Below are 142,720 nucleotides of genomic sequence, written 5' to 3' on the forward strand. Positions count from 1 at the left end.
TACAATGGAATATTACTCAGCCATTAAAAAGAATGAAATAATGCCATTTGCAGCAACATGGATGGACCAAGAGATTGTCATACTGAGTGAAGTAAGTCAGACAGAGAAAGACAAATATCATATGATATTGCTTATATGTAGAACCTAAAAAGAAGTAATACAAATGAACTTATTTACAAAACAGAAACAGACTCACAGACTTAGAAAACGAATTTACGATTACCAAGGGGGAAGGGTGGGGGGGAAGGGATAGTTAGGGAATGTGGGATTATGTACACACTGCTATATTTAAAATGGATAACCAATAAGGACCCACTGTATAGCACAGGGAACTCTACTCAATATTCTGTAACAACCTAAATGGGAAAAGAATTTGAAAAAGAAAAGATACAAGTATATGTATAACTGAATCACTTTGCTGTACACCTGAAACTAACACAACATTGTTAATCAACTATACTCCAAGTGGTGGGAGGGATAGATGAAAGGAGAATGACAAAATATTGATAATTATTACAGCTGAATAATGGGAAAATAATTCTTTCTCCTTCTGTGTAAATCTAAAAAATTTTTTCCCAATAAAAAGTTTTAAAAGAAAAAAAAACTATACTCCAATATAAAATTAAAAGTTTGAAAAAATATCAATCCATGTCAGAGTGATGACCTCCAAAAATTCCCTCCTCCATAAAGCAATGAGAAAACTGGAAATGGATAGTGGTAGTGATGGCACAATCTTGTGAATATACTACAATCCACTGAATGGTACACTTTAAATTTGTGAATTTTATAGTATGTGAATTATATGTCAATTAAAAAATCAATCAATGTGGGGAATTTCCTGGTGGACCAGCGGTTACAAGTCCGTGCTCCCACTGCAGGGGGTCACGGGTTCAATCCCTGATCGGGGTGCTAAGATCCCACATGCTGCGTGGTACGGCCAAAAAAAAAAAAAAAAAAAAATCAATCAATGTAATCCACCGTATTACCAAACTAAAGAAGAAAAAATATATATTGACACGGAAAAACCACTTGACAAAATGCAGCAATGCAAAATGTTAATACACTAGAAATAGGAGAGGACTTCCACAACTTGATACACTTCTACCCAAAACCTACAGCTAACGCTTTACTGAATGGTGAAAGAGTAAATGTTCTTCCCCTAAGATGAAAGACAAGACAACGATGTGTCCTTTCACCACTTCTGTTCAATATCGTATTAAGGTTGTGCCTTATACAATAAGACAAGTTCCCAGATATGATACAAAAGCACAGTCCATAAAAGAAAAAACACTTTGATTGGACGATTAAAACTAGAAACTTCTGCTCTGTGAAAGATATGGTTAAAAGAGTGAAAAGTTAAGCCATGGAGTGGGATAAAATATTTGCAAAAATCTGACAAAGGATTTCTATCTAGAACATGTAAAGAACTCCCAAAAATCAACGGTAAGAAAACAAAGCAATTTTTTTGAAGTATAGTTGATTTACCATGCTGTGACAATCTCTGCTGTACAGCAAAGTGACTGGGTTATACACATATGGACGTTCTTTTTTTATATTCTTTCCCATTATGGTTTATCACAGGATATTGAATAGAGTTCCCTGTGCTCTACAGTAGGACCTTGCTGTTTATCCATCCTATATATAATAGTTTGCATCTGCTAATCCCACACTCCCGGTCCTTCCCTCCCCCATCCTCCACCCACTTGGCAACCACAAGTCTGTTCCCTATGTCTGTCGATGGACATTTAGGTTGTTTTCATATTTTGGCTATTGTGAATACTGCTGCCATGAACAGAGGGGTGCATGTATCTTTTTTAATTATAGCAAAACAACTTTTAAAAATGGACAAAACACACTGGAACGGACATTTCACCAAAGAGGATATACAGATGACAAATAAACACGTGAAAATATGATTAAATCATTAGCCATTAGGGAAATGCATAGAAAACCCACAATGACCTACCTCTGTGCATCTAGTAGAATGTCAAAAGATAAAAACAAACAACAGCAACAACAACAAAAATAACCTGACAATACCAAGTGCCAGTGAGGATGTGAACAACTGGAAGTTTCAGACATTGCTGGGGATGTGCAAAATTGTATAGCCTCTCTTGAAAACCATGTCAGCTTCTTATAAAGTTAAAATGTCTTCACCATATGACCCAGCAGTTCCACTCCTAGATATTTTTCCTAGGAAATGAAACACATGTCCACACATGTACACAAAATGTTTATGACAGCTCTATTCACCCAAAAACCGGAAACGATGCAGGCGTCCTTCAATAAGTAAATGGTTAAACAAACTGTGATATATCCTTATGGTGGAATACGACTCAGCTATGAAAAGGAGAAACTACTGAAACATGAATCCCAAAGATTATTCAGCCGAGTGAAAGAAGCAAATCTCAAAAGATTACATAGTGTATGACTCAATTTATATGAATTTTTTTGGGAAAAGGCAAAACTAAAGTGATGGAGAATAATAGATCAATGGTTGCCAGGGGGTAGAACTGATGAGAAGGTGTGGCTACAAAAGGGCAGCATGAAGACGTTTCTTTTTATTTTATCTTGGAGCATAGTCGGTTAGCAATGTTGTGTTAGTTTCCGGTGTACAGCAAAGTGATTCCATTATACATATACATGTATCTATTCTTTTTCAAATTCTTTTCCCATTTAGGTTATTACAGAATATTGAGCAGCGTTCCCTGTGCTATACAGTAGGTCCTTATTGGTTATCTATTTTATTTATTTATTATTTTTTTTAGGTCACATGGCAGTTATGCACAGGAGGACTTTATTTTTTTTCATTACTTGATTTATTTAGTTTTGGCTGCATTGCGTCTTCGTTGCTGCGCACGGGCTTTCTCTAGTTGCGGTGAGCGGGGGCTACGCTTCCTTGCGGTGCACAAGCTTCTCATTGCTGTGGCTTCTCTTTGTTGTGGAGCACGGGCTCTAGGTGTGTGGGCTTCAGTATTTGTGGCACATGGGCTCAGTAGTTGTGGCACACGGGCTTAGTTGCTCCGCAGCATGTGGAATCTTCCTGGACCAAGGCTCGAACTCGTGTCCCCTGCATTGGCAGGCAGATTCTTAACCACTGTGCCAGCAGGGAAGTCCCTGTTTATCTATTTTAAATATAGCAGTGTGTACATGTCAATCCCAAACTCCCAGTCTATCCCTACTCCCAAACTTTCCCCCCAGTAACCATTCTCTAAATCTGTGAGTCTGTTTCTGTTTTGTAAATAAGTTCGTTTGTATCATTCTTTTTTAGATTCTGCATATAAGCAATATCATATGATATTTGTCTTTCTCTGTCTGACTTACTTTACTCGGTATGATAATCTCCAGATCCATCCATGTTGCTGCAAGTGGCATTTTTTTCATTCTTTTTAATGGCTGAGTAATATTCCACTGTATATATGTACCACATCTTCTTTTACCATTCATCTGTTGATGGACATTTAGCTTGTTTCCATGTCTTGGCTATTGTAAACAGCACTGCAGTGAACATTGGGGTGCATGTATCCTTTTGAACCATGTTTGTCTTCAGATATATGCCCAGGAGTGGGATTACTGGATCATATGGTAGCTCTATTTTTAGCTTTTTAAGGAGTCTCCATACTGCTCTCCATAGTGGCTCTACCAATTTACATTTCCACCAACAGTGTAGGAGGGTTTACTTTTCTCCACACCTTCACCAGAATTTTTTGTTTGTAGATTTTTTGATGATGGCCATTCGGACCAGTGTGAGGTGATACCTCATTGTAGTTTTGATTTGCATTTCTCTAATAATTAGAGATGTTGAGCATATTTTCATGTGCTTCTTGGCCATCTGTATGTCATGAAGACGTTTCTTGGATTGATGAAAGCTATTCTATTCTATATCCTGGGTGTGATGGTGGTTACACAAACCTATACATGTGTTAAAACTCATAGATCTGTACATACTCACAAAAAGACAATGGTACAATATTTTTAATTTGAAAAATTAAAAATTTTTAAATGGACAAAATATTTGAACAGATACTTCACCAAAGAAGATGTGAATCGCAAATGAGCACATGAATAGACATATTCATTTGCAAATTAAATGTAAATTAAAAGCACAGTGAGATACCACTATATCACTAGAATTAAATTAAGCTAAAAGGACTGACAATACCAAGTATTAACAAAGATGTAGAACAATCGGAATTCTCATACATTGCCAGTGGGGATGCAAAATCATGCAACCAATTGGCAAAAGACTTTAAAAGTTAACAAACACTTACCATGAAACTTAGCCATCTCACTCCTAAAAAAAATGATAACGTGCGTCCACACAACTTGTATGAATGTTCATTGCAACTTTATTTAAACACCGAAAACTAGGGGCTTCCCTGGTGGCACAGTGGTTGAGAGTCTGCCTGCCAATGCAGGGAACACGGGTTCGTGCCCCGGTCCGGGGGGATCCCACATGCCGTGGAGCGGCTGGGCCCGTGAGCCATGGCCGCTGAGGCTGTGCGTCCGGAGCCTGTGCTCCGCAGCGGTAGAGGCCGCAGCAGTGAGAGGCCCGCGTACCGCAAAAAAAAAAAACAACACCGAAAACTAAAAATTACCAAAATGTCCCTAAACTGACAAATAGATAAACAAACTGTGGCATATCTATAACACACGACATGCATACTATCGTCAGCAGTAAAAACGACTACACATAATAAATGATATGCCTAGGGCTTCCCTGGTGGCGCAGTGGTTAAGAATCTGCCTACCAATGCATGGGACATGGGTTCGAGCCCTGGTCCGGGAAGATCCCACATGCCACGGAGCAACTAAGCCCATGTGCTACAACTACTGAGCCCGTGTGCCACAACTACTGAAGCCCGTGTACCTAGAGCTCCATAACAAGAGAAACCACCACAATGAGAAGTCCGCACACCACAACGAAGAGTAGCCCCCACTCGCCACAACTAGAGAAAAGCCCGTGCGCAACAACGAAGACCCAATGCAGCCAATAATTAATTAATTTAACAAAATGATTGATATGCCTAATAATGTGAATCAATCTCAAAAGCACAATGTAACTTAAAAAACAAAAAAAGCCTGACTCAAAAGCCTACACGCTGCACAATTCCATTTATATGAAACTCTGGAAAAGGAAAGACTGTAGTTACAGTGACAGACAGCAGTCCACAACTGCCAGAGCCAGAGGTGCAGAAGGGGACTGACTACAAAGGGGAATGATGAAACATGATTGTGTAGTGGTTATATGACTGTGTGCACTTGTCAAGACCCATCAAACTTTACACTTAAAGTGGGTTCACTTTATTATATGTGAGTTATTCCTCATAAAGCTGAACAAAAATGAACAAATAGATAGATAGCTAAAAGACAGATGATAGATAGATAGATAAATTGATATGTGACAGCTAAAAGATGATAGATGATAGATAGATAGGTACACAGATACATAGATACATGGATAACTGATAGATGATAGATACATATACATACATACATACATAGATAATTGATAGATGGTAGATAGCTAAAAGATAGATAGATACATAGATACATATGTAGATACACAGATACACAGATAATTATTAGGTGATAGATAGCTAAAAGATAGATATATACATAGATAGATAGATAACTGATAGATGATAGATACATAGATAATTGATAGATAGCTAAAAGATAGTTGGATACATAGATATACAGATAGATACATAGATAACTAATGGATTATATAGATAATTGATAGCTGATAGATAATTGATAGATGATAGGTAGGAAGATAGACAGATAGATAGATAGATAGATAACAGATAGATGAAGCTTGGGCAGGGTGTAGACAAGTCATACTGCAGTACATTGGGACTTGCAATGGTGGAGAGCCTTTACCCCCCTAGGCCAGAAGGGCCAAGGAGAGGGAACAATTATTCAGATTAACAGAGGGCAGCTGGATGGAGAGCACCAAAGCCACCCTGCAGGCAGGGAACCAGGGAAATAAATACATTCTACCCTCTAATCTCCCACCTGTGCCTCTCACTGGCCAAACTCAAGTGGAAGCAAGAGGATGCTTGAGTCCACTGATGCTCTCCACTCAGGTCACACTCCCAGTGCACAGAGCAGAGTGGAGAAGTGTGAGGATATATCTGGAGGGACAAACAGCAGACACACAGCTGTATTATCATTGTCTTCCTGGTCAAGAAGTCACCTAGGGGCTCCCCTGGTGGCACAGTGTTTGAGAGTCCGCCTGCCGATGCAGGGGACACGGGTTCGTGCCCCGGTCCGGGAAGATCCCACATGCCGCGGAGCGGCTGGGCCCGTGAGCCATGGCCGCTGAGCCTGCGCGTCTGGAGCCTGTGCTCCGCAACGGGAGAGGCCAAAACTGTGAGAGGCCCGCGTACCGGAAAAAAAAAAAAAAAAGAAGTCACCTAGGATGTGAATCCAAATGTCCCCAAATCTTGTGGGTCAATGAAGTCACACGCACATGAATCTGAACCCCACTAGTTCATTTTTCCCAACCACTGATGCAGGCTTCCTGTTCCCCCACCTGACGCCCCTCCCCCAACCATTCCAGGGAGCCTCCAGAGTGGAAGAGTCTCACATGTGCTTACGGAAAAAGTTGGCTCCACCAGGTATGAAAGTGGGTTCACCCCGTGAGACACACACACCTCCAACGCCCTGTTTCCATAGAGCCAGGGTTGCAGGATAAAGTGGACAAAGTGGGTGGGAAGAACGACTTTCTCCTCTTTTGTGTAGCACTCAGGAAGAAGGATCTCCAAACTTGCTTGCACCCCCAACAACTATTTCCGGTTTTCCTCCAAGAGTCTACTCATGCACGCAGCTAAGATGAACTTCTCTTGGGCCAAGGATTCAAGTGCAAAGAACTTATTTGAGAGATCATTCCAGAAATATCCAATAGGATCATTCCAAAAAGGAACATTCCAGAAAGTTCCCATGAGGAAGAGTAAGTTGCTACCATGGGCAACTGGGGCTCAATCCTGACGGACACCCTCTGAGAGTCTGTGGAACACACCTCAGAATTGCCCCCACAGAGGGGTGAGGGAGCTGGGGTATTTATCCACCAACTCCCACCCATCCCTCTTTTTTTTTTTTTTTTTTTGGCCACGCTGCACAGCATGCGGGATCTTAGTCCCCCGACCAGGGATTGAACCAGTGCCCCCTGCAGTGGAAGCACGGAGTCTTAACCACTGGACCACCAGGGAAGCCCCCATCCCTCATTTTTGAGGGTTGTTCCTGGCTCACACAAGAGAAGTTCTGGTGTTTGCAGTCAGATGCTATCAAGCATGTACTGCAATGGTAAGACCCAAAGGGACATGGGGGGCACCCCTATACATCCCCTAACTAGCCTGAAATTCCATAAGAGCAAGGAGTGAGCTCATATAATTCACCATTCTACTCCCAACAGTTTGTCCAGGATTTGGCATGCAGTAAGTGCTCAATAAGCATATAGAGGATAAATGAATGAACATAAAATGAACTTGAGACAATAAAAGAGACTGTCCCAGGAGTTTGGGATTAAATATACACACTCACTACTGTATATAAATAGAGGGAATTCTCTGGTGGTCGGTGGTTAGGACACGCCACTCTCACTGCCGAGGGTGTGGGTTCAATCCCCGGTCGGGAAACTAAGATCCCGCAAGCCGCATGGCACGGCCAAAAAAAGTTAAAAATAAAAATAAAATAATTTAATAAAATAGATAATGAACAACGACCTACTGTATAGCACAGGGACTTATTATACTCAATATCTTGTAATAACCTATAATGAAAGAGAATGTAAAAAAAAGAATATATATGTATACATATGTATATAAAATAACTGAATCACTTTATTGAAACTAACACAACATTGTAAGTCAATTATATTTCAGTAAATTTTTTTTAAAAAAGAGATTGTTCCATCTCCAAAGACTTAGCCAAAAGAGAGGAGGTGGAGTGAATATTTATTAGTTGTTTCCACAGAATTCCTGCTTCTGCAAACCTGACATTTACCCCATGCCCCAGTTCCAGAGCAGAAACTCATTGCTTTAAGAAATCAGCACTTTCTATAACCCATTGCCACAGTGATTGGTTAGAGCAGTAGTGCTCAAAAGCAATTTTTCATTGCTTGGTAACTGGCAATATCTGGAAATATTTTTGGTTGTCACACTGGAGGAGGGGGTGCTACTGGCATCTAGTGGGTGGAGGCCAGGGATGCTGGTAAACATCCTACAACGCACAGGACAGCCCTCCACAGCAAAGAATGATCTGGCCCCAAATGTCAACAGTACCAACGTTGAGGAACACTAGGTTAGAGGATAAATATGTGACCCATTTGAAGTCAATACAAAATCAACCCCAAGACTAGAAGCTTCTCAGTTCTCTGGAATGTGCGAGACGGCCTATGATCCTTGCACTCATTTTGCTAATACAGAAGGAGGGCCGAAGCTGTGGGAGTGGGAAGAGAAGTTGGGTTGAGTACCACATGCAGCCTGAGAATGAAACTGATGCCCAGAGAAAAATCTGTAGTCTGCCTTGGCCGTAGAAGCTCCACCAGCTGACAGCTTTCTTAGCGTCCCCATTTTAAAAACATTCTCAAGCAAGGGAATCCGGTTCAATTTAAGTCAGGTGGCCACCCCTAGTCCAATCAGTGGAATCATCCATCAAAAGAGGAAGCAGGGCTTCCCTGGTGGCGCAGTGGTTGAGAGTCCGCCTGCCGATGCAGGGGACACAGGTTCGTGCCCCGGTCCGGGAAGATCCCACATGCCGCAGAGCGGCTGGGCCCGTGAGCCATGGCCGCTGAGTCTGCGCGTCCGGAGCCTGTGCTCCGCAATGGGAGAGGCCACAGCGGTGAGAGGCCCACATACCGCAAAAAAAAAAAAAAAAAAAAAAAAAAAGGAAGCAAAAGTGGCCGGCAAGCAAGCCAAATGGCTTGACCCCAAGATGAGAGCCCAGGTTTTTACCAACCACGGTTCTTGGCCTCCTTAGTCAATAGAAATTGATCAGAGGCCAGACAAGAAATTCAGGCAAGGCTTTATTGGGACCCCTGCTGCAGCGGGGGGGGAGCGAGAACGAACAGATTCATGTGCTTGCTTGCTCCCCAAGGGTGGAGGTATGGGGTGAGGGCGGGTCCAAGGGTGGAGCCAGAAGGGTGGCTTTGGTGGTCTGCCCACCCCTCTGGTGGTGGTGTGTGCAGGGGGCATGCACAGTACCCTGATTTTGCTCCCGACACCCTGATTTTGCTCCCAGCTCTTCAGAAGTGGCAGCTGGGTTTTTTTTTTTTTTGGTCTTTTGGTATCTTGTTGGCCATAATTTGCCCCAACTGCACATGCCCACAGTTATTTTTAGTCCCTTATAGTTCCTTTGTCTTTAGTTGCTCCAGTAGATGTTCGTCCGGGTGGAAGCACTGCAGCAAAGGGTCCCAGGTCCCAGCCTGTCTCTAAAGTTAGCACTGAAGAGACAGAAACCCCACACTACCAACCCCCGCCCCCGAAACTTACCTAGACACAGACAATGACATTGAGTGCTAACTATTCCTTTATTAGGTGGTGAGGGGAAAGGGGGCTGTACAATGCAAGGCCTGGGAATTTAGCTACACAAGGACTGTGACCAGAAGCTATATTACAAAAACAGCCTACAAATACTTCTATTCTGCCCTGGGGCTGGGCCAGGGGAGTACCAGGAGGAGGTGCCATGCAGGCAGCTCCTTTCCTCCCTGCAGGCCCATATTTACAGGGAGACAAAGTAAAATGCACATGTCTCCCCTGGTCCTCATATTCCCACCGGCCACCCCACCCCCCAGTTCCCAAAGGGAGGTGGCCCACACTCTGTGAGGGGGGGCTTGGGGACAGGCTCTCCAGGCCAGAAGGGCACTTCCCCCAGCAAAGCTATAGAATAAGTCGCATCTGGAATGCAGTGAAGTGAGGGAGGTGGGGTGGGGAGAAGGCTCCCAAGTCTCACCCGACCCCTAGCCCCAGAGGGTTCGCCCAAGGGTGCCTACTTGGTACACACCAGGGTCGTGTACTTGGTACACAGGATCCCGGTCATGCCTGTGTACTTGGTACACAGAATCCAGCTTGGCCGAATGGGCCCACAGACTCAGCCCCACGGGGGCACTGGGGGGTTTGCGGGGGGCAGGGAGCGTCTCCATATATATATTTTGTAAAAAATAATAATAATAATGTTTGTTTAAATGAATTTGTTTCTATACAAAATGTAAAAAAAAATAATAATAATAATCCACCTGTGTCAGAACATGAGTGAGAGAGGCCAGAGGAGGCAAGAAAGCAGGAGAGAATTGGGGGGGTGGTGGCCCCAGGAAGAGGGGAGAGGCAGGAGCATGTCCCAGACTCACCACAAGACCCAAAGGGTGGGGGTCAGCCTGCACCCCTTATAAATAAAGGAAGACTGAAGCCCTAGGCTTGTGACCTGTCTTGGTCACACTGCAAGGAGGGTGGGGTGCAGGGGAAGAGATTAGAGAGAATGAAATGGACTAAAAGGGGAGACAGAGAGGAAGCAGGATGGGGTGTCTCTACAGCCTCCCCAAATCTAGGAACTGTGCAGCCCTCAGGCCAACACTTGCCTCTTGGGGGTGACTTCAGGCTGGGACCCTAGCTGGGTCTGGGACTGAGCAAGAGGGCCAGGGACCGACAGGGGGAGCGGCTGGGCAGACAGTGTCCCAGCGGCCGTGGCCCCGGTGGCAGTGGCCGGGCTGGGCGTGGAGTCGGACCAGTCCGAGAGTGAGGGAGGTGAGGGGCTGGCCCAGTGCTCGGGGGACTCTGGGGATGGGGTCAGGTAAGGGTGCTCGCTGGGGACCCGCAGGAAGCGGGCCTTTGGGGGGCTGCTGTGGGCCCCGGCTGCGGGGAACTCATCGCCATGTCCTGGGGCTGCCAGGTACGGTGGGGGCCGCTCCTGGGGGGACACGGGGTTCCCGGGGTTCAGCAGCTGGGGTCCCGGGGCCAGCGGCAGCAGGAAAGAGGGACCTGGGGGGGCAGGTGGGGGCAGCCGGGCCCAGTCGAGGGGGACGGCCACGGGGTTCAGCAGGCCCAGGCTGAGCACACAGCCCCCGGGGGGCTGGCGCCCGAGACCTGCCCGGCCCGCGCCACCAAGCTGTGCCAGAGACACGGCTGTGGCCGTGGCAGCCGCGTAGGGCCCCTCGAGGGGGAAGCCGCCAGGGGACGCGGGGGGGCCACCAAAGGGCCGTGGGGAGTCCAGCGAGTCCACCGGCGAGAGCGTGACCGAGCTCTCGGCCAAGGGACCCGGGCAGGCCAGGGTCAGCTTCTTGCCCCGCCCCCGGGTGCCCTGAGGCCCCAGCCCCGCCTTCCCAGGAGGCCTCCGGCTCTTCTTGCCCCCGGACTGTGCCACCTTGAGGCCTGGGAGGAAGGCCCCGGGCGGGCAGAGCAAGGGCCCCAGGCCGTGGGGGCCAGGGGGGCTACGGGGCCCACTGGGCTGGTCTAGCAAGCGCACGATGTCCTGGTGCAGCCGCTCCTGGGCCACATCCCGGGGCAGCCTGTCCAGGTGGTCTGTGATCTCACGGTTGGCAAAGTGGTCCAGCAGCAGCTTGGCAGCCTCAAAGCTGCCCTCCCTGGCGGCCAGGAACAGCGGAGTCTCCTCCTGTGGCGGCCCAGAACCCACAAGATGTCAGGGTCACAAGAGTCAGGATTAACTGCTGGCTAACATCACAGAGGCCTCCTCTCTCTGGGGGAATCTGAGATCTAAGAGTTCATACTCTCCAGCCAGACAGACCTCGGTCGGAATCTCAGCTCTGCTGGGGAAAATTGGGCAAGTTCTTTCCTTTAAGCCACATTCATCCAGCACCCACTAAGCTTCAGGCCGCAAAAGCCAGGACCAGGGTGAGGAGGGTGAAGCACTCGCCTTAGGCATAAAATTTAAGGGGGCATCAAAATAAATGATATTTTAATGAAAAAATTTTAAATTAAGATTAATGCAAAAAGAATCCATAATGAATATAATTTTGGAAATTTTAAATAAGGATGGAATCCAACCCCGCACCCCTTTGAGCCTCACTCTTTCATCTGTAAAATGAGACTAATACCACCTGGCAAGGGTTTTTAAACAACAATCATAACATCTACCTTTTATTGAGGATGTGCTAAGGCACTTTATAAAAGCTTTAGCTCACTGAATCCTCGAAAGAGGCAATGAGGTGGGTACCGTTGCTTCCCCATTTCGAGGATGAGAACAGAGGTTCAAAAGAGTTAAGCAACGTGCCCAAGGTCACCCAGCAACTGCCATACACTTCCTCCTCTGATCCACTATTGAAACCCCTTGGGCCCAAATCCCACCCCTGGCTGCAGGCAGGCTGGCTGCAAAGCTGGCTGCGGGCAGGGTGAATGCCCCCACTAGCCCACCCCAACCTGCTCTCTGCCACCTGTGGAAGCTGTGCCGGGGCTGACTCCCAGGTGGGCCAAGGGCTGGGGCTCACCTTGCTATCTTGCATGTCTTTGTTAGCTCCATTTTTGAGCAGGGCCAAGGTGGCCTCCACGTTGTTGACAGCTGCAGCCCAGTGTAAGGCTGATTTTCCTGGGGGGGGAAGTGAAGGAAGGTCAGGGTCAGGACCAGGCTCATTTGCTGGCCCCCCAACAGCAGGGGGACAGAAAATGTCTAGAACGTGGCCTGGGATGAGGGGAGGGTAGGCCTGCCACGAGTTATCTGAGTAACTGTGTTTGGGTCCATGTGCGTGCACACCTGTAGATGTAACTCTCCATATACGGGGCGTACTACGCGGACCTCACTCAGTGGTACCTAGAGCTGTGCTGTCCAATGCAATAGCCACCAGTCACATGTGGTTCTTTAGTTTATGTAAATTAAAATTACAACAACAACAACAAAAAAATGGAGTTCCCTGGTGGTCTAGTGGTTAGGATTCCGGGCTTTCACTGCTGTGGCCTGGGTTCAGTCCCTGGTCGGGAAACAGATCCCACATGCCGCACAGGGCAGCCAAAAGGAAAAAAACAGTAAAATAAGTTAAATTAAATTAAATTGGTACCAAGACCATTTAACGGGGAAAGGATAGCTTTCTCAACAAATGGTGCCGGTACAACTGTTATCTCCACGTGCAAAACAATAAAGTTGGACCCCTACTGCACACCATATACAAAAAAATAATTCAAAATGAGTCAAAGACCTAAATGTAAAAGCTCAAACTATAAAACATTTAGAAAAAAACATGGGAGTAAATCTTCATGACCTTGAATTAGGTAAAGGATTCTTAGATACGACACCCAAAACACAAGCAACAATAACAAAAACGACAAAAATAGATAAATTGGACATGATCAAGATGAAAACTTTTGTGCTTGTAAGGACACCATCTAGAAAGTAAAAAGAAAACCTACAAATATATTAAACCTACCATATGTTTGATAAGAGACATACCTAGACTATATGAAGAACTTCTACAACTCAATAATAAAAAGACGAGTAACCCAATTTAAAAATGGGCAAAGAATCCGAATAGACATTTCTCCAAAGAAGATACACAAATGGACAATAAGCATGTGAAGAGATGCTCAACATCATTAGCCATCAGGCAAATGCAAATCAAACCACAATGAGATACTAAATCACATCCACTAGGAAGACTAGAACAAAAAGACAGACAATAGCAAGTGTTGGTGAGGATGTGGAAATACTGGAACCTTCATACACTGTTGGTAGGAATGTAAAACAGGGCAGGCACTGTGGAAAACAGTCTGGCAGTTCCTTAAAAGGTTAAACAGAGTTACCATGTGACCCAGCAATTCTGCTCCTAGGGATATACCCAAGAGAAATGAAAACATATGTCCACACAAAAAATGATACAGGACTGTCCATAGCAGCATTATTCATAACAGCCAAAAATCAGAAACAACCCAAATGTCCATCGGTGGATGAATGGATAAACAAAATGTGGTATATCCATATAACAGAATATTATTTATTCATTAAGAAACAAAAAAGAAATAATACGGATACACGCTACAACATTTGTAAACCTCAGAAACATCGTGCTAAGTGAAAGAAGCCAGTCAAAAAAGACCACATATTGTATGATTTCATTTATATGAAATAACCAATCCATATAGAGAGTGAGTACATTAGCGGTTGCCTACGGGCCGGGAAGATGAGGGGGATTGAAGGGGTGATGGCTAAGAGGTGAGGGCTTCTTTTTCAGATGATGAAAACATTTTAAATTTTATTATGATGACATTTGTACAACTATGTGGTTATACTAAAAATCATTGGATTTTCTAATTGAAATGGATGAATTGCATGGCATCTGAATTAGATGTCAGTACAGCCGGGGTTTTTTTAAGTAGGCAAAACAAAGGTTAAAACATTAAATGAAATAAAACATTTAGTTCTTTGCTCACTCCAGCCACATTTCAAGTGCTTGAGAGCACATGCCAGTGGCTACCATATTGAACAGAACAGACAGAGAATATTTCCATCATCACAGAAAGTTCTATTGGACAGTGCTCTTCTAAAGCCGTATTTCCCAACCAGGGGTGATTTTCCTCTAAGGGGCATTTGGCAATGTCTGGAGATATTTTTGGTTGTCACAACTGAGAGGTGGGGTGCTACTGGCATCAGTGGGTGGAAGCCAGGGATGCTACTGAACATCCTACACTGGATAAAGAAGATGTGGCACATATATACAGTGGAATATTACTCAGCCACAAAAAAAGAATGAAATAATGCCATCTGTAGCAACATGGATGGACCTAGAGATTGTCATACTGAGTGAAGTAAGTCAGGCAGAGAAAGACAAATATATGATGTTGCTTACATGTGGGATCTTAAAAAATGGTACAAATGAACTTATATACAGAACAGAAAAAGAGCCACAGATGTAGAAAACAAACTTACGGTTACCAGGGGGACAAGGGGGAAGGGATAAGTTAGGAGATTGGGATTGACACATACATACTATCATACATAAAATAGATAACTAATAAGGACCTCCTGTAAGCACAGGGAACTCTACTCAATGCTCTGTAATGGCCTAGATGGGAAAGAATCTAAAACAGAGTGGATATACGTATATGTATAACTGATTCAGTTTGCTGTACACCTGAAACTAACACAACATTGTAAATTGACTATCCTCCAATAAAAATTTTAAAATAAAAAAAAAATTTTTAATAAATAAATTTAAAAAAACATCCTTCACTACACAGGACGGCCCCCACCACAAAGAATGATCCAATCCCACATGTCAGTGTTGCTGAGATTGAGGACACCTGCTCCAAAGGATGTTTCTAAGAGTCCAAGGGCAGGTCACTGTTGCGCAAGCAAGCCACCTCCAGGGAGGGAGCGGCCCTCACCTATAGATCTGGCTGATTTGCAAATTTATCACACCAGTTTTCCAGCAGATGGCACCAGAGTAAGTTCTTCTAACAAAGCAGATGGAAGGGAAGTGTCTTGGGAAGGGCACCTTTTCCTGAACCACTGCCACATAGTATGGGCTAATGGGCGCCATTTTTTTTTTTAATGCATGAGTGTAGGTCCATGTTGAAACCCTGTTATGAGTCCACGAGTTTCATTGACTGGGTGTCAGTGTAGGTGTGAGTTCACACCAACAGTCAGGGCCCAGATGACACCCTCTCAGCCCACACCCACCACTACCCCCCACAGCCTACCGAGTTCATCCACAGCATTGACATCAGCATGGCTGGCAATGAGCTCTTCCACCATGCCCTCCACTGCCAGGCGGGCCGCCAGGATCAGTGCTGTGGAGCCGTCTGCCATGCGGGCATCCAGGTCTGTGGAGCGGTTCCGGATGAGAATCTAAGGGAGATGGGGCACAGCAGGAGGAGTCATGGCAAGAACAAAGGGACGAGAAGCACCTCTAAGCCCTCTGAGGACCCCAACCAATACACCCCATGGAACTGATGAGGTTCAGGGAATAGCTTCTTGCCAGAAACTGTACTCCCATATATCCCCATCTTACAAATGAGAAAGATGAGCTCTGACAGGCAGAACCAGGGCTTGAACCCAAGTCGGTCTGATGCCTGTCCCAGCTCTGAAGTCCAAAGAGGCGAGCCCATCTCACCTGGAAAACGCCCTGGGCATCAGCAGTGACGGCTGTGTGCAGGGGGGTGCGGCCTGAGTGGTCCTGGGCATTGGTGTCTGCCCCAGCATCCAGCAGCCGCTTGGCCGCATCAGCCCGGGCATAGCGGGCAGCCAGGTGCAGGGCCGTCTCACCCGTGCGGTCGGTCCGAGCCCCAAGCTGTGCCCCCTGGCAGATAAGGTCTGAGATGATGCTGGCTGACGTGTCTTCTGCCTCGTCCTCCTCAGCTGGGATTGCTTCCAGGGCCCCCCCGCAGAAGGAGGCCAGCATTAGCGGGGTGAAGCCATCTGCAGGGACCAGGAGTGTGTCACAAGGGAGGTGGGCACAGGGCCTTTCTGGGTAATACGATTGAGGGCACTGCATTAGGAGGAAGTGGGACATGTGGAAACACAAGAGGGAATGGCAAATCCTCCCATCACACACACACACCTGTGTCAGGTGCCCCAGAAGCCAACCCAGGATGAGGATTCATGGGCATGTGATTTGTCACAGAAGGGCTCCTAGGTAGTAGGGGACACAGAACGAAGGAGGGAGGCAGTCAAACAAGTGTGCAACCTTGGGCAAATGCCTGGAGAGTTATTTCAGCCTGATCCCAAAGGGGGACTGTGGAAGCTGAGCTGTGCCCCAGAGTTGTAATCCAGCTTGAGTCAAAGGAGCTGAGCCTTTCATACTCCTGCATCCACTGGTCAGGAGCTGCCCCCAGGGACATAAAATACCAAGCACCTCAGGCCCCGGTAGCCTGAAGGGCTTCAAAAGAGAGCCATAGGTCCTGGTCACTGGGAGCAAAAGCAAAACAGAGCTGGGGAAGGCATATCCCAAAATGCGGCAAAGACAAATCCAAGAGGATCCAGATAACATGGTCTGCTATACTCTTCGTAAGCATTTGCTCTTGTTTCCCTGAGGAGGCTACTTGCATCCCATTCTCCATCCTCAAGCCCTAGATAAAGCCAAATCCTTCCTTCAAGGACAGGAATATAGCTCAGGCCTGTCAATCTGCATATTCCAGGCCCCAGGCCACACTGATTGGTTCAGGAATTGGTATGTCCATCCAATAAGAACTCATCCTGGGACTTTTGCTGGTACATATGGGAAAAAGATTTTGTAAGGCCTGTCCCACCTGTAGCTATCAGTGCCTGCAGGAAAAAGCCTACTTGGGCTGTGGAGCCAAGAGGTGTTGAGTCCTGGACCCAAATGTGCCTGAAGCTTCCATTTACAAGAGCCAGTAAATCCCTTGTTTTACTTAAGTTAGCTTGAGTTGGGCTATTAAAAGTTACAACCAAAAGTCCTGATTAACACACACTCCCAGACGGACACCCAGACACACCCAGCGTTCCCCAGAAACAGACCCAGATGCAACCTGTCACGAGTAGGATGGATAAAGGGCATCCTGGAGGGAGGGATGCCTGACCTGGACCACGCACGTTGACATCCATGCCATCAGCATCTGCATCGCCCTGTGGTGGCGTCAATGCCATGGCTGGTGCCACACGGATGTCGGCAGCAACCAGGTGGTGTTGAGTCCACTGGCGGCAGTCCACAGCATCCTCAGCTCCCACACCAGGCTCCTCTACCTGGAGGCACAAGGACCCAGGTTCTCACAAGGGGTTGGGAGACACAGTTAGAGGGACGGTCTGGGCATTCCCACAGGTTTCTCTCATGGAGATGCACACATGGCCCCAAGAAACCATTAACATCCTGCTTCTTTTATAGATAAGAAAATGGGCAATTGATGTACTGGAGCTCAGAGAACTCATAAGAGGAAGAACTGGGATTTTAATCCGGGTTAGAAGGGTAGAGGGTCTGGGAACCCACAGAAGTGATCAAGGAAGAGACACAGAGGGGGCTTCCCTGGCGGTCCAGTGGTTAAGACTCCACACTTCCAACGCAGGGGACGCGGGTTCGATCCCTCACCAGGGTACTAAGATCCCACATGCCGTGCAGTGCGGCCAAAAAATTAAAAGTAAAATAAATAAAAATTTTTTTTAATTTTAAAAAAAAGGAAGAGACACAGAGCATAACACTTGTCAGCACACACCTGTCTATACACTAGATAGGAACATACCAAAAGTGAAATTAAGAGAACAATTCTATTGACAACAGTATCAAAAAGAACAAAAAACTTTAAAATTAAATTCAACAGAAGAAATGCAAAACTTGTACTCTGGAAATTCCAAATCACTGGTTAAAGAAATGTGGGATTGGGGGATCCTGCAATAATAATAATTCCCAGTATTGGGATTTCCCTGGTGATCCAGTGGTAAAGAATCCGCCTTACAATGCAGGGGACACGGGTTCGATCCCTGGTTGGGGAACTAAGATCCCACACGTCTTGGAGAAACTAAGCCCGCATGCCACAACTACTGAGCTCTCACGCCTCAACTAGAGCCCACCTGCCACAAACTACAGAGCCCACACACCGCAACTACAGAGCCCACGTGCCCTGGAGCCTGAGCACTACAACTAGAGAAGGGAAAAATCCACATGCCACAACTAGAGAGAAGCCCACGCACCAAAACAAAACAGCCTGCGCACCGCAGTGAAAAATCCCGCATGCCTCAACGAAGATCCCGAGTGCCACAGCTAAGACCTGACGCAGCCAAAAAATATATAAATAAATAAATAATAAAGAAATCTTTAAGCAAAATAATAATTCCCAGTATTAATCTGGGAAAGGAGTGAAAGGTGAGAAGCAGGGAGTTGCCCTGGATACCACGTAGGCTCCCACGTGATACCACAGATATGAACGTGAGGTATCAGGACCAAATAATCACACACAAATGTATTGATTTACCCTCAGGAGTCTAGCACCTGGGCCCCTCAGAGGAGCTCAATACATTTCAGACTCTTGGTCCAGACGGGAAGAATGAAGTTATGAAAACAGGACAGAATATCCCTAACTAGCCTGCCTGGGCATTTAACAGCCTGCACCAAACACAGAGCCTGATCAAGCCAGACCTGAGCTTAAGGACCCAGGTGGGGAGTTGAATTTCATGAAAGGGGAGAGCCAGGTGATGGACAGCTAACCAGAAAGGGCCATGGAGGATGGGACAGCCTTCAATGTGGATTCAATGTCTGACACTGTCACTTAGTAGGCTTGTGACCCTAGGCAAATCCCATGAGAGCTCTGAGCTTCTCACTGGTAAAATAAGGATGATGTGATCATTCCGCAATGCTAAAATGCCATCATAAACATTCTGTACCATATATTTAACACCCACTTTTGGATGAGAAAGAAAAAAAAAGCCTGGGGCAAGCAGATTTCTTTAGCTGTCAATTGTAATAGATGTCTTCATTTCAACAAACATTAAACCATAGACAGGGGAGGGAATTCCCTGGTGGCCCAGCGGTTGGGACTCCACGCTTTTACTGCCGAGGGCTGGGGTTCAATCCCTGGTTGGGGAACTAAGATCCTGTAAGCCGCACAGTGCGGCCAAAAAAAAAAAAAAGAAAAGAAAACATAGGCAGGGGAGAATGGAGGTGTGTATCAATAGCTACCTTATAGCATCCTCATAAAGATGAAATAAGATGCTTTGTGTACATTCAAGATATTCAGCAAGTGTCAAAGTAATGCTAGCAGGAGGCTGTTATGAACGGTGCTCCCCAAAAATCATATGTTGAAGGCCTAATCCCCCAACATGACTATATTTGGAGACAGGGCCTTTAAGGAAGTAATGAAGGTTAAATAAGATCATGAGTGTGGAGCCCTAATTCAATAGGACCAACGTCCTAATAAGAAGAGGAAGAGATGCCAGAGTTCTCTCTCCATGCACACACAGAGGAAAGGTCACATGAGGACACAGTGAGAAAGCACATTCTACCTGCCAGGAAGAGAGCCCTCACCAAGAACCAACCCTGCCAGCACCTTGATCTTGGACTTCCACCCTCCAGAGCTGTGAGAAGATAAGTGTCTGCTGTTTGAGCCACCAGTCTGTGGTATTTCATTATGGCAGCCCTAGCTGACTAAGACAGGGCCCGCGGCTGTGGCCCCAGGACAGGAAAAGACCAGCTGGGAGTGCTCTCAGGCTGGGCACGCTGGACTAAGTTGGATGCAGCAGAGAGAAAGCAGAGTCACTGTCTGGGCCAGGGGATCCCCTCTGGAAAGATGCCAGGAGCAGGATGGGGTGAGTGCTGTGACTGTTCTCCAGAGCCAGGGACAGCAGAGATTTTCCTGGCTCTCCCACTGACCATCAAGCCCCAACCCAGGACCCTGAGGGCAGGGGTCAGAGGAGGAGACACAACCTTCAGTCGCTTGGCCTCCGGGCACTCTGTGTCCATCCAGTCTGTGGCCACCTCCCCCATCAGACTCTCACCCTTGGCCATGTTCCTGTGGTGGGGAGGAGGGAGGGGACAATGGGTCAGTAGGGGCAGGGTGCAGGGTCAAGAGACACGGTCCATTGAGGGGATGCAGGATGTGGTCAAGGTTGCAGGGGGTACCATCAGGGGTTGTGATGGGTGACGGCCAGGGTCTTAAGGTGGAACTGGAGAAGCACAGGAGTGGGGTCAGAGGTCAGAGCAGTCAGCTGTGGGACAGGTGAGGGTCCCAGGCATATAGCAGGGGTTATAGAAGATGACGTCAGGGGTCATGGAGGATAGAGTTACCCTCATAACAGGCGAGAGATGTAGCCAGGATCGAGGAGGTTGTGGAGAGGGGCCGGGGGTCACAGGGTGACAGGAGAGGGGTAAATTCAGGGATTAGGTCAGGGTGGGGTTGGAGTCTCCTGGGACAGGCCAGGGAGTCAGAGGTGAAGCCCACAGCCAAGGCCAAGATTTGAGGATCGTGGGGAATGAGCACTGAGTTGGGGTGGAAAGGGGGTCAGAGGTGAGGTCAAAAGTCAGGGTGTGTTAGAGTCAGAGGTGATATTGGGGGTCATAGAGGATAGGGTCACGGGGCCAGCAAGGGATTGGGATGCAGACAGGGATCACGAGATCAGTAGTCATGTGGGAACAAATTTTGAGTATCAGGGTGAAATCTGAGAAGCTGGGGTCAGGGAGGGTTCAGGGTAGAGTCAGAGTAGGATCTGAGTGAGGGAACTGGATCATAGGAAATGGGGCCAAGGGTCACGCATCAGGGGTGATTCCCAGGGATTATCGAGTCAGTGGTCAAGGGGATGAACACTGGGTTTCCAGGCTGGAGTCTGCAGTTAGGGTCAGGTAGGGGTCAGAGGTCAAAGTCAGGTCAAGGTGGGCTCAAGGGCTCACAAAGCCCCACAGTCAGGGACAGGGAATGGGCTGAGTCAGGGTCCTCACTTCATGCCCAGAGCATCTTGGCCCACGGGTTCCCGCCGGCCCTTGTGGCCAGCTGCAGCATCCTTGTGCAGCGCGAAGCCCTCGGGGAACCAGAGGGTGCTGTGCTCACGCTTGCGGCGGGCCACCATGACGCCCAGGACGAGAATGACCAGCAGGAAGACGGCGCTCGCAGCCAGCAGGGGCAGTAGCGGCACGCTTGGTTCTGGCAGCTCCAGCGGTTCCCCTGCGGGCAGGAAGCAGGGGGTCTCAACCAGGGGCCAAGGCCCACCCCACCACGGGAGCCCCGGTTCCACCCTCAGCACCCGCCAGGCTGGCCCTCACCCCGTGCCGCCCGCAGTGGGTACGGGAAGTCAAGGCGCTCCACTGCTGACAACGCTCCCAGATAGTCTGCCGCACTCTGGGCGTCGGGAAAACAGTGGTCATTCTCAGGCGACTGCAGGCACAGACGGTTGTCAATCTCCAGCATCACCACAGAGCTGCGGGGACACAACAGAGGGACAGGCAGGCTCAGCAGGCACTCCTACAAGCCCTGCACCATGCCCCACTCCCCTGCACCAGGCTCGAGCATCTCTACTCACCATGTCACCACTGCCCCCTATCTAGCATCCAACTCCACCACAACCCCAAAACCAGTCTTTTTTTAAATACACTTACTATATATTTGGTGATATTAAGGATATTTATTTTTTTAACTGTGATCGTGGTATTATCGTGTTTTAAAGAAAGAGCTTATTTTTTACAGAAACATACTGACATGTCTACGTACGAAATGACATGCTATCTAGAAATTATTTCAACATAACATGGGAACTAGAACAAACTGAAGGGACTATGTATGAAATAATAATGGCCATATGTGTTCATTGTCAATGCTAGGTCCTAGGTACCTCGACGTTCATTACCCTGCTCTGTTTTTGTATATGTTTAAAATTCTTTATCAATTCCCCAAACGAGTCTTGCTGTGGCCACCAGTGTCCTCTGAGCCATGAATCCAATGGTCATTGTTTTCATGTCGACTTCTCCTTTATCAGGCTGGTGCATCCATCACCTGCCTGCTATGAGCATTGGCTTCTAACAGTTGACAGCTGCCTCTCTGGCCTCAGCAAAGTGGGGATCCCTTCACTTGGGAGGTGACACCCCTTAGGGAAGCCTTCAGCCAGGGATTGGCTCATGTGGGGTGTACAAAAGCTGGCCCTCCTGTCTCAAGGTGGGACCAACTTTGAGGTGCTATTCACCCTCCAGAGCCCTACAAGGGATCAGGCTGAGGCTGGACTCTGGCTGAGGCCGGACCCTGGCTGAGGCTACCTCCTGCCTCAGTTCCTCCCCTGCCCGATCCTACTTCCCTCATTCCCTGTCTACTGAGAGCACCCTTCCAATACATCACATGTATCTGAATCTCCATCTCAGGCTCTGCTTCCAGGAACCCAACCCTCCAAACATTTTCATTCTTTGGGATACCCAGTGCCCTGGGCCCTGGCTCTCCTCCTTCTCTTTTCTGAGCTAATTTCCTTCAACCAATCCTCAGGACTCAGTGTCCCCAGATGATCCTTCTGTCCCCACATCTCTCCCCACTTCTTTGTGTCCCCCCCATGGATGCAATGATTGCCAAACCCTTTTTTCTTTCTTCTCTCAATCTTCTGACCCCAACTGCCTCCTGAGCGTCTCTCCAAGACCCCCAGATCACTCTGGAAGCCCCAAAGTAACCCCTGGCTTTCACCCTGTGTCTTCATCTTGATGAGACCACTTCCAGCAACTCAGTCACCCCAGCCAGGGACTGGCACATCCATCAACTATCCTCTCCATCTCCCCCATCCCAGCCATACCCAGTCAGAGGCCCTGACCCTCATCTCTAGCCTCCAGCCCTCCTCCCTGTGGCACATCCCACTCTGCTCAGAAGCCACATCTCCCTTCTGGCCCCTCTGCCAGGCCCCCAGCAGGAGAGTTCTATATTTTCCATTTCTAAAGCAAACAAAAAACTACACATGCCCTTAAACACTCTGCTATACTCCTGCCTCTCCAGAAGGAAGTAGTGCTAGACCAGGGGCTATTCTGTTCCCCCAAAGGACCCTTGCCCATGTCTGGAGGCATTTTGGGTTGTCACATCTTAAGGGAGGGGAGGTGCGTTGCTTGCACCTAGTGGACAGAGGCCAGGGATGCTGCTAAACATCCTACAGTGCACAAGACAGGACAGCCCCTCACAGCAGAGAATGATGCGGCCCCAAATGTCAATGGTGCCAAGACTGAGATGCATGTATTGTATGACGCTGTATGTATTGCCAAGAAGGCTCTCCCAGATGTTAAGGGAAATAAATGCACAAGACCTGAGGAATGGTGCCCCTTCCCACGCCGGGCCTAGCGTCTGCGTGGGCACCATGGCTCCCCTGGGGGGAGTCACTCACCCGATCACCTCAGGGGCCAGCTCCCGCCGATTCCGGGATTCGGAGCCAGGACCAGGCCGGTGGTAAGGGAAGACCATAGCCTGGCCGTTCTCATCCAGACGGAAGCGCAGAGAGGTGCGCAGGATGCCACTGAGCCGCTGCAGGAAGTCGGCACTGGAGCGCAGCAGCTCCTCCGGCGGCAGCAGCACAGTGAGCACCAGGACACCTCGGGCCAGCAGAGCTGGCACCTCACCCGCACAGTCCAGTCCATCCCAACCGCACTCCTCTGTGTTGCAGCCCTGGTCGCAGCGGCCGTCGGCAAAGTGGTCCGCGCAGTACTTCTCATACACCGGGCTGGGGACAGAGAGGGGCGAGGTCAAGGGAGCCTCCAGCTCCACTGCACGCAAACACCACAGAGCACCCAGACCCTGGAGACAGCGCAAGCGCAGAGAACTGGAAATGTATCCACGTGCTTGTGGAATGTAACAGGCTTTCTGCAAACACAGCCATTGCTTTGTAACTATTAATAAGTCAATAACTACTGAGAGCCACCTGTTATGTGCTGGGCGCTACTGTAGGCTCTAAGGATATGGCCCCAACATAAATCCCTATCCACGTGGAGCTGGCATTACAGTGGGCGGAGACGGATGTTAAAGGAGATGAATGAGCAGAATATACAGCATTTCGATCACACACCAATAAAGGCTAAATTTAGGTTAAATTTAAACACACACACACACACACACACACACACACATCTATATGGAATTAAATGCTAAGGAAAAAAATAAGGCTGGGGGTGGGTGGCCAGGGAGGAGCTCACTGAGGTCATTGCTTGAGCAAAAACTTGAAGGAGGTGAGGAAGGAGCCATGTGGCTTCCTGAAGGAGAGCATTCCAGGCAGAGGGAACAGCCAGTGCAAAGGCCCTGAGGTGGGGCCAAGCCTGGGGAATCTGAAGAATGGAAGAAAGGCCAGGGTGGCTGGAGCAGAATGAGCAAGGGGGAGAGTGAGGGTGGGAATGAGGACAGGAAGACAAAAGTAAGGGAAGGGTTCCAGGCAGAGGAACACACAGAGGGTCACACAGAGCACAGCACAGGGATGGACAGATGGAATGCATAGGACAAACAGACAGGGCTCATGAACAGACATAGAGAATGGCAGAAGAGGGGCAGGAATAGACATGCAGGAGCATGGACAGATGGATGGGCATATAGAGGGGCAAAAAGGGTGTGTGAATGGACAGAAGGACAGAGAGAAGAGGCACATGGATGAACAGGTGGCACACAAAGATGGACAGATGGGGCATACAGATGGACAGACTGGCATAGAGACAGACAGATGGACAGATGAGGTCCAAGGATGGACAAGCAGGTGTGCAGACAGACGGTTGGGTGTATAGAGGGACAAAAGGAATTCGTGGATGGACAGAAAGACAAACAAACAGGGCATAGGGAGGGACAGATGGAGCGCAGAAGCAGACAAAAAAACAGACAAAAGGAGCACATGGATGAACAGACAGGTGGGCACACTGATAAGACAGGCAGGGAACAAGGATGGACAGACAGGGCACAGGAATGGGAAGACAGACAGACAAGTGACACATGGATGCGCAGACGGTACACCAAGAAACAGATGGGTCAAGTGAAGGGACAACCCAACAGACAGATTAAGGATTGACTGACAGACCAAGTTAAACGGATGGGCCGATAGAGAGGCAGGGCCCATGGATGGTCAGATGTGACACATGGACAGACAAGACACAGAGTGAGGACCGGCTCACTTGCAGGTGCGCTCCCGGCCGCCTGCGCGGCAGTCGAAGTTGTCATAGAGGCAGGCGGGCGAGCTGCAGGCGGGGTCGCAGCGGCTGTTGTTGAAGAGGAGCCAGCACTGCAACGCCGCACACTGCCGCCAGGGGTCGCTCACGCTCAGCGAGCAGTCGCCGCCATCCCAGCCGCAGCCTGGGCTGTTGCACTCTCGGTCACAGCGCTTGTCGCCGCTTTTGGCCTCGCAGGCGGCTCTCGGGCAAGACGGCTCCTCGGGGGCCTCGGGCACCGCTGCAGGTATCTCACAGCGCGGCCCAGCCCAGCCTGACGCGCACGCGCAGCGGAAGAAGGGCGCCAGCGTCTCCGGGCGGCAGGAGCCCCCGTGGAGGCAGGGGGAGGTCACGCAGCTGGCATTGGCGGCTCCCAGTGGCGACCCCCGGGAACCCCGGCAGGCGGGACCCGACAGCCCCGGGGGACAGGCGCAGCGCGGTCCACGGACCGTCTGCTGGCACGGGACGCCCACCGGGCACTGCAACTCCCAGCAGGAACGTGCCACCCGCTCGCAGCGCGGGCCGGAGAACGGCTGCGGGTTGGGTGGGGGGAAAGGAGAGAAAAAAAAAGTGCGGGGGCAGGGGATGGAGGGCGAGAAGGAGAGGAGACAGAGAGGAAGGAAGGAAAGAGAAATGGAAGGGTGGAGAAGAGGATTGAGGGTTGAAGGGGGAGAGAGAGGGGAATATGGGGGATCAGGACTTGGGAAAGGTTGGACCTCCAGTCTCCCCAGGTCTGGCTCAACCTCTCCCTCTTGCACTGGAGCCCCACCTTGCAGATTAAGCCCAGCCTTCCCCAAGAGGCCACAACTCCAAATTCCAGAGGGACACACACACACAAACACACAACCTCCAGGAAATTTCAACATTTCCCAGAAACCCCTTCCATCTTACACCTCTTCTCCCCTAAAGCCACACCCTCCCATGAGGGCATGATCCCACTCCTCTCCCAGAGACGTTGATGTGAGTGTCCACCCCACCTACCGGGACACAGTGGCAAGAGAAAGTCAGAGCTCCCCCAGCGCCGGGGCTGGGATGGCACTGGCCTCCATGCTGGCATGGCTGCGACTCACAGGGAGACAAGACAGTCTGACAGTGGGGACCTGGGCAAGCAGAAGCACATGGATCAGCCACAATGGGGAACACAGGCAGGATCGCAGGCCAGCCCCCTCTCCCACGCTTACCTGTGAAGCCGGCATGACAAAGGCAGTGGAAGCCCCCACCTGGGTCCTGCAAGCAGTCCCGGGTATGTGCCGCATGGCAGGCACCTGGACGACACTCATTGATGTCCGCCTCACAGCGCAGGCCGGTGTATCCCGGGGGGCAGGTGCAGCGGAAGCCACCCACCAGGTCCACACAGGTACCATTGTGCAGGCACCGGGGGCCCGGATCCAGGGGTGGGCCTGGGCCACAGTCATCCTCATTAATCTCGCAGAGCACGCCTAGGGGAAGGGGGGATGGGGAGCAGTCAGGAGAGGTCAGAAACCCAGCCTCCCGTCCTGTCCCCCAACCCTGACACTGGCCTACCCAGCGTTCCTGGAGGACACGAGCAGAGATAGCGGGCCACAAGGTCAATGCAGACGCCCCCATGCTGGCAGGGCTGGGAGGCACACTCGTCCATGTCATCCTCACAGTTGTCACTAGTGTAGCCAGCTGGACACTGCGGTGGGGGTGAGGCAGGGACCCACTCAGCCCAGAGAGACACAAGATACTCGCCATGAAGATAGACTCCCAGTGTAAAAGGACACATACAGTCATCCAACACACAGAGACATGCCCAGTGTGCAGAAACACACACACACACCAGTACATGGAAACACACCCAGTACATGGAAACACACCCAGACATGGAAGGACACACAGGCACAAGGGCTACAGATACACTCAGTGCAAAGGGACACACACAATACAAATGCACAAGACAGACCCACATGAGAAACACCCAGATACCCAGATACACACAAGACATACACAACCAGAGATACACATTCAGACACTGGCACATGCATTCATACCCAAAGAGACACCATGCACAGAGACACAGAGACACACACAGATATGTCCAAGAAACAACCAAAGACAGAAGTACACCCAGACAGAGACACCCTAAGATCTACCCAGAATGACACCCACAAAGATATACCCAGAGTCACAAAAGCAAAAACGCAGACATGCCTAGAGAGAGACAGCACACCAGGCTACAGACACACAGAAATGTGTAGCCAGACCCACCCTGTCCCCTCCACTGGGCGCTCCTTACCTCGCACACATAACCTCCCATGTAGCCTCGGCAGGTGCCCCCATGCTGGCAGGGCTGGGCCAAGCAGGGGTCCACCTCCCGCTCACAGTGACTGCCTGTGTGGCCCTCTGGGCACACGCAGTAGTGGGAGCTGTCCTTGTCCACGCACTGCCCACCAGCCTGACACAGCTGCTCCAGAGGCACCCCTGGACAGAGGAGAGCAACGTCAGGCAGGCTCCCTCCTCCCGGCCCACATCACACACAGCACCACCCGACACCCCCAACTAGCTTCAGTCACCGAGGTCTCACCCACACTCTGTCAGGTTGTCACACATCCCCTGACACTGACATGCACACACCTTTGAAGCTCACGCCAGCTAGGTCACACACAGCGTTGTGTGTGACATCCTGGTTGCCTCATGGTGATACACATACACACCATCCTTGTCCTGGCCAGCTGTCACAGAGTCACATATCCCCACCATGTCTACATGCTTTGTTGCACTCTGCTTCGGCTCACACTAGCAGGAAGTATGTGCATACACACCCTCCCAAGCCCCCCAAACCCAGTCACGCGCACCCCCTCACCGATTTGGGCTGCAGCCTCTCTGCAGGGTAGACTCTGGATGTCACAGAGGCGGCCGCTCCATCCCGAAGGGCAAAGGCAGTAGAAAGAGGCCCCGGTCCGGGCACAGTGGCCCCCATTCTGACAAGGTGTGCGGCTGCACCAGTCTACCAGGGTCTGGAAAGGAAGGCCACGGTGTCTGCTCTTGGGGACCCTTGAAAATGGACCCAGCTGCTCCTCCAGAGTCCTAGGCAGGCTCCAGAATACCTCTCCAGATTCCTCCCCCAGGATCCAGGCAGGCTTCCCAATCACAGTACCCAGCAGGCCCCTCCCTCAGACCCTCCTTCTAGACTCCCCGCCCCAAGACTCCAGTGACCCCGCCCACCTGGCACTGCGCGCCGGTGAAGCCTTCAGGGCAGGTACAGCGGAAGCCGGGGTGGGCGGCAGCGCAGATGCCCCCGTGCAAGCAGGGTCGCGAGAGGCAAGGGTCGGCCTCGTGTTGGCAGTGTGTGCCAGTGTAGCCCAGGCGGCACAGGCAGCTGAACGAGTTCACACCATCCACGCAGGTCCCACCATTGAAGCAGGAGCTGGAGGGAAAGGAGGGGCGCGTCAGGCCCCGCCCCCTCGAAGGCCCCACCCTCCCCCATGGGCCCCTTCCAGCTGTGAGTGGGCAAAACCCCTACCCCAAGGAGAAGCTGCAGTCCCAGCAGAGGCCCCTCCCCATCCTGTCCCTTAGCCCCGATATACCAGGTACTTCTGGGCTATGTGGAAGCCACGTGGAGACCCCACCCTGGTCTGGCCTGGCTCCCTCAGGGACCAGGGTACCTAAGGTGACCTCCCAACAGATGGCCTGCCCCTTCCCGGACACTAACCCATCAGGCAGAGTCCTGAGGTGGGTGCCAAGCCGAGGGCTCCCCTTGTCCCCACTCCTCAGGTCCCACGCCCCATCCGATGCCAGGGCCCCTGACTCCCAGGACAGGCCCCACCCACCTGGGGCTGCAGTCAGGTAGGTCCTGCTCGCAGAGGAAGCCTCCATAACCCGGCGGGCAGGTGCAGGTGAAGGAGGCCACGTGGTCTGTGCAGGTGCCTGGGCCGCAGGGGCTGCTCAGACACTCATCCACATCTCGGGCGCAGCGGGGGCCAGCAAAGCCAGGTAGGCAGGAGCAGGAAAAGGAGCCCACTCCATCCTGACATGAGCCACCGTTCAGGCAGGGGTCTATGGTCAGAAAGGAGGAGGTCGGGTCACACAGCTCGCCCCCCTGTCAGTCCAGCCTGACCTGGCCATGTCTTGTGTAGAGGGGAATTAGGAGAAAACCAGGCTTAATTGGGAGGGGCACATTTGGCCAGGGGGATCAAACTCTGTCCCCTCTGTGGTCTCACCCCCTCCCTTATCTGGAAACCTCGCCTATATGGAAGGGGGGAGGGGTTGGAGAAGCCAAAAAAAGGTCCCTTTGAGCTGCCAAGTACTAGTTGTGTCTGCTTAAGTCCTGGGCTCAGCACAGGAGGTCTCCACCAGACCTGGGCTAGCCAGTAAAGTGGCCACTGACCACATGTGGCTCTTGAGCCCTTGACATGTGGCTGGTCCAATTTGAGATGTACTGTCAGCATCAAACAGACACCAGAGTTCAGATTGTGAAGACTCAGTATGAAAAAGAAAAGAATGTAAAATATCTCCAGAATTTTAAATTGATTATACTGAAATGATAATATTTTTATGTTATTAGGTTAAATAAACCCGTTTTTGTTTGTTTTGTTTACTTTTTAATGTGGCTATTAGAAAAAATTTAACTCATATGTGGCTTGCATTATTTGTCCATTGAACAGTGCTCCTGAAGACTCACTAGGGGCCTGTTATCTCATACTTCACACACAATCCTAACTTGCGTGCTGCCAGAGGCAATCTATATAGGCTTCAGAGTCCTCTCCCAGCTCATCCCGCTACTTGCTGCATGACCTCGGGCAAGTCACTTAACCTCTTTGGGGCCTCAGTTTTCATGAGCAAAATGGGGAAAGTAAGATAACTGTGGAGATGAAATGAAAACACAGTGCTAGGCACATGCAGGGGCTTGATGAACCTGTTCCCTAGGTCAGCACCCCCCACCAAGAGCTCCCCTGAACTCACTGGGGTCACAGTCATCGATGTCCTGATCACAGGAAGAGCCACTATAGCCCTCGTGGCAGGTACAGCTGAAACTCCCTGCCAGGTTGGCGCAGGTACCATGGGGACCACAGGGTGAGGGGCCAGCACATTCATCCACGTCCTGCTGACATCGTGAGCCTGGGGGTGGGGAGTAAAATAACACAGCGGGTTAGAAGGCGCAGGGTAGGGTCTGAGGGTACCTGGCTCTCAGGAAGAACCTGAAGCCTGAGCTGGACAAAGGCAAGAACAGTTTGCCTCTGGGCATTTTGCACACACTGTTCCAGAACTGCCTTCTCCTTGTTTCAGAGGGTGGTGAATGCATTCTGTGACTGAGGTCTGCTCCTCCAGGCTGTCCCCAAAACTCTCAGCCTGATTCCTAGCTTCCCCAACCCCGTAGCCCTTCCTCTTCTTCTGAACTGACCACATCGGCTGTAAGTGTCTGTGTCTAGCTCTGTTTCTTCCCAGAAGGAAGCTCCCCTAAAAGGCAGGACCAGGAGTGACTCCCTCTCTGGGGCCCCAGCATCACCCAGTATGGGGCAGGTTGCAAAGGAGATGAGGGAGAGGAAGAGGAAGAAGCAGCTGATGTACCTTGCCAACCAGGGGGGCAGGAGCAGACAGCCGGCTGGCCAGGGGCAGACTCACAGTAGCCCCCATGTTCACAGGGATTTGGGGTGCAGGGGGACAGCAGCTCACACTGACGGCCTGTAGTGGGCAGGCAGAGTGAGACACTCTTGAGAGATTCCATTTTCCCATCTCCCCACAAGGTCCCCACCTTGATACCCACTTCCCAAGCTCCTGGGTAGGGATGGGAGAGGAAAAAAAGTGGGGGGCGGGTATTAATGCAGAGAAGGAAGGAAGAATGGAACAGAAGGGAAATGAGAAGGAAAAAGGGAGGAGGCAGCCCTGGGGAGGGAAAGTGGGGACACGCACCCTGGACACCCGGGGGACAGGTACAGCGGAAGCCCGTTCCATCACTGGTGCAGGTGCCGCCTGCCCAGCAGGGATGGGATTCACAGGCATCTCGAGCGAGGCTCTGACTGCACTGAGGGCCACTCCAGCCAAGCTCACACACGCAGCGGAACCTGAAGGGGGAGGCAGTCAGGGCTGGCAGGAGGGCAGGGAAGCAGTGGGGATCAGGGGTTGGGGAGAGGCCTCACCCTCCAGGCGCGTCGTGGCAGACGCCATGACTGCAGGGTTCTTGGGCGCAGGGATGGCTTGGGGGAAGACAGAGCGGGGGCAGGGAGCCAGGTGGGCAGAGGCATTGGAAGCCATTTTCACCATCCACGCAGGAGCCCCCCTCACCGCATGGGCTGGACGCACACTCGTTGATCTCCACGTTGCAGAGAGGCCCTGGGGAGCAGGCAGACAACCTCATCCCAGAACGAGGATAGCCGAGCCTACCGGGGAGGGACAACCTTGCCCCATTTAGCAGAGCCACACCCTTGAACAAGGACAATCTCATTTGCTTCACAACACATCATCTCTTGTGCAAATTAGGATACCCACCTCCTCAACCCAGAGATACCTTGCTCCAAATCATCCTTGCCTTGTCCCCAAACTTATATGAAATCACTTTCATTTCCACCAAGGGTTACCCTGGCCCCACTCAGAAACACCTCAATCCCTGAGTCTGAACACCTTCCTGTATGTTCCAGGATAATCTTGAGCTAATATGGGGACAACACGCCAATGAGAGAAAGCACTGTCTCAGGGCAAAGCGTGGACAACCTCGTTGGACCAGAGTGTGCAAAGAGAGGGGCCAAACCTGGCCAAGAAAGATGGGTGATTTCACCCTCACCCTATAAAGACCTCCATTCCGCGGCAGCCACTTGCCCACCTGTGAAGCCAGGCTGGCAGACACAGTCATAGCGGTTGATGCTGTCCCGGCAGATTCCAAAGGTGCAGGGGTTGCTAGCACAATCATCAATGTTCACCTCACAGTTCACACCTGGGGAAGGGGAACATGACAGGGACTGCCACCACTGTACCCTACCAGGAGCACCATTCCCGAACCCTCTGTGTCCTACCAGATGTACTGTTTCTGCCCCAGCCCAGCCCCCGGCCCCACCTGTGGTGCCGGGAGGGCAGCGGCAGAGGTATTTGTCCACCAGGTCTAGGCATTTGCCACCGTGGCGGCAGGGTTGGCTTCGGCACTCGTCCACCTGGCTTTCACAGCGCGTGCCGGTGTAGCCCGGGGCACAGGCGCACGAGAAACTGGCGATGCCATCCACACAGCGCCCATGGTGGCATGGGTCTGGCGAGCAGTCATCCACGTTGTGCTCACACACCGTGCCCTCGAAGCCTGCGGGGACAGAGGGTCAGGCTCCGCCCACTGGCCAAGGTCCTGCCCACAGCCGTGGCTTCTGCCCAATTCTGGCTCAGCTCTACCTCAGGCCCGGCCCATCGAGCCAACAGGAGGCGGGCTCAGTTCAGGCCCTGCCCCTGAATGTAGCTCCATTCCATCCAGCTACAAGCTCCAAGACTCGTCCCTGGCCAGGACCCTACCGCAGTTAAATCCCACCCCTAGCGTGACCCTGCTTCCAATCCTTACACTATCAGCCCTGATTTGCCTCGCCCTCCCCTGGAAATGGGGACACATGGGAGGTGCCTGGGGATGTAGGGGGTCGGACCCCACCCCTCCAGTTAAGTGCACACCTATCCTGCTAGACCCTTTGGCCTCACCCCCAGCCTTACCTCTGCTTGGGTCCATCATTGGCTCCGCCTCCTGGCTCTTTCATTGGCCCTGCTGAGGTCCTGCCTTGCTGCAGCCCTGCCCCCAACTTTTCCCCAAGGTGATTATTGGCCCTTTCCCCCACTAGCCCCGCCTCCAGACTCTTGCCAACTTGTCACTGGCCCTCCCTCACCCTCTGCGCAGCGGCACTCATAGCCATCCGGCTGGTCCACGCACTTGGCTCCATTCCGGCAGGGTGTGCTGGCGCATTCATCCACGTCCAGCTGACACATAGCCCCGCTGAAGCCTGGAGTGGGGGGTGTGGGAGGAACAGAGGGCCAGACAGGGTCAGGGAAGTCACCTCTCACCAGAGCTGCCTTGTTTGGGTGGGGAGTCCATTTACTTAGTTTTAAATTAATTTCAATGTTTTTCATAAGGTGGTTTCTGTTACGATAGGTAACCACTAACGGTCTTATAAGCTCCCATCCTGGAGCCTTTGCCCCTTCAGAGACTCGTCTTTTTCAGGCTCCCTGGCCCAGAGTCCTCACCCGAGGGGCAGGTGCAGCTGAAGCCATTGACTCTGTCCTTGCAGACTCCGCCGTTGACACACGGGCTGCTCTGACACTCGTCCATGTCCACCTCACAATAAGTGCCTGTGAAGCCTGGGGGTAGAGGGAAGGGGATTAGGGCAATGGGGGTTAGCTTCTGGTCTGAAGGGAGAGCAACGGGGGACGTACCCCCTTCCCACTTACACACAGTTCCCCTGAGCCTTGGCCTTGCCGCCTCCCAACCCTACATTCAGTTTTTAGACTCAGGCTGGACCTTCATTCAGCTGTGGCCCTAACTGGTTCAAGGCTTATGAGACTCCGTATGGGCCTTGCCTTCAGACCAGCCCTTGCCCTCTCCAGTCCCCAGACTCTGTCTTGTCCCTAGGTCCCAGCCTCAGGGCCCACCACAGCCTTGTGCCCAGCCTCAATCCCATCCCCGGCATCAGTGCATTTCTGTCTGCAGGCTCCACCTTGATCACTCCAGACCGTGGTCCTGCCCTCATGTCATTGCCACCCCATAGTGTCCAGACTCCACTCCCAGCCCATCTGAGGTTCAACGGCTCCACTTGACCATGCCTGCAACCTTGCACAAGATTCTGCTCTGGCTCCGCCTCCACCTCATCCCAGGCTTCAGCCTCACAGTCCCAGCTCCCTCCCCCCCCCACCCAGCCTGAGGCTTTTCTCACCCCGCCTCCCCACCTCAGGCCCCGCCCCAGCCACGCCCACCACACACCTGCCATGCAGATGCAGGTAAACTGGCCTATACGGTCGAGGCACGTGGCCTGGTTGCGGCAGGGGCCGGAGAGGCACTCATTGACATCTGTCTCGCAACGCGGACCAGTGTAGCCACGGCCGCACTGGCACAGGAATGAGCCCTGTGTGTTCACGCACCGGCCCAGGTGCTCACAAGGGTTGGCACCTGCAGGAGGAGTCACAGAGGGTGTAGGTGTGGCCAGCTGACCACCGCCTCTCCCCTCCTTCCCTACTCTCAGACAGCGCCCCCTCACCGATGGAACACTCATCCACGTCCTGGTCACAAGCCCCGCCTGTGAAGCCAGGTGGACAGGTGCAGATGGCCCTGCCGTTCACCGGGTTTGTGTCGCAGATAGCATCCTCGTGACAGGGGTTGCTGACGCAGGCGTCATCCAGATGACACAGAAGTCCTGGGAAGGAGTAGGTAGAGGTCAAGGGCAGATATCCCCCCAGCTCTGCCCAAAGCTCCCACACCCCCAAATATGGTTTTGTGTTTTGTTTTTACTAACCAGCATTGTATTTAGTAGCTATTTCTCCCCAATCATTTATTGTGAAAAGTTCAAACATACAAAAAAGTTTATTCATATACCCACCACATAGATTCAACTGTTATAAGCTTTATCTATCTTTTGTTCTGAACCATTTGAAGTTGGAAACATCCACATATTGTTTTTTTGTTTGTTTGTTTGTTTGTTTGTTTGTTTGCGGTACGCGGGCCTCTCACTGTTGTGGCCTCTCCCGTTGCGGAGCACAGGCTCCAGACGCGCAGGCTCAGCGGGCGTGGCTCACGGGCCCAGCAGCTCCGCGGCATGTGGGATCTTCCCAGACCGGGGCACGAACCCGTGTCCCCTGCATCGGCAGGCGGACTCTCAACCACTGTGCCACCAGGGAAGCCCCACATATTGTTTTTAAATCTACTGATTCTTTTTCTGATTATAAAAGGGTCCTACCATCAAGTCTTTGCTTCTGCAGTACCCCTCCGTCTGACATACCCTTCCCTCCATTTCCAAGTCCCCCTCCCAAACACCTCCTCTGACCTTTGCCACTTCCCTTTGGACTTTTTCCCCCTCTCTTTCTCAGTCACAGTTTAGCTCTAAATTCCCATGGTTTTTGCCCTGGACTGTTTGCCAGCCTCCTCCCAGGCCTCTCCCAGGCTTATCCTTCACCCCAAATCTAGCTAGCTTCCAGCATAATCATTCTAATACTCAAGTCAGACCCCATCCTTGCCTCTACTCAAGAACCATCAATGGCTCCCTGCTGCCTACAGGGAAAACAGCCACTCACCAGTTTTGCCCATGGGGCAGGCACAGTAGAAGGAGGCCACACGGTCATGGCAGGTGGCCCCATGGAAGCACACGGCCGTGGCACAGTCATCAATATTCTGACTGCAGCTCTCGCCTGTCCAGCCATTGACACACACACAGCTGTGGCCACCCAGCGTGTTGAAGCAAGTGCCCCCATTGTGGCAAGCGTTGGGCTGGAGCTGACACTCGTCCACGTCCTCCGTACAGAATTGGCCTGTGGCACACAGATGCACCAGTCTAGTCACCTGGTGTATGCCGACCCAAGGTCTTCCCTCTAGTCCCACTGCTCACCTGTCCACTCAGGAGGGCACTGGCAGTTGTAGGTGTTGACACCGTCCACACACGTCCCCCCATTTAGACATCGGTGCCCTGGACAGTCGTCCACATTCACTTCACAGTTCTGGCCCTTGAACCCTAGCATGGGAGGAGGAAGCAAGGATGGTCATTGCCAGGCTGGCCTGCTGTCCCCCCACCTCTGCTGCCTCCCTTAGGTACAGCTCCCTCACCAGGAAGGCAGGCACAGTCGTAGGTGAGGTCGCCACTCTGTCTACAGGTGCCCCCGTTACGGCACGGCGAGGGGGCACAGGCCACCAAGGGGCTCTCACACAGTGGCCCTGTGTAGCCAGCTGGGCACTGGCAGCGGAAGGAGCCAGGTGTGTTGAGACAGGTGCCACCATGGCGGCAGGGTCCGCCCATCCGGCACTCATCCACGTCGCTTCGGCAGCTGCGGCCCTGGTAGCCGGGTGGGCAGGAGCAGACGTAGCGGCCATCGGACCCCACCGAGCAGCGGGCACCATGGGCACAGGGGCTGCTGAGGCAGGGGTCTGGCAGGGAGCAGTCTGGGCCTGGACGGAACCAGAAAGGGTGAGCCTGGGGCTGACCACACCCTTGCCTGCCCCGGGCTCCCTTCCAGACCCTCCCTTACCTCGGAAGCCACGGGGGCAGCGGCAGGAGAACCGGGCGGTGCCTGCCACCACCGAGCTCTGGCAGACACCATGGCCAGCACAGGGGCCGGAACGGCAGGGGTCTTCCAGCTGACACCGTTCACCCACCCAGCCTGGTGGGCACCTGTGGGCAGAAATGGCCCGGTGGGGAAAGTGAGGGCAGGACGGCCCCAAACACAGAGATACGCACAAGAAAGACAAGAAACACACAAGCAAACAAACACACATACTCATTCATCCATGCAACAAATATTCCCTGAGCACCTACTAAGTTCTTAGCAAGAGGAATACAGCAGCAAACACAATTAAAGTGGTCCCTACCTTCCTGATGTTCACAGCCAGGTCCGGCAAAGAGAAGATATACAAATAATGAATTAATAAACAACATGCCGGGGTGGGGCGGTGGTGAGGGCCATGAGGGCCATGAGGGTCATGAAAGATGTAGCGGGTTGAGTGGTGGCCCCAGAAAAGTTAGGTCCATGTCCCAGTACCTGTGACTGTGACCTTATTTGGAAAAAGAGATGTAATTAGTGATGTAATTAAATGATGGACGTCAAGATGAGATCACCCTGGATGATCCAGGTGGGCCCAAAATTGAGTGACAACTGTCCTTACTTACAAGTGAAAGGCAAAGGGAGATTTGAGAGAAAGAGAAGGCCACGTGAAGAGACTGGAGGAACACCTGGAGGTACTAGAAGCTAGAAGAGGGAAGGAAGGACTCTCCGCTAAAGCCGTTGGAGAGACTGTGATTGCCAATACCTTGATTTCAGACTTCTGGCCTCCAGAACTGCGAGAATAAATTTCTGTCGGTTTCAACCAGTTTGTGGTAACTTGTTACAGTAGCCACAGGAAACTAAGACACAGGATAAGGAGGACAGTGATGGGGGTGGGGAAAAGGCAAATACATTTTCACAGTGAGGGAGGGGGTCATGGGGCTGTGTGGGGAAGAGTAGAGGAAACGGGAAATGCAAAGTCTCAGATTCCCAGGCACACACAGACAGACCCCAAAATATACACAGATACACAGAAGGACACAACAACACGATGTGTTGCCCTGGCAAATACTCAGGTACCAACCCATAGCCTCATTCACGAATATGGACTCTCACATGGATAGGCAAGAGAACCCCCACCAATCCTCAACTCCTTTCCTGGGGGCAGATAACAACCCTTCCTTCCGTTGCGAGGAGGAGGTGGCCACCAACGCTGGCGCCCTCTTCTTGGAGGAAGGTCCTTCAGCCTGCAGCCCCCTCCAAACCCACCAAGGCAACCTTGAATGTGCGGGTAAATATGGGGGTTGGTCTTAAGACCAGAAACTTCCAGACGGTGGGGTCAGAGGGAGGGGCTTGGAGAGACAAGAGGGTCCAGGCCCGTCCCCCGACGCTACCCACCCCTCGCGCCGGTTCCTCCTCTGGCTTGTGCAGGTCGCTCGGGGCTAAACTTAAGTAGCTGACTCAGTCTTTAGCGTCACCCACAAGATCCTCTCACCCCCACTGAAACAAGTCGGGGCACGGCCGGGTGCAGGTGGTGTAAGAAGGGGAGAACCCAGCTCCCAAGCGCCCTCTCCCAAGGCCCTCAGGCCAAGGACGGCAGCCAAGAGTGCTCGCCGGGAGAGGAAGTGCTGCTCTGGGCGCCGAGAACTGCGCACCGCCCCCCGCCCACGTCAGGCAGGGCGTGGCCGCGCGGCCCCCTCCCGGCGCCCCGGGCGGGTTCCCACGCTCTGCGCCCCGCGCCCCTGCCGACCGGTTTGGCTGGATCCAGCTTCGCCCGCGCCCCGCCCAACCGCCTGTGCTTTGCGGGAGACGGGCGGGGGCTGGGGTGTGTGTGTGGCGGGGGGAGCACAGACTTGGCGGGGTGGACTAGCTGGGGAGGCGAGCACTAAGAGATAGAGACAAGGATTTGAGAGCCTACTTTGAAGGGGAGAGTTGGGGGATCCATGGAGGGGTGACAGATTGGGGCGACCCCGAAAGGACACGAGAATTTGGAACCTTGAAGGAGACTGGGGGTGGGGGGCGTGGGGAGTGCTTCCCACGGCCCAGGTCTGGGGACTGAGCTCTCTCCACTCCGGGCGATCCGGGCTCCGGGCCGCCGTGCGGGCCGGTGATTCACCTGTCGGGGGGCGGGGCAGCCGCGGGCGCATTCACCTGTCGGCAGCATTCCAGGCGCGGAGCTCCAAACGCAGGCGCCCGGCCACGCGGCTCCGCCTCCCAGATGAGTAGCTCTGGGTAAGGTCCCACTTTACCCCCGACTCCCACCGTCCCAACCCGAGGAACCCGCTCAACCAGGCTAAGACCCCCACCAAGGTGAGCCACAGTGGTGCTCCAAAGTGCGTGTGTAACTTCAAAGGGGCTCTAATGTCAACCCAGACCACCCAGCTTGGACCTGGCACACATGTTGCTGAATAAATGGATACATTAATGAATCGATCCACGGCTAGTGGGTGAGCTGCTTTTACTAATGATAATATTATAGAAAGGAACCAAGCGTTTCCCCATAACCTTGAGAGGTTCCACCTTATGGCACCTATTTCCTGTGTCCCTACCATTATTAATAATGATAATCCCATTTATTAAGCATTTACTGAATGCCCAACACCATGCTGATTTCACCATAGGAAGGGTCTCAGTCTTTACAGTCAGCCCCATAAAGGAGGGAACTATTATTGCCCCATTTTCCAGATGCAAAAACTAAGGCACAGAGAGCTCAAAGCACTTGCTTTGAGCCCAGAATTCAAACTGAGTTCTGTCTGCCTCTGCTCAGCAATATCCCAGGCCCTGCCCTGCTCCCGCAATCCTCTGTCTTTCCTTGCATTATCCAACATTGCATTTTGGGGGCCCCTTCTGGTCACAAGCCAGGGAGAAGCACCCTGTGTCACAGATCAATGAGGTTCAGGGAGGGGAAGTGACTCACTCAAGGTCACACAGCAAGAAAGTGGCAGATCAGGGCTCTTGTGTCCCCACCACTAAATCTTGAGATGTGGGAATGTGCAGATGCTGTGCCCACTACTACCAAGCCACTGTCACTAGTGCCTGAAAATGTGTTGATTGAGTAACTACCTGTCCATCAGGGGATTTACACAAGACCTCAGGCAGCAGAGAATTCTGTGAAGTTGGCGTTGGTGGGCCCATTTTCAAGACTGGGACACTGGGGCTTAAAGAGTTTTAAGTCTTAGGCCATCAGCAACATGATACGGGATTTGAACCCAGGCCAGGCAGACTCCAGAGCCTCTGCTCCTAACTCTGCTGCATTCAGTGGGGAAACAAGGGGTTGCCCAAGCCACACACATGTAGGAAGTGGTAGAAGCCTCTGTGATGAACACAGAGGCAGGGGGAGAAGACAGACCGCCTCCCCGGACAGGGCCCACTCATGGCTCAGAGCCAGGCACTCACAGGCAGGCAGCCTCCCGAGAGGGCAGCTGGGTGCAGCGACCTCCATTCGCACACGGGCTTCCATCCAGGCAAGGGGGCGCTGGGGAGGGGTGAAGGAAGGTGGGGGTGTCAGGAAGGCACCCAGGAACCCCAGCCCAGAGTGAGACTCCCTCCTTTCCTCCCCCAGGCAACAGCTGCGCCAGGCTGGGGGCGTCTCTGCGAGTGCTGGGAGCCCCCCATCCACAGTTCCCACGGCCCCCCACCCTGGCCCCAGCTGTTAGGGCTGCAGCTGTCCCTGCCAGCTCGAGCCCTGGGAACCACAAGGCAGGGGTGGGCAGGAGAAGGGGCCGACTTATGCCAGATGTGGGCACTCAGAAGCTGCCAGAATGCGGGGTGGGGGTGGGGGGATGCTAAGGCAGGAAGTGAGGGTGCTGCTGAGTGTTGAAGGGAGGTCTGGGACTGTGTGCCCAGATCCTGGGGTTGTGGAGGGGGCAGTGGCGGGGAGTCCTAGGGGCATATGGGTCTTCCTTCCACTGATGTTGGGCATCTACTCCAGCTGGGCAGGCCTGTGTGCTAGGTCTGGGGAGAGATGCCAAGGCATGTACTCCATGTGCCTCCAGCATTGGGTGTTGCAGGGATAGGGTTTGTATTGAAGGGAGGGGCAGCCGGCACAAGATGTGGGCTGCCCTGTCCAGCGTCGCCATCCCTGAGGGCTGTGTCCCTCTGGGGTGTGGCACAGTCGAACTGTCCTGTCAGATGGGTCAGGGGTGTGGCGGGGTGTGAGCTAGTGGAGAATTGTGTGTGCCAGCAGGTGTGGGGCTGCTGTGTGCATGTGTGCATGTGTGCCTGTGTGTGCATGTATGAGAGAGAGAGAGAGAGAGAAAGGGAGAGGAAGAGGAAATTAGAAAAACAGAGACAGACATAAAAGACGAAACTAGAAGCAGGCAGAGAGAAGGAGATAGAGATGGACAGAGACAGATTAAAAAGGGAGATAGAGATGGACACAGACAGATAAAAAGGGAGAGATAGGGGCTTCCCTGGTGGCGCAGTGGTTGAGAGTCCGCCTGCCGATGCAGCGGACGCGGGTTCGTGCCCCGGACCGGGAAGATCCCACATGCCACGGAGCGGCTGGGCCCGTGAGCCATGGCCGCTGAGCCTGCGCGTCTGGAGCCTGTGCTCCGCAACGGGAGAGGCCACAACAGTGAGAGGCCCGCGTAGCGCCAAAAAAAAAAAAAAAAAAAAAAAAAAAGGGAGACATAGAACAAATTAAGCTGGACATGGGAATGCACCAAACAGGGCTTCTGTCCCCTTCCTCAAGGGACAAGCAGACAGGACACTATTACCCAGACAGGAGCCCGTGGGTGTTTGCGAACTCACACTGGGGGCCACATGACACAAGCCGTGGGCCCTGCTGAGCTGTGGGCCCTGTGAGCCACATGTGTGTTTGCGTGACCTGCATGGATGTAGAGGTTTATAGACTGAAACTTTTTGTGTGTCCATGTATGTGAACTATGTATCTGGGTATATAGCTGTGTGTCTGTGTGTGACCTCTGTGTGCCTGGGTGTGTCTTTGTATGGGTTGGATGGGCCCGTCTGTCTGCATGTGTGAGCTGGGTGTAGGCATGTCCTTCCATCTACGTGCATCTGAGTGTGTGCAGGCAGTGTGTGTGAGGTCTTGGGCTGGTGGTGCAGGGTATGTGTGAACATGTGTCACTGTATGTGCATGCGAGTGTGAACACGTGAGCTGTGAATGTCTGTGCCTTGTGTGAGCTGGGTGTATTCCTCTGCAGGTGTACTCTGTGCGTGTGTGCGCACGCGCACGTCCGCATCTCTGCATGTGCGACCCAAGACTGTGTGTCCTGTGAATGTGTGACAGGCCATGTGGGTGTGCGCTGGCCTCGCGGGGGCGGCTGCTCCTGCCTGGTCCTGCCCCATCGACCCCGGGGCTGAGCTGGGGAGGCCCATTTCCTCCCGCAGCCCCCACCCCTCCCAGTGCTGAGCCCCACGTCAGGGTCCAGAGACCCAGGGCCAGGGCCACTCGGCCCGCATCCCTTCCCTGCCGGCCAGGCCTCCCTTTACGGGGTGCACCTCTGCAGCCCCGGCCCGGGCCCCGCCGCTGTCCCGCTTTGTCTGGCAAAGAAAGCGCGAGGCTGGCCGGGGGGAGGGGGTGTCTAGACGGCGCGGCCATTGTCCCGGGCGGGGGAGGGGAGAGTGGGGAGGGGGAGGGGCGGGGTCCCTCGGCAGGCTGGGTAGGGGCTCGGGCTGCGGGGAGGGGGCGCCGGAGCCGGAGAGGAGCACGTGGGCTCGCGCCCCCTGCCCTCCCCTCCCTTCCCAAGGCGGGGACGGGGTCCCGGGGCCGTCCGGTCCTGGCAGCCAGGGGCGGGAGCGGGGCCGCGGGCGGGGGAAGGGGCGCGGGCGCAGCTCTGGCTCCAGCTCCAGCTCTGGGTCCGGGTCCGGGTCTTGCCGCGCTCCGGCCTGGGAAGTTTTCTCCGAGTTTAGAGCTCCGAGAACTTCGCGCCACCTCCCCGCCCCCCGCCCGGCCAGCCCTGCTCGGAGTAGGGTGGGGGGCTTTTGTGTGAGGGGTCCCCGACGTAGGGGTACTTGGGTTCCAATCGTGACCTTCCCAGGACTCCAGACGGGCGTAGGTTGTGAGAGAGCCCCAGATTCTTGGTTACCCACGCCCCCGCGCCAATCTTGATCCCCGCACCTCGAGCTCCCAGTCCTGGGCTCCTGTGTCCCTTCATTCCCAGCTCAGCTCTCCCCTGGGCGCCAGTTCCTCGGGCTTCTGGGGTCCTGCCTCGCCCCCACTCCCAATTCTGGGTCCCTGACCCCCGGGACTGCCACACAGTCCCCGGGCTCCTGCGCTCCCTGTCTCCGCTCTCTGGTCCTTGGTTCCCAGGCCCGCCAGCCCCAGACTCGGGGAGGCCTGGCACTCCGTTCTTACCCTTCCCCCACCCACTCACCCCATCCCGCCCGCCAGGTCCCGGCCCCTCACCTGCAGCCCCCGGCCCCGCTAGCAGTAGCAATAAGGGCAGCGTCCGCACGGACGGCAGGGGTGGCGGCGGCGACATCAGGCGACGGCGGCGGCGGCCCCGGGGCCCCGGCCCCATGGCGGCCGGCCGCGACCCTTCCTCCTCCCTCCTCCCTCCTCCCTCCTTCCCTGGGCTCCTGGCGCGTCCGGGGCCAGCCTCCGCGCCGCCAACTTCGCTGAAGTGAGACTGCCGGACAGCCCCGCCCCCAGCCCTGGGCGGCTCGCTCCGCCCCGGGGCCAGCCCTGAGCTCCCCCGCCCCCAGCCTGGCCTCCCGGGGTCCCTGCCCACCCTCCACCCACACAGCCTGGGACCCGAAGACCCTCTTGGAAATTCAGGCCAGCTATGCGGTGAGACGCGGGCCCAACCAGCGTGACAGACACACCCAGCCTCCTGAACATCACCCCTGCTCCGCAACAGCCATCCAGAGCGGGAGACACACACAGAGCCAAGACACAAACACAGATACTCCCCCACCCCCGACACCCCGAAACTGAAGCCAGGCACGTCCTGCAAGGCTCATGAACACACAGCCAGGATGCACAAATGCAGAGGCATGCACAGAGCTTCCTGGGGACTTAAAATCTGAAACACTCACAAACTCTAAACTCAGGCCCAGCCAGACCTTGAGCCTTGGGCGATTTTTGCAGCCTCATGTGTGCTACCAAACACCCACAACCCTTCTTACTCTCAGCCCTCCCTGAAAGCAACCCCTTCCTCCTCACTACCCTGTGTGAACCCCAAAAGTCCAACCCACCCCCCAGCCCCACCCCATACCCTACACAACTTTGCCAATCAGCCAGTCTTGCTCAATTTGATCAAACTGTCTTCTCCAAAATCAGTCATACTGCAAAGCCACCCTGCAGTGGGCTCTGTCCCTGTGGCAAGAATGGGGGCCCCAGAAAGGCCCCATGCCCAGCCCTAGAGAAGCTCTCAGTCTAGGGAAGAAAAAACCAGACACAGACACCCCCAGCACTGTGGGCTTAGGGCTGGGCCAGAGGGAGGGACGAATCTGGGGAGGGCATGCAGAGGGGTCGGGGAGGGCTCTGCTGGGGGAGGGGGGGTTACTTATTCATTCATTCATTTATTCAACAAATAAATATAAAGCTCCAGCTCTATGTCCGGCTTTGTTCCAGAGGCTGGGGATACAGTTTCCTCCCCCAGGGAGGGCGTCACTGAGAAGGGTTCAGAGGGGCTCAGCCCAGAACTGGAAGAAAGACATCCCAGCAGAGACAGGTCTGCACCCAGCGGAGGGGGCAGAGTCAAGTCGGGAGGGAGGGGAGAGTGGGCAGCTCAGGGGTCGGGCTGGCCCTGAGGAGGAGGAGAAAGAGGCCAGGCTGACCTGTAAGTATTTGGCTCGGTGATGAGGCTGCAGGGAGGAATGGGTTGGGGGTGAGGTGCTGAAACCGAGGAGCCTGAGCGTCGCCCACGAGGCAGCTAAACACTGGGCCTAAGCATGGGGCACCAAGGTGGGAGACAGTCACAACTGACCGGGCCCAGTATGGGAGATGACCCCCAGCCCTGCTGAGGCTGGCAGATAGCCCAGCCACAGGGGACAGGAACTGAGGATGTCCTGCCACTCTCAACTTATGAGTGCAACCTCCATCTGGGAGGAGAGCTATCCACCCATCTTATGGGTCAGCCCCCATGGGGGTGGGTATCTGCCCATCTTATGGCGACTTGCTGAAGGCTTTCTAGAGGAAGAGCTAAGATTTGAACCCAAGTCTGAGTGACTCCAGGCCACGTGGAGTGAGAGGGATGGGAATGGGGGTGGGGACTGGGCAGAGAAAAGGACAAGAGTTGCACAATAAGAAGGGCTTACTCACTGTGAGCGTGCTGAGTCAACAGGCCCATGGGGCAGGTGCCGCCTAAGTCCTTCCCATGCCCGTCACCCCAGGAGGAAATCCAAGCCCCCCAGCCCTGCTTTCAGAGCCTTCGGCCCCTCTCCAGCCCCTCCTGTCCCCTTCGTCATCACACTGAGGCAAACTCCATCTTCACCCAGCAGGCTCTGCACTCTCATGGCCTTTGCTCAGGTTGTTCCTTCTGCCTGGGACACCCAGCTAGTTAGAAGGACCCTTTTGCATTGCTTCCTCCCCAAGCAGGAACTCACAGCAGATGTGTTCTCTTTAAAAATGCATTTCATAGGAGTTCCCCCGGTGTCCTAGTGGTGAGGATTCCAGGCTTGCTTTCTTTCTTTTTAAAAAATATTTATTTACTTGGCTGCGCCGGGTCTTAGTTGCGGCACGCAGGATCTTCGTTGCCGCGTGCTAGATCTTTGCTGTGGCATGCAGACTCTTAGTTGCGGCATGTGGGATCTAGTTCCCAGACCAGGGATCGAACCTGGGCCCCCTGCAGTGGGAGCCTGGAGTCTTAGCCACTGGACCACCAGGGAAGTCCCAGATTCCAGGCTTTCACTGCCGTGGCCCGGGTTCAATCCCTGGTCAGGGAACTGAGATCCTACATGCCACGCAGCGTGGCCAAAAATAAATAAATAAAAATGCATTTCCTTCTAGTTACGGGGAATGCTCTACTACTTCCTGCACATGCCACTGTTTTCTCCATGCTGGTCCCTCTTTCTAGCATGCCTATCCGTCCTCCATTCCTGTACCTGATGAACTCCTATTCTTCAAGATTCCAGTTCCAGGAAGCCCTCTCTGCTCCCCACCACCAGCTCTCCTAGTGCCCTCTTGCCCTACCGCTCGGCCTTGTCCACAGGGGGCTGGGGGTGTCTGTATCCTGCTCTTTCTTTGCTCCTCTATACTGGGGGCTCCCGAGGCGCCAGGCATCACCCAGCATGAGGTGGGCACTGAGGGGGCAACATGGGAGAGTTTGGTGACTCCAGAAGTGGCTGAAGGACTTGGGATGCTTAGCCCAGAAGAGCCACCACTGGGGGCCCAGACCACTCTCTTCAGTACCATTCTAGGGATCTGGGGGTCCAGAGACTAGGGGTCCAGGGGGCAAAGATAGGGTCTTCAGCAGTGGGGGCTAGCTCCTCCCCTGACCCATCTGAGAAAGGACTTTCTGCTGGAAGAGATGCTCTAATAGGTGCTGATCTCCCTGTCACAAGGAGCAACCAAGAACCTGGACACACATTTTGCTAGGCAGGAAGTCCAAAGTCTGCTACCCTGTTGATCCAATGGCCCCTGGTCTGTGGCAGACAGAGACAGAGAGGGAGCAATAATGGTGAGTACAGCATCAGGGGAGTGGGGACAAAAGGAAGATACCCGACTGGTGTCAGTCCCTTTCTGAAGCCTCCAAACTCTGAGGGCACCCACTGAGCAAGGCAGAAGGTGAGCATCCCCTCTCCAGGTTTCTGCTGCCCTCCAGCCACAGTGGCCGGAATAGCCCAAGGTGTTTGGATCCTTGAGGGACAGGACAGTCAGAGCAATTATTCCCACGGCTTTGCAGCAGACAGCTGCCCAGTTCCCAACATGGTGGGGGTAGGGGTGGGCTTGAGCTGTCTCCCCTGCCCCTGCCGGCTGCCTTGGCCAGGGACTGCATTTCTCCTCAATGAGCTCAGTCCCCAGGGATGCGGGTCCTGGGGCCAAGCCAAGACACAGCTGCTGGGCCCAGGCCCACTGACCGGGAACCTGAGAACGTGCCCTCGGCTTATCCTCTTGGGACCACAGTCCTGTCCTCTACACATGGAAGCTGGGGCCAGGCTGTCACACCCAGGCAGTGGGCCATGGGAGCCCAACAAGAACCAGCAGGAGAGAGAGCTGGTGGGTATGGGGCCTGGGCAACAGTGGGAAGGCTGGATCCCAGGGCTTGTGGGCTGCAGACCCAGCCAGCTATCCTGGCCACTGCCTCCCTGGGGCTCTCTCATGCTCAAGTGGCTCAAGGTCACTGCCTCCCTGGCTCCCCGCTGCCCAGAGTGACACCCTCCTCACCTTGCCAGTTCCCCTTCCCTGTCTCCCAGGCTTCCCGGTTTTTGCACAGGCTGTGCCCACTGCCAGGAACACCTTTCTTATATTCGGAAGACTCCATTCACCTGACGGCTCACTCTGACCCTCCAGCTCTTCTCACCTTCATTCAGTCATTTGACAAACGTATACTGAGTAACTACTTGGTGCCAGGCCCTATGATAGGTAGAGGTGACAAAGACAGAGGTTTTTGCCCTGATAGGGGAGACAAACAAGTAACAAGAAGACAAACAAATAAGAACTATAGAATGTGCATGAGAGATGAAGAGATTTCAGTTCTAGGGGGTCAGGATAGGCCTCGCTGACAAGGGGACATTAGAACTAAGATCTGAAGGAGGAGAACAAGCCAGCGAGGGAAACAGCCTGGAAGCGTGTTCCAGGCAGAGGGAACAGCAAGTGCAAAGGCCCAGAGGAGAAAGGGGTGGGTAGAAAAGAAGAACAGCAACGAGGCCAGGGTGCTGAGTGCAGAGTGAGCAAGGGGAGGGAGCTCAGGGAAGCTGATGGGGGCCAAGTTCCAAGGGGCCAAAGGGTCTGGGGTTGTATGAAAAGTACAGTGGACACCACTGGAGGGTTTTAGCAGGGGGAAGTTGATGTGATCGAGGCTGGAAAAAATAACACTGCCATTTCTTCTCCCAGGGAACCTTCCCTGCAGTTTCCCATGGTCTCCTCTGGCTCCTACGGCCTCTTCCGTTTCAACTCCGACCACTCCATGTGACCCTACCTGGCTCCCACGTCATTCTGAGCTCTGTGGGCCTCTGTCTTGCTGACTACTGAATCTCCAATGTCTAGCACAGAGCCTGGCACATAGTAGGTAAAATAATTGTCAGTTGAATGAATGAATATACCCAGCACATCTCGGGGGAAGAGCAGGACCCAGGAGCTGGGACCCGAACCTTGCTCAGAGCCAGCCTTTGAGATGTCCCTGTCTGGACACAGACATGTCTGGCCTCTGTTAGATCAGAGCTCAGTCAGAGGAAGGGATGGGGGCTGGTGGGGCTTCCTGGAGGAGGAGTGGATGTGAGGGCTGAATGTGGAAGAAAGGGGAAGGAAAAGAAGGGAACTTAACTGTAATCAAGCACCTACTGGTTCTGCCGCTCTGGGCAGGGGAAGCAGGGAGGCCATACCCCACCCCTTCTGGGGTGGAGGCAGTGGTTTCCCTGCCTTAAGACCCTCCACTGGGCAGGACATCCAATGGAGGTCTTGGCCTCATGGGCTTTGGGCTCAGACCACTCCAGCCTTCCTCGTCCATGGCCTTACCCAGGACCCCACCTCCTCCAGCTCACCTCTGAACTATGACACTCCAATGTCCTTTAACTGCCTCCTTGCCTCCCTGGCTGCTGAAACTCGTCTTCCTTCCTTCCTGCAGGTGTGGCACTTGTCCTCCCACCTTTCCTCCTGCTTCAGAGAAGGGGAGCACCTTCCTAGGGCTTTTCATTACCTCCTCCTGTGGCCAGAGGTTGAGGTCTCTTCTGTGACAAAGTGAAATCTGCAGCAAATGCTCATCTCACACACACACAGCCCTTCCCCAAGCTCCTTTCTCTCTCCCCTGCATCTCCCCCCCACCCCCGCACTGCTCCCTCCGTTCTTCCCCTTCTCCGCTCTGCTCTATGCCCCAAGAGGCTGACCTCTACAGACTGTATCAACGGACATCCTTGTCCTCGGGCTTCCAGGTGGGTTTGGCCAATAGGAGGCACTGGCAGAAGATGAAGTGGGGGTGGGGAGGAAGAGAGAACACGATATTAATTCTCCTGTATCTTTCCCTGTAGGGTCACCACCTCGGCTGACTGTGTTGCTTGACCAGAGGCCCTGTCCACATAGTCCACACAAACCTCTCCCTGAGTTCTGCTAACATCCTTCCTTCCCCTTTCCCCGCCAGGTCAGGGGGATCCGGAGATGGTAATGGCTCTTCAGGGGTGCTCGCTGGGGGTGCTGCACTAACCCCTGTTGGTTTCCCCAAACCCTGCCTGCTGTATACGGTCCCTGAAGCAAACCTGCCTCAAATTGTCCCATTTGAATGTGCCAGTTGTTCCCTCCAGGATCCTGACTGGGGTCCCCACTCTTCCCTCCCATCCCTGCTTAACCACATTCAGAGCATCCAAGCCCTCTGTCCTCAGCCCCCACTCTCAGGTTTCCTCCCTCATGATCTGCATGGCTCAATCCTCTCAATCTCTCAGCAGCTTTTGACACCATGGGCTATACCCCTCCTCCTGACCTCCCCGCCCCCCCCCCCCCCCGCTGAGGCATCATGCTTACCTGCTTCCCCTCCTACCTCTTTGGTTTCTCTCCTCTGCCTGTCCCTTAGATGTTGGGGGCCTCCAGGGCTCAGTCTCCAGTCTTGTTCTCCACTTTCTTCTGGGGAGACTTCATTCTCTCTCCCAGCTTCAGTGCCCTTCTACCCCACGGTACATGGATGCTTGCTCGGTCATCTTTGTCTTTAACCCATTAAAGACAAAGGTGCTTCTAGGTCCCTGCCTCAGGGGTCCAGCCCCCTCAGGCTGAACATGCCCCAAACCTGCTTCTGGCTTTCCCTGCATATCTGCTCCTCCCCCAAGTGCCTGGACTTAGACCTCGTCCTCTACTGCCTGGACCATGCCCATCCTCCTTCCAGGCCTCCCCATCTTCAATCTTCCGTCCCTGGTCCTGCCCCCTCACCAACCCCGAAGTAATATTCCAGACACACAGATCTGTCCGGGACCCTCCCCTGCGGTCCCCACCACACTGGGAGCAAGCTCCTGGCCTGGCATTCGAAGCCCTTTGTGATCCCATGTCTTCCTATCCCAAACATTCCTCCCAGTCTCACAGAAATGCTAAACCACCCGTGCATGGGAGGCTTCTGTGGATTGGAGCACATTCTTGCAGGAGTCAGCTCTAAGGCCTTCCCTGCCCTCCTCCAGGTAGGTGCCCCACCCCTCACCCCCCGGCCCGCATTCCACTCAGGCCTGGGAGAGTCTGCCCGGCTTTGTCTCCCCCATCCCTCCTCTGGTGCGGGGCCACGGATTACAGCTGGTAGCGAGGACAGGTAAATGAGTGGGTGAGCGGATGAATGAATGATGAGTGAGTAAAGGATGTAAGGTGATCTGGAGGCGGGACCTCAGAGAAGGGAGAGGGAGAGGGAGAGGCTTGAGCCTGGAAGGGGCCTTAGACAGAGTCCAAACCCTCCGGGGGCCAGCTCCCTCATGAAGTGATGAGGTCTCTGAGCCCCTGGCTCTAAGAAAGACGCTCCCGGATTGGCTCAGGCTGGGAGAGGCGGGTTTCGGCCGAGCCACTAGTCGCTATTGGCTCACTTTCCAGGACTCTGCCCAATCAACGCGATCGCTTTTCTCCCCCCCCCCACCACACCGCCTTTCTCCCGCCTGCAGCAGCGGAGGAGGAAGACGGCGCCTTCTCGTTACCCTGGCAACCGTCAGCGGACCCTGTCACCCCGGCAACTGTCCGAGGCCTCCCGTCAGCCCTCTCCTGGGCCTCTTCGGTCACCCAGACAACTGCTACCCATTCCGGTTAACCATCAGCCCTTTCCCCGTCACCCTGGCAACGGTCACCAGACCCACCGCCCCCCCTGGACACACGGTCCTCATCCTGCACGCAGGCCTCCTCGCCCCAAACCTTCGCCCCAAGCTGAGGTCCCGGGTTCCCTCCTCCTCTCGCCCATCTCCCCGGCCCCAGAGGGGCACTGCTCCCACCCTGGCGGGGGGCGGGATGGGTAGGGCCCTGGGGGTCCCGGCTCTTGTCGGGGCTGTTGGACCGTCCGGTCCTGAAGCTGTGCGCAGCCCTGAGCCTGTCTCCTCACTCTCGCTCTTGCGTGGGACTGTTCAGCCGCTACAAGGAGCTTCTCAAAATGCAAACCATGTCCCTTCCCTGCTGAAAACCCTCCCTGGCTTCCCTTGAGAATCAAATCCAAACTCTTCGAAGCCCCTGGCGGTCTGACTGTGGCCTCTTCTTCCACACGCCTCCCGCTCTCGCTCTGCTGCAGCAGGCACTAATCTCCACGCTGTTAACTCCAGTAGCCCAAGCTTATTCCAGCCTCTGACCTTCCTATTTACTGCTTCCCACTCCCTGAAAGGTCTGTACCCCAGGTAGGGAAGTCTTTCCTGAGCCCTGTCACACACCTGCATGGCTCTCTCTGCCTCTTCTCAGTTAATTCCAGAATGGGGGCTGTGTCCTTGTTCGCACCCTATCCCTAGGGCCTAGAACAGCTCCTGACACATACGATGAGTGAAAGGATGTTACGCTGGGGACAAGGGAGGACAGAGCGGGTGACCAGCAGGCAGGCTTTGGCCAGGCAGGCCCATCCCAGAGATAAGAGAATGTATTTCTGAGGTCTGCTGGGTCCCCAGACTGATTTATCACGCTGCTGCAAGTCATGACAGTGTTCCCAGAGGCCAGGAAAACGCTAGGGAGATAGAAGTTACTGCTGTGACCAGCCTGGGGCTGGGTGGTTCACCTTCGGCTTGTATGGCCCTCACTTGGAGGCTGGAGCCAGGAGTCCCCAGAAAGAATCAGCAGCAACTATGGTTAATTTGGAACAGAAGATTCCGGGAACTGGAGAGACAGGCCTCAGACCCCAGATGGCTGTTCAGGGAGCTGGTCCCTTCCTGTGCTGAGTCCAGAATCTCACATATCCTAACAGAGCCAAGAGCTGTTTTTCCAGGGATCTTTCCCAGGCAGTGGCGAGAGAACTTGACCTCATAAGGCCTGGAGTCATGACCAGGAGGGAGATCATGGGCGCTGCCCAGGGCCTGGCTGGAGAGGAGTCTGGACATCCACCTGCCTGCCCATGATGGTCCTCCCTTGGTGAGGTGTCAGGAGCCAGCCCCCTACTCTTAAGCTAGGAATACCCTCATCAGCACTGTCCAATAGAACTTTCTACTCTGATTCAATTCAGCCCTTGAAATATGGCTAGTGTGACTGAGGAACTGAATTTTTCATCGTATTTAATTTTAATTAATTGGCATTTAAATTGACATAACCAGCCGTGGCTACCAGTACTATATTGGACAGAGCAGTATTTAGCTGAAGACTCAGACTGGAGGTGGAAGCCAGGTCAGAGTTCATGGTCTATGCAACTCTGGGCACTGCCTTTGGTGAGAAGAGTGGGGCCTCATGGAGGGGAGAGATGGGACACTCAGCATCTGGCTCCACAGAGAGGCGTACCTGGTTCCTGGGGTCAAAGTGCTTGCTCACACATGCATACACTCATGACTGTGTGTGAGCATATGGGGATGGTGTGCCTGAGGGCACCCACAGATGCACTTGTGTGCAATCTAGGAGCCTCACACCTGTGTGCATCAGAGGTTCACCCGTGTAAATACACTGTGAGAACGCCCAGGTGCATGCAAGCCAGTGAGTGAGCGCCGCTAGTCCAGCAAGTCTTGCAAGAAGGCCCACATGTACTGGTGCATTTCCTCAGGGTTGCTCTGGGGGATCCAGTGCCCCACGCCTGGCAGGATGTGGGCTTCCAGCCGGCCTGGCACAAAACGGCTGCTGATGGCCCCCACCAGCCCCTGCTCAAAATAGGGGTCCTTCTCCCCCCACAGCAGCAGGGTGGGTGTGGCCAGCTCCTGGGGCTCCAGGGGGAAGGTCCTGTGATACAGACAGACAGACAGGCAGAAAGACGACTGCCCCCACCCGCACCCCCAGAACTCTCCTGAGCTTCTGCCCTGGGTCTGGCCTTACCTGAAGAGGTTTCGGTAGTAGTTGAGGGGCCCAGTGAGGCCACCAGGCTGTGAGAAGCCATAAAGGAAGGCCTCGAGCTCGTTGGGGGTCAAATGTGGGATGCCCCTCTTGTGGTGGGTGAGGGTGGTCTTCAGGATCTGGGCACACAGCAGGACGCTGCCTTCAGTCCCACCCACAACCCTCCACCCAGCCCTGGGCCTTCACCCTACTGCACCTGGAAGTCAGACATGGACAGCAACTTCTCGGGAAGCCAGGGAAGCTGGAACAGGAACATGTAGTTGGAACGGAAGAACTGGCCCATGTGGTGCAAAGAGTAGTCTGGGGGGAGGGGAAGGCAGGCATGAGGCCTGGCCCTCGGGTGGCCCCACACCTCTGCACTCTACCCATACCCAGGTCATGCACACAGATATGCCAACACTCAGGAATGCCACTGCTACTGGCCTGAGCCTGTGAGGACACTGGACTCTCCTCTTGGCCCAGGCACCAGCTTGCCTCTCTGACAAGTGGTCACTGTACCCACAGAATGGGGGCACTTTCCTCCACAGCTCCCGGGAGCCCCCAGAGCCACTGACATGCTTCCCCTGCCCAGGCCTGGATGCATTTCCCCTGCTTCATTCAGCAAACACTTATTGAGCACCTACTGTGTACCAGGCCCTGTTCTAGACTCTGGAGACACAGCAGTGAATGGAAGAGACAAAACTCCCTTGCCCTCAGGAAGCTGGAGACGGAGACAGAAAAGAACACCACCAAAAAAAGAAACAAAAAGAAAGAAAGAGAAAGAGAGATCATACAGCTATGACTACAACTCTGGGAATTCAAATCAGATGATGTGATGGACAGTGGGTAGCCAGAGATGGCATCTCATGCTATTGTAGTTGCTTAGCTATCTATGTCTTTCCTGCCAGAAGAAAGCAAATTAACCTCTCTCTCCTCTGCTTCCCCATCTGGACCATGGGGATAATAACGCTTTCATAGCTCAGGATGCCTGTGTAGGTTACTCTATGCAGGCTCCTTGTCAAAGCAATTGTAACCTGTAAGTGCTCACAAAACTATGAGCACTGTATTGTCACTGATTGTAGATTGGGAGCACCACGGGGGAAGAGACCCAGGTTCACCGCTGTGTCCCCAGCCCCTGCAGTGTTGACTGGTGGACAAAGAAGTGCCGGCACAGACACACACCCCTTCACACAGGCACATCCCAGCATCCCGGACTCCCCTACACACCTTGGTACACCGACATGGGGGCAGCGCTGACCACTGCCATCCGCTCCACCAGGGATGGGTAGTAGATGGAGAAATTCCAGGCTAGGAGTGCACCCCAGTCATGGGCCACAAGGATGCACTTGGAATAACCTGGTGGGGGGGGGGGTCAGAGGAACTAGTGTAAGTGAGATGCCAGGAAGAGGTGAGGCAGGGGTGACGGACACCAGGGCTGGGATGGGGGCACATCCCCACCCAGGCCCAGAATGACATCCTGGATGTCTGCCATCAGCAGGTCGATGGTGTAACAGTCCACATTCCTTGGTGCATCAGAGGAGCCGTATCCCCGCAGGTCCACAGCCACCACATGGAAGCGGCTCTGGAACTCCCGGAGCTGGTAGCGCCAGGAGAACCTGCCGGGCGGTCCAGGGAGGGAGGTTGAGTCAAGGTCCCCAGAATACACCTCTGCCCTACGCCCAGCAGGGGCCCTGGGCCACCCCACCTTCCTGCCCTGAACTTCCCAGAAGGGAACCGCAGCAGGTGGGCTGCGCCATGGATCCAGGGCAGCCTCAACATGGATACTTCTTCATCCCATCCCTTCAGGGCCTCCTGTCCCCACCTGTCTTCATGTAGACCCCTGTCCCCGAGCGCCCTATCTAGACCCTATATACTTTGCACCCCCAGTCTGCCCAGCCCTTGTCCCTGCCTCCTTGGTGCCCTGGTGGTCCGGGCTTCACCTCCCCCTAGCCCTGTGGGTCCCTGGTCTCTGGGCCTCAGACATACCAGTTCTCCGGGAAGCCATGCAGAAACAGCATGAGGGGCCCGTTGCCCTGTCCAGCGGAGACATAGTGCAGACGCAGGCCCGAACTCTGGGGGAAGGCACAGTCTGAGACTTGGGAATCTCCTCTTCCCCGGGCTTGAACACCCCTCTTCCCCCAGGCCACGTGCGCACCAAGACTTGTATTCAACCGTTTGCCACCCCCGCACCGTCCCCACAACAGGCTCTTCGATCCTCGAAACCCCGGTGGCGCCCCCGCATGTTCACCCTGAGAGTCAGGAAGCAGTGCTCGCCCAGCGTGGGGTCGCTCAAGCAGGCGGGTGGGGCACGCCGGGGGCGCCCGCAGCAGCCGCGTCGGGGCCAGCACAGCACGTGCGTGAGGGCGATGCAGCCATAGACAGCTGCGGCCACCAGCGCCGCCGAGAACACGAGGCTCCACATGAAGGCACGAAGCAGCTTCAGAGTGAGGCGCGACGGCGCCAGCAGCGCCGTCACCACCAGCTCGGGCATGTCGTCGCGTCCTGGGACGACCGCAACGCCGTCTGGGGTGTATGGGCGGGGGACGCGGGCAGCAGCAGCGAGGCGGGATCCGGGCTGGGGACCCCGCCGCCTTTGGTCTGGGGCTCCCCGGTGCTGTCGGGGTTTGAGGAACACACCGAGAGAAGAGGCGGGCGGCTCAGACCGAAACCGCCACCGCGAATGACTCACCTAAGGGCTAGGTAAACACCCAGGCGTGACAGTGACAGGGAGCAAGGCTTGAGGTGCGGGGGTGGAGCCTGCGAGGACCAGGATCGTGTGGTTGGGGTGGAGCCTTGGGGAGAAGGGATGCTAGGGGCTAGGGCTGTGGGCGGGACCTAGAAAGGCTTGGGCGGGACTTAAGAAAGGGACGGGGCCTGGTAGGACTCCCGAGTTGGGTGTGTGGGTGGGGTCTAAAGTCTAGAGGGAGCTCAGGTCCTGCAAGAACGGGAGACAGGGGGCGCAGTGGGTGAAATGGGCGGAGCCTAGAGCAAAGGGGCGGGGCAATGCAGGGTAGGTACGGCCTACCAGCTGGAAAGGCGGGCCCAACTAGGCCTAGGAGCGTGGTATGGGTTAGGGGCGTGGCTTAGGAGGGTGGGAATGAGGGTGGAGCCTAGAGAAGACGGGCCTAACGTTGGGCGAAGAAGGCCCGAGGCTTGGCCTGGATGACTTGGGTGCGAGAGTTGGACCATTGAGCCGCCAGTCGGCCTGGGTACGGGCCAATGAGACGGAGGGGCGGAGTCAGAACTAATATGGCGGGTCAGGTGGGCCCGGAAGCGGAAGGGGGGGGGGACAGGCAGTGCCGTGCTTGGGGTTAGGAGGGAGGCGCGGGCGGTCGCCGCGGCCCAAGGAAGCCTCGGGAGCACCTGTCGCCAGCCCCCCTCTTGTGGCTCCCCGCCCTGGAGCGCGCGACCCTCCCCTCGGTCTGGCTCCGAGAGACCTGGCAGCACCTTCACCAGGCCCTGGTTCCAACGGTGGTCCAGCTGCCTCTACCCCACGCTGGCCTCCAGTTGGTCCAGCGGACGAGTCGGCCCGCCCCTGCACAGCTGTGATTGGACAATGACGGTCATTGATGTGCAGAGGCGACAGGTCCCGCCTGGGACCCAATCCGCAGTTGGTGAGGTCGAGGCTCAGCCAATGGCGACCAAAGAAGGCGGGGAGACCAACCCCTAGAGGGCAGGGCCCGCCCCGGCCGCCGGAGAACGGGGCTGGTCGCATCACTGGGGCTCTGGGCGAAAGAGGAAGCAGAGCAGGGCTGGGCGAGCAGGGCAGCTTCTTCCTCTTCCAGTTTCGCAACCTTCCTCCCAAGATGCTGAACATTTCAAGGTCGCTCATCATTTAACCCTTGTAACAACCCTATTAAGTGTAGGTACTATTATTACCTTCCCGTATTATAGACCAAGAGCCTGAAATTCGGCAAATGACTTAATGTCATTTGCCTAAAGCCTAACAGCTGGCTCAACAGCAATCCAGGAGTTGAGAAGAGCAGCAGTCTTCGGCTCCATCTTTCCTTCCGACCGGAGGCAGCCACTGGAACGATTTTCGCTTTCTTCTTTCGCACAGTTAGCTATCTCTACATGTGCTTATGTGGCTATTTCTTGATTACCAATTTGGGGCATTGACTATCTCATTGTCACCACCACTGCAGGAGCTGTATCCATGGTTAGTTTTCCTATTGGTTTCCTCTAACTTTACCCCATTTTTATCACCTCCCATCTTCCCTTACACCTACCACTGTTAACCTTACCTTTGTATTTTCAAAGCTGCTAAACATTATACTTGTCCTGGGACCATAAGTAAGTCCATAGGTCCCTATTTAAAGGGAAATAGTGGTTTATGTGGTTCTGCTTCATTAACAATGCATCTCAGAGCGGAAGAGACGTCTATATTGCACAAACGTTTGTTTGCCTTGCATTTATCACCCACCTTTTCTTGCATGATTAGCCTGTATCATGGCTTTGATTTCATTTACGTTTTCCATCAAATCAGTTCTCCAACCACTTGATGATCCCGGTATCCCTCCTGAGTCCTCTAACCTGGCTGCATTTACCAGCTATGGCTGGTGGGTGTCTGTGGACCTCCCTTCTGCTGCTACAGAACACTGACTCCTACATTCCTGCTACTGCCCCCCCACCCCGCCCAATCTCTACCCTTAAGCAAAAAGACAGCAGTAGTCACAGGATGATAATTTTATATTCAGTACAAATGTTTATTTTTGCAATGAGAACTGCACAAAAAAAAAACTTTAGTATATAAGTGAAAAGTCTACGAATTCCCTTCTACAAATGTCTAAGGTGTTTAATACAAGTCTCAGATTCACTGACATAATTATTGGCCAAGCGATCCGTGCATACAGTACAGTATGGGCTTGTACACACCTCTAACTCTTGTATTGAACTAAGATTTCTAGTACTGTGGGAGAGACTGGGAAATGGCCAGAGAAATTAAATAGTAGATCCAAGTTCTAATTACAACCCAGTTAAGAGAAACACCCATCAGGGAGGTGTGGAAAGGGCCATAGCAGAATTAAATCTTTAGAAGGAAGGTGCAGACAAAACCATTTCTCCAGCTAAAAAGTCAGACTTGGCCTGGGGAAGTTTCTGAACAAAACACGGAACAAAAATGAGGAGGTGGGATGAGATGGAGGAAACCCCAAGGAACCAAAATGTAAGTCACACTTGAACCAGCACAGTGGCTTATGAGGAAGTGCTGTGGGAGGGAAAGGGGGCAGGATTGCGTAGCAGGAGTGGGGCAGGTCTCTGGCTGAATGCCTGAACTACATACACCATTAGCTGAGAGGTTTGGCAGATTCCAAACACAAGATACAGGATCTTTCTGGTTGAAAAACAGAAAGTGGGATGTGGGTTAATAAACAGTGCTGGAAATGTTTCAGTCACTTTGTGTCTTTGCATACGTATAAATCACATACTTTCATCCTACATCCTGGGGGCCGCTCTTGGGTACTGCCTTTGCCCTGTGGCTGGGGCGTGTGTGTACAGATGGGTACACGGGCAGACTGGCAGGGTGTCCACCTGGCAGGCTTTCTCAGGGAGGAATGGGTGCGTGTGTGTGCTTGGGGAGTGGGGGGCGAGGACCCTATTTTGGGGGATGTACACTTATCTAAGAATAACTGGTTAACCCTGAGCTTAAACGAAAGGAGTAGTTCAGTAGAGGCAGGCAAGGTAGGAGAAGTGGCTCAAGTCCTCTGGCCGAGTGGGGGACCAAGATGGAGGAAGGGCAAAGGGGAAGAACACTGTCTGGAGTTTGACCAGGTTCTGCTGGAAGAAGCCAACCTAGGCCAGGGTCCACAGGAAGAATGGGTACTTGGGCTCCCTGACACAGCTTCAGCTTATAGGGGTCAGCTCCTGCCCAGGGACAGTAGGGACAGGACACGTGGTCCCCTGTCGGTAGATCTTGTACAGAGGTGGTGTGGGGGGCCCCTGGGCCTAGCCTAAGCCAACAGGTGGTTCACAAAGAAATGTCAGGGAGACGCCAGCATTAAAAAAGAGAGATGTGTTTATTCCATGATCAGTACAGACCAAATGCATATTCACCGTATGAAAGTCAAACCAGTCAGTGACTCCAGAGTTTGGCCAACACTGAGGCACCAGCGTCATGGTGTAGAGTGGGTTCTCATGGCACACGTAACCTCACCAAGGGCTCCAATTATAAAATTAAAAAAAAGCGGGGGAAGGGGCAGCCGGTTGGTAGGGCCAAGCGCCAGGCGGGGAGCTTCTGCCTCAGTCTGTGGCCTGTGGCCCCTGGCCCCTTGCGCCCACCACGTCCCCTGGCCCTTCCTCTGCTGGTTAAAAAAAAAAAAAAAAAAAAAAAAACAACACAACAACAACAACTCAGAAACAGATTTGACGTTAAAAAACAAAGAAGCAGCCAACGAATGGCGGGGAGAAAAAAAAAAGGAAAAGAAAACGTGGCTTTCTGGTTTTATAATTAAAAATAGACTAGTAAAGTTTGAAACTGAGTAAAATATAGGCAGTTTTTTTGTGTGTTTTGTATGTTTTGTTTTGTTTTTTTTTGTGGGGTTTTTTTTTTTTTTTTGAGTTTTTTTACACCAGTTTGGTGGAGTCACCAACAAACTTCAAACAAAGATATGCCAACTATGTTTCACTACACAGTACAGCCACGGTCACACACTACCCACAGCGCGGTGGCAGCCGCCGCTCAATGAGGAGACAATCACACCATTTCGGAGATAAGCAGTGCCATTGTGTCTGGAGGAGAAGAGAGAATTAAAAATAAAATAGAATCCAACAAAAAATATATATATAGAAAAAAAAAAGAACAGAAACACAGGTGGGAAGGAACTGACTTTGGTTGGTGGCCTCACTCGCCGGGCGAGGCCGGCCCACACACGCGCGTGTGACAGTCACCTCGCTCCAGATTGCCATGGACACACACACACCTCCACGGCACTATTCCCTTTTGCACAAGCGAACACTTACAGAGAGCGGCTCTCGATTAAAGGCTTGTGGGGGGAGAGGAAGGGAGGGGTGGGGTCTGTTCAAGGCAAAGTCAGTGCCAGCAAGGGGGTGGGCCAGCGCCCTCGCCACCTCCAGCTCTTGCAGGCCTGCCCTGGTCTCCTGGGTGTGGGCAGGGGCAGCTGGGGTGTGGAGGACTCCCGGCGGGCAGGACGTCACAAACGTCACGTTCTTGGGGACAGTAAACCAGTCACGGTGGCGGCAGCAACGATGTCCTGTGTATACTGTGTAGACATTTGGCAGAGAGAAGGGCCTCTGCCCCACACGTGGGGACTTGGGGCTTGGGTCTGGCCGGCACTTGCTCGTGGCGAGGCGTGCTCTGAGCCGACGTCCTGTGGGGCGGGGTGGGGGTGGGGGTGGCGGGACGTCCGGCTGGCTGTAAGGCAGATAGGCTCTGCAGTCCTCAGCTGCCCATCAGGCCTGCCCCAGGCATAGCATGCAGGAGAGCCAGGCCCGGAGTTACCCCCTTGCCACTGCTACTGCCTCCACTGCTGCCCCTAACACTATGGAGAGTCAACGTTTTGCCAGGAAATCAAAGTCAGAAGTCACCTAGGTGCTCTCAGAAAAGATTTTCTTCAAATATTGACAATAGATCACTCTGGAAATTCATGTCAATGGTAGCTGCCATCTGGAGGAGAGAGGAGAGCAGGAGGAAGTGAAACTCAGTGTCCTGCCCTTCCTGTGGCTCCCAAACCCTCACCCCTGACCTCCAGCATGGGCTATTCCCTCAGGGCCCACACCCCAGAACCTCCCCTGCACTGGGCCAGAGCACCTCTGAGGCCCAGAGGCCAGCATGGCACACATAAGAAGGAGCTCTGCCCTGAGTACCCACCCAATGGCTCTCTGCTTGCACCCCATTTCTTGGGGAGAGAGCCTCCCTGCCCACTCCAGGTTCAGGGTCCCCTTTCTCAACTCCTCCAGGGGTGGATCTCTGCCCAGCAGTACCCACCAGAGTCCCCCAGCTCACCGCTTCCCGGCGCCTTCGCTCTTGCTCCTGCTTTCGGGCCAACTCCCTCTGCTGGTCCAGCATGGACTGGGGCTGGGAGCTCCGGGCCTGGGGGGTGGCGGCAGCGGCTACAGCAGCTGCCTGTTGCTGCTGCTGCTGCTGCTGCTCCTGGCGCTGCTGCTGCTGCTGCTGCTCCTGGCGCCGGCGTGCCTCCTCGTGGGCTCGCCGGGCCTGCTCTAGCGCATCTTCATCCTCTCGGCTCCTGAGCAGAGCAGGGCTCCGTGTCACGTGGGGATGAGTGCAAGCCCTGGGAGCCCCACAACCTGCCCAGAGCCCGCGCCCACCTCATGCGCTCCTGCCGGAGCCGCTCCTTCTCCTTCTCTGCGTGCTCAGCCTGCGCCTTCAGGGCCTTCTCGCGTTCCTCCTTCTCCCGGGCCGCCCGGCGGAACTGCTCGAAGCTGTCACTTGATGACTTGGCTGTGGAGGACGGGGTGGTGGGATGCTTCTGCACCAGGCTAGCCCAGGAGCCCATATTCTTGATTTTTAGGTCCTGCGAGGCAGAGAGACCAGGGGGCCAGTGAGGGACCCTGCTGCATCTCGACTCCTCCAGAGAGGCCTGAAGTCTGAGGACACAATTACCAAGGCACCTCCTTGGGGCGGGGGTCAGGGGCACTAACGGGTCCACTGCTCCTACCTTTTTGGGTGCAACTGGCGTCTTCGGCTCCTGTTTCTGTTTGTCCTTGTCAGTGGCCCCCGGTGGGGGTGCATTCTGCTCAGGGGGCCGAATCACAGGCCTCCCGACATCCACGGGCTTCATCTCAGGCCCTGGAACACAAATAGCCCATGGGCCTGGGCCCAACCCACCTCAGTGGGGCACGGTTGACCGGCCCACAGGAAGCTCACATCCAGTGCAGGCCTGGGGGCCTCAACCTCAGCTGGGATTGGAGAGGGCACTCACGCTGGGGCAGGTGGACGGGGGCCTTGATGCTCTCTGGGTGCTTGGGGGGTTCTGGCCGCAGCGAGGGGCTGAAGGGCTCACTGCGGATGATGGGTGAGTGGATCTTCTCCTCCTTCACCACCACCAGGGGCTGGGGCTGGACCACGGAGGCTGCACGTAGCTCCTGGGACAGCACAGGCATGGCAGCTGGTGAGGTGGATGGGCGCCCCTGGCCCAAGCCTACGCCCATCCCTGGGGGCTGTGGCCCAGCCCTGCCCTTTACCTGCTTCTTAGGCTGGACGTTTTGCTGGGGTGGTGACTGGTGGGTCAGACTCTGGAACTGTGGCATCTGGGGGGAATGTATCATAAGCGGGGAGGGGGCTTCACGGAGGTGACCTAGGAGAAGGGACAAGGAGCTTATCAGCATGTCTGGTATGGAGGCCGCCGGCCCTGGGCCCAGCCAGGCCCTCCCAACCCAAGGGAAGCCCCACAACGGCTCAGTCCCTTGCATGTCAGGCCCTGTGCTCAGAGTGCAGCAGGGCTTTGTGGAGCCATGAGCGCAATCCTGGTGTTTGATACCACTGTGTGTCAGAAAAAAAACTTTCCATTAGGAAACTTTAGGAAGCGCAGATACATCTGGTCCCAGGTGGGATCTGAGCTTGATTATCTTTTAAAAGCTCTCCAGGTGGTCCTATGGTATGGCCTGGGTCAAATACAAGGGATGTCAATAACCCCACAGAGCAGGCAGCCTGGGCTCCCGGCTGTCCCCATGTGGCTAGGCCGGTCTGCCTGGACAGCTGCTTCGGGCCTAAGGCTAGATCCCCAGGAACCTCCCCAATACAACTCAACCTGCAAGGCCCACACAATGGGGAGAATGCTGGACCTGGCCTACACCACAGCAGAACTGGCAGAACAGGTGTTGGGCTCATGGTTCTTGGAGAAAGTGGGTCAGCCCACCCACCTTCATCCAACCAAAGGCTGGGGGGACCCAGGCAGCCTTGGCCTGGGCCTGCCAGCAATCTGCAAACACACAACTGCAACAGCCTCCTGTCTGGGTGGTTCCCTTGGGAGCACCTGCTGAGGCTGACCTGGGCAATGGCAGGCTCTCAGGCCTATGACTTGCAGAAATCTGCCTGCCTGCTGGAAGCTTCATCCAGCAGCACCTAGAGGGGAGCCCAGTAGCTCAGGGGCGGTGCCTTCAAGTTGGCCTGGTGCCCAGGGATGCTTGCCTGGACTCCAACAACTTGGTCTTTGGCCCAAAGCCCCCAGCTACGCTCCAACACATGTCACTCCCTGTGACTCATTCCAGGCCACAGAGACTCAGGGGGAGATGGGCCCAGAGACTCTAAGCAAAGGTAGCCAGAGGGGACCTGCCCTGCCCCACCACAAGTGCTGACTCTTCCGAAGGCATCTCATCACCTGCCCACTACTGGTCTCCACAAGGAAACCCTGTCTTGCTTGAGGGTGGAAAACAGGCACATTTGCAGAGCTGCTGGGACCACCACTGGTCTTTCCCAGGGAGGACAGCCAGCTGTTCTCAGCTCAGGGTACACAGTGATCCACTTGGCACCTGGCAGCTTTTGCTGGGTTTAGGAGCAGTCACAGCCTAAAGTCAACAGCTTTATTCAATTTGTAGGCGGCACTCACGGGATACCACCCCCCACCCCACCCCCAAGCCAGGCTGCATGATCTACATGCCAAGTCCAGGAACGTCAATGTGTCACCACACCATGAGGCATCTACTAGAACACTGCCCCACCGTGGTCAGCCAAAACATTTTGGTCAGAGACACCTAGAAAACAAGTGCCCAGGAAAAGCAAGAGGACATGGCCTGCCCAATGCTGTTGACTGGAAAATGGCAGCCTAGATCAGGCTGGAGACGGGGAGCAGGAGACAGCAATGATTCCTGGGTGAGTCGTGAGCTACCTGTGAGCTTCAGCCTAATTCTCCCTCCCAGCTCCACCAGGGGGGCCTCCTAACACCAAAAGCCGAGCACCTGTTTCCACAGGTTCCCAAACAGACCACACTGCCCAGACCTGCTCATGGCTCTGCCTGGACCTCACACCCCACTGTTTGTTAAGCTAACTCCTGCTCATCCTCTGGTCACCTCCTCCAAGAAGCCTGCCCCAATCCCCAGAGGCAGAGCAGGTGCCTCCCCTGGGCTTCTGGCCTCCTCACCTAGCAGGTATCACAATGCACTGTTAATGCACTTGACTGTGAGTTCCAAGAAAATGGCCCACTGGGGCCTTAATCTGTCATCTCGGCTTGCACGCAAGATGGACACCTGATTAAAACACTGCATCAAGTATCATCGCCCCCTTTCAGCCGCCTCTCTCCAACCAACCCAGAGACTTCGAGGCTCAGCTTTGAGCCCATCTCAGCCTGCAGCACAAACTGACCCATCTGGCTTCTTGAGGACAAAACTCTGGACCTAGCGCCAGCCTCCCCAGAACCCAGGGGCAGGACGGTAGTGCTGGTGGGGGGACACTTACCAGTTGAGTAGGGGTCTGACTTGTGGTGCCGGGGTGAAGGGTGATGCTGGATGACTTGTTGAGGCTTGGCGGGCTGCGGCGGGGGTGGCTGCTGGCCCGTGGGTGGGTGGGGGGGCTGCTGGCCTGGGGGCGGTGGGGGCTGCTGGATATGGGTGGGGAACTGCATGGGCTGCATGTGCACGGGCCGTGGCGGGGGCTGGTGCTGCTGCTGGGGTGGCGGCTGTGGCTGGGGCGGTGGCGGAGGTGGCTGCTGCTGCTGTTGTAGCTGCTGCTGCACTGAGGGGTGGGGAGGGGGAGGCAGAGGGGGCGGGGGCTGGGACTGCACCTTCACGGAAGGGAGTAGTGGTGTGGGGGGCTGCACCTTCTGCAGCTGCTGCAAATAGAGCTGCATCTGCATGGAGGTGAGGGGTGGGGCAGGCGGATCTTCATCCTCCTGCAGCAGCACTTGGGGGGGCTGAGCCATGGGGGGCTGCGGGAGTAGGGGAGGCTGGGCCAGGGCGGGTGATACGGCCGGGGGACGGGCAGCCTTGGGGGGGAGGGCGGCAGCTCGGTTACTGGGCCGTGATGGCTGTTGAGGCAGTGCGTTGTGCAAAGCTGGAAGGACAAAATAGCAGGGTGGTGAGGCTCACACACCCCGTGGTCCCCGGTCCAGCCTTTCTCCTCCATCCTGACCTCCTACTCGTCTCCCTCCAACTGGCAACCTCTCCACCATCCTTGGTTTCCCAAAAGCCCCAGAATAAGGACAGCATCCAGGGAGGTCTACAGGATCCGGCCCCTCACCATCTTGCCCCGTGCTCCACGCCCCCAACGCTCCCCCCTTCCCTTCCCTCCAACTGCTGCACTTGCCCTTCAGGTCTCAGAGCAAGTCTTTCCTGATTCCCACAGGTGTGTCCGCTCTCGGATGAGGCTGTGCGCCCTCCCAAACCCCTATCCCTGACTGGGAGCTACAGAGGATCACATATTTTTCCATCTCACACCAACGCCTGGCCCAGCAGAAGATCTGAATCAGTGTCTTCTGTACCCAAAGCACTCTCTCCCTGTGCAAGGCCTGTTCTGGGGCCTCTCGTGTAATTTCCATAATGGCCCCGAGAAGCTGCTAACCTCCCCTTAGAGACAACTGAGGTTAAGAGGGGTTCTGCAGGTCGCCCAGAGTGCTCTGTCACTGTGGTAAGACCAGGGTGGGAAGGGGATCTCCCCACACTGTTGCGGGTGTGGTTGCAGCTCACCTGGAGGAGAGACCACCGAGTGCTGGTTGAGATGAGGCGGAGTGCTGTGCTCGGGAGGCTGGGGCAGGTGAGGGGGCAGCTCGGGCTGCGGCAGGTGCAGGATGGGCTGGGTGAAGTGGCCAATGGGGTCGAAGACACTGCCTGGGAGTTGGGGCTCCAGGACGGGCACCTGGGTGGCGATGAAGGGTGGAGGCGAGGACTTCATCGCAGGGGCTGCCTGCTGTGGCATGGAGGGCGGAGGGGGCGGGGGCGGGGGCTGCTGCTGTGGAGGTGGAGGCGGTGGGGGCTGCTGGGGAGGCGGTGGGGGCTGCTGGGGCACAGGGGCCGGGGCCTGCTGCATCTGCTGATGGTGGTGGTGATGGTGCTGCAGACAGACAGACAGACAGGCTGATGTCAGGCAGGCCAAACCCGTCTGGGTCAGACAAAGGGTCCCTCCAGAGCCCCAAAAGACAGGTGGCCACTGCTCACCTGCTAAAGGAAACCCCCGAAACCACATACCTTCTTCTGCTCCCTCCCGGGGTGCCCCTTCTTTTTTGACTTCGGAGCCATCTCTGTGGAGGAAAAGAGAAGGTGGTGAGCCTACGGGGGAGAAGACTGGGAGCTGGCCTTGAACGCAGAGCAAGGAGAAAACAGAGGATGAGTTCAGGAGAAGGACCGGTGACAGTGAGAGGGAGGGTGGCTGGGTTCTGTCTGGGATGGAAGTTGGTCACAGGGGAGGGAAAGACATGTGGGGTGCCACCTACCCAGTTGCCTGCTGCTTTTTCCTAGCAGGGACCATGCCTGAAAAGCTGCCTGCCAATCTCCGGACCACCAGCTCCGTTAAAAGATGACACCCAAATGCACTGGGAACTGAGCTACGAGAAACCTCCTTGCCCAACTTCTCCTCCAATTTGCTGGTCAGAAGCCTCTACAGTGACCTGAGCATCTGCACCCCAACCTGCTTTGCCTTGCAACAACCATGGTGTTTGAAATGATCTTGTCCATTTTACAGATTAGCAAAGTGAGGCTCAGAGAAGTTAAGGGACTTGCTCTGGTCACACAGCTAAAAAGTAACAACTCGGTGGCCTCCAACTGCATTGCCCTCTGAGGCTCGCTCCTTCCCACCCTCCCAGACGAAACAGAGATGCGTGAGTTGGGCTGAGAAAGACCACTGGTGCCAGCATGGGCCAAGGCCTGGCCACAGAGCCATGGGACAGGTGAAGAGAGTGCTGACAAGCATGAGCGCTTTGTGGAGGAAGAGAGAAGCCAGCCAGCCAGCCAGCCTCCCTGGACGACGCAGGAGCCAATGGGGGAGGTACTCAATGCCATTGCCAGCAGAGGACGACGACACTGGCCAGACTCCCCTTCCTCTCAGGAGACCAGCCTCAGAGAAGTCCCTGTGTTGGGATACAGTCAATGTGCTGCAGGGAGAAAGCAGTATGTGTCCCGGTTTCTCAGGAGCCAATGGCTTGCTGCCACCACTGTGTGGATAAATCTGGGGTGTGCCTGTCTCTGTGAGGAGTGTGCAAGAGCCAGCATGACTCCCTCTGCCCCCACTCTAGAAGCTTATGCTAAGGAACTTTTGCCAGCTGGATGCCCCTTGCCAAACACTGCTGGGTGTAAACCTCAGAGGAGAGAAAGCCCAGCCAGTGCTCAAGGGCTAGGAAATGAAGTCACCAACCACCAGGTGGGAGGTAGGACCCATAGTGCCTTTCAGATTCCTGTCGCTGAGAGGCACCTCATGGCGCCTTTCAGATTCCTGTCGCTGAGAGGCACCTCATGGCTCTGCCTGGCATTCCCTGAGCTCCTTGCCAGGGTGCTGGCTCTTGCTGCTGGTGTTGGAGGACACATGCTTTTGCCCAAAGCGGGGCTAGCTCCACTGCTAGCTCCAAAGCTGCTTCATGGAGGGCCGTGCTAAACTTCTGTGAGGTGCACAGCCTTGGTGCGACGTGTCACCAAAAGGGATGAGAAGGGACTTTGTGCCCTGCAAAAGCTCACCATTCCATGCAAGTGATAAGACAGTGACACAAAACTCAGCAGCTACAGACATGTCTCATACAAATGGCAGCGACTAGGGACACCTGGAACACAGGAACTGTAGGCCCAGCCCCAAACCCAGACTTGAGAGATGCCAGGATACAGGGCGCAGAACTCTTTGGGTCACATACAAAAGCTGGTGAGGACACTCTTGAGGGTCACACATACAAAAGGGAGCCATCTGGGTGATTTGCAGGATCAGGCCACAGGGTGTCTGGCAGCCGCAGGATGGAAAAGGAGAGGCTGGAGGCCCAGGACCAAGCGGACCCTACACACACAGGGATAAAGCATGGTACACAGAGGCTGCTGACCCAAGGGAGTGGGAGAAAGAGGCCAGAGCATTCCTCCAGGCTGGGCTCCTCTCCCAGCATGGATTCCAGTAACAGAAACTGCAGCTGGGGAGGCTGGGGGCGGCTGCTTGCACGCTGGCATGCCTTTGGAGGGAGGGGACCAATGGGTCAAGTCTGACCAGGAGAGGCCACTGTGTCATGGGGAGAAGGCTGGGCAGGGTAGGGGTGGCCTGTCATCTCATGGCCTTGGGAGGAAACACTTTTTTTCATCACAAAAGAGGGACAGTGGCTCTGAACCCACACCATCTCCCTGCAGCCATGAGCAGAGAGGCCCACCTGGGAACTAGAGGGGAAAAAGTGCAATGGGGCCCTTAAGGATCCAGGGAGTGGCTTTCAGCTGCCTTAGAAAGGTCCCTGGGAGTACCATCCCAGAGCTCCACATAAGTGCTGGGAGGGGCAGGCCTAGAGTGGGAGAGAAGGTGGGAGGTGCACGGCAGACCACCAGGACCAGAGGACTAAAGGGGCCAGCAGTGGGGACCAAGGGGTGCTGGAGCCTCTTTGGGACAGCCACATCTGGCTCACGTGTCCTGGGCCTCATGCTGGAGTTACTGGTAGGAAGACAAGACAGGAAGTGCACAACTTCACAACACACCAGCCCCAAGACACCCCCACACAAAACTCTCTAGAAAGGGTTACATGAAGATGGCCTCAAGTACTGTGTGATCTTTATTCCATAAAAATCTTGAACTCAACACAAGTTTCATCTTTACATAGGATGGTAATTGTACAAAGAATTAAAACGTTTTTGTAAAATCTGATTAAAACACTGATTCCTCCCCACTCCCCCACAACTCAAGGGAAGGAGACAGGATAGAAGGTAAGGGCAGAGGTGCGTAGCCCCTCAACTGAACCGGCTGGGAGCCTCAGCACCAGCAGATGCCCAGGCCTCCCACCCCTCCTACAGCGACTCCTCAGGCCCGGCTGGCACCTCCCACTGTCCGCATGCTGGAGGCTGCCGACAAGGCGTGAGTGGGCTTCTGCTCTCTCTGCTCTGTTCCTGGGGCACTGGGCATAGGTGACAGCTTGAATCTAAAGATCAGGTTCTCTGCCAGACGGAAGCCCCACGGGCAAGAAGGACGGGATCCCTGGACAGCGAGGCTGCAAGGACCACGCAGGACAGCTGGCCCGTGGCTACAGCCCATGTGCACACGAGTGGGAAGGAGGGGTGGGGAGGCAAACAGGCCGACACTGTGGGAATCTAGCCTGACTTTTGTTCTAAGACAGAAGAATCTTCCCAGAATGACAATACCAGCAGCTTCCCAACTGTCCTGTGGGAATCTCCGGGCATGAAGCTCCCTGACCCCAGCCAGGCTGAGTTGTACTGGGAACACATCAGGAACAGGCCAAAGGGCAGCTCAAAATAGTCTGTTTGGCGAATGAGTTCGACTGGAAGCTGACCGGCTACAGGATCAGGGAGCAGCCTAGGAACTCCCAAGTATCACTGCAGGGCCCTGGAGGCTCTGGGGAGGCTGAACCGGGAACCCAAGGCCAAGGCCAGTCTGGGGTAGTTAGAGCTGCTTGGGCCCAAGGCCCCAAGGAGCTGGGGAGGAGTGCCAGGGTTTCCACACAGGCGGTGGCCAACTGCACCTCCTCAAGCCTGCTTCCAGCTCCAAGATGCCAGGAGATGGTTAGGCCTTGAAGAAGTACACACAAACTATATATAAAACAAAAAAAGCTCTCTGAAACGCAGATGCTATTCCTCAGGGAACTTTTCACCTCAGGCAGTTTTCTGTTGAGATGCTGGATTCATGACCAAAAAAGGGCCGACATTTATTTTTAGAGCAAAAAAAAGCCTATTTAGTGCCTCTCAGAGGGCTTGGATTATGTGGCCACCCTGACCTGCCCCATCCCCAGCAGCTGTCATCACTCTAGGGGACTGAAGACTAGGAGACTACTTGCATGTGCATGGAACAGGGCCCGAAGGCTCTGATGCCCTCACGATTGACTGGTCCAGTGCTCTGGGTTTCAAGAACCCTTTCTTGCCACTAGCCCAGATCCCAACCCCCACCAAAGGAAAGGATGATGGGCTAGTGGAGCCAGGTCAACTGGCTACACGGCCACTCCTCCCCAGACGCCCCTCACTAATGGCCTGCCTGGCAGCTCCTGCAGCCTGCTTCTAAGTACCTGGGAAGGGAGGGATTGGGAGGCAGCTTAGGAAGTACTTTCCCTGTGTGACTTTAGGAGAAGAGGCCAAAGAAGTTGGGAAAATGCCCAACAGAAACAGTGGGAACAATGAAAACAGAAAGGAGGACTCCAGGGGGCTGTGAATCAGCTGTGGCTGGTGACAGCCTCTGGCTAATGGAGCCTTATAGGTCACCAGAGAGAAGGCATGCTGAGGGACAGCCCCAGTGAGCCTTTGGGCCCAGCTGGCCTCACCTCTAAAGCCCCATTCCTCACTTGGGGAAGCTCTAGATGTTACAGTGTTCTTCCTTAGGGTGAATGAGATCTTCCCTGGGCTAACGTCATTGCAAGGTCCAGGAGGGAACCAGTTAGGATCCAGAGTCCCCAAAAAAGAGGGAGGGATGAGGAGAGAAAACATATTTGTGTTGGGGTCTTGCACACGGAGCAGCACCACATGTATGCGTGTGCAGGGGGGACTGTCATCACCCTCTGGGAGATGCCACCCACCCAGAGGACCCCAGACGACCAGGGAGGCGGGGCAGGACAGCCAGGCAGTCTTTACACAGGAGGCCCGGGCGGGCAGCCAGGCAGGCAGCCTTCCCGGAGGCGGGACTAGGCGTGAGCTGCTGGACATGACTAATCCACCCCAGGGGACAGGCCCAGGGCTCTGAGGAATTCCATAACTTGATGGAGTCCTGTCCCTTTCACGGAAGAAAATGGACTTAAGCTATAGCTTGCTGGGAAGGAATCTGGAACTGAAGACCGTTTTATTAAGAGTCCGTGTCCAATGATTAGGCAGGACCTACATAGAGGGAGAGAGAAACCAGTGTGAGAGAAATGGTGTGGAATGTACCGTTCAAGTCATAAGAACAGAAGAACCGCAGACCAAGCCAGCCTCCTGTGCCCTGCTTGCTGTCAGGGCACGAGAGAATAGCGCCGCAGACTAGGAGTTCCACCCCCTGCCTGGCCAGCTGCAGGTGGGGACAGACCCACCTTTCCCTTAGAAGGGCCTCGGATCTGGCACGCATGGATGTCTCCAGAACCGCCTGAGTCTGTTTATGCCGTTTATGCTTCTAGACAGAACTGCTTTCAGTAACAAGTTCCATATGTGCCGAGTGCATGCTGGTGTTTCCTTTACTGGTCTTTGCATCTGAGAGGCTACCCTGCCTGTCCTCCTTGCCATCACTTCTGAAGAACAGCCTGGTGTGCCATGTGCATTAGGCGCCCACTGATTCTGATCTTATCCCCCAGGGTCTGCTTTTCTGCACCTATCTATCTCAAGGAGGTGATGCTGACCCTTCCTCAGGGCTTGGGTGGAGGTAGGAAAAAACCCTAAGAAAGATATGGAGTGCAGGACCTCTAGCTAACAGCCTCACCTCTGCATTCCTATAAACCACAAGAAACCAAAAAAAATTATAAAAAGAGGAGCCAGTTACATACACTGTTAAGGAGGAAAAAAACAAAAAATAAAAACAGGTTGAGGAAGAAAGTTGTCCCTTCTTTGTCCCAGGCATCGAATGCAGCTCCCCTTGACGGGGGAGGGGGTGTGGGGCTCGTTCCCACCCATATAGCAGACCAGATGCTTCTGTTAGAGTCACAGATGCAACCAACACTGCACTCCCATGGTCCCCAAGTGCGCATGTGGGAAAAACCCGCCCACCGGCCGGTCTCTCATTCAGGACACATTACACAAGGCTCACCTTCGCCCATGAAGCCCTAAAATCCGTCCCTGCGTGTGTGGGAGTGTGAGGGTCACCTGGCAGTGCAGGCAGACTGGCTATAGCCCCGTCCTCCAGATCTCTTCCTACCCCCACCCCCACCAGGGGACTTACCCCCTCCCCAAGAGCGTGCGTCACACCCTTGGAGTGGGCAGCAGCAGGCCCCAAGATGGGACTGGAACCGAGTCCTTCCAAGACCCCAGGGGGTCGGAAGCTGAGGCTGGTTGTCTGGGAAGAATGCCCCATGGCCTCTGTCTGCACTTTCCAGCTCAAATCTTTCCAAAACATCAAGCATTCCTTTTCCCCTTGGAGCTATTAAGAAACACCCACATGCTCCGATCCTGGGAAAAGGAAACCAGGAGACTAAAATAGCTGGAGTGCGCTCCCTCTGCAACTAAAAGACCAAAATCAAGTCCAAGAGAATTCCCTGAACTCCTGTCCCAGCCCAGACCAGGGGTGCTCCTGAGAGTGACAGGAACTGTGTGGCCACCCCTGCCCATAAAGATCTGTGGGTGGCATTTGGGAAGAGCCAGACATCAGCAATGTGATGGGGTGAAAGCTTAAGATGGCTCAGGGTCAGTGGGAGGGTGGCACTTGTACCACCACCTTCTGTCCCTCAAGCTGATTCAGAGTTTAACCAGAATCAAAGCTCAGTGGAAGACCACGACTCAAGTAACAGCTGCGTTCAAAAGATGTCATGGGACTGGCCAGCAGTGCTGCATGCTGCTGGACAGGAGGAGGGACACACAGTGGCCTGGGACAGAGCTGGAAAAGAAACACCCCCTCTGCCCCAGTCTGTGGACGCACTGCCTCCCTGAAGCGGCCTTGCCCCAAGGACCAGCCCCCATGTCCTGAGCAACTAGCAGCATCCTTGTCTATGGACAGTGGCCAGAGAGGAGTCCACGTACCACTGCCCTAGCCCCAACTTAGTGCCTCTGGTTCAATTTCTTTTGGTGATTCATGTCTCGGGGCTGTGTCGGCAGAACTGACAAATATAGGCCCTTAGGAATTTCAGCACTAATCCAAATGGAAACACAAGAACAAGAAGGGCAAAACAATTAAGCCCCCAAACACCAAGAGAAATACCTTCAATGCCCCCCACCAGGCCCCATCCCCCACAAGGCAGAACCACCTGTAACTGGTCAGAGAAATCTACCCAGCTCCATGGACCCAGCACGAGCAGCTGCTGGAGGAGCTGCCCGGAGAGCAAGTGCAGGTTCCTGTGCAGGATGGGGGTGGCAGATGGCCACATTCAGTGGTGCCAGGGCACAGGCTCCCACTTTGGAACCTGTAGCATCTGAGCTGCAGGGCACAAACCTACAGGGTGGGTCCCTCCCAAGAGTAAAAGCTCTCAGCTGGCCTCCGACAGAGCTCTCCAGCGCACACAGAAGGCAAAGGAAAAGTTAGGACCACGAAGACAAAAGAGAGGCTCGTAAAACCCAAGGTGGGGAGGGTGCCTGGGAAGAGGAAGGAGCTGGAGGCAGCCGAGGGAGCCGCCAGGGCTGGACTGCCGGAGCCTGGGAGCCTGCAGGCTGGCGGCTCTGAGACTGTAAATCTCGCCCTCCTTCCTGCCAGGACAGCTGTTCCCAGGACTCTCAGATTACTTGTTGCACAATCCTTCCAGCTTCTTTAAAAGGGGGAAAAATGTGGAGGAAAAAAAAAAAAAATCTCGGCAGCAGCAGGGAGCTGCTAGAAATACCATCATGGTCACTCCACAGCAGGCGGCAGCAGGCAGGCTGTAGGACGCTCAGAAGCTCAGGAGTCAGGGACAAAGGCTACAGTCACAGATTCGCAACGGGGACATCAGGTGTGATGGTCATGGCCCCCTAAGGTGCCACAGTGGGTGGGGCCAAACCATGCTGTTTTAGCTATCAGGTCCGCTGCCAATTTCAACCTCTGGGGTATTCTTTGGTTGTTCAGATCCTTAGGAGAAAAGGCTACGAAACCCCTAGTAGAAACAGCCTGCTAGAAAATGCAGGAGGTACAAAACCCCAGAGGGAAAGACAAACCTGAGGCTTGGCTGGCACTGAAAGTGAGAAGTCAGCAGCCACCAGGAATGCTAATTGGGCCCAAGAATATGGCCATTCACCCTGTTAAGGGCACTGGGCCCTGGCTTGGGGCCAGCTCTGCCTGAGCAAGCACCAAATGCGGCGCCCCCTGCTGGTAGACAGGTTTAAAAAAGCAATGGAAGGGGGAGCTGGTTAGGAAGAAAGAAAAAATGGTTAAGGATGGAGAAACAGGCAGCCAGCAAACTACTCACAGCAATCTTTGCATACAATAGGAGCTCAATAAATACAGAATATACTTAATGACTTTCATGTCACTTTGGCCCACTAAAAATGAGGTAGTCCTGAGCCCTCCCCCGACACTTGGGAAACCTGGTGTCCTTACTGTAAAAGGGAAGAGGAGCAGTGACAAGACCCAGAGGCCCCCTTGTCCCCAGCTTCCCTGGACAGAGGCAGGCTGAGCCCACAGGAGGACCTGTGGACCCACACACCTCAGGGCAGCTTCACTCTTTCCAACTGCTGCAAATGATCCTCAAACTTCCTTGGCACCACCAGGTCACATTATTTACGTGAACAAAGTGGAGCTTATCGTTTATTTCCAGTTAAAATAAAATATCAGGGATAAAATAGGTACATGAAAGAATATGCCAGGAGTCTTCGTTGCCCAAACACACATTTCCCACTGTGGATGTGCACATTGCAGCCTGCCTGGAGGGGCACACCCAGTGTCCCAGGGCAGGCTCGCGGGTGGTCCACAGACTGTCTGCTCAGCTGATAGAGTTAGGGACAACTCTGCTCACCCAGAGAAGGCCAGCTCCACCTCACAGAACTAACTCACAGGCTAGTCACCAGGCTTCTTCCCTAGCCTCTCCTCTGGGCCAGTCTGAGCATCTGCTCCCCTGAGAATAACCAGGAGGGCTTTTATCTGGAGGAAAGGTCCCCTTCCCCACCACCGGCACAGCTCTCAGCATCTCCACCTGCCCCCACCTCCCGTGTCAAAGCTGCTGCTCAGGCGCACCAGTGGATACAAATGCACGCCCATGGAGCATGGAGAGAAGGAACTGTTAGAGGTACAGGACACGCATGTCCAAGTGCGTGCAGTTAGGAGTAGCCAATGCAGCAGTGAGCACACTATGGGGAGGATGGCAGTGCCCGAAGCCCCAGGAACAGCAGGGCCAAAAGCAGGCTGTTCCACACCTGCCAAATCACATCACCTGAAAGGGCTGTGTTGCATGCAACTGTGACACACGGAAGACTGTGAGGCTGGGCAGGGTCACGCTAAGATCAATTCCATCATCTGCTCCCACCCCTTCTTTCCCAGGTCTCTGCAGTGTCAATACCCCTGGCTACCTGTCTTCCCTGCCCCAGCCCAGGTCGAGGGTAGTGTGGGGGCAGGTGCAGGTTACCCCCGCCCCCAGTTAGAGATTAACATGGTGACCAAGTAGATGGACAGATGGGAGGGCCCAGCAAGTTCTTATGACTGCTATCTCTGGTCTCTGGTAGCCTGGACACAGGATGGAGCACAGGCAGGATTCCGACAAGACTCTAAGTTAGACACCTAACCTGTTTCAGAGTCTTCGCTGTCAGAGGAGCTGGACTCGCTGGTGCTCTCCGACTCTGAGGATGAGAAGCCCTTCATCTTGGAGGAGCCAGCAATCACATCAACTTTCTCAGCTGCAATAAAGCAACAGGGACAGAGTCAGGCAGGGCCCTGAGTCCCACGAGCCAGAAGGCTGCTCCTAATGGCCGGCTGCAATCCTTCCGATCCCCGGCCAGACCCACATTTCCCAATGGTAAGCAGCTAGCCTACCATGCATGCCAGCCAAACACTTGGCTTACACTGGACTTTCAAGGTCCCTCCAATCTCTCAAAATACCCTTTTACAGGGTTCATCAAGGATTAAGAGACCAGGGCAGGAGGGAATTCTCTAACACAAGGGACTGCTGCGATTATGCTCCCTCAGCTACTTTTCTGACAGTGGGTAAAGAGGACCTAAAGGGGACATGACAGTCAAAGACAAAACAAGACAAGGAAAGAGCCCCAAGGGATCTCCCAGCACCTCAGTGTGCAGACTGAGGCAAGTGTCACTGTGTGGCACCCTGGGCGGAGGATGGGGTGTGTGTGTGTGCCAAGGACCCCAGGAGTCAGTCCGGGCTGGAATGAAGGCTGTGTGCAAAGCCCTGATGTGGATCCTAAGTCCTACTGGTTCTAACGCAAAAGCTGTGAGCCAAGACAAGGCACTGATAACACAAAAGAGCTGCTTGGAAGACCTGGGGTTGGGGGAGGGGGGGTGTCACACCAAGCTAGAGAAGACAGCAGGCAGGCACAGTGCCAACTTAATGCCTTTCCTCCTAGCCACACCCCCCATGCCCAGAGACCCCAAAGACGTAGGGGGGTGGCTTCTGGGGAAGACTCAGAGGCAGGAAGCTAAGGACGAAAGCTGCTGCTGCTCAGAGCAAGGCTTAGGACACCTAGGTGCAGGTGGACCGCAGATGGCCAGCAGCCAGAGAGATCAACAAAGGCACCAATAAGCCTAGAGCTGAGTCTGACGTCACAACCCTTCACAGGTTTCTATGTCAAGAACGCAGATTTTATAATCGGAAGGAAAGCAAGCCTGCAGAGAACGAGGGCCGAGACTGGAAGGCAAAGTTACCCGAAGGTGCCAACAGGGGCCTCACTACTAGAGGTGCAAGGGTAGCAGCCTGGCCCATCTGCCCAGCCCTCTCCCTCACCCAGGACTGGGAACACCACCCCCCGCCACCGCCCCAGGGTGCCCAAGGGCACCTTGAGGTTTCCTTTTCTTCCGCAAACAGGAGGTGACATAGCGCTCCAGTTCACGCAGGGTGGATGGCTTCAGGGTCTCGAAGTCAATCTCGATCTCGTCAGGGTTGGAGTTCTTGAGTGAGGGCTCCCGCGACTGAATGATGTGCACCACGCGGCCCAGCTTCTCACCAGGAAGCTTGTTGATGTCCAGGCTAAGCTGCCGCTTCTCTTCATACGACATGGGCTTGCACTTGTCTTCTTCCTCCGACTCATATGTGGGAGGGGGTTTGCTCTTCATGGGTGCTGGCTCCTTCTTGCTACAATGGGGTGATGCAGACACCATTAAGAATGGGTCCCTGGGGGAAGGTGGGCACATATCTCTCCATTTAGGGCTTGGGGAGGCTTCCACACCCCCACCCAGTGGTCTTCACAGGAAACAGGGGGCACTGGCAGCACCTTCCTGGGAGCACATGGCTGCAGTTGAGACCACAAATGGTGAACTGGGGGGCTGCTGTGCTTTGTCTTGCCGCCTGCACCATGCTACCTGCTATCCTCTCTCCCTCAAAGGCCCATCCCAGAAAAAAGAGCAGAGAGGCAGCCTCCCTCCCCACTGTCCCCATCTGGACTAGGGGCACTGGTGGGGGTAGGGGTGACCCACAGACCTTGTGTTGTTGTTACTGGTATTATTTTTCTTGGTCTTTTTGGGAGGAAGTTCCTTGGCTTTGCTTTTCTTATTCTCCTCCACTTCCTCTTTCTTTTTGTGCTTTTCTTTTTTCTTCTCCTTTTTGTCTTTCTCCTTTTTCTTTGGTTTGTTCTGCTGGGGCTGTGAAAGGGCTGCAAGCTGCTCGTGCACGGCTTTGAGCTGTGGAGCAGACAAGCAAGACACACAATCCCGTCACCCTGGTCTCTGGCCCTCAGCTCCACGACCTGCCGTCTCACTAGATATCCAAAGTGCCCATGCCCACCCAGACCCTGAACTCCCAGGGTGGCCCAGTGTCCTCCTTGTCAGAGGAGCCACTCAAGCCCCATGACCATGCTGGTTCCAAGAAGAGGATCCCTAAAGAGGCTGGGCAAGAGTGCATAGACAGGGACTTCCCTGGTGGTCCAGTGGTTAAGACTCTGCACTCCCAATGCAGGGGGCACAGGTTCATTCCCTGGTCAGGGAACTAGAGCCCGCACGTGGCAACTAAAAGAACCCACATGCCGCAACAAAGAACCCGCACTCAGCAACTAGACCCAGCGTAGCCAAATAAATAAATATTAAAAAAAAAAAAAAAAAAGGAGCGCATAGACACATGTGGGCACTAAAGGCCTAATGGCCAGCTTGTAGAGAGAGGAGCATCCTGGAAGCCCCAGAAGAGACGCACCATATGCTGGCTCGGCCTCCTTCTTCCAGATACCAGAAGGATACAAAAGCCTCACCTCTGCCCAGGGAATGGCCACGTCACCCCATCTCCATACCCACAGTGTACATTTAAGTATGAACAATATGCACCCCTGACCTAGCACAAGGGGACCAGTGGGAATTCTGCTCATGCTAGAACTCATGCTGGGGGGGGGGGGGGGAGAGGTAGGGGGTGGCGGGGGGTTGTGGTTTGAAAATGGGGCTGCCTGTGTCCTCACCTGCTCCTGGAGCTCAGCCAGTCGTTGGGCTCGCTCCTCCTCGGAGTCATCAGTGGAGCTGTCACTATCTGAGGAGCTATCGCTGCTGCTGTCACTGGATGAGGGCGGGGCCACAACCTTGGTGGGCGGTGGCACCGCTGGGGAGGACACAGCCACCACAGGCTCCTCGGGCTCATCCGGCATCTTGGCAAAGCGCATCTCGAACACATCCTGGAAGTGAGGGGTAGGGGGAAGCTGTGCCCGTGAGGGCTGCTGGGTGCCCTGGGGGTGCCTGGACTGTGGCCCAGCGTCACACTATCCCTGGCTGCTGCGGGTGACTCAACAGGAAACAAAGAGGGCTGAGTCAATGGTGACCCCCTTCCTTATCACTAAGGCGAGGGGCTGGCAAGGGCCCCCTGATAACCCTTTCAACACTCCTCTTTCAAATCTCACTTTGGGGAGAAAAGTGCTCCTGACACGGCCTGGCACCCACTCCCTGGGAGACACAGCTGAGGTAAGGACAGGTGACTCACATCACAGGAGATAGCCAGCCCAATGAGGACATCAGTCTGGGGATCCTTGACAGATGGCAGGCCCGGACAGGACCCACAGAAAGAGTGCTCTGAGGCTCCCATCACGTTGATGCTCATTCAGTCAGCACATCTCAAGGGAGCCTTCTGGACGGTGGGCCGGGCACCAGGACACAACAGTGAACAGAACAGGGGTCTTACGGTTCACATTCCCATAGGGAGCGGGTGGGGTCTGCAGTTTTAGAGTTCCAGAGGGAACAAAGGTCCCAAGGTGGGAGTATGCCCAGCACAGAGCCCACAGCCAGTGAGGAGATCAAGTCCTCGCTGTAGTGGGCACATAACTGAGCAGGGCCATGCCACTGCCTAAGGCATCTCCAGGGTACACCAGAAATGTGAGAAAGTTATAGACGAGATATGGGATGCTGAGAATAGGCTATGGGAGACAGCCAGCCTTGTGAGGTGCAAGCAACGTGAGCAGAGACCCTGGGCTTACTGAGCATAGGATCCCACCCCAGGAGCTCCTGAGACCTGGTTTTCCAGTAGGATTTTGAGACCTGCTTTAAGCCTGGAATAAGTCAGTTAACACAGCAACTCACATAACAGAAGGCGGGCCTTCCTCAAGTGTGAATCCATGTTGGAGAGAGCAGCATGGCCCAGAAGGGCTGTGGGGTAGAGCTCCAAGGCTGGTATTTCAAACTTGAGTGTATCTGACAGAGCCCACCCTACAAGACTCTCCTGATGTCTCTGGAATGCAGCTTCAGGTTTCCCCGCCCCCAGGAAACTGGAAATGAGTGACCTGGGCAGCAGGGCAGGCATTCCACACAATTGTGGTACTGTCCCCTCCCCTCCAGACTACTCAGGTTCGGCCTCCTCCAAGGCAGGTTCTCCTCTCAGCAAGGTGCTGCCTGAACTCTGCTATCTGAGTGGTTTTCAGTTTAAGTACTAGAAAGGCAAAAACTTTCTAATTTCATCAGAAATAAATCATGGAGCAGATCTGAGAGCAACAGAGAAGACAAACAGGAGGGATGACCAGATACCATTATCACTCAAGCTGCCAGGGAGAGGGGGCCTTCAGACAAGGTGAGCAAGACCCTCTCTGCTCACAGTGCCCTGGATGTGGGCAGGCTCAGGTCCATGACTGACCCACATGAGCATCTGAAAGAGCCAGGCCTGCTCTTAGAGAAATGTGTCTAAGAAGGTAGTAGGGCATCAGGACCCCAAGAAGGGAGAAGGGTGGCAAGCAGGGCCAAGCACTTGGTGCTGCTGGGAGGTGACACTTTACCAAGTGGAAGCTATCTCGTGCCACTGGTCTGTGAACCTAGCCCCCGACGCCAGCTGCCAGACAGCTCTACCCTTACCACAAGGACATCCCTGTTCCTGACCCACAGGCTGTGACCGTTGTAGAAATGGGGGTGGCACCTGCCCTAAGGCCTCCTTCCCCTCCCCAGCTGCTTCTGGTCCCTGTCCTCCCAAAGCCCCAAGACCAAACAGCAAGGAGCATGAGACAAAAGCCAGGTGGGTTGCCTGCCTCCTGGCTGTGCCCAGCTGAATGACCCATCGTCCTCCCACCTGCATCAGCCCAAGTGGGGGACATACTGGGAAACACACTCGGGCCTGTGTGCCAATGAGCTAAGGGCTGCTGCAGAAAACCTTCCCAAGTGGCTGAGACTTGCACCTGCTCTGTGGCAAACAAGAATGATGTGCTCCCTGTCCTGAAGGGGTGAACACAAACAGTTGTACAGTGCCGTAAGTGCTAAGGTAGAAACAGCAAGGGGTGGCAAAGAGCCTTTGGGAAACTTGAGACCTAAGAATGAGAGGAGGACAATAGCTGCAGACACCCAGGAGGATGGTACAAAAGAAAGGTCAAAGGGGCGTGGGGGCAGACAAGAGGATGGTAAAACCCAATGAGATGCACCCAGGGCAAGTATGTCATGAGGGAGGACAGTGACAGAAAGGAGCAGTGAACACCAACAACCAGCACCCACCAGGGGAGCAGGGGCTCAGGGCTCCTGCACCAGAGCTGGCAGTGTATTCAGATGAACCCATCTACTCCGCCTGGTGTGACATTACCTCCACCCCACTCCAAGAATCTGAGCCATGTCGCAATTCTCAACATCAGAAAGAACACTGGTTTCAGAGAGTAAGTATCTCCTCTCGCTGGAATGTTGACCAGGGCCATCTACTCTGGGCTACATCAGATTCATGGAGGGAGCTCCCCCCTTCCCCTTTAGTGAAACAGAGATGCTCAGGTGCTGGGAGGTTGCAGTGTCCGAAGACTCCCAGGCAAATCAGCCTGCAGCTGAGCACAGGTGGAGACCCAAGGAGAAGGTGTTGCCCAGTCGGCCCCTCTTTGGCCATGCCTGGATACTGCTGTGAGGCTTAGCCATACCTGGGCATAACCAGGGCACAGAGGTGGGGAGTACAATGTAGGCCGTGGAGGCACACGAGGTGCCAGGTGGTGGGGATGCGGCCGTGAATGAACACTCAGATACACAAACACACTCTCACACACGCTTCACAAGCTTCCGACCTCTGGGACCTAATGCAGGACCCCAACACACTTTTGTCAGTTTAATTTTTTTCCTTGCCATAAAAACAACTGCGTACCACCATGAATTTGCACTTTCTTTCAAAATAAAACTCTGGTAATCCACATAGGTGCAAAACTTCCTAAATTACTCCTCACTTCACAATAGAACAGAGGGTAGAGGACAGTACCACCAGCAGCTCTGGGCCCAGCAGCTAGGTTAGCAGCCCTCAGCTCAAGCCACGCTCAGGCTCCCAAGGAAACCCTGAGCCCAGGGGCTCCTGACTATCTTTGTGACCACAGCTGCCAGGTGGTGGGATGTGGGTTTTCTAAAGGCCCAGAATTTACAGGCTGGAAGAGGAATATAAAGTGGATCATTTCCCGTAAAACTTTCTGGGTAAATTCCAGTCTTTGGGCACAGCCTAATTAAGAGACAGTAGGTCCCAACACCTCTTACTGAGGCAAACAAGGGCTGGGATTTTGTTACTCCTCCTCCCCAGTGGGTAATCTTGCCACCTAAACCATGCTGATCCTAGAAAGCTTCGAAAGAAAGAAGAAAACACAGCTCAAAATGCTACAAAATACAGGAACTGCCTTCTAGAGGAAAAAGTCCACACAGGGGGCCTGCCACGTCAACTGGGCTGAATCAGGCACCCCCACCTGCCTCCTGGCATGTTACTTTCAACAGCGTGGAGACCCAACCTGCAAGGGACAAAGCAAGCTGGGGGCAGAGGCAGCCTCGTGCTGAGTGGCCCACTGCGCACTGCCCCCTCCCCCCACCTGAAGTGGACCCTCCTCGAGGGCAAGGACCTTGTCCCATCCAGCCTGGTGTCTGGAGTCAACGTTTAGAAAAGAGGCTGCTTTGTGGCGAATATCTCAGTGCCCTTGCTATGAGCAAATCCCGTGTCTGGGATGCTCATGCCACTCCCAGAAGGAAAAAAAAGCAAAAGAAACAAAAAGAGCCTTAAAACAGGCACAAAAATTAGGAAGACGAAGAGCTAAAATATATCAGAGAATATCTTCTTTCTTCTTTTTAAATAAAGTTGCTCAAAATAGTGATCTTTGGTGCTGACAGAGAACTTGTTTAGCTGTTTGCATGAGGGCAAATAAAGGACATGGGTATTAATCTGGGCAAATGCTATCCAAGTCCTCAGGGAGGAGAAGGAGAGAGAGAATGGGGAAAGGGGGTGGGTGCGCCTGCCACCCTGCATCCCTCCCTCCCTCCCTCCCTCCCTCTCTCCTCTCTCCTCTCCCCCTCCCTCCCCCTCTCTCTCTGGGCACCACTGCCACCTAGTGGCTACATATGAGAATTGCAGAAAAGTTATAAATCCTGATCTGCTTCAAGGATGAGAAATGCAAAAGTAAATACTGAAAAAGGAAGCTTTGTGAAGAAAGCAGACAACATAGCACTGAATTAAAGAAAGTCCCCCTTCCAAAAACATAAAACAGAACTAAACAAAAAACCTCAGATAAAATAAAACTAATAAATAGCCAGTAGAAATACAAACCTTCAAGTCTGAGTGTGTGTTTAACGATAGCCAGATCCATGCTAGTAAGTTGTTTTTTTTTTTTTTTTTTTTAAACACCTAGAGTTTCAGAGCACTAAAGGCTAACCCAGACAGGCTGCAGTGAAAGACCAAAGAGGACCATGCCTTGGCTCCAACATGATGACATAGGAGACACTATGCTGGTGAATGCATGACAACGTGTGGAGTTAACAGAGCTGGAAGGCAGGTGGGCAAGCAGGGCTCAGGTGACCTCTGATAGACACCAACCCACAGGTCACCAAAGGCCTTTTGCAAGCCTTGCTTCTGGAAGCATTTCACAGATGGCTGAGAAAGCCTGGTTTGAGAAAGGCCCACCCAGGTGCCAGGAGAGGACCTGATGCAGGATGTGCAGACTGGACCTGTACCTTGTGACAGCAGGTGGCTCAGCCCACAGTCTGCTTTGACCCTGAAAGCAAAAGTGCAACCTGGGACCTTGGGGAGAAGAGGCTGGGAATTTTTATTATGTGTAATTTCAAATAATAATAAAACACATTATAACAGTACTAAATATCGACTTTTTTCTCCATAATTTTTAACTCCTCATTGTTCTACCCAAAGATATGTCTCTGTTTAAATTTGGGTATATGCTTTTCCTTTTTTTTTTTTTTTAAATAGAAAAAAGTGGAGTTAGTTCACATATTTATGCTGTAATCTGCCCCTCCCTTCCACCCATGTGTGCACTCCACAGCGTACATCACCCAGAATCTACTTGAAGGGGTTACGAATCCCACCCATTAGTGCATCATGGCCACACAGAACATCTAGAAGCAGCCGCCCTGGAGCAGGAAGGCAAACAAAGGCTTTCAAGGCTCTGGTGAAGAAATGCCCACAGTTGGCAGTTACTTCAGCTCAGAACTGGGACAAACTGTCTACCTGGCAAGAGTGTCCCTCGCCGACTTGAGACAGGTCTGTTTTGGAGAAGAGGTTGGGCCATGCACAGGACACGCACTCTTCCAGCCAAGGGCAACCGAATGCAGGGGGGTGGGGGGCTTTCAGTGGAATACCCCAAAATCCAAAATGCCCAAGACCATAACCAACCACCCTGCTTTAATTATAAGGAAATAATCCTAATGTAAAATTTACGTGTTATCCTGACTTTAGTCCACTCTTCCAAAGCAACATGGCATTATACCAAAGCAAGTGACAAAATCTGCCAAGGCCCATAGTGGCCTGGCCCACCCAGGACCCCAGCCAGCCTGCTCCTCTGCAGGATCCCACACCCGGAGCTCCCCCAGAGCCTCACCTGGAGCTTGCGGGCCATGGCCACCACCTCATGGTCAGGAGGGTTGTATTTGTAGCAGTTGGAGAACATCAATCGGACATCGGCACCAAATTCCTGAGCATCACGGTACTCACGGGCCTCCAGTTTAGACTAGAAAGACAGGACGGGTCCTGGTTAGCCATGGCTGCCCCTGCTCCAGTGGGGAGGTGGCAGCAAGGAGGGCTGCCTGTAGGAAGGAGCAAGTCAACTTCTCAATGGCTCTGGGTTTAACCCAGACCATAGCAGGGAGAGGTTATCACCCCAGTTCTCAGCACCAGGTGGACAAGGAGATACTCCAACACCAAGTCTCAGGGCGAGGAACTGCCCTGCTAGCATCCAAACCTACCCACTGTGCCTGGCTAAAAGGCAAGTGGACAGAGAAGCCGCAGAGGTACTGCTTAAGCCAGAACTGCAAAGGGAGGGCTGGGCCCAGTTCTGACTTGGCCTGTACTTGTCCTGGTGACATCGGACAGGGCACTGGTCAAAAGGAACACAGCAATGTCCCCTGCTCTGCCCATCCCACGTTTGGGCAGGCTTACTCCACTCTCAGAAGGAGAAAAGTGCCAAAAGGCTTAAAATAAACAAACCCAAAAAGGCCTCAGGATACTACAGTGAAAATGCCAGCACTTGTGTGCCCTTTACTAAGAGACACCAAGGCCTTCTTCATGACATAGAGCCTGGCAAAGTCACCACTCCCCAAACTCTCCAGGAGCATCTACCGAGTGAAGGTATCTATGGGCACTGGGCCTCAAGGCCACAAGAGGGCTCATCCTCAGATGAGGGAAAGGGCAGCATTGCTGTCTGTGACCAAAATGACCACATGATCTCAGATGATGTCCCCATAATCTCCAGCAGGGGACACTGGGCTTCCCTGGGCTGGTGAGAAGAGCCTAGACAGCTAGTAAGACTGGGCGCTCCTCTTGGACAGGCCTCAGAGGTGCTGGCCTTCCTTGTCCCAGGGAGCCCGTTCCCCAGCTCCAGGGGCACACCCACTAACCTTGATTGTGCTCATGTCCATGGGGTGCTTGATGATGTCACAGTAGTCATGCAGGCCCAGCGCCTCCACGTCCACGGGCTTGTAGAAAGGCCAGGCGTAAGCTGCGTGCTTCTTGGCAAACATCTCCTTGAGAATGCCACTACAGCACTTGAGCTGCTCTGAGACCTTGCTGCTTTTATCTGGTGCTGGGTGCTGCTGCGAGTCGGGCACGTCCTTCTTCGGAGGCTTAACAGGCCGGCTGCTCTCCCGCCGGGGGCCCACCAGCTTGGTGGTCTTGGGCTCCGGGGGCAGTGAGGGTGGCTCGTGAATGGGGTCGATGGTGGTGGGGGTGGTGGTGTCCGCTTTCCTCTTAACCCCCTTCTTTGTCTGCCGAGAGCACAGGCGCGATAGGCACGGTCAGAGGCAGCGGCTGGCACAGCGGGCCCTCAGGGTCACTCCTGAAGCCAGGTCCTTTCTAGGGTCTCAACACTCACAGGGAACAGGGCCCAAAGGTAAATTCCACAGGTGAAGGACTGAAGACAGGGAAACCCTGTCCCACCACTCTGTTCTGCAGCTGGGACAGGACCCTGCCAGTGGCAGGAGAAAGCACACAACTAAGTGTGAGATCTGCTCACCAGAGGCCAAAGAGACTTTTGAAAGCAGTTTCCTACATGCCAGGGACCTCTCCCACAGCCAACCTCTGTCACTCTGGCCACCCATGGGAGGCACATTTCAGAGACTATTTAGACAGCATCTGCAAATATGCAGTCTAAATTAGAAATGGGAAGGGGGGCAGCAACCCCCTGGGAGGTGTTACTCAATTATGGGATCTGTGGGTCAGCAAGACAGCAGCTTTTAGGCTGTGCTGATTTAAACACAGCTTGATCCCCCCAGGTCCTAACTACCCACAAGTGCCCTGGGAGCCAGAAGCATCAGCAAGGATAGGTGACTGTCTTCTGTAAGCCTCACTGCAATGGAGTGGAAGGGGAGGCAAGGGTCATCTAGCTGAGGTGACCGGAGCCAGCCAGTGGTCAGGCTAGGCCACACACACGCACAGGACGCTCACCTTCACAGGCTGTGGGGTGGCCGCGATGATGGGCGGGTGGCTCTGCACAGGCTGGGGGGCTGGTGCGGGCGGGGGCAGTGGCTGGGGAGGCACCGGCGGGGGCGTCTGCAGTGGCTGGGGAGGCACCACTGTCATGACAGGGGTCTGGACGATGAGGTCTGGGGTGACAGCGGGGAAGGGGTGAGGTGTGGCCTGCACGGGTGGAGGATTCTGCTGAGGGGTCTGGGTCTGCGGAGGAGTCGATGCTTGCGTTGTGTTTGGTACCGTAGAGACGCCAGGTTTTGCTGTCCCTACCAATCATAAAAGGGACAGGTGGTTAGATGCCATGTCTGCACGCCGGCTGACCTTGTGGGGACACTGCCACATGTGGCAAGCACACATCGGCGTGGGCATGGCACACAGTGTCTCTGTAACTATTTGTCTAAGAGACAGAACAGCCTAAATACCTTGGACCTCAGCCAAATCTGTCCACCTGTCCCAGGGGGCTCTGAGAGCAGTGGCACACCACATTCCACACTTCCTGGGGTGTCCTGGCTCCAAGTCCTGACTTGGGGACTCAGGCACAGAGACCCCTTCACGAGCATGAAGGCTTGAGTCAAAGGCACAGGAAACACACGCTGAGAGTCAGCACCAGGACAGTGACAGCAAAAAAAATGCTCCTTGGTGCTTTCAGGCAGAGCTGTCCTCATTCCCAGAAACGCTGCCTTCTGAGTAAGCATTTCTGGCAGGGGGACGGAATCGGCAGCCCTGGCCAAGGTTTCTGGAAATTGGCTACCCCCACCTCTCTGAATCACAGGGGGAGGCTGGACGGCTGCTGCCCTTCATGACCGGCTCAGACTGCCTCCCTGCAGTTGTGTGGGTGAGCCGAAACACACGAGGCGCTACATCCACCCCATGTAAAGACCAAACCCCTTGTCCCAGGAAGGGAGGATGGGGCTCCTTGGTCGTAAGGATACTGGATGCCTCTGGGCAGGTTCCATGGCTAAGGGGTGACCCTCAAGACCAGCTCTCCTTGGCTCCCCCTCAGCACTACAGGGGATCTAGCCAACCCCCTCTGCTCCCATGAAGCCACCACTTCCACGTGGGATAGGAAGTCACGTGAAAGCCCACTCCTTAGAGAAGCAAACAACTCACAGCACAGGCTACCTTGCAAACATCACCTTTCTGCAGCACGGAGCTGCGGATGGCAAGATGCAGAAGGCAGCTGTTTAAACTTTTCCTAGACAGAAACATTTCATGAGTAGGCTACTCCCTACCAGCTGGCCTTCGGAATCCCGTGTCAGGCTTGGGGGCAGGGGTAGGTGCTAAGGTAGACAAAGAGGGCTTGACTTCAGAAGACTATCAAATAGCAGACATGGCTCCAACACAAGTGTATTAATAAATAATTCAAATAACAAACCTTAAGGCTCTAGGACTGGAATATTAATTAAAACTGCCCTTGATCAGGTTAATTTATCTAAAATGAAAAACAAAGACTGACTATAGCACTGGTGGGATGAAGAATTCAAATAATTTAAAAATGCTTTGAAAAAGTTGTACTTTCTTTTTAACTGGAGTCCATCAAAAAAGGCTAGGCCCAATTTTTCCTACTTTGCTGGAGGGTCACATGGTCATATGACCCTCTGGGCTGGTTCCCCTGATGAACCTGGCCTCACCATACCCAAACAGCAACAAGGCAGGGAGTGTATAATATAGTTGTCTTCCCACCACTCCCAGTCTCCCAGTGAAATTGGAGAAGGCTGGCAAAGACTAGGGAGAAATAAAGCCAATTTCCCTGCTTTACTGTTCCCCAGTATATCCCCAAAGCAGCTCACTGGGGCTTGCGGAAATGCCCATTTCACACTGCTTTATGGGTCCCCACTTTGCCACAGGCTATTTCAGTGTGAAGCTAATAGTGCTGGGGACACGGAAGGTACCCTACCTGCTTCTTTCCTCCCACGTCCTCTTCCTTTTGCCTGGACTATCATGATCTCAGTTTCTTCAGTGGGCAGTTCGTTGATTTTTTGCAAGAAGAGCTTCTCCAGAGCTTCTGCCATTAAGACTATGTCATCTCCAGGCTAAAAGAGGAGACACATGTGGTGAGGGTTGGAAAGCCCTCCCCACCTTTCTAGACAGAATAAGAGCTCCCCACCCTATGCCCCAAAGTGTGGAGCATCATATTCAGGGTACTTCCCCAATCTAAACCCCAAAGGGCCAAAACAAAGCTATCCTAACTGGCATCATAGAAGCTTCATATGCCTGCAGGTCTGCTGCCTCTCTAGTCTTTTAACCTCTGGCTTGAGAAACCATCCCAATGCCTTAAGTATCTATCAAGCACTGCCAATCACACACAGGGGCCCTCCTTGCACTAGCGCCTCCTTCGACATAATGCAACTTCACTAGAATTATTTGAATTACACAGGATTTCTTGTCATAGATACGTGAACAGGGCTCCAATAATGTTCCCTAGTATATCCCCAAAGCAGCTCACTGGGGCTTGGGGAAATGTCTACTTCACACTGCCTTATGGGTCCCCACTCTGCCACATGCTGTTCCCACTCAGCTCTAAATGGAGAACCTCATCTGTCCACATTTCCCTTAAACCTAGTGGTGAGAGCTGAGACTTTAAACAAATGATCTGGCTTCAAGGCACAATCGAGCTGAATGGTTTGGCTACTGGGTTAAGTGATATTTATGTCTACATGTAAGACCCTGTAAGGGAACACTTGATTCTATGGCCATTAGCTGTCAATGGTCATGTCCACAGTTCCAGATGCGGCGGGTGGGCCCCACTGTACCCTCTCTCATATTTAGGTTTCTGTTTGAGCACACCTTTGTACAACTATATCTTGGTAGGTTCCTTCCTGACAATTTGTGTCGTCCAAACAGACTTTTTAATGCGTCGTCACTGTCCTTTTCACACCTTCTCTACTAGACATGCTCAAGAACCAAAGTCCCAAGGGTATCAGAAGCACATGCTTCCAGCTAACAAGGACAGCTTGGAAACATGACCAAAATGTTTTTGGCCTCAAAAGAAACACACCCAGTCACAGGCAAAACCAGCGGTCCCATTTACCTCTGTCGCCAATGGTCTCCTCTCGTTGGACTCTGATCCCACCTGCACCCAGCACCCCTGCCCAATGGGTTCCAGACATGCCCACCTCCTCCTTTACCTTCTCCTTCTCTATCAGCCCCTACATCTCACCTTGTTGTAGATGTAACAATTTGTAAACATAGTGTTGAAGTCCTGGATACATTCCTGAGCATTCCAATAATAGTTGTTTTCCAAGCGCTTCTTTATTGTTCCCATATCCATAGGTGTTTTAATGATCTTATAGTAATCCTGGAGAGCAGAGAGAGCAAAAGGCCAATGTCACCCCTGCAGCCATGCAGTACTCACAGGTGGGCCTGCAGATGTCACTCCAGGTCACTCTACAGACATGCAGGCCTAAACTCTTCCATGGTATCAGTGAGCCATCTCATGGGGACCCCAAGATAAAGTGGATCAGGGAAGGATTACTAAAAGCTGGGTGGCAATTTAGAGAAAAAATGTGCAAGTTTGCCAACTGTCCTGTCTGGGAACAGGCTATGCTGTCTTAACTGAGATCTATGTTTTTCTCTATTTTTTTTTTTGATGTTAAAATATCCTTTCATTTTTAGTAAGTATGCGGAAAGCATACAACCTTTAAAAAAAGTGGTTCTTATCTGGTAAAATAACCCATGGTAATTTCTACTTTCTCCCTGCTTCAAATTTTCCACATCAATGAAATGCAAAATCCTACAGAACCAGCATTCAAGCCCACCCGTAACAACTAGATCCCTTGCTTCCTGTCACACTAAAGAACCAAGGAGCAAAAGCCTCTACCTTCAGTTCATCGCACTTCCATTTCTTTTACCTGCAGTCTACCACTAAGGATCCACTAGTATCTGGATACAGTTCAACAACTAACCAGGTTAAGTGCCAGATGAGGAATCAAATGGACAGCCCTCACAATCCTTAGTAAAAACAAAACAAAAAACACCACACAACCCTCCCTGCCCCCTGCCCCCCGACCCCCCACCCGGCAGCCGACCCACTCCTCAAACCTTCAGATCTTACTCTACAAGTGCTAAACAGAAGAAGCCAGACAGCAGGTGTAGACGTCCTAAAGCCCTTCAAATCAAACTCTCTTCTACCATCATAACTTTTTCTAAATCTAAACCTATTCTAAAACCAAACGCTTATTTTTAAAATCAACCACAGGAAGAATTTGGGGACAGATCAGGCAGTGCCCAGGTTTCCAGGTGGAAGGACCACAGAGAGCCAGGCAAGAAGAGGGACCTGCATACAGCCAGCCGGCCCCACTGAGAACCACATTCTCTGAAGCTCCCACAATTAGACTCAGGTGAAGTTATCAGAACCAAGTCCAAGGGGAAGTCTGACAGCAGAGGGGCAGGCCTAGGCTTTAGCAAGCACCAAGGTCCTGCCCAGGAACAGTGGTGGACAATACTGAAAAGGTGAGCAAGCGGTGTGAGGTTCTGAGTTGCTCTGACAACCATGAGAAAGGAACAGAAGCCACTGGCATACACATAGGTCTGGCGAAGATCACAGCCCTGCCCAGCCTCAAGGGGCTACATTTGCTCTGACCACCTTTCCCAAGAGAACCAAGTCCAAATATATCTGCCCCAGGGGAAATTTAGATTTTATTTCACGGCCAAAGGTCTACTTAGAATGGTGTCAGGTGCTTGAATTGGCCTCAGTGTGTCAAAAGTGGTTCAAGGCCCAACAGGATAGCGGTTGAGGACAGAGTAGGAAGGAGGAGGTGAGACGATGACAAAAGAGGATGGGGGCTGGGAAGACTGAAAGGGAGACAGGGGTTTAGGGGCATGACAATCCAACTGTACATGTGTTCTGAATGCAAGAGGCACAAGCATTCTAATACGAAGCCCAGCAAGGAACAGGGGCCAAAACACAGGTAAAGATCTAGAAGGCATCAGAAAACAGAAAAAGAATGAACCCTTTTTTGAGGTGGCCCTATTAATATTTCCTAGAGAAGGGGGTGTCCCTGGAAAACTGGGCATTAGTATGGCATTGCTCCCAGCCAAACAGCCCTGCCCCACCCCTCAGGGTTAGCCCCTAGCTCTCCCACCTCTCTTCTTCCTACATCAGAGCTGCTGAGGGTGACATCTAGTCACACTGTGGCCCCTGGGGAGCCTGGCCTCCACTTCAGAGAATGACCTCAAACTCCCAAACCCCTTGGCCTAACAGACTACCCACCCGTGCCTGTCCTGCTGGCTGGGACGCTGCCTTCTCAGGATCTCAAGCCCTCCAGTTCCCCTTAGTTTTCACCCTCTCAGCTCTCCTTGCCTCTGCACCCTCTGCATCTTCCTGTAACAAACCAACCCCTCCTCCATCTGGCCCTGCCGAGCTTTCCCTTCAAAGCCAAGTTTCTTGAAATGATGGCTTCACATCCTCACCTTCTTATTCACACCGTCGCGAATCTGGTTTCTACTTCTGCGTCACATCTTCCTAAGGTCACCAATGCCCTCCTAAAGGCCAACAGTAGGGTCAGGTCGGAATCCTCATCTGTTTGACCTCCCTGTAGTCTCTGACGTAGAAACTTGGGGGTCTGCTCTCTGTGGTTGATTCTCCTGGCCTCCCGCCTCCCTCCAGTGCTATAAGAGCTGTGGGCCCCCCTTGGATTCCAACCCCCAGCTCCTTCTCTCCCCATTCTTTGCATTTGCTCTGGGAAGGTCACCTCACCTGTGGACCCTGCAGGGCCCAGCCCATTAGCCCAGCTAGAAACTGGTACAGCAAGCTCTCCCAAGAGACTCCCCCCAGTGACGGGCTCGCTGCCTCTACTCCTGATTGTGGTCAATGATAAGAGTGACCTCTGAAGTGCAGATTTGGTGAGGACCCTTCTTTTGTTCCCATACCCTTTCCTCAGTTGGTTCGTGACCCAGACCTGCAGCTCCCCCTCCTGACTCTCTTCCCCTGAGTGCATATGATGGGTATTCAATGGACAGAGAGTACCGGCCAGCTGTTACAGACATAGCAACTTTCAAGCAAGGAGAAGGTCACACTGGTGTGTCCATCCTTCTTGAAACTGGACGCCTGGCAGAGGCTGAGGATCCTATACCCATGCAGCTCGAACTCGTAAACCCACGTCTGGGCCAACTGTAACAATCATCTGATTCCAATTCCCTCGCCCAGGTCAGTGTGTGGGATTTGGCAAACAGCAGAGGGCAATTTAAAGACAATTAGTCCTTGATGCTTTGAAGAAAGGAAAAAATTAACACATTTGTCCTGTTTGCTCCCGAGGTTCAGTTAAAGGTACAAGTTGAGCTTCCAGAACCATTTGCTAGGAATGTGGGCAAATGGAAAGCTCTCAAAGCAAAAAGGAGAGGAACAGGGGTACAAAAGAACAAAGGCAAGTGCAGCATGGCCACAACAAGGCAGGCAGGTGTGAGGGGGTGTGCAGAGGCAGCCAGAGGCAAAGCTGCACCCATACTCCCTCTCTCCATCCAGGCCACCTCCATGTACTTGGCTCCCTGGGAGTTATTCTACTACCTTTCCCTGCCCTGTGCTCTGGGTGATGATGACAGCACCAGTACCAGAAGAGGTACTGCAGCAAGCCAGTCCCTCTCACAATCTGACCAACCACGTCTGCTGAACCTACTGGGCCAAGCGAGCCGACCACATCTGAGGAGGGAGGGCCCGGACCACCAAGTGACCCCACTTTAGCTCCCCATGGAATTGAAAGGCAAGCTGCAAGCAGCCCTCTACCCGTTTCAACATCTCTACAGAATATTTCCCAGAATGCTAGTATCAAAGAAACCAGTTATTATTTAGGCCAATGAGCACGTTTTCTCTCCTTCCCCACTTCCATTCATCAGGACTGCTGAAACCACTGTCAAGGGCCTTGTGGGTGCTGGAGTTCAGAGCTGGACCTCGCGCTTTTCACAATGACTCCAAAGGCATCTCCACCCTCCCGTAAGTCCACCCTCACCAGGAGCAACACAGGAGGAGACCTGAGGACGGCAGCCCCGGACCCTGCCCAAGTTACTCACAGGGAGGTTTAGCTTGACGGCATCCACAGGCTGCTGGAAAGGCCACGCAAACTGGTGTTTCCATAGTGTCTTGAGCACCACTTTGAGCAGATATTGCAGTTGGTTGGTCTGCCTCTTGGGCTTGTTGGGGTTGGAAGTCTCCGGGGGAGGGGGGTTGGTGCTGGCTGTGTTGGCTTGCTGGGGTTGGGCCTGGGCCTGCGTTGTAGACATTTGGGTAGTTTCTAGTCCATCCCCCATTACTGGCAGATTTCTCAATCTCGTCCCAGGGCCGCTCTCCGCAGACATGCTACTGATCCCATCACATTCTTCACTGGGCACTCTACAAGGGAAGAGAAAAGCTACCATCAGAGACCAGGCAGCAGATGGGTGCCACTCACAATGACACATCCCCCAGGGCTGTGGCCTCCAAAGGCTGAGCTCCTCTGGTGAAGACTGATCAGGTTGGCTGGGGAGACACTCCATGCACTGACTAAAAGGGCCCCAGTGAGTGTGCTCCTCAAAGATTCATCATCCAGTAGGGAAGAGAGATCAGGTACCAACTCCGAGGGCCGGGACGTGGAGTCTAGAGTCAACCAGGAGCTGGAAGGGTCTGTGGGAGCTATGGAGTTCACAGGGAAGTGGGTACAATATGCGACATACCAAGTTTTCACATCTGAGAGCTTTTACGGGACACTGTGTATGAGAGAGGATGATTTGCAAGCCCCAAATCATGTCATTTTCATTAAAATTCTTATTTGTATCTGTGGCTCATGAAGCATCTAGCCAAGTGAGTAATTCCACTTGGTGAGTGGGGGCCAGGCAGGATGGAGCAGGAAGGCCAGGCTGCCCACTCCTGACTAGCCCACGCAGTCCACTGCTGAGTGCTCACGCTTATGAAGAACGTTTTCTTGGTAACTTAAATAATATGTTTGCTGATTACAGAAATACCACAAGGTAACTGTGGTAACATAAAAATGAATCCATACTTGACCTACTGTTCTATTAACCAGCTTTTCAAAGCTTATTTATAAACGTGTAGAGGGGCACCTCCTGTGATCCGCTAGGGGCTTGGAGGTGGCACGTGAGCGTCCCCCCTCCATCAGTGCCTTATTAGCACTCTGTCCTGTGCACTGCCCTCAACAACACCTGCTTCAAGACACACCATGAGCATCACTGCAAGGGCGACTTTGTGCACCTGTCCAGTTATTCTAACAGGACAACCACAGGGCAGTGGGTTCATGTTTTTAATGTCAAACTGTCTCTCAGAAACACACTAACCCAGTGGTCCCCAACCTTTTTGGCACCAGGAACTGGTTTCGTGGAAGACAATTTTTCCACGGAAGGCGGGGTGGGGGTGGGGGCTGGGGATATGGTTCAGGTGGTAATGTGAGAGATGGGGAGAAACAGATGAAGCTTCACTCGCTGGCCCACCGCTCACCTCTTGCTGTGCAGCCCGGTTCCTAACAGCCCGCGGACCGATGCTGGGGGTTGGGGACCCCTGCACTAACTCACCCCTTACTCAGAATGCCTAGTTTCTTCACTCTATTAATGAGAAGAAACATCTGCTCAAAAGTACTGATCATCTGCACTTTTTGTGCACTATTTTTCCGACTCCTTTCTGAGGGCAAGAAAAAGGAATGATCAGTCCCTGCAGGAAGAAAGACTGAAAGTAAGCTAGGAGCTGCCTGCATGTTATGAGCAATTCCAGTAATAAACCTAGGAGTTCAGTGAGGGTAAGAAAACCTCTGTGGCTGACGAAGTCAGGCAAGGGCTTAGGAAAAGAGGGAAGATTTTTAGGACCACAGGAGCTGGTAGGCAGAGGGCACAAGAAAAAACACAGCAAGCTGGCTGTCTCTGTCACAGCTTTCTTTCTGGAACACACTTAGCACATACTAGGCACTCTAGTTGCTGATGAATTACTTTATAATTCAGTCCAAGTGTAATTTGAAACAAGGTTCTCACAGTGGTTTCTGTAAATGTAGTTCCAGCAAATTACCGGATTTTAAAGCACAAGGGGAGAACTTGCCATGTAAAAGCAACTCAGTGGTGAGTTCATCATGGGGGGCTGTGGAGAGCTGGACCTCTTGGCCCCAGGCCTGACAAAACTGACATGGCCAAGGAGATCGCTTTCCTTCCAGGGTGCTCTGGTTGATTACAGGTCTAGCTATCAAATGGCCAGAGAGCACACATGAAGAGAGTGCTGCCCCAAGGAAAACGCTGCCGCAGGGCGGGAACCTGTGCAGGAGCAGCCCATGGCCACTGCATGCAAAAGACTCTGGATCTTAGCAATTGTCCAGTGCTGGAGGAAGGGCGTGTTACAGCAGTGTGAGTTAGGTGTCTAGATGTGGTCCTGCATCTGATGCTAAACTTAACTATTTAATGATGTCCAACTGCTTTCAAGATGCCAGCAAGAATTTAGAGTTTATGCCCTCCCAGGTAACTCCCAAGACCCAAGAGGGAAGGGACAGCTCCTATGACAACTTCTAAGTTTTCTACACGGAGAACACCAGCCCAGGAAGAACACTTACAGGAAGGAGGGTTTGTAGGTGCAAAGCCGATCCCTGGTACCTCTCTTACACACACGGTGCTAGAGATGGGGAAGGGACACCCAAAGCTAAAACCAAATGGGCATCTGGCATAAGAACGTGATGGGGACTGGAGGTGGAGACTGGCTGGCCAGCAGCCCGTGAAAGCATCCCTGAAGCCAAGAAAGCAGTGTGCTAGGAGTTCAGGACCACGGAAGGACATTTCCCGAAGCAACTTAATTTGATGATGGGCTGATGAAACTTTGCAATAGCACAACAACCTCGAAGGAGCATTGTGGACTACAATAGTTTCCAAAGGCAGACATGACTGGATAGGCCTGCTTCAGGCTCTGGGGATACAAGGCACTTTCCTTTTCCCATCAGGGGTACTTCTGGTACAAGTATGGCCAGAACTAAGCACCATGTGGTCCTGGGAAGAAGTGTCATGCAATGAATCAAGGTGGGACAGCGGGGATGGAGGTGCTACTGGTGGAAGGGAGGTACATGAAGTGCACCTGGCTGGGAGCTTGGAAAGGACAGGGTGGATCCTGGAGCCCTGACTTGAGTAAACATACCCCAAAGAAAGCAGGATGAGGCCACATACAGATCCAGGGAGAGGGAGCATCCAAAGGCTGGGATAAGGTGTAGAATCATCAGAAAGGGCTTGCTCAGAGAAGAGAACAGAGGGAAGAGAGAACAAGGGGCTAGGCTGAATCACTCCACACTGAGTGTAATGTGGGAGGAAGGGAGGAATCTGGCTGAGAGCAGGTCACTGACCTAAGGCAGGATGTGAGGGTAGCCTAAGGAGGTGACAGAAGGAGGCAGTACCTGGAAGCTGCGTTTGGCTGTGCATGGAGCTTTGCAGACAAAAAGCATGCCTTCATTCCTAAAGTGACTGGGCAAGGAAAAGAGAAAAGATTTCTCCAAGTTATGAGGTTTAGTTGATAAGGAGTGGGACCTCAATCTCAGAGAAGCAGTGTCTATAGCCACCTGCAGAGTGACATGCTAGGGCTCAGGTGGGGCTATGGGAGGGTTCACAGAACTGTGTCCCTGAAGCCACCAGGGAAGCACAGACTGCCTTTAGGTAGATGGCATTTAATTACTTACTCCCCTCTTTTCATTTCTTTTTATTCTCCTTCCAGCATTGACAAGGAAAGTCCCTGTTTGTGCCAGTGTGAAAGGTTGTGCTCAGAGGTGTCAGCAGACGATACTATTATTTGAATGGAATTTAACATCACTGTTTTGTTCTCGTGGTTTTGTTTGTTTTTTTGTTTTTTTTTTTTTTTTGCAGTACGCGGGCCTCTCACTGTTGTGGCCTCTCCCGCTGCGGAGCACAGGCTCCAGACACACAGGCCCAGCGGCCATGGCTCACGGGCCCAGACACTCCGCAGCATGTGGGATCCTCCCGGACTGGGGCACGAACCCGTGTCCCCTGCATTGGCAGGTGAACTCTCAACCACTGCGCTACCCAGGAAGCCCTATTCTCATTGTTTTTAATTTTACTGATATCCATGTGTGGCTCCTGATTTAACTTCCTTTCAAAATAAAGGTACTATAAACAAAACAGTAAACTCATTTAAAAAAAAAAAAAACCCCACAGTTAAGGATGCAAGTATCAAGACAGGGAAGGACAAGGATAAAGTGGGAGTGGTGAGGGCAGCCTGGCCTGTGGCCTCACTCTGTGACCCTCTCCAGAGGACAGCCAGCCAAGACTTACTGCAGATTCCAGGTGGGGAAGCCAGTGGGCTAGGAGAATTTGTAGAAAACTGCTGGAAGGAGGGAGGACGGAGAGGCATCCACAAGATGGCAGACTATGGAGCTCTCCCTCGCAAACCCTCCATAGGTAAGTGGATGGGGACAATCATTTATTGGGCAACAACAGAAACTGGGGTTTGGGGCTAGTAAGACAGAAGGGGGAGACGGTGGCCACAAATCGGACACAGAAAGATACAGGATATGCTGAGTGCTTGGACACAAGTATTGACAGAGGGGCAGCACCACAGAGAAGGAAATATGTCACTGGGGTTTAAGGACACCTGGAGTCGTTTGGGAGAGGGGTTTTCATGCAGCAGGATCAACATGTCCAAAGGAGCAAAAGGGGATGAATGTAACTCTGGCTCCATCAGGAAGGGAGTCTTGGATGTGCTGGAGAAGCAAGCATGGGAGGGAGGGTGGCATTAAGTGAGGATCTCATTAAGTGAGGATCAAGAATGATGTGCAGTTTGGTTTCCACTATTAGAGGTCTCCTAGAAAGCAGCTCAGGAATTACACAGCCAAGCATGTGCCAGGTGAGCTATGGCACACAAAGGACAGGAGCAGCCCCACCCTGAAGGAGACGCTCTGGCCCTAGGACAGTGGAGCTCTGTCAGCCACAAGGACGCAGGTTGCTGGGGGGAGGGAGGGGAGCGAGACAAGCCCATCCCACCAGGAGGAAGCAGCCCCATAAATTTCCTATTAAGTAATGACATTCTGGAACCCTTCAAGCAGTGTCCCTGAGGCAAGCTGAAATCAAGATAAATGACTTCTGGAGCTTCCGGGCTGGGCTGTGCCTGTTCTCTCTCCAAATGGACTCTCAGCAAAGCCAAAGGATGGAGGACTCTGGACACAATCACTTTCCTTCACCTTCAAGCCAGGCCCACATGGGCCCTTGAGCCAAGGAAGCTGAATTTTCTGCTCAGAAAACGAACAGACCTTTTTCTACAGAAAATCTGACCCTTTAACTTTGTCTTATCTCTGCTTTAAATCACTACCTCTACCACAGAGGCTAAAACACCCTTTTTAGCCTGCCAGCTCACATCTGACAGTGACATTTATATCCTCACAACTCTGAGATTGCTTCTAGCCTCATCCTCACTTTAAAGATAAGGAAACCAGGGCACAGAGAAGTAACTTACCCAGGAAGTGGAAAGATAGGCCACTTCTATTATGGGCTGCTGTGGCCCATAATTTGACACGATTCCTGGGAAGTTTCAGTTGAGCTTTGAGAAATCCCCATTTGTGAGTTGAACATGCACCCCCAGGAGCGTCCAATGCAAACATCCAGGATGGGCTGGCCCATCTTAAGTAACATGAAAAACTAAGCACAACACCCACATACTTGTAACAACTGAGGTCAATTTATAAGGAAAAAAAATGCTGGAGGTTGCCAGCTCAAATGAGAAGGCATGATAACGTGCTTTTGACAGATGAGATGGGATCCATAAATATATCAGTTTGTCTTACGACGCTCTGAGGACAACCAATGACAGGTGACACCCATGGCCCCGATGTGAGGGATCATGAAATACGAAAACTGAGCCATGGGGATAATCATGGGATGCTTTGGACTTCTGTTCTGTACCCACTTGGGGCCCAGGCAGGACTCGCACCTCAAGAAACCACACCCAGACAGTTTGTAGCTTGCAGCTCAGCCCTCCCAGGACTGTGGGCAAGTAAACTCCTTGGGAAACTTTAAGAAGCCATTCATGCATATTGCAGCAAAACACCAGAATCTCTAGTCTGTTGTGGGCCAAGAAAGAGAGGCACTGGTGAGCAGCGCTATGTGAAAGCCACACAGGACGACTCTTCTAAGGCACAGATCCAACTGGGTTGACACCTTGGGTAAATTCTTCCCACAGTGGTCGCCTCTACCCTGCACTGTCCCAGTCCCTGACATCAACACTCCGAACAACATGGTGGCCACAATGGGCACCTTCTCTATCACCTTCATGCCTTTCATTTGCTGTACCTGGTGCCTCCCCGATCTCTGTCTAGGGACTCTGATGGTCAGCCCCCCCCCCCCACACACACACACCTGGGAGCCCAAGGGCAGGGCCATCTTTACTTTTCTCTTGTCCTTTCAGTACACAGCAAGTACTCAGTGAACGACTCAGGGGCTACAGTGACCACACACGATTGTCACCCTGGGGCTTCTAGCTCAATTTCAAAGCTCTGGAAAAGGAAATCAGCTCACAGTCTCACACAGAAAATTGCTCAGCCAATGCATCTCATCTGAGCTACATGCCAGGCTTAGGGACTCTGCAGTCGACATGATGTTCTTTGAGTGATTAAGCAATACCTGGGTGAGTATTGTGAAAAAGAATGGCAGGATTGCTGTGGCCATGGACAGAGAGGGTGTGCACTCCTGTGGTGGGTAAGGTAGAGAGGGACAAGGCTTGTGATGGACAGGGGAAGGCACAACTGATGCAATAACACAGGCACAGGTCTGTAGGCAGGAGAGATACCAGTGCATATGAAGAGCTTAAAGGAGGACAGGCAGGATGGGACAGTGCAAGGGCCATGTGACCATGTTGGGCTTTTGTTCTTCACAAGTCCCAGACTGTGGGGTAGGGAATAGTAAGTTCATCCTCAACTATACCTGCACACAGCAGCACGCTGTTTACAGGTGCAAAAGATGGGATGCGTGGGGACAGAGTTAATCAATGAGGGTGCACGCAGGGTGCTCTCTGTGTGCTCTCAGTCCTACAGGAAATGAATGGCTCTCAGCACCATGGCTCAATGGGGAAAGGAGGCTGAAAACTCAAACTTATAAATCTATCTGCAGATATGGAGGAATTAATTGGATTCTCACGACAAAGTATACCGTCTTCAAAAGTTTTACATCTGAAAGATCCAAATATATGCTGTTCCCTCTCTGTTTTCACACTGATCTGTGGTCGAGGTGGGAGCCAGCAGGTACTGTGTTGAGATAGTTGAAGGTCAAGGGACAGGAAGAGAATTTCACCTATTGTTTCCAACCCAAAGAAGGCCGCATGACCCAACTGTGTGTGTAATTTCTGGATCTACTCCAAACAGGTATCTTACAACATATTCCCAGTTTACAGGAATTAGAAGAAAAAGATGAAGAGACATTAGATGGTCAGTGTCCTGGTTCCCAAACTGAGTGTTGAAGGACCACAGGGTGTTACTCAGAGAGGCACTGTGGGAACCAGCAGCACAAGGTAATTCATAATGTTAGACTACACCATATTCCTTTCGACAGTACCATATCTTACAAAGCCTGAATTTAGGTTGCTGTGATAAAAAGCAAATAGTTGGCCCTTGGTGTCTGCAGATTCAACCAACAGCAGATCAAAAATATTTGGGGGGAAACATTCTAGAAAGTTCCAAAAAGCAAAACTTGAATTTGCTGTGCACTGGCAACTATTTACATAGAGTTTACACAGTGTTTACAATTATTTATATAGTGCTTACATTGTATTAGGTATAAGTAACCTAGAGATGACTTAAAGTACAGGACAGAGGACATGCAAACACTATGCCATTAAAAAAAATTTTTTTTTTACTAGAGTATAGCTGATTTTCAATGTTGTGTTAGTTTCTGCTGTACAGCAAAGTGAATCAGTTATACGTATACATACATCCACTCTTTTTAAGATTCTTTTCCCATATAGGCCATTACAGAGTACTGAGTAGAATTCCCTGTGCTATACAGTAGGTCCTTATTAGCTACCTATATTATACATAGTAGTGTGTATATGTCAATCCCAATCTCCCAATTTATCCCTCCCCTCCCCTTTCGCCACTGGTAACCGTAAGTTTGTTTTCTACACCTGTGACTCTTTCTGTTTTGTAAGTTCATTTGTATCATTTTTTTAGATTCCACATATAAGCAACATGTGTCTTTCTCTGTCTGACTTACTTCACTTAATATAAATCTCTAGGTCCATCCATGTTGCTGCAATATAAGGGACTCGAGAACCTGCGGATTTGGGTGCCTAGCAGTGTGTGTCTGTTATATGTGTCCTAGAATGAATCCCCCACTGATACCAAGGGACAACTGTACCATGTAAAAACTAACGTGGGATAGGAAATGTGGATGGCAGGTGTCTAAGGTTCTGGGTTTTAAGGTTTCAGGAGTTGTGCGGTACCCAACAGGCACACGCATTCCATAAGGAACTGGCTGTAGTAATCCAAGAATATCATATTTTTCCCTTCAATTTATGTGCCCTCCCCTCCAAAACAGCTATACCATTGTTGGGACATTAGTATTTATTCAGTTGTTTGTATCTAACTACCTAATCAACAAAATTGTTAGGTATTTCCTTTGGCCTAAGATCATGATGAAAAAATTGAGATGCTAATGATGCTGTGAACCAAGAAAGTCTGGGAACCTCTGGGTGGGCTAATGAAAATAAAAATGTCAGTTCTTTTCCTACGTTTATAGACCCCTGATTAAGCACTCCTGCTTTCAAGGATATTGTTTGCTATCATTCCAACTCATCTAAGGACAGATAGTATTTAGCAGCCAACACAATTGCAATGTTTTTCAAATTTCAACAGAAACACTTTCTTTCCTGGAGATTAGGAGGCGAGACAGACATGGGGTAGGCTTGGGTCTAGGCTTCTGAAAGCAAGCAACAGAGGAAAAGAGAAAGGCTGATTCCTGGAGATTCAGTTCCAGTTCTGTCCATTGTGAGAGGCTGACAGTTACACTCTGTACTTGTAGTTCCACCTTAACTCCTGGTGTCCCAGAGGGCCCACGAAGCCCAGTGACCCCACCTTGACTCTGTCCTCTCCATTCACCCACCTCCATCCTGAAGTGATACAGCACGCCGGGAGCAAGATGCAAGGGAAGGCAGGAACAGTGCAGATTAACTGGAAAGCTTCATGAACTCCCCCATGAAATACAGTGACCATACTCAGCAGAGCTTTATGTGAGCTACCAACACACACATCTCTGCTAGGGCCTAGATAAGCTCGCCAGTATGTAACTGCTGCTTCCTGGGCTGACGCCCTGTACCGAACACTTATTTAATCCTCACAGCAAGCCTACATGGCAGGTGGTGGCATCATCACCTTCATCTTCATCCTCCTGGCAACAAAGAAACAGAGTGGGTGGTGGTCTGGTCAGCAGAAGGTCACCTAGGGCTGTCTGTCTCTTGAGTGCTCTGCTCCACAGCTGCCTCTGCTCACCAAGCCCAGGGGCAAAGGCCTAGTCAACTGCTGGGCCCAGAGGGTCTGTTGTTTGGCTGAGGGCACCCCACATCCATGTCCTGGCATGTATTAATCAACAGACTTTCCCTCTCTGCAGAAGCAGCTGGATGTCACGTGACCCTCAAGCAAGTTCCAAAGAATTTCACCCCCGCAAACAAATCAAAGTCAAGATAATTCTCGCAGCACCTGGCCATCTGTGAATTGGCCCACATCATGGGTGAAATCAGCGGTACACTTCCCTGCTGATGCCATGGTGGGGGGGGGGGGTGTCAAGGAGTGGAGACCAAATTATTTATGCTTCCCAAGCAGTAAATGGTCAGAGTGGCTATGGCTTGAATTTGTTTCATGCCAAGAAAAATGCTGGCCGATGCCAGCTGATCCCAGTCTCTCAAGAAATTACAAGTTCACAGCAGCATTCACCCTTCAGACAAAGGAGGACCCTTCCCCATCACTGCAAGGTTCTCTTATAAAGAATCACTTGGGAGGCAAGAGAAAGAGCCTAACCACAGACAGAGAAGGGGATGGGGGACCCTGACTTTGGTAAAAACCTGGCAATTTCTCAATACTAGTCAATCTGCAGTAAATCTTATCCTGTGCTAGGAACATCTTCCTTGAAATGTTAGTCACACTGGCTATGGAACACTAATATCAGAAGGTATGTTTTCCTCCTGGTCCCAGAGCAGAAGCTACTTCCCATTCACAGTGAAGGCCCGTTCCACAGTGTGATCTGTGTCAGAAGGGAAGCACAAACAGGATTGCTTTTCCATCTGACCGGCTCAGGCGGCTGCTGAGAACACTGCTTGTGTCATCAGCCAGACTGACGTGTCTGGAGCCTGGCCAGTGGCTGTGTGCTGAGGCAGCTCTTAGAAGCCTTAATCCTCCTTCATGCAGCTTGTACATGCCCCGTCCCCCTGCCCCCTGGACTTGCCAAGCAGGGCCCCATCACCTCAGACTCAAGCTGGCAGCTGCCTTGAACCAGGCGACCCAAAGCGGAGATGAGCTAGCCTTCCTGCTAAGGGTATGTAGACACACACTAGCTCTCTGTCCCCCATTGGAGGGAACCAGGCCCACAAGGACCTTGCAGCCAGGAAGACCAGGAGCCAGACCCCAGCAGGCCACAAACCCCGCCCCGTCAATGAGAATTCCAGTCCCTTTGCTTTAGAAACCAATCAGCAGGCACATTAAATTAGGGGCAGTGAAAGTTTTGCACCATCTTTTCCCTAAGAAAGTTGCCAGCAGCTGGAGGTACAGTAAAAGGTTCCACCGTGACAAGGCTTACATCATGATGTTGATGGTTAAATCTGGGCAGACAATGTGTGAATTTAAAATGTTCCTGAGATGGGCATGCAGTTAAAAAGAAAGCAAAACTTTGATATGGAGAAGATCAAAACTACTAAAACAGCAGGGGGAGGCTAATTTTTCCTACAAAGGGCCAGACAGTAAATATACTCAGCTGTGCAAGACATACAGTCTTTACAATTCCTCATTCTACCGTTGCCGTATCATGAAAGCAGCCTGCTAACAATCTTTAGACAAATAGCTATATGGCCGTGTGCCGATAAAATTCAGACTGGCCCACAGGCCTCAGTTTGCAACCCGTTCCATAGATTTCTAGACTTTGCGTCAAGGTGAGGGAAATGTAGGTGACAAAATGCTATGTTAGAAAAGCAAAATGCACAATACAGATGAAATTAGGTAAAGATGTACAAGTGGGTGAGTACGTGAAACCATAAAATGAAGTGGGATATGGTGGTGGGTCTGTGGACCACTACACCTATTTACATTTAAAAACCAACGAACTGAGGCTTCCCTGATGGCGCAGTGGTAGAGAATCCGCCTGACATTGCAGGGGCCACGGGTTCGAGCCCTGGTCCGGGAAGATCCCACATGCCGCAGAGCAACTAAGCCCGTGCGCCACAACTACTGAGCCTGTGCTCTAGAGCCCGTGAGCCACACCTACTGAGCCTGTGTGCCGCAACTACTCAAGCCCACGTGCCTAGAGCCCATGCTCCACAATGGGAATCCACAGCAATGAGAAGCCTGTGCACTGCAACAAAGAGTAGCCAGCCCCTGCTCGCCGCAACTAGAGAAAGCCCGCGCGCAGCAACAAAGACCCAACACAGCCAAGAACAAATAAATTAAATAAATTAAAAACAACAACAACAACAAAAAACAACCAACTAACAATCTGCCCCCTTTCACAAGCCCCCACTGACCTGTTAGTGTGATCTTTTGATCTGTCTGCCTCTTTACCTGGTGAGCTGGCCTCCAGGCACTGCTTCTCAAAGCAGGCTTGACCTGGCCAAGTCTCCAAGTTAGAGGCTGGAAGACTGACAGAAATACAGTGCCATTAATTCAAACTCTGCATTCCCACTGACCTAGGTCTCAGGTTGTGCCCTTCATAGGTAAGGTAAGACTGACATTTTCTTCTGCTTGCCTCTTGTAAAGTTATTACTCCTACTTCTCTGTCTGCCATTACTTTTAAACCTTTTATTTTTAAGTGATTTTGTTTTCCAAAAGAGCTATTCTGGTGTATGTAACACTGAGATTAACCGACACTACAATATATGAAATGCCAACAAAACAAGCTATTATTTCATGTAGAAAAATCCTGCTTTGAGAGGTGGACTCCAATATAGCCACAGAGTCATGCAGATTGCAAAGCCAAGGCAGGCAGTGACGCCAGGCACTTCCTCTGACTAGATGAGAGTTCCCCAGTAGGAAGGAAGCATAGGTAACGATGGAGAACAGAAGAATCTGCAAGGAAGCAAGAATGGGAGATGGTGTTCACTTCGCCAAAGTACTGAAGTGAAGAAAATGTCTAAGAGTGAGAAACTAGGATTAACCAAACAAGGCTCAAAGTACAGTCTTGGGTGGCCTGGGTGTAGATCAGAAAGCTTTTGAGAGTGACATCACATTGGTTCTCTGGAACCCTCCCATTTCCAACAAAAGGATAAAATCCAAGCTCATGGTCCTCATGAATGAAATTTAAAACTAGTACAAAAACAACTATGGTGTTTTCTAGCACGCCAAACACCAGGGAAACATGTTAGTGCTGACCTCCAAGCAAGTGGTCAAAGTCAAGCTGTTTGGGAATTTGGGAGGCAAAGAGGAAGGTAAATGAAGTGCAGACGATGAACAACCTCCAAGAGCCGATGGGTAGCAGCACATGGGCGAGAGGCAGTTTACTGTCTGTGGCTGAAATGTTCCAGAACATGCCAGCTCACAGGCACAGAGTTAGTCCTGCTATGTTTAAGTGGAAACAACATAAAACTGATGAATAGACCCATGAGTGGGAAAGGTGACATTCCAACCAACTTTCCTACAACTTCATTCCCTGGGAAGCAACCTCCATGAGTATGCAAGGCTAACAGGGTGAGAGATATCCCCACAAGAGCACATCATGTCTCTAAGCTTCTCTTCAAAGCAGCAGAATGGTAGCTGAGAGGCAGACTCAAGACTACACTTACTGGGGAAAAAAGGGGCCCAGGAAGATGGCTAACACAAGAGCTTCCAGAGACACCATTATCCTGACATCCAAATGACACTTCAGCCTTGACCACCAAGACTCCTCACTGAGAGGGGAGGCCTAATCAGCCCCTCAAAGGCCAAGAGGAGACATGGAGACACACCAAGGAGCCAGGAACAGACACATCTATCAAGGACAAGGGCACACATTGACTCAAGAGTTTAGAGATGTGGGAGAGCCTAGTTACCTTGATGAAGAGCTAATGCTTATGGGTGACCTCTTCTTTAATGATATTACCCTCTGACCTTCACTGTGAAGCTGAATTTTAAAAGAAAGATCTGAGAAAAAGAAGGATACATCTGTCATTATCAGGCACTCTCAAGAGGTGGCTCCAGCTAAGATGACTTTTCCTCTTACCTTGCCTCACCTTTCATCAGGTACAGAACCCAAATAACAATGAGAGCGGACAGTGTCTAAACTAGACATGCACTGCCAAGGTTACAGCAAAGGCTGGTGCTCTAACAGTCAAGCAGCCCCAGGGAAACAGGCTGAGTGGCCCTGTCTTCCACACACCATTGACTTCCAGACAGGTGCTTCTCCTCTCAGGTAAGGGCAAGCCACCTCCATGCACTGCAAGGAGGTCTCTGCCCTCAGCAAACATTCAATGTTTACTTTTGCCCTCAGGATCTAACCATGTCAGTTTCAGATGGATGTGTGGATTTAAATAACCAACCTCCTCTAGATCTCAGCAACTTTCAGAGTGCAAAGAAGCCAATCAGGGACAAAACTCACACTATTTCAGATGAGAACAGCTAGGGAAGCAAAGAACTTGACAGGGATCTGTTTCTTTGTGAAAACTAATGTTTCTGCTTGCCATTAATTCCACCTAACTCCCACTGAAGTAAATGATCCACAGAGGTCAAGTGCCCCAACTCTGACACAGACAGAAAAGTGGATACAGGTGCTGAAGAGAAAAGGTCAAACACCACAAAGCATGTTTGATCTCTAAGGTGGGGGGTGGGGGGAGGGGTGCCCCCCATCCTCCCATCCCAAGCCTCCAGCCACTCTGCTCTGGGCAGCTGGGCCTTGCCGCAGGCAGTGGCCACTGGCAAAGCCAGCCCTATGTGCTGTGCCCCAGGGGACCTCAGCTGCAGCAGAATTTCACAGACTCGTATTCTGCTGCACAGCCCAAGTTTACTCCTTGGCAGACATGGTCAGGTCAGCTTGTCCTTAGCATCCACTTACGAAAATAAGAGTTGCTCACTGGTGAGGAGCTCTCAGCCCATCAGAAACCAAAACCCCTGCCCCAGTACACAGACTATCACACTCCCAATGAACCTGCAGCATTTCCTGGAACTCCTTGCCGCTTTTTTATTAAAATCAGGAATAACATTTAAGGATGTGGAACTAACGTTCATCACACATGAAGCTTCAAACCAAGATCTAGTGCACAGAATGACTGAATAAAAAAATGAAAATGTGTGCACACGCACATCTCAGTGAAAACGCCACCTGCACTCACTGGGTTTAGTTAACTGGTTTGCAAGCCGTGCGTGGGGAAAGCTGGAGACCCACAACGCTAAGCAGCTTGAGGTCCATGGCCCTTCCCTACCTCTCCACATAACTCTCTGGCATTCTATGAGTTCTTCTAGACTCAATGCCCGGCGTGTCTCACCCAGCAGAGAGCAGAGCTGAACTGGGCTGGTGCCCTCACTACCCTCTCTGGGGTCTCAATGTCCTCCCACCAATGATTCCCATCTCTCTGTGCTGCTTGGGACCTGGGACAAAGAGCTACCCAGAAGAGGAACAGAGAAGTGTTCTCCTCCCATGTAACCAGTAACACAGATGGGTTGCCACGTTCCTCCCACCCCCTAGAAGCCTTACGCAGATGAGAGATGCATCTGGGCCCCTTCCCTCCACCAGTCTAACACTTAGTGGAGAAGCAAAGGCTTCAAGAGGTGTGCCCAGCGTCAAGGGCTCAGAGGCCCCTAGACCTTATTAGGACAGAACAGAAATGAGAAAGAGAATCCAGCTGAGAATTCACCAAAAAACAACAAGGCCCAAAGTCTTTAGTAGCCTAGAAAAGGAAGTCAGAGGAGGACCTGGTGGAGGGTAGCAATGCAGGCTGCTGCACAGAGGAAGAGATCCTTCACACTTGTACTATATCTACATGTGCCTGATAGAAATAAATGTGATCAGTCAAGTGAGTTAACAGTATATTTCACTGAACCCAATACACCCAAAATATCATTTCAATGTGTAACCACTACAAGAAACAGACATTTTACATTTTTTTCATACTAAATGTCTAAAATCCATGCGTACTCCACACTTGCAGCACATCTCAATTCAGGAGCTAACTTTTCATTCAAAATATTTGCTCTGTATGTAGATTTTATAAAGTTTAAAGTTAAAAAAGTAGATTCACGGACTTCCCTGGCGGTCCAGTGGTTAGGGCTCTGCACTTCCACTGCAGGGGGCATGGGTTCGATCCCTGGTCAGGGAACTAAGATCCCACATGCCACACGGCGTGGCCAAAAAAAAAAAAGAAAAAGTAGATTCACATACCCAAGATGTTCCAAACACACTTCAATGTTCTCCAAAACTAAATGGGCATCCGTTTTAAAATCTTAATTAGAATTCAATAAAATTTAAAAATTCAATTCCTCAGTTCCAGTTGCAACTCATCATTTTGATGATGTTCAAGAGCCCCAAGAGATTAGGGCTGATCTTACTGTAAAGATGTAGAAGGTTCCTCCTGTAGAAGCTAGGAGGGTTGGGGCATACATATTAGGAACTCAGCTCCAGTGCCAAAGGGACCCAGACCATTACACATTCAGGGTTGGTGTGACCCTAGTCAGTTCACACCCACCACCTTCATCACACACCAATCCACCTGTGCTTTACACCAACTTGCTATTTATAAACAAATATACTTATTTAAAAGAAAACATTAACATATCACATGCAATGTGTGAACCTGTCTGAATGGGAGACAGACATTTTGGGAGACAAAATGGGAATCCTTAACATGGGACGCAATTATTGTTGATTTTCCACTACGTTTATTGTGGTTTTATTGGACAATGCCATTAAAAAAAAAAAAGAATAAAAACTTACACCTTTTATATTACTTATCCTTTTACTGTGGCAAAATACACATAATATGAAATTTACCATTTTAACCCTTTCTAAGCATACAGTTAAGTGACATTAAGTACAATCACACTGTTGGGCAACTATCACCCCTGTCCAGCTCCAGAACTACTTTCATCTTGCAAAACTGAAACTCCATACCCATTAAACACTAACTCCCCATTTCCTCCTCCCTCCAGCCCCTAGTAACCACCATTCTACTTTCTGTCTCTATGAATCTGACTACTCTAAGTACCTAATATAAGTGTAATCACACAGGATTTGTCCTTTTGTGTCTGGCTTCTTTTACTTAACAAAATGTCCTCAAGGTTCATCCATGTGTAGCATGTATCAGAAGTTCCTTCCTTTTTCACGGCTGAATAACATTCCATCCTATAGATACACCATATCTGTTCACTCATTCCTCCACAGACACTTGGGTTGCTTCCACTTTTTCACCATCATGATATACTGCTATGAACATGGGTATACAAGTATCTGTTGGAGTCCCTGCTTTCAAGAAAATGCCTTTATTCTCAAAGAGATGTTTGCTGAAGTACACAAGGTAAGATACCACATTTGTGACTTACTTTCAAAGGACTGAGGGGAAAAAAAACAAACCTGTGCATCGATAAATAAAACAAGTGTGGCAAAATGTTCATTGGTGAATCTACTTTTTGTAGCTATGAAAAATTTCAAAATTAAAAGAAAAAAGTCATTAACTTAAAAACCAGCACCAACTGCTATAAAGAGAAAGTCAGTGTAAAAATAAGGACAATGAAAACAATGTTGGCATGGCTTCTAGGCCAAGATTCTTAGCAGCACTCGATGTATATACAAAGGGAGATTAGCAGCTGATGAGACTTCTTCCTCAAAGTGACAGAAGGACTGTGGGAAACTGAAAAGGTAAATGTGCCCTTCTCCCATGGGGATTGCTAGTCCTAGTACTAGCTGAAGTCATGCCACCTAGGGGTTAGGCATCACACAATCTGGTAACATTGTTGAGCAGTTGGAGAGCAAATTTATCATGGAGGCTACTGCAGGAACAAATCAAGACCAAATTGGGGGGGAGGCATGTGGAAAATGGGGTCAGACCCAAAGATAATTTAAGAGGACAAGTCTCAGTTGTTGAGGCCAAAAGGGAGCCCAGGATTAACTGTTGAGCCACCACAAGACAAACTTGGATCCAGGTATAGGAGCGGTGAACACCTGAGCTGAGTAACAGGGTCGAGTGAGACCATTCGGAACATCGTGTGTCCAGAGAGGAGAGTGCCCAAATTGAAATCCCTGCCAGGGGAGTAGGCAGAGTCGTGGGAATCAGCAGCCTCCTGGATGGTGAAACCACAGGGCAGGTTAGAAGTGGTAGGTGGGGGCCCGTGGTCTCAGGCACCACAGCTGCTCCTGGGATTTTCAATGAGGCTGTTGGCAACTTGGGGGGTGGGGGGGAACCAACCACTGAAGTTTGTCCTCCAAGAGTTGAATAGTTGATGTGAAAGGGGAGGAAGCGGAAACCATTCCAGAAAATGTTTAATGTGAGGTACACAAAGTCTTTTAAAGCATCAAGACATTGAAGGAGAGTTTTAGATCAAGGCGAACACACCAAAGACAGAAACAAGATGAGAAAATAACTTCCAAAGAAGGTTCCAGAGCATGGGCTAAGATACTGCAGGGCCCCTGGGTTCCTCATAACTAGAGGAAGGGGACTGGAACACAGGTTCCAGTTATAAACTTAGCTGCTTCCCAGAGGCTGTTTTGTGAGGCACACGCAGAATTCAGCCAGGACTACTGACACTACCCTGAGCCCTCCACAAACTTGGATGGTGCCTCCCACTAGCGTTAAGGAGAACTGAGCCATTTTGCACTTCCCTTGTTCTGGCCTCAGCAGCCAGTGCTACCCAGGATCGTGTGCTGCACCAGGCCAATGTGAGGAAGTCAGCACATAAGGGTGACTTCAGAATAGGGTGGGGGTGGCGACCCGGGCAGATGAAGGAAGGCAGAGCTCTGAGTCCACCCTCAATGAATGGCATGAATGAGCTCTTTCTATGGCAAAGGAGAGTGTGCAACAGTACCATCTGCTATGGGGAAAGAAAAGTCAGAGAACAGGCACGGAGTCCTCAGCCCTCCAGAGCCTGGGGAAAACAACCACCTGGGTCCCCACCATGCCAAGGCAGCTGGAACAGGCAAGGCCTGAACATGAGAAGCCAAACAATGTGAGCTATACAGTCTCTGTAACAACTGGGGGAAACCAAAGTGCAGAACCACCTCAGAATTGCCTCATCTCCTCCACCTCTGGCTGCCCTATTCAACCTCGCCATGTCCCCAACTCGGCCCCCCACGTTTCCAAGCTCAGACATTAGTTCCCAGAGCCAGTGAGGGTTGAGATGCTTTACCAAGATGCCTCCAAATTACTCCAGCAGAAAGTTAGGCTTCTTATCAACTTAAAATCAGAAAATAGGTGGGCATCATTTCCCCAACCCTAAACGGCTAACAGGATAGCTCAATCTGATGAAACCAGGAGAATGGAAGCTAGGAAAGGTGTGGCTTTCGGGGGCACTCCCCTCTCCCCATGGAGGCCACCACCCACAGCCAAGACCCTGCTCCGACGGGCAGGAAGGCATAAGGCACTACCTCCCAGAGTGCCACCGTCACCTCAGCAAGAGGCTCAGGTGAAGGAAGGCTTCCTGAGGAAGGAATTCACATTTCTGTTTTATTTTGTCTCTTAGAGAGGTTTGGTTTAAAGGCAGGATAGACAAGTTAAAATCACCTGACCTCCAAGCTCTGGTTGGGGTAGAGTGTCACACACCTGAACACAAGAATCCCCAATGTTAGGGAGTTCCCTGGTGGTGCAGTGGCTGAGAATCCACCTGCCAACGCAGGGTACATGGGTTCAATCCTTGGTCGGGGAAGATCCCACATGCCGCAGAGCAACTAAGCCCATGTGCCACAACTACTGAAGCCCTTGTGCCCTAGAGCCCGCACACTGCAACTACTGAAGCCCGCATGCTGCAACTACTGAAGCCTGCACACCTACAGGCTGTGCTCCGCAACAAGAGAAGCCACTGCAATGAGAAGCCCGCGTACCGCAATGAAGAGTAGCCCCCTCTCGCCGCAAGTAGAGAAAGCCTGCGCGCAGCAACGAAGACCCAAACGCAGCCAAAAAACAAAAACCAAAGACCCCGATGATAGAGACCTGTGAACAAGGTTTTGAAACCCAGAAAATGGAGTCCCTGAAGATTTTACTGAGGACCCACTTTGGATTAAAAATAAGCCCCCATCAAGCACCCCCTCCCCACAATGATATTTGAAACCAGACTAAGTTGAGTGCCATGCAGATTATCAGAAGTGTACTCAAACGGAGTCAATGTTGAAAATTTAGTACTGGACCATTTAAATTCTCTTCAAACTGCAGCAGACTTATAATGGTGTTTTCAACGTGCCTTCACTGATCCTGTTACCATGTTAGAGCACAAAATAGAATCTGTTCCCTTGGAGTTCACTGGTTGCCATACGAATGGCATCAAAATGCATTATACTTTCAGGTACAGAAATGCACCATGGGTGCTTAGGAAGAAAAACTGTTATCAAATCCAGTTCAAACTCAAATCCCTTTAATAATAAATGGGTGCAAGTATACCTAGAACGCAACTTAAACAGATGTGCTCCGGGCCCGGGGAAGAAAAGGAAATTTCACTCAACACAAACACAGAACACCAGCCCTGTGGAAGACCCTCTAGGGAAACACAGCCAACCTGGCCAGGCTACCCTCCTGACCAGGACCCACCATACTCTGCCCCCAGCCTGGGCAGAAACCAGAGGCAACAGAGCTCACAGCACACACACCTTCCAACTCCAAGCCCACAGTTTTCATATTTCTGATTTATTCAATTTTTATACTGACCCATACTTATGAAAACATAAGCTTTCACCCCCAGTAGATATAAGTTCCCTAGTAAGTTAGGCTCACTATCTCTAGTGAGTAAATACAAGAGATATAGTCTATTATAGATCTGATTTCAACCCAAAGTATCGTTTGAGGCCTTTGTTTTTTTTTTTTTGACATGGACCAATTTTAAAGTCTTTACTGAATTTGTTACACCATTTTTTCTGTTTTATGTTTTGGTGGGGTTTTTTTCTTTTTCGGCCGCGAGGCATGTGGGATCCTAGCTCCCCGACCAGGGATTGAACCCGCACCCCGTGTTGGAAGTCTTAACCACTGGACCACCAGGGAAGTCCCTGATTTGAGACGTTTTAAAATGTGTTCTTTATAAAGAAAAAAGTCTATTGCATTACAGAGGTAAAGGTCCCAGCAAGACCTAGATGGAAAGAGCTATGCATGCTGGTACTTTAGACCCTGAAGAACCCCAAATCATGGGGTTCTGATAAGGGCTGAGCTTGCTCCTTTTGCTAACTTTGCTCTTGTGATCCAACTACTCTCTTCTCACCATTATCTGGCCTGCCCCTCTTCTTACCTTTGCTGCCCCACTTCACAGACACGTGCTAACATGCATCTGTCTTGTGTGGGTCTATAAGGAGATGGTGTTGAGATTAAGAACAAGCTGAAAACCAACTGGTCCAGGCTGGCCAAGCGGCAGAGGCCTAGGGATGACTGGGTATACCCCTGTCGGTTGAGGTGTTCCTGGTTTAGGTGAAAACTTTGGATTTCTGATTCAGCTACTTAACAAACACCTTACTGTGTATCTTTTAATACTACAGGCTCTTGGGATTCAGCACAAAGACACTTGCCCTCATGGGCTCACATTCTGGCCCAGAGGTGGGGGAACAGGGACAGCCAGACAACAAAGAATGAAAATAACAACTAAAATTATGTGATGTACTATGTAAAAAAGAAAGGATGGGGGCACATAGAATTGGAGCTTTTCCAAGTCCCTACTCCTTGGGACTTTCACAAAAGCAAGACTGTGGTTCCTGATCTCATCCCATTTCATCCATATTATGCATTGAAAAGGAAAAACAGTCCACCTGGCTAACAAATTTTCTCCACTGAAATCTCTCATTCACGTGTAAATTACTCTAAAGATGGTTCCCTAGATATGTATCTATTTTGAACACAGGGGCTTGTGGCTTACTTAAAACCACAGCTTCAGGCTTCCCTGGTGGCGCAGTGGTTGAGAGTCCGCCTGTCGATGCAGGGGACACGGTTTCATGCCCCGGTCTGGGGAAGATCCCACATGCCGCAGAGCGGCTGGGCCCGTGAGCCATGGCCGCTAAGCCTGCGCATCCAGAGCCTGTGCTCCGCAACGGGAGAGGCCACAACAGTGAGAGGCCTGCATACCGCAAAAACAAAACAAAACAAAAAAACCCACAGCTTCCATTCAGTGACAGAATCTTTACACTCTCACCTTTAACAATAATGAAAAAGGACAGAATTTATTTACCTCTGAGAATTTACATATAAGACAAAAGAATTCATTAAGCCAGTTCCATACTACAGTTTTACTTTTTGCCTACACATTTACAATACAAGCGTATTTTCCTGCAGAGAGTCGTGTCTGAGAGACAAGTCATCCTTGACTCCACCCCTCAGGCAGGATACAACAAGAGCAAATCCTAGGTTTACCTTCTGGTACACCAGTTATTTTGCTGGTAGTAAAAAAAATGATTCCCTAAATATTTATTTATTTGTTTTTATTTTTGGCTGTATTGGGCCTTTGTTGCTGTGCGCAGGCTTTCTCTAATTGTGGTGAGTGGGGGCTACTCTTCGTTGCGGTGTGCGGGCTTCTCATTGTGGTGGCTTCTCTTGTTGCAGAGCACGGGCTCTAGGTGAACAGGCTTCAGTAGTTGCAGCACGCGGGCTCTAGAGCGCAGGCTCAGTAGTTGTGCCTCACAGACTTAGCTGCTCCGCGGTATGTGGGATCCTCCCAGGCCAGGGATCGAACCCGTGCCCCTACATTGGCAGGTGGATTCTTAACCACTGTGCCACAAGGGAAGCCCGATTCCCTAAATAAATGTCACAATTTTAAGCCCTGCTGAATGACAGCTTCTCAGTTGACCAAAGGCTGATTTTTCATTTCGCAAATATGCTCCACCTTTAATTAGAAAAACAGGCCAAAAAGAGTACCCTAGTTATAACAAGCCACTGTACTTACACATTCCCTACCCTGATCTTCTCTCTATCTCAGAATTCCTAGAAGTTTCACAGCTCCTATGTGCCAAAGGCAAAAGTGTGCCTTAATCTGGGAGGTGCCTTCACGACCCTCTACCCATGACTGCAGACTCGGGTGACTTATCTACACCCCAAGGGTCTCCTCTTTACTGCTGGAAACTGTGGCCCCAAAAATCCTTGCCATTATTTGGACTAAGCAACAGGCTATGGAGAAAGCTGCTTACCTAATAAAACACTGTAAGCACTTGGAAATGTTTCTTTGAAAATCCCGAACACCCCAAACTGAAAGCATCCTAGGTTTTGTGTTTCACAATTTCGGGCCCTAGAGGATTCCAGTACCCTTGGAAGGGCTGACTCATGCAAGACCACCATGCTCAGTTCACACCCGGGCATCCTCACAACAGCCATCTACCATCAATGCCAACAGCTCAAGGGGACCAATGGAAGCACCACTCAAAACAATGACATCCAAATGGAAAAAGCCAATCAATAATAAACTCACCTTTAACTCAAAACAAGATTAACCTCAGATGCCAATGTAAAAACTGAAGCTGAAAACACCGTGAAACCCAACAACCAGAGTGGCTGTTTGAGGGGGGTGGGGGGGGATGGGGGTTCTGGCCACTTGAAAGCCCAGAAGGGTGGCACCGGGTCTACCACAAAGCCCAAGACCACTGAGCAGGCAGGCTTATCTCCGTCCCCAGGACACCAGATTAGAAGCAACCCATAGAAAGGGGAGAGGAGCAGCTGAAGGCGCAGGAGGAAGCAATAGCTGGCAATTCGATAGCAGGCAAGGAGACAATTATGCCATTTTACCAAAAGGAAAAACAGCTAACAAGTTAACCTGCCATGGAAGAGAACAACAGCCTTAGGCGACTTGTGCAGGCACAACCTGTTAGTCTGTGGTGAATATGATCAATATCCAGCTAGCTACCCAGAAGTAAGGCACACCCATTAAAAAAACTGTTTTAAATTGTGGTAAAATATACTTAAGGTTTACCACTTTAACCATTTTTAAGTGTACAGTTCCGTAGTATGAAGTACATTCACACTGTCGTTCAACCATCACTACCATCCACCTCCAGAACTTTTTCATCTTCCCAGACAGAAACTCTGTCCCTATTAAACACGAACTCCCACTCCCCTCCCTCCCCCAACTCCTGGTAACCACTATTCTATTTTCTGTCACTACGAATTCGACTATTTTAAGTATCTCATATAAGTGGAATCACACAATATTTGTCCTTTTGTCTCTGGCTTCTTTCACTTAGCAGTGTCTTTAAGGTTCATCCATGCTGTTAAGCACAAGTCAGAATTTCCTTCCTTTTGAAGCTGAATATTGTTCCATCATATAGATATGCCACACTTTGTTTAACCATTCATCAAGTGGACATTTGGATTGTTTCTACCTTTTTGCTATTTTGAGTAGTGGCAGTATGAAGTTGGTGAGGGCACACCCCTCTTTACCTCAGGGCAAAGCTTCTGGTAATTCATTTCAGGAAGTTTTCCATCTCAAATGACTAGCAGAAATAGCTTCAGCACTTAAGTCAGTCAGAGGCCCATATCCCAAATTTCAACAGGGCCCAAATACAGTCAAAATAGTTAATTAGGCTTTAATAATAAACCAGACCACCATTCCCCTCTGTCCTCAGACTAAGGTGCTCTGCAATGAAGTTAGTTAGCAAAGGAAAAATCCAGTAGCCAGATTTAAATAAAAGCCTTCAAGCCAAGCATGCCCAGAAGAGTCTGTGACTTGCCCAGTGTTATGTCTCTCCTCACGAGACTGTGCAGCTTCCAGATTCTCAACGCTCAGCACTGACTCAAGAGTGAAATCTGGCTAAACAACGGTTTACAGAACTGTACAGTTGGCAGCATCTGAGAAACCCTGAAAGAAAAAAAAAAGGGATGCCTGGGCCCCTACTCACAGAGATTCCAGTGAAAAGCATCCCGGGTAAGGGCCAAGTATTAGGATTTTCAAAGCTACCAAGGTTATTCTTAACATTCAAGCCAAGACTGTGATCCACTGCAAAAATCAAGAACTGGGGTGCCAATGCCAGGACATACCAGGAGTCTGTGAGTTTTCACAAATGTAATTCATAACAATTTTCTCAAAATCTGTGTTGAGTAAAACATAAATGAAAACACCAAAGCCTAAGGTTCTCCTTCCCCTTAATCTCTTCAGCTGTAACTGATAAAATAAAGGTCTGGATATGCGGTTCACAGTGGAAGAGAAAGACACGCTGGCCTCTACATACACATCTGGCAGAGAGTCTGTGATCTCCACCAACTAGGTGGAAAACAACCTCATGCAGAGATTTCCTGGGTCCACTTGTTTCCTCTCCAGTCCAGAAGCCAAGGGGACAGGAAGAGGAATATGATTCCGCCGCCAGCACGGAACACAACTGAAACTTGGCTATAATTCCAGGGCTAATTTCTGGGTGTGGAATTTCTCTCTTTCCCACTGCTTTTCTCCAGAAAAGTTTTCTCAACATACCACAGCAACCAGCAACCTAGGGCAGGCTCATGTTCCAAAGGTTCATCAAGCCAGTTCTTGGGATGTCTCTGCCGGGTTCCCAGGGAAGAATGCTGTAAATGATGGCTGGATGCCAGGACTAATCCAAAATGAACAGAAATGCTGATCTCCTTGGAGCCTGGGGCTCTAGGGTCTGGCTGACATCCAAGATTCCCAGGATGCAGACAGTGTGGGGTGAGGCCTGGAGTGTGGGCCCTGTGTGGTGAAGTGGCAAAGCAGTCAAGGATAGTGAATAGTGGGGCAGGCTGTCCCAGACCCCACAGGCCATTCAGAGAACAAAGAACTAACACATCTACTTTCAAAAAGAGAAAAGATAAAACCATTCTTCGACTATGATTGTTTCCCCCATTGCCTCAGCACTCAACACCATAATACTTCATCTTCCTTAGAATTTCCGAATCAGGTACCAATTGGAGATGCCACGAACAGGGACAGTGGCCCAGGGAACAAGCCATACAATTGAAGCTGAACCTTGGTAGAGCCTGCCCATTCCAGAGAACCAGCTTGCTAAAGGAAGCTGCACCGCATCCAAACTCCTACTGCAGCCTGGGGGTGCCATACTCTGGTGTCTACATAGAATGTGTCCCTGGCACCTCAGAGCACTGGGCACATGATAGGAGTCCAAGGATTCTAGCCAGGTTCCCCATTTTTCTCAAAAAGATGCTTGTTGTTGCTCACACATGTACCATTCTGACACACTTGATTTCTTCCTTTGAATATACTAGGTCTTCCCTGTCTGAAATACCCTGTTCTCCACAGCTCTCCATCCTGGCAAACCACTCTCCTTCAAGAAGCCTTCATTGAGTCCCCATCCTCTTCCCACACCAAGTGTGCCATAGGTGGCCTTCCCAAGAGTTCTTGTGGCCAGTTTTTGTCTTATCATAATCACAGGATCTACTTAATACTGAGAAACTAGACACTTTCTCCTTAAGATCTGGACCAAGGCAAGGATGTCCTTTCTCACCACTCCTCTAACATCGTGCTGGAAGTCCTAACTAATACATTAAAAAAAGGAAATGAAAAGAATACAGATTGGGAAGAAATAAGACTGTCTTTATTGGCAGATTACATGACTGTCTATATAGAGAACCCCAGAGAATCAACCAAAAAAACCACCTGGAACTAAGCAGCAATTACAGCAAGGTTGTAGGATACAGAATAAATATATAAAAGTCAACTGCTTTCCTATATACCAGTAATGAACAACTGGAAATTACAACCACAGCATACACTGAACTGTGATCATGTTTGTTCCCCTTCAAGTTCGTACTGCTGTGGACAGCATCAAGTCAGTGCTTGGCAGGCTGAAAGGTCTCAATAAACGTTTGAATAAAGCCAGAAACAAACCATGGATACCAGCCATGCAAAGTCCAAAGCCTGGGACAGAGGCCTCCCAACCCCAGAGAGAGATTGCAGGATGCCTGCAGACGAGCCAGTGTGTCTTCAGACAGTAGTAAGGCAGAGAGTATGACATGGCTGCTAAAGTGAACAGGGAACCAAGAGGATCAGTGTAGGGGGTGGACCATTGAGGTGGCACCACAATGTGCAGTGTATTGATCTCCTAAACCACATTGAGCTTCTGAAGCAGCACTCAACCCAAGGGCAGAGCTCTAAATTTGAGTTTGGGAAATCCAGAGGCCTAAAGGGAGACAAACCAACTTACTCTCAACCCTCTGACAATCCCCTTAACAAAGGAGATGTGTTGACAGAGGCCCCTCTAATCTGGTTATCTAAGCACATAACCCCCTTTGCCTCCCCTTCCTGGGGGAGTGGTCTCTGATGGGGAGTGACCCCTCAGGTGAAAGACTGACTTCAGAGTAAGACCTTGGTTCAGATCCTGCTCATGTGACCTTAGGCAGGCACTTTAGCCTGATGCCCTTCTTCTATTGGGATTTTGTCGTATCTACTTGTGTTTTTGTGAGAACTAAAAACAAAGAAGAAAAAAGCAGTCAGCACAGCTTCAAGCAAACCATTAAAAACAAAAGTTCCTTCCCCTCCCACAAATAGGTAATCACAAGTTGTGAAACAGGAGCAGCCCTCAGTTACAGTCTCACAATCTTCACAAAAGACACAACATGGCAACCAGGACTGGCATCATTGCTATTATGGCACCTACAAATGTCAGGCCAGGGAGTCCTGCCACCCTCCTGCTGACCAAGCCACACAAACTGCAAGGTCTTCCCAAGCTGTTCCTTCACAGATCTAAATTTACTGAGCGCTTTTCTCTTTTCTGTCTCTAAGAAAACATCAAGTGGAATATGTTACGCCCTCATCTTCACAAACAAGCAATATACAAACAAGACACAGAAGCATTTAGAGTCTCCAGACCTATCTTCACAAAGGTTGTAAATCGCCTTGGGTGGCTTCAGTTGCTTCTCAAGTCTTCTACTCATCAAAGCCTGACACACTCCCACACCTTCGTTTTGTCTACTGGACAAGTACAAGGAACATTCAGTTTGCATAATTAAGAGGTCTCTTTCAGAATTTGTTGACATTTCATCTGCTTTTGGATCTACCTTTGTAAGGGGCTCAGGTCTGGTGGGAGATGCCCCACTTGCTGACAAAGGGAATACAGATGTAGGCTCCAACTAGAAGAGTCCTCATTTCCTCTTGTCTGAGGCTGGCCCTCAGGGGTTACAGGGGATGTAAGAGGCAGAAAGCAGGGACGTCCCTGGTGGTCCAGTGGTTAGGACTTTGCCTTCCAATACAGGGGGTACTGGTTCGATCCCTGGTCAGGAAGTTAAGATCCCACATGCCTTGCGGCCAAAAAACCAAAACAAAACAGAAGCAATATTGTAACAAATTCAATACTTCAAAAAAATGGTCCACATCAAAAAAAAAAAAAAAAAAACTTAAAAAAAAAAGCAGAAAGCAACTGGTTCACTTGGAAATCGAAAATGGAAACAGCAGCATATAAGGGCCCAGCCCATAAAGCAAACACCCTGGGCTCCCAGCAGCAGAGAGGAAGAGGTGATGACTGCATGTCCTCATTCCCAATCTCAGGCATTTTTGCAATTTCATCTTCGAGGTGAAGGTGAAGCATAACAGGATGTTGTTACAACCAGCAATGTCCCCAACTGGGAGAATCACTACGAGCCACAACACAACAGGCGGCCAGACACCAGGTCATGCAGCCGCTAACAACTGTGATAAAGGTTCCTGTGTGCCTGTTCTATGCAGGCAATGGAGCACAGCGCAGGCCCAAAGACTCACAACCCAATTAGGACTTCATTATTAAGCAGTAGTTTATTGGTGGGCTCTGCAAAACACACAAACATGGGTAAAATTCCACTAACGGAAATATTTACTGTAAGCACTGCTGGAATACTTGGTTTCTTTTTGCCTGAATCTTGCCTAAGGTTGTGGTTAACTTGAATGGCTGTCAAGAGAAGAATCAAAAAATGCTTCCCTTGCATCTTTTTTTTTTTTTTTTTTTTTGACTGTGCTGGGCAGCATGTGGGATCTTAGTTCCCTGACCAGGGACTGAACCCACGCCCCCTGCATTGGAAGCGCGAAGTCTTAACCACTGCACCACCAGGGAAGTCCCTTTCCTTGAATTCTTAATGTAAAAAGCTTGTGGTCACATTGATGATTCCTCTCTTCACTCCACCCTTGAAAAAGGGAGGAAGCTGTACTTCTCTACAGCTTCCCTAACACTTGTGAACTAAACCAAAATTATAACAATCTACTTCCTACAACCAGAAAATCGGCTTAATAGAAAGAACACCAAATCATTTATCCCTAGTAAAATACGCAATCAATCCAACTCCACCCAAGGCCTAGAGAAAGAAAATAGGCCCGGGCTTCCCTGGTGGTGCAGTGGTTGAGAGTCCGCCTGCCGATGCAGGGGACACAGGTTCGTGCCCCGGTCTGGGAAGATCCCACATGCCGCGGAGAGCGGCTGGGCCCGTGAGCCATAGCTGCTGAGCCTGCACGTCCGGAGCCTGTGCTCCGCAACGGGAGAGGCCACAACAGTGAGAGGCCCGCGTACCGCAAAAAAAAAAAAAAAAAAGAAAAAGAAAATAGGCCCCACACTGAGAGATCCTTAAGCAGTTCCGGCTATTTCCTGGGATTCCAGCATTTGGGAACTAAACTAAACTGCAGACACATCATGCTGTCACTTTTATGGGTCATGCCTCAGGCACATCGCAAGAGCCCTCTTCTGTTGGCACAGAGCTGTTCCTTACTCTCAGGGCACTACAAACACTTGTAGACACAGACATTTGGGACGCAAACATGCTCAGCTACCACTGCTGCCCACCTGAATGCCCGAGGCTCTGGCCAGGCACTGCTTACACTTGTGACCCATGTGACTATCTCACAGCAGAAGGACCCAGAATTTTATAAGGTGATTATTATGCATGAATGGGCAGAGCACCTCTCCTCCCCACTGAAAAAAGAATCCTCCCCTTAGAGAACTCTGCAATTTTCACACAATTCTTTGACAATGATCTACTTGCTCCGTAGGCACAGTAACTAACTCAACAGTCCCCTGGTGGAAGTAGGGAATAGGATGAAGGGACATGGGGATGGGGCATCCAAGCTATGGCCAATCCCAGCTAAGAAGCGGTTTACTTTGATTCCCCAGCAATAGATGCCCTAGCCTCAGGCAGAACTCCCAATATGGACAGATATAGAGGCACACATAACAGGGACATATTTCCATGGCTCCCAGCATGAGTGTACTCTGTGGCATAACGTTCGTGCTTCCTCCTTCCTCCCCAGAGCAAGGCTGCAACAACAGGCTGCCACCAAGCAACTACCACTCAGGAGCAAGGCCCAACATTCCAGTGCTATCTGTCCTCACAGCAGTGGCCACCTGCTTCTGCGTCTTACCCACCAAGGCTCACAAGCAAAAAACATGACATAATTGCTGCTCTGGAGAGAGCTCATAAAGTGGTGGCTCTCATCTCCGGCTGCACAGAGAATTGCTTGGGGATCTTATTTTAAACACTCATGTGTAGAGCTGGGCATAGGAGGAGGGGCTGACTACAAAGAGGCACAAAACAATTTGGGGGAATATTGGAAATATTCTGTATCTTGACTGCCAGTGATGCATTTTTCAGAATGAATTTTATGGCATATAAACTTAAGAAAATGAATAAACAAATAAACCATGTCTGGGCCCCACCTACTTCAGACCTGCTGCTGTGCAGGGAAGGTGGAGACAGACCCACAGGTTAAGAACAAAAGCAGCCTGGTCTGAACCTCAACTTCCAGAACTAACCCGAGAGACTTTTAGCAACAGACATCGTCATTAGACTTGTGAAAGGGATGAGTTAACAGGGCCCATCCTCAGGATTGTCCCAAGGATCAGCAGGCTTACATATAGTGCCTGCCTTATGTGAAGTGCCTAATGTTGTTCAATCACAGCTTTTTGGGGGGTGGGGGTGGGGGTGGGAGAGGTATTGAGAAAGACCCAAACTACTCTACTTTCTGGAATGATCCATCCACCTTGTGTAGACTGGAAACTCCTCCAAGATGAGAGCAGCTACTGGAGCACTGCTGAACAACTACATGTTATAAATTGCTTTTCTGAAAGGAAAATTCAAGGTAAAGAATGGGTTCTGTGACTTGTGGTTTACATTTAAGACAGCAAAGCAGCGAAACTAACAATCTTAAAGGAGTAATAAAAAATCCTTGGGCTTCCCTGGTGGCTCAGTGGTTAAGAATCCGCCTGCCAATGCAAAGGACATGGGTTCGAGCCCTGGTCCGGGAAGATCCCACTTGCCGACGAGCAACTAAGCCCGTGTGCCACAACTATTGAGCCCACGTGCCGCTACTGAAGCCCACGTGCCTAGAGCCCGTGCTCCGCAACAAGAAAAGCCACCGCAGTGAGAAGCCCGCGCACCACAACGAAGAGTAGTCCCCACTCGCCGCAACTAGAGAAAGCCCGCGCACAGCAATGAAGACCCAACGCAGCCAAAAACAAAAAAAAAAACAAACGAAAAACCTTGTAGGCTGCACAACCGAAACATTTCCTGCGCTCACATCAGTTAGGGAAGTGGGGCTACTCCTAGCTCAGAGTAGGGGGAAAGTTGATACCCAGCTATTGAAGAGTGTTTAAGACAATTCATTAATCTTTTGAGAAAATTAACTTACCCTGATAGAACACTACTGTGTAGAATAATTTTTCACACTAAATGTTTCCTAGAGGACCTTGGCCCGATTTTACAGTTTTGGTTAAATCTCAAAACTAGTAAAGATATTTGCTGCTGCAGGGCTGGGAGGGGGACGCCTAGGCAACAAGTGCTAGAGAACCAAACAACTTCCTACTGGCCCTGACAACAGAACACCTTTGGGTTCAGAGGGAACAAGCAGCAATAAGCAAACAAGCCAATTCTGCCTGTAGACTGAGATCTCTTGATTAAAACATTTAGCTGTCACTACAATAAAATGTAACAAAGCCACAAGTAGGGGAAAGGTCACCCTGCAGCACAACACCTATTTCCACATGTGTAAACTCACAGGGTTACTTACAATCAATATTCCCCTCATACTATGTTCTGGTGTTGATGGGACACGTGTATAGATCCTATCTGTCACCTCTAATTGTGACATGACAGCCACTACCCATCACAAAAGGCCAAAGCTTACCACTCCCCAGCTGTCTTACATTGGGACCTTTCTGGTTTTTCCAAATGTGGACATTACAGGGTTGAGAGGGATCAACAAATGTTTGATGGCTGAATTAATACATGCCCAGCTCAGTGGTCCGTCCATGAAAGGTGTATGACGAAGCCCCTGATCAAAATGTAAGCAGGAACATTGGAGAGTGAAACTGGAAAAGGCTCTAGGGGAATATACACCGCAACACACTCGATGAGCAATGCTTGAAGTCTATGCCCTTCAGTCTCCTCACTCTGACATCTGATCTCCTAGAGCACATGCAAAAATGTCCACCCATCCTTCATGGTCATTCCTCTCCTCCAGAGGGAAATGCAAAGTGTCTCTGTTCATGGGCATCCCTACTGTACCACACCACACAATCCCAGCCCATTCTATCTCTCCATGAATCAATCGGAAAATGCACACTGTGACACAAATGCCAAACAACACCAGATCCCCAGCCTTCTGTTTGTTTGCTCACAGGAATGCACACCGTGTGTCTGCACATGTGGTCACTAGTGGTCACTAAAAAGCTCCTTTCAAGGCCCAAAGCTCCTGGTTAGAAGAGTGTCCGGACTCAACTTTTTAACTGGAGTTAGGAAGCAGTCATTTATTTCTACAATGCATCAGATTTGCACTAATCATCTCTAAGACTGAGCACCTGCCTGCACCAGGCAAGTTTGCACACAGCTGAACATTCTCCAAGCCGCCAGTGCCCTGCCAGAAGATTTGCTGAGCAGTAAAACCCAGCCTGGCCGCGATGGCTGTAGCAGTTGGCAGGCAATGTACTAGCAACAACTTTCTGGGTTAAGTGCCAACTTCCCCCGAGTGTCCACATGCTTAGGGAATGCAGTTGGACTCAGAACAAGGAGGAAATTACTGAATGCCTACTGAGGCTTGGGGCTCAGTGTGCTGGGATGCTGTATTCCGACCTCACAAGAACCTTGCACACAGCAGAGATCAGGATCTCATTTTGTAGCTGAGGACACTGATGCAGAAGAAATCAGTCATTTATATGAGGTCACAAAGCCAGCAAGGGATTCAGAGGCTGCATGACTCCTCACCCTGTACCCAAAAATCATTTCCTGATGGATGAAGGGCATACATTTGAAAGGCAAAACTCTACAACTTTTAAAAGATAAAACAGAATATTTGATTTCAGGTAGTGTTCTCACAAACTGTAAAACAGAGTCATAAATTCATCTGTGTTAAAATTAAGATTTTCTGTTTGTCAAAAGATAATACAGAAGTATGTGTGGTGGTGGTGGTGGTGGTGTTGACACCAAACTAGGGGGAAATATTTGTAAAATGTACTAGCCACAAAGATCTGCTGCTCAGACTTTATAAAGAACAGCTGCAGGGACTTCCCTGGTGGCGCAGTGGTTAAGAATCCGCCTGCCAATGCAGGGGACACGGGTTGGACCCCTGGTCCGGGAAGATCCCACATGCCATGAAGCAACTAGGTCTGTGCGCCACAACTACTGAGCCTGTGCTCTAGAGCCCGTGAGCCACAACTACAAGCCTGTGCACCACAACTACTGAAGCCCGTGTGCCTAGAGCCCGTGCTCCACAACAAGAGAAATCACCACAATGAGAAGCCCACTCTCCGCAAGTAGAGAAAGCCTGCACGCAGCAATGAAGACCCAACGGAGCCAAAATAAATTTAAAAACCTTGAGGATATTAAAAAAAAAAAAAAAAAAGGCTGCAAATCAACTTAAAAAGATAAACAAGCTAAAGGAAAATGACAAAAGTCAGAAACAGGTATTTCAAACAAGTACAATAAACACAAGAAGATGCTCAACCACGTTTATGTGCAAATATAAGAAGTCTGTTAATGTCAATTTTGGTGAAAATATGGCTCAACATTTTCAGATGTGGGAAGGTAAACAGATGCAACTGTTTTTTTACAGCAATTTGGCATTAAGGCATCCCCCATGGCCTAGTAATCCCACTTCCGGGCACTTACTTAAGACACTTGCACGCCTCTTGGATGCATGCAAGCATGCAGAAGAATGCTATAGCAAGAAGATTTTCTCTTGACTGAATTCTTATCACAGCTACTCAGAACCAAGCCCTTATTCAATGAGATCATTTGTCATTTTATAAAGTCAAGAAAAGTTTTAAAAGTAAAATGAGGGGCTTCCCTGGTGGCGCAGTGGTTGAGAGTCTGCCTGCCGATGCAGGGGACACGGGTTCGTGCCCCGGTCCGGGAAGATCCCACGTGCCGCGGAGCGGCTAGGCCCATGAGCCATGGCCGCTGAGCCTGCGCTCAGCAACGGGAGAGGCCACAACAGTGAGAGGCCCGCATACCGCAAAAAAAAAAAAAAAAAGTAAAATGAAAACCTATTCCTTCAGGGCACACTTGTTAAATGAATTACCACCTTTCTACCACTGGGTTGCTGCTCACCACTGGAGATATTAAGGTCTCTAAAACACCTGTCACACCCCACCCCCAGTCGTTTTAATCATACATGGCACAGACATGGCAAACACCTTTACTCTCCACTGAATCGTTACTGTGCACGCAGAATACAGCACAGCACCTGATTTCTTAAGAAGTCCCACGCACACACACTGATGGAATCATCCAATTCAGCATGTCTGCTTCAGGCAGGAAATTCCTTTTAAATAAGGGTCCCTATGTGGGAAAATAAGCACCCAAGAGCTGGAACTCAATTTCACCCTACAATAAAGTAGCGCTTAGAGACTGAGAGGCTCACCAAAATCCTAAGAGATCATCCAGTTCACACCCCTGAGTTAACAAGCCTGGGTGGGGCACCTGGGCTAAAGATGACACTCCAGCTTACTACTCCCCCAAACTCCCTCTCATATACTTTCACTGGAGTATCAAGGGGAAAATGGAGGTGAAACCAAATCAAGGCATTTTGGCGCTCTGGTGGAAACCTTTTAAAGGCGAGGTTTAATTCCACATGTGTGAATTTCTTCATGAGACTCTTCAGGAGAGTGGCACAGAATCCTGGATGAAAAGATCTGCCCAGCCAAAGTAACGACCCTCCTCTGACCATTCTCTGCCCTGGTTTTTTTTTTTTTTTTTTAATAACCCCCGATCTTCTGGACCAAGGGCATGGCCTGCCTCCAAAGAACAGGTGTTTGCTTGCAGAACTATCCAGGTTTCTGTCCAGGCCTCGACTGTCCTCACAGATGGATGAGCCTAAACATCAGTTCTTTTCCTATACTCACAGCTGGACAGTCTCTTCCTTCTCTGACTGCCTGCACTGTACCTCTCAGAAAGCACTTCCTAGGTCTGCCTTGTTCTCATTATGTACCATCCCAACCATCTGCATGAGGTGGATTCCTTCCTCTCTTCTGCTGTAGAACAGAAATCATGAACACCTGGGCTCCAGAAACAGGCCTTGCCACTTACCAGCAACCCTACCCAAGTGACTGAGCTCTCTGGGTGTCAAATTCCTTATCTGCAAAACGCAGATGATACCAGTACCCATTTTCTGAGGATTTTAAGAAATACAGAGTCTTAGAAATCCAGCACCTGGCACACAGTAATCACTCAAATATTCACTAAAATGGACTGATCATAAATGGATGCACAAGCTCCCCAGTCTGTGGAGGGGAATACAGTGGAGAAAGAGAAGTGACCCACATTGCAGCTCCATACATTAAGGCTGACCCAAACCAAGCAGGGTGACTCCTGTTCAAATTTACCATTTCAGAATAGGCAAGCAGGAAGAAACAGAAAAAAAGGCCTATTCAGAAAAGGTAGTTCTACCCTTTGAAGGGAAGTCTATTCACAGGCAACTATTTGCTAAAAGCCCTGAACCTTTTCACAAAATCAATGATCAAAGATAACTATTGTCTCAAGATGAACAATTAGGGGGTGGGAGGGGTTTGAAAGAGCCATAGGACAGGGAGGGTACCCAGCTCTCACAAGTGCAAGGGAAGGGTACTCAAATGGGTTCCCAGAACAAAAAGGCCCATAGATGTCCTGAGAAATGACACAGAGGACAGGCAAGCTAAGCTATGGGCCTGTCAGCTCCAACTCTGGTAACTCCAAACTGCATTCCTGGCATTACAAATGTATGTGAGTTATTATCTTGAAACAGATGAACATGAAGGTGGTGTTATCTCCAGACAACCAATCTGTGAGCTCAATTGTTTCCTGGCGTCAGTCAAAAGGAAAACAGAGATGCATATACACAAACTTCATTACTTAGCAGCTTTTTATAACTAAAAGCACTTCAGAGGTAAGAATTTTAAATGAAGATTATAAACGAAAACAACCTACACATGGATGGTACCACCTCTTACAAAACTCTTTCATATAGGCTATGTGTTTATTTAATTACAGAACAGAAAGGGAAAACTGCTTAAGTAACAAAGCCATGGCTGTACAGTAAGACAGTAATTCAACTGAGCATAGCAATGGGATTAATTAAAGCCAAGATCAACAGAAAATGAAAAGGGGAAATATCCATCAGCATATACAAGTCTATCTTCAAACTTCAGAAATTAGGGGAAAGCAAAGGGATTTTAATATTGTTAAAAAAAGGACAAAAAAAAAAAAAAAAAAGGACAACAGGCCCAAAATGGTGTCTCCTATGCTAAGCCCCATGTCCACAAACCACAACTTAGTTTCGGCTCTCCCAAAATGGAATCTTAAACCAGTCAATCGGGAATCACCTGGTCAGCACTACTGAGGTAATCTGCCTGACAGACCCCTAACATCCCTAAAAAGAAAGTGACCTTGCCACAAGCAATCTGCTTTTTGATAGCATAATTTCCCCCATCCTGCTCTCTGTTACTAAGTCTTTCATTTGTGCAGCTCCTTGGGCACTCCTTCCCATCTGCTAGATGGGATGCTGCCCCATTCATGAATCATTGAATAAAACCAGTAAGATCTTTGAAGTTTACTCAGTTGAATTTTTCAAACAATATGCCCTATTCTTAGAAGTAATACAAGTTCTTTTCCATCCTTTGACAACTCTGCCCCAATTACAAAGTATGAATTATTCAAGTTTATGATACTGGATTTCCCATTCCTTCTACCAGACAAGGATTTGGGAATGGAGAGCAGAGTGGCACCATGCACACCACCTGTGTAGCATGTTCATATCCCTAAGCATAAACATATCACACTAAAGAATGGTACTTTCTCATCCCACAAGCTCTATCTCCCTCAGTCTGCAGGTTCAAGTGCATGCATGGAATAAAGGGTGCTGCAGCTGACAGCAGGCGCTAAGCCACATAAGGGACCATAGCCATGAATCTTTCTAAGTCTACCCACATCCAACACCATGAAATCATCAGGCTGGCCAGCGACCCATTGGATTACCTTCTGCAGCAAAGGCTCCAGGCCAACAACAAATCCTGGAGATGGTTTTATGAACAGCACGAACAGCTTCAGTGAAGAGTCCCAGAACAAAAACCTTCCTTCATCTGCAGCGGCTGCAATAAGCCCATTCTGGCACATTCTGACATTCATCTCCAAGAAAGAGAACAAGCTGAAAAAGAAGGGCGCAGAGGGCCCCTGGACAGATGTGTACCACAGCTGAACTGGTTACTCGACAGCTCTGTAAAAATCTCTGGAGGATTTTCACAAGGACAAACCAAAAAGGGTGCTCCACACAGTTTCCTACAGTCATAAATTTGCAAATGCCTGCAAAAGCAGGATGCATGCAAAAAAGAAAGTCTTCAAAACCATCAAGAGTCTTTTAATTAACATAATTACTCATTCTCAAAGTAAAATCCAAGAAATTCATTTTAGTACATGCTCCCTGAATGGGCTTTAGGGTTCTGAGAACTGCCCCTGCCCCCAAACTGTTCAACATGCGCACATATGCATTTTTCTGGAAGAAGGATCCACAGTGCTATCTGTCACATTCTCAAAGGGACCTCCAACCTCCCCTCAAGTTAAGAGGTGATGCTCTAGGGACTTCCCTGGTGGTCCGTCCAGTGGTTAAGAATCCGCCTTCCAATGCAGGAGATGCGGGTTTGATCCCTGGTTGGGGAACTAAGATCCCACATGCTGCGGGGCAACTAAGCCCGCACGCCGCCAAGTACTGAGCCCGCGCGCTCTGGAGCCTGCCGCCACAACTAGAGAGAAGCCTGCGCGCTGCAACAAAGAGCCCGCACACCACAACAAAGACCCGATGCTGCCAAATAAATAAATTAAAAACAAAAAAACTGATGCTCTAGTGAGAAGCAGGGCTGGTCTATCCTTGGCCACTGGACCCTCAATTATTTTGAGCCCCTTAAAGAACTGAATAAATCCAAGAGCAAGAACTGCAGGAAAATGATTACTCTAGCAATGTTTAACACTTGTTTTTGATTATGGAAATCTGAGTAAGCTTTCTGTAATACTAGAGGAATGCCAAGCAGCAGACTTTACAAGAACTTAAGTACAGAAACAGCTTAACAAATGGCAAAATTACAAATGACTTTTTGTGTGGATGAAGATGAATCCAGTCCACTGAAATGTTCTCCATAACAAGTTCATTCATGCAAGCGTTTGCCGATGTTTATCTACCTGGTCTCTTAACCCAGTCTTCCCCTGCGCTTCATTCCGTGATCTAAGCCCATCTCACCCCTGTGCTTCCTGAGGGCTGTTTTTCTGGCCAAACTGGGCTCTATCACCAGTGGCTGGAGTCCTCTTGCCCACTCAAGAGGCTATTGAGACTTGGCTTGACTCCTCCCAGAGCCCCCACAGCAACTCCCACTGTACCTGGAACCTGGAATAAACCATGTCGTTCATTTAATCCTCTATCAAAGATTTGGAATACACACATCCTTGACCATCTTCACTTTATTGTTTTTCTTAAGTAACTCATTCTAAGCTGATTTCACCTAATTCTGGTTTATGACTAAGTATGGTAAATTAGCTTCCCTTTCAGCCATCCAAAACTTGCTTCAAGTTAGGGGATACACTTGACTTCTAGTGTAAACTATAGACAGTTTGACAAAAATTATCCCATCTAGAATGACTCATAATGGTGAGCAAGATGCTGCTGGGGCTACCATTTGAGGTGAGCAAGTGGAGGGCAGAGATGGGATAAACGTGTCACGTTTGAGGCGAGGTGGTTTGGCATTCCCACTCTGCATGTGATCAGGGATGGGCAATGACCCAAGCCAGAGTCTTCCGTCATTAGAGAGCACTACTGGGGAAGAATCACTCTTGACCTTGAGGTCAGGATATCAGAGATAAAGAACAGCTCTGATGTCACTATTTGAGCCCCTGAATTCAGCTGTGCCCAAGGCCCACTCCAGACTTATCACATCAACCAACAAATTCCCTTTCATTTCAACCTGTTTTATGCCTGGTATTTTCACCGGAGAGACCTAACCAATACAGCCATTTCCTTTAAAACTGACATCTTCACTAAAAACTTGGGAAGACACTATCTGAGAATAAAAGACAAGTAACTTGCCTTACACATACACACACAAAATACTCTTCACATACTTCTTGTTTTGCTTGTTACGAACTACTGACAACCTTCACCACTACATGCTTCCTCAACTTCCCCATCCCACTCTACCCTCCAAAGAGCTTCTAGCAAGCAGAGTACAAGAAAGAAAAGAAAGTGAAGATCAATGGAGGACTTCCCTGGTGGTGCAGTGGTTGAAAATCTGCCTGCCAATTCAGGGGACACGGGTTCGATCCCTGGTCCGGGAAGATCCCACATGCCACAGAGCAACTAAGCCCGTGGGCCACAGCTACTGAGCCTGAGCTCTAGAGCCCGCAAGTCACAACTACTGAAGCCCGCGCACCCTAGAACCCATGCTCTGCAACAAGAGAAGCCACCACAATGAGAAGCCCACACACCGCCAACGAAGAGTAGCCCCCCCTCGCCGCAACTAGAGAAAGCCTACGTGCAGCAACGAAGACCCAACTCGGCCAAAAAACAAGATCAATGCACTTCACTCGCTACTAGAAAGCATATCCAGGACAGTCACCCTTGCGCAAGTGATGAAGGAACAGATTGCAAAATGGCCACCAAAACAATTAAAAAAAAAGTTTTCAGGGTACCCACAGCTACCATTGAGAGGTATCTAAAATGAGGTTATTTCACACTAGGCTGACAAGATTCACAATAAGAAACAGATTTTGTCATGTACACAGTACATAAAATCACAGCAAAGGTTTTATGAAATACCCTTGAATGTGTAACACCCTTTGACATTTCCTTTTTCTCCCTCCTTAAACAATGACTGCAACCTACTAAATTCAGTTCATTACCCAGAGTATGAAAAACACAGATATAAAATAATAATTACTCTTTCTTAAAATCTAGATTGTGGTCAAAGTTCTCTGGAGCCCAAACCTATTCTCTCATTTTACACATGAGAAACTGAGACTTGAGAGAATATTCGACTGGTCCAAGGAAGGTACACAGTAGATGCAATGTGTCCAGCCCAGTTCCTTCCTTCTCTCCCTCTTGTGTGCACACACACGCATGTGCACACACACAACATGCACTGGCAGGCTCCACACTCCACGCAGTCTGCCTGTTTCAACCCTCACAATAACGATCTGCTCACCTGAAACGTATGCTTCCTCAAACACAGCGGAAAATGTTTCAAGTGTGAAATCCCCAAATTTATCTCACTTACACAAAACAATCTCAAAAGCCAATTCGCCGGCAAGCGTGTATGTTATTGCCTGGGATAGGACAACTGGGGACCTTAGTCACACACAAGGACACCGATATATTACTAATTCCTCCTTCTAGAAATTACATAATACCAAGCCAACACCTTTCCCTGGCACTGCTTCCACAGTGCACCAGTGTCTCTTGGCATAACAGCAACTAGGAACAAATAAGCAGTTTCAGCCTTAAGGGGACACCAAGACAAGAGAAGTGACCACAGGCAAAGTGAGGCCTGGACGGCTATTCTAGAAACCCTTTATGCAGAGCAAAAGAAGCACCCTCTCACCAATCGAGTATAATGCAGGTCAGATACTCCCCTACCTTCCCCCAATCTGAATACAACACAGAGGCCAGACACCCACACCTGTTGTCTTCTCAGTCAATGCTTATTCATACAAATCCCATTTTACACAGGAGGAAACTGAGGTTTAGGGAGATTATGTAACTTGCCTGAGGTCAAGGCCAGAAGGGAGTGGGCCTGGACTGATCCCTGACATGGACTCCACAGTTCTCAGTACACAGCTCCACCCAAGCCCAACCAACTCTGCTAGCCACAGCCCAGAGTCCTGGAACTTCCTACATTGAGCAGAACAGGCCAACACTTGTCAAGGAAAAGATCACAGAATACCCTACACCTAGGGTGAGCTTAAAAAAGCCTTTATTTGTAAGTATGTCACAGATCAAAAAGAAGAAATGGCATATTCATTTAGGTACTCTTAATTTGCAGTTAAATGCTCAGATTTAACAGTTTAACACAAACTAAAGGCATCATTCCACATGGACCTGGATACTGATGGCCCCTAGTAATGGTGACTGGCATCGACTGGTTCTTCTGGTCAACAGGCCCAAAGTCCACCAGCAAGAACTCAGCCTCCCAGCCAGACACTCCACTTTCCTGGCCCATCAACCAACCGCCTGCCGCCCTTCCAGGGAGTCCCTGACTTGTGATACAAACCTTCCTGCAGACCAGAATCCTTTCAACAAATCCAGATGTCAACACAATTTAATTTAGGGCCAAAAGAGGCAGGGAAGGTATGGAGAGATGCTACGCTTGTGCTCCGCAAAAACTTCCTCCATCAGCAACTCCCAATGACTGCTGCCTTTGTTCAGACAACCAGGTTTTAATAAAATAGTTAAGTTACATCTTAGGCCTGAGGATATACTGGACCACCTTCCCCTGATGGATCATTTCTCCAAACTCTGCAGCCAACAACATCCCAGGGTGGGCACCCCCAAAGCTTGCTGAATTTCCATTAATCCCATTACCACTTTTTTTTTTTTTTGCGGTACGCAGGCCTCTCACCGTTGTGGCCTCTCACACCGCAGAGCACAGGCTCCGGACGCGCAGGCTCAGCGGCCATGGCTCACGGGCCCAGCCGCTCCGCAGCATACGAGATCTTCCCGGACCGGGTCACGAACCCGCGTCCCCTGCATCGACAGGCGGACTCTCAACCACTGCGCCACCAGGGAAGCCCACCACCACTTTTAATCTAATCTCATTATCAGATAAACAAATCCTCACCTAGAAAAACCAACCCCTACTTTGTATCACCTCCCCCATTGATCTCTACTCACAGCTCACTTGAAGGAAGACGCAACACACAGGGGGATCTGAAAGGCACCTGGCTGATCTTGGTATCACCCGGTGACATGGTTTCCAGGCATGTCAGGTGGTCCACCTTCCTACCCTCAGCTGCTCTACTTTGTAATACCTGGCTACCTCTTCCCATTTCTATTCTTCACCCTGGATAATGACAGCAAATAAGTAGCTAACCTTGAGAGAGCCTCATTTTATCCTCAACTTAAAGATGGAGAAATGAAGTCTGGGGAAGGCTGAGTGACAGGCGAAGGTCACACAGCAGGCAGGAGGGCCAGGATTCAAACTGGGGTCTAACTGTGCCACACTGGTTGTATCAGCCTTTGGAGCAGGGCAGCAAAAATGAGACAGGACTGGACTGCCAAGAGGCTGTTCAAGCCCTCCCCAGAGCATTCAAGTAACACTGGACTTCTATCACAGAGTCAGGAATTCTGTGACTTGATTTCAGGAAACAAAGTCCAACTCCGGGCAGGAGAGTAGAAAGGTCAAAGAGCAAGATCTCAGAGACACTTCTGCTTCTCAGAAGCCTTCAGAACACACTCAAAACCACATTTTGTTTTTAAACAGTTACTATTTGTGTGTGTAGGGGAACTGTTAAAAACCTCACCCTTATAAACAAGACACTGTCAAGCTTAGATTGGAGAAAGGGAAGTTCATGGAACTTTTCTAGAAAACTAATTTGTATCAACTTTCTAAAAACGCACACCCTTTGGTCTGGTGATTCCATTTCTAGATATGAAAAAAAGAGAAAACTTGAAAATCATGTCCAAAAATAGCAGAATTAAATTATGGTACATTCACATAATAGAATTTTAGGCAACCATTTAAAATAGAGTATTTTGGAAATGTTCACAGTGTAATATTTTTTGAAAAAATAACAGCACAATCCAATTTTGTTACTCATGTAGAAAAACACTGGCACAAACACTTAACATCACCTTAACACTGTATTTTCCAAATTTTAAAAAATGACCGTGTACTACTTTTGTTTAAAGAGAAAATCCCATAAAACCTCTTTTGCAAATGATGTGGATCAACCAGTGCTATTCCCCCTCAGGATTTGGTCAAGAACAGGACAGATGGCTGCTCTGCCCTATCTTTGACACTGGACTCACTCTCCATCTATTTCTTTAGAATGGAATACATCCCATGATTTATGCTGGGACATGTGGATGCAGTTTAATCAAGTTTAATCAGTTGTAGCCTGCTTGGACTGGAAAAAAAAAACCTAAGTGTTTTTAAAATTAACCTTTATAACAATGGTACGAGTTTGCGTTGCATCTTCCAGACTGTTTTCTGTGCCTCACCAGCATTTCAGACTGTTCTCTAACAATGTACAATTTAAAAAACCAAATGGGGATCAAACCGTGCAGACTGTACTACATGTCAACATGCTGACATCCCTGCACTTCCATTTCCTCATTCTTTTAAATGGCTACACTACATTCCATTAAGCTTTTTTTTAACCCCTCCATCAAAGTACTAGAAAAATCACTGCAGTTAAAAAGTCATTGTGCATTCTCAAAAAGTTAAGTACCATGACCTAGCAATTCCACTCCTAGATATCCATCCAAGAGGAATTAATACAAATGTCCACACAAAAATGTGTACATGAATGTTCATAGCAGCACCATTCACAATACCCAAAAAAGTGGAAACCCAAATATCCATCAACTGAATAAATAAAATGTGACATATCCATCCACACAATGGAATATTACTTAGTTATAAGAGAAATGAAGTACTGATTCATGCTACAGTACAAACCTTAAAAACATTATACCAAGTAAAAGGAACCAGCCACAAAAGGTTATGTATCATATGATCCCTGAAATATCCAGAATAGGCAAATTTATAGAGACAGAGTGTAAATCGGTGGTTGCCAGGGGTTGGGGGGATGGAACGTGACTGCTAATGAATAGGGATTTCTTTTTGGAGGGATGAAAATGTTCTAAAACTGGTTGTGGTGGTGGCTGCACCACTCTGAACACACTAAAAACCACTGATTTGTACGCTTTAAATTGGTGAAATATCATTTGTGAATTATATCTCAATAAGCCTGTTATAAAAACACTAAAAACAAAAAGATTTTACAATGTTAGTATAATACTCAAAACATAATTTATATTCAATAAATATTTGGAGAGAATGAATACGTTAAGAAAGAATGTATGTACCACAGAAAATCACTGTGCAAATATCTTTTTGTCTTCCCTTATACATAGTAGAAGCTCAGGAACTAAGTGTTACAATGGATTGGCCAATCACATGAAATCAGAATATTAGAAACAAAAAAACAAAACCTTTTTACTGACAAAATGAGATCCACATTAAGAAATGCTACGCATACTTGTTTATCACCCACTTCAACTTCCTCTTAAAATACTTTTCCCAGGTCAGGACTGACCCACAGCCCAAACCCACTCACCACATTTCAAACTGCTAAGTGGGAGACACACAGCAGACAGTGCACAGAAGCAACTGCATGCCATGCTGCTTGGACTATTAGTAAGTTTACTGCAATTAGGGACCTTAACGTTACCTTAGTTAAAATTTACGTCTCCCGAGCACAGTGGTTAAGAATCCGCCTGCCAATGCAGGCGACAAGGGTTCAAGCCCTGGTCCGGGAAGATCCCACATGCCACGGAGCAACTAAGCCCGTGCACCACAACTACTGAGCCTGTGCTCTAGAGCCCACGAGCCACAACTACTGAGCCTGCATGCCTAGAGCCCGTGCTCCGCAAGAGAAGCCACCGCAATGAGAAGCCCGCGCACCACAATTAAGAGTAGCCCCCACTCGCCGCAACTAGAGAATGCCCACGCACAGCAACCAGTGCAGCCAAAAATAAATAAAATAAAAACAAAAATTCACGTCTCCTGTAAGTCACTACTGACCAATTATACCCACTGTTAATATTTTACTGATTTAAAAGGAATTACTTGCACTTGGTATTATGGGCATGTCAAATTCTTCCTAAATTATCTCTCCAGTTTATTCACTCAAGGAATATTTTAGCTGCTCTTCTAAGGTGCTGAGGATACACTAGAGAATAAAAATAGACAAAGCCAAGCAAACAAAACCCTGCCCTCAGAGAACTTACAGTCTAGTAAAAATAAAAATAATAATAATTTAAGGAAATCTTATTTTTTACAAACTCGTGTCTTATGAATTAAATAAAATGCCAGCACCACCAAAGAATCCCCACAATTCTCACCTTGCAAATGTTCAGTCTTTTCAAAACACTAAAAATTACAAAGATTTATTAAACATTAATAGAAACACTGAAACTGTTCTCAATAACAAGCTTTTCTCTCCTTTTTATAGATCTGCCAGGAACATAAAGACAAACGTGTCAACTTTACGATTTTATTCAAAATCAGAATTTGAAACATTTCACATCCACACAATCGTTACAGATGAGGACAGCGGGTTGTCAGAGCAGATTTAACAGCCCAGGGTCTTCAAATCATTGATACGAAATGGTTTTTACTATAAGTTAAAAAAAAAACAAAACCCTCCAATCTCCTTCCAGAATTCATAAATCTCAAGTCATTCAATAACCTGAATTGTGTAACATGAAAATACTGCATCCCCTCCACCTCCAAAAGCAAAAGTGCAACTTAGTACAAAGATCACAACAACTGGCTCAAAAAGGTAACTTTTGGAAACAAAGTCTAAATTCCTGTAAACAATTCAATAATTTAGTGGAATTTTTACAAAGTGGCCAATGATTCTCCTGCAATTCTTAGGTAATTTTTTTTCTCATCTCTATCCCAGGAAGGGAAGGTAACCATATAGACACCTGAGAACAGCCAACCCATCCTTAAAATGCAGCCACTTTCATGTTCTAACTTTCACCTGTAGGCAAAATTCCTTATCTTCAGCAATTGGCTGGGGCTGAATTCTAGCAAGATTCACACATGTGGGCTCATCTCCTCAGGTTAAGACCAACTAAAACCATCTTAAGAGACTAACTCACTCCACAGCTTGAGCCCTTAGATACTTTGTTTCCTACTAAGGTTATGGGGTAGGGCAGGTAACAGGGGAGCAATGCGCTGTTTTAGATCAGGCTTTTCTCGATTTGATCGAGGGAAATCATCGGAGAGGTTTATTTTCCCCAGGCTGAAAATTTGGGGGAGAAGGAGTTAGTTATCTACAATGCCTTGGGGGAAAGATAAATCCTATCCAAATTAAACCGAAAATAATGTTTTATCATATTACTGGCTAAATCATAAAATAGACTGTGCCATCCAAAAACTTCTCGAAACTGGTAACATATTCATAAATCCTACTGGGTATCGCTTTCTTTACAACCTCCAAAGACTAAATTCCAAGAACTAACAATTTAAGGAACCTGACAGCCCCATTCATAAAAATCTCCCAAACATTATTACAGCACCAAAGAGCCACTGGCTTAGAGGTACACTGAGACGGTTTCTGTAAACACGAACAGGTAGAGCCCTCTCGAAGGTAAGCAAAGACACTTCAATTCTCATTCACTTCTCCAAGAGGTCACTTCTTGCATCCAGCACACACACAGAAAGTAACCCAAGGGCCAAGACCATACACTGCACGAGGCTGCACAAAACATTAAATGAGTAAACAAACAAAAACAACACTTCAGAAAACAATGCGTGATCTTGACTAAAAGAGAGGTCAGTCACTCAGCAAAAGAACATGACTCATCCACGGGCCTGAACAGAAGTATTTATACTGCCCACTACACCGAAGTGGGATTTCCCATCTTCATCCAAGGCTGGGCCTTAGGAGTATCTCAGTTGGGTGAAGTTGTGTTATTTCCGTTTTGGAGGGAGGGGGGTCATTTTATTTCGCTGAATCACAACTCCCCCACATCCCCACCCCATACCACCACCACGCACAAGACTACAAATAGACGAGAGCCTGGCAAGGACGCCAGCAAGCACCGACCGAGCAAAACAAAGCGCCCAGTGAGGGGCTGCCAAGCCGGGAGTGGGTGGGTAAAGGGGGCCAGGCTCGCCCCTCAGTGCACCGCTCCCGCCCCCAAGAGCCTGTCTCCGGGCAGGTGTGCAGCGGCAGCCTTCTCCCTCCACCGGGGGACCAGCCCCGTTCTCTGCAGAGCTCCGGGGACAGCCCGGAAGATGAGGAAATGAGGGCGGGGGCGCGCTGCCCCAGCCTGGACAAGAGGACCAAAGCACCAGGGAGCGCATTGGGCCCGCCCCACGTGAGCGTCCGGGCCGGGGCCAAGCCCGCCCCGGGGACTGCAGCCGGGGACAGCGGCGCCTGTGACCACTACGCCGGGCCCGGACTTACCGGGGCCAGGCGCGCCGCGGAGTCCGCGGCGGCCGCTTCCTCCTCCTCCTCCTCCTCCTCACTTGACAAAATGGCGGCGACAGGAAGTGCCGGGCGCCTCGGCCCGCCCCCCGCCCGCCCCCGGCCACCCGCCCCGCCGCTGCGCCCGCGCCCCCCGCCCGCGCCCCTGCCCTGCAGCCCTGCCGGAGCCGGGGGGCGGCGGCGCCAACGGCGGGGAGCCCGCGAACCGCCCTGCCGCCAACGGCGCAGGCGGCCCTGGCCCGGCGCGAACGGCGCGGGGACGCGGGAGGCCCGCAGGCCCGAGCCCGCGTCGCCCCGGCCTCCCCGCCCCCGCGCCGCGCCGATGGCGTAGGTGCTGGCGCACCGGCCCCATTACGCAATGCAGGTTACGCGGGCCGCGCGGCGGAGCTCCGCTGGCTGCCCCGCGCCGTCCGCCGCCCCGAAGGGCACCGGTCCTCACCTGAGACGCTAGGCCGCACGCCGCCCCCGCCGGCCGCCGGCCGCCAGCCGCCGCCGCCCCCTCCTCTTCGGGCTGCCTGCGCGGCGCCGGGGCCCGCCCGCCGTTCCGCCGCGCTCACAGGCCCCGCTTGCCCGCGGGCACTGCCGGCAGCCGCCGCTGCCGCAGCCACCGCTTCGGCTCTTCGGTTGCGGGAGAGCAGAACAAACAGCCCTACCGCCGCCGCCGCCGCCGCCGCCGCCGCCGCCGCCAGCGCACTGACGTCACCGCGCACGCTGCGCGCGCGGTCACCCGCTGTCGCCGCCCGGCGTGCGCGCCCGAGACCGTGCCCGGCGAGAGCGAGCTCAAGAGAGCTGGCGGCCGGGAGGTGAGTGGAGAAAGCCGGTGCTTGCGGCCAGCGGGAAGATGAGAACCCCCCCTCAGACCAAGGGTGGGGACTGAGGAGAGATCTTGCAGACCCGAGGGAGGGGACCACGTCGTCGGACAGAAGGGACACCGCAGACCGAGGAAGGAGACACCTCAGAGGGAGGGGACCCCGCAGACCGAGAGGGGAGACACTCAGACCGAGAGGGGTCCCCCCAGACCGAGACCGAGAGGGGTCCCCCCAGACCGAGGGAAGGGACCCCGCAGAACGAGGGTGGGGACCGCGCAGACCGAGTGGGGAGGCACTCAAACCGAGAGAGGGGATCCCGCAGACCAAGAGGGGAGACACCTCAGACTGAGTGAGGGGGTCGACCTACAGACTGAGGGACGGGACCGAGGGAGACTGAAAATTGGGCCTGAGGGAAAAGATCTGAAGGCAGAGGGAGACGTCCACAAATTTAGGAAGGGACTGATGATAGACCCTCAAAGAGAAGGGGGACAGTGAGGAGAGACTCCAAAGACTGATGGCAGAGGCGGAGAAGAGACACTGTCTGAGGGAGGCCGTGCTGAGAGGAGGCTGAAGGGTGTTGAAGGAGGCTGGAGTGGGGCGGTGCTGGAACATTAAGGGAGAGAGCTGCGATGGGGGCGCTGGTGTGAGGGAAAGGAGGTGAGAGGAGGCTGTTAGCAAGGCTGGGGAGGTAGCTTTCTTGGTTGGCTGGCCAGCCACTGGGATCTAAAGACTGGAAGGTGCTGGACTTCGTGCCTAGGGCACTCTCCCTCCAGTTGTCCCCCAGCTGACCTCCTTCTCATCCTTAAGATTCAAACCACAAGCCAGCTCCATAAAACGAAGAGATTAGGCTTAGGTTGCTTACAGTTTAAAATGATAATCCTGTTAAAATTTTCAAATGGGGAACCATAACCTCCTTTCCCCTTTTGCCCTTATCGTCACTCTTTTAGCATTTTAAGTCCCATCTTTTAAAAATAGCAAGCTCAGTTATTCTAAAAAGTCCAGGTAATTAAAAAAATTCCTGATGGTACCTTCTTTCAGAACATATTGATACACTAGGATAGCAGTCAAATAGTTTTGTCTCTATTCATGGTTTGCTTGCTCTTCACCAAGGGCAATCATAAACTACTGATAGGTCCTGGGCAAACTAAAGACTTACTTTTACCCTTTATTTAATTTATTTATTTATGGCTGCGTTGGGTCCTCGTTGCTGCGCGCGGGCGTTCTCTAGTTGCTGCGAGCGGGGGCTGCTCTTCGTTGTGGTGCACGGGCTTCTCACTGCGGTGGCTTCTCTTGTTGCAGAGCACGGGCTCTAGGCACGTGGACTTCAGTAGTTGTGGCACGCGGGCTCAGTGGTTGTGGCTCCTGGGCTCTAGAGCGCAGGCTCAGTAGTTGTGCTGCACGGGCTTAGTTGCTTCTCGGCATGTGGGATCTTCCCGGACCAGGGATTGAATCCATGTCCCCTGAATTGGCAGGCGGATTCTTAACCGCTGCACCACCAGGGAAGTCCCAAGAAGGTATCATATAAAGCTGAGCTTACCCATAGTCGTTTTGTTGCATTATCTACTTAATTTATTGTTGTTGCTGAACATAAATGTTTTGGGAAGCATTTGGAGCTGCCAGTTTGCAAGTCACATAATAAAATCTTTTGTCACGCTTCATTTTAGACAATGCCATAATACCTAGTTGATTTACTGGACCCAACTAAAGGGCTTTTGGCTATGGCTAGAAGTCAGATCCAACCTGAAGAGAATTTGCAAGCTGTAAAGGCAGTTCCAAAAGTTTTCTCCAAAAATCTTGTAGGACAACAATGTCTCATTCTTTTTATCTTCCATAATGCATATCCTAACTCCTCACAGACAGCTCAAACTCAGAAAATGTTTATCCAGGGAATTCCCTGTCAGTCCAGGGTTAGGACTCCAAGCTTTCACTGCCGAAGGCGTGGGTTCAATCCCTGATGAAGGAACTACGATCCCACATGCCACGTGGCACGGCCAAAAAAAAAAAACAAAAAACAAAGAATAAAACATGAAGTACATATTTCTGACTTGTTTTAAATATATATTATTTATTTTTAGTGAAGTACTACATGAAATAATTTAAATTGAACAATACAAAAGAATATAGCAGAAAAAGTGTCCCCCTTCATTCTTCCCCTCCCCCACCAGAGTAATCACTGTTATCACTTTGATGTGTTTAGACCTGTGCTGTCTGATATGATAGCCACATGTGGCTATTGAATGCTTGAAATGTAGCTGGCCCAAGTTGAGATGTGCTTTAAGTGTGTGAAATACACATTGT

At 51.2% G+C, this 142,720-nt stretch overlaps 3 protein-coding genes across 4 annotated transcripts; all 3 read right to left on the minus strand.

Annotated features, from left to right (window-relative positions):
* Positions 1-10,563: 10,563 nt before the first annotated feature.
* On the minus strand, positions 10,564-43,149 carry NOTCH3 (notch receptor 3). Its single transcript, XM_065875446.1, has 33 exons — positions 43,035-43,149; positions 40,061-40,139; positions 36,653-36,795; positions 36,234-36,572; positions 36,019-36,141; positions 35,708-35,941; positions 34,678-34,833; positions 34,404-34,589; positions 33,671-33,784; positions 33,316-33,429; positions 32,520-32,753; positions 32,289-32,399; positions 31,609-31,801; positions 31,382-31,533; positions 31,040-31,153; positions 30,434-30,589; positions 29,302-29,527; positions 28,697-28,898; positions 28,335-28,488; positions 27,768-27,952; positions 27,035-27,167; positions 26,692-26,949; positions 26,492-26,610; positions 25,478-26,043; positions 23,719-24,051; positions 21,641-21,795; positions 21,320-21,542; positions 20,312-20,396; positions 17,481-17,643; positions 16,055-16,359; positions 15,642-15,789; positions 12,443-12,540; positions 10,564-11,610 (listed from the first exon to the last, which is right to left on the minus strand). The coding sequence occupies exons 1-33, from the start codon at positions 43,147-43,149 to the stop codon at positions 10,564-10,566; spliced, it is 6,963 nt and encodes a 2,320-aa protein (XP_065731518.1).
* A 9,196-nt stretch (positions 43,150-52,345) lies between these two features.
* EPHX3 (epoxide hydrolase 3) lies at positions 52,346-55,152 on the minus strand. The gene is made up of 7 exons (XM_065875279.1): positions 54,910-55,152; positions 54,648-54,733; positions 54,120-54,277; positions 53,889-54,017; positions 52,879-52,982; positions 52,665-52,801; positions 52,346-52,571 (listed from the first exon to the last, which is right to left on the minus strand). Exons 1-7 carry the CDS (start codon positions 55,150-55,152, stop codon positions 52,346-52,348), a joined length of 1,083 nt encoding a protein of 360 aa, XP_065731351.1.
* Positions 55,153-59,771: 4,619 nt separating this feature from the next.
* Positions 59,772-93,074, minus strand: BRD4 (bromodomain containing 4). 2 transcript variants are annotated; one of them, XM_065875274.1, is made up of 19 exons: positions 92,768-93,074; positions 88,923-89,060; positions 87,660-87,795; positions 85,739-86,028; positions 84,694-85,059; positions 83,679-83,807; positions 77,853-78,062; positions 76,892-77,091; positions 76,251-76,546; positions 75,030-75,140; positions 65,754-65,806; positions 65,256-65,619; positions 64,030-64,623; positions 61,821-61,933; positions 61,559-61,721; positions 61,295-61,425; positions 60,945-61,150; positions 60,622-60,862; positions 59,772-60,282 (listed from the first exon to the last, which is right to left on the minus strand). In XM_065875274.1, the coding sequence occupies exons 1-19, from the start codon at positions 93,050-93,052 to the stop codon at positions 60,214-60,216; spliced, it is 4,095 nt and encodes a 1,364-aa protein (XP_065731346.1). In that variant the 5' UTR covers positions 93,053-93,074; the 3' UTR covers positions 59,772-60,213. The 2 variants fall into 2 exon arrangements, with proteins under 2 accessions (XP_065731346.1, XP_065731345.1); XM_065875273.1 differs by having other exon boundaries at positions 60,214-60,282; positions 61,559-61,933; positions 92,768-93,052.
* Positions 93,075-142,720: the final 49,646 nt, after the last annotated feature.

This window comes from Phocoena phocoena, chromosome 3 (assembly GCF_963924675.1).
Source record: "Phocoena phocoena chromosome 3, mPhoPho1.1, whole genome shotgun sequence".
NCBI lineage: Eukaryota > Metazoa > Chordata > Mammalia > Artiodactyla > Phocoenidae > Phocoena > Phocoena phocoena.

Coding starts and splice junctions, on each gene's coding strand:
- EPHX3 (XM_065875279.1), bottom strand. CDS start 55,152: ATGCCCGAGCTGGTGGTGACGGCGCTGCTGGCGCCGTCGCGCCTCACT. Junction 54,018..54,119: donor GGATGTCATTCTGGGCCTGG/GTGGGGATGTGC, acceptor CCCCCCCACCAG/GTTATTCCAAGTGCATCCTT. Junction 52,983..53,888: donor CCCCATGTCGGTGTACCAAG/GTGTGTAGGGGA, acceptor CCCTCCCCCCAG/ACTACTCTTTGCACCACATG.
- NOTCH3 (XM_065875446.1), bottom strand. CDS start 43,149: ATGGGGCCGGGGCCCCGGGGCCGCCGCCGCCGTCGCCTGATGTCGCCG. Junction 30,590..31,039: donor CTGCCCCCCTGGTTGGCAAG/GTACATCAGCTG, acceptor CCCCACCCCCAG/GCTCACGATGTCAGCAGGAC. Junction 29,528..30,433: donor CATCGATGACTGTGACCCCA/GTGAGTTCAGGG, acceptor TTCTGACCATAG/ACCCCTGCCTGAACGGTGGC.
- BRD4 (XM_065875273.1), bottom strand. CDS start 93,052: ATGTCTGCGGAGAGCGGCCCTGGGACGAGATTGAGAAATCTGCCAGTA. Junction 85,060..85,738: donor CCACCCCACAGCCTGTGAAG/GTGAGCGTCCTG, acceptor TGCTCTCGGCAG/ACAAAGAAGGGGGTTAAGAG. Junction 83,808..84,693: donor TGGACATGAGCACAATCAAG/GTTAGTGGGTGT, acceptor CTGTCTTTCTAG/TCTAAACTGGAGGCCCGTGA.